Source organism: Sciurus carolinensis, chromosome 4 (genome assembly GCF_902686445.1).
Source record: "Sciurus carolinensis chromosome 4, mSciCar1.2, whole genome shotgun sequence".
Taxonomy (NCBI): Eukaryota; Metazoa; Chordata; class Mammalia; order Rodentia; family Sciuridae; genus Sciurus; species Sciurus carolinensis.
In genome coordinates, this window is record NC_062216.1 from 40,788,685 (window position 1) to 40,932,863 (window position 144,179).

General features: G+C 34.7%; 1 pseudogene; it reads left to right on the forward strand.

Moving 5' to 3' along the window:
- Positions 1 to 370: 370 nt before the first annotated feature.
- Positions 371 to 116,829, forward strand: LOC124982681 (palmitoyltransferase ZDHHC4-like; annotated as a pseudogene).
- The last annotated feature ends 27,350 nt before the right edge of the window (positions 116,830 to 144,179 follow it).

A 144,179-nucleotide genomic window follows, 5' to 3' on the forward strand; every position in this document is an offset into this window, starting at 1 on the left:
GGGGCATGACAGGTCTGGCCATACCAGCTCTGGCCTCTAACAACTGTAGAGTAACCCAACTCTCTTTTATTTATAGACACACAGGTCAAGGGGGGCCAAGACCAGGAGGAGCTTCTTCTGTGATGGACAAGATAGGGTGGAGTTAGGGGAGCCATTTTCTCAGGGAAACTAGATGGGGAACTGTCTGATTCTGCTAGATAAGGATGGCTTCCCACATTCTGGGACTGAATAACTAATTGCTTTGACAAATGGGACATTAGCAAATATGATATGTGCATAAACTTGAAAAGTAATTTAGGCTTATTTATTGCTACTCATAGAGTACTGAGACCACTAAAAAAAAAATAAGCACAGATTGACCCACTGGAAGATGGCAGACACTGGACTCCAACAGCCCAGCAAAACACCTATCATCTACCAGCTATCTGAGAGGTCAGATTGTCAGCTGACCCACCAGCTGACCAAGGTAAGCATAGGCATGAGTCATCCTATCTGACACTGAAACAGCCAGTTGAGTTCTCTATTTATAGAACAATGAACTAAAAAATGATCGTTACAGTAAACTACTAAGGTTGGATGGCTTTTTACATAGTAAAAGCTAATTGACAGTGTATTTCAGTTCTGATAGCCCGCCACAGGATATTTTATTTCAGAACTATTTAATCTTATTCATGGACTTTTTTATTTTCCTCTGTTGGAAATATTTCATAGAAATAAACTAGACCTATAGAAGTGAAATGATACATCATTATGCACACATTTTTATAGTCTGTATAGATGATTAGGCAATATGATTGTCTTGAAGTCCTAGGAATACTTACAACTTCAAGGTTGACATTTATCAAATTTTTATTATGTCTAAGCAGTCTTTCTTACCTTCTCCCCAATAGCTACCTACTTGGTGCACATCTGTCATATGCATTTGTCAACTCTAAGGAACAGGGACAGTAGTTATTTTTAATTATACAAAAGAAATACACACTATGACAAATGAAATTAGACATACTCTTGATAAAATGTGATGATTGTTTTCATTCAAGGACCAAGTTGAATTTTTTTTAAAAAACTATCAATCAGGATTGACCTTAAATTAGCTAAGGTTGGAGGGAAGTAACTTCTATCCAGCAATGTTTGAAGATAGAAGCTGGCAAGGCCAATACCCTGTTCATCACAGGTGATAAAATTAAAAAGAAAAAAAGTCAATAAATTACTTTTTACTACAGGAGAAATTTCTACTTTATATGCCAACAAAGTGTTGAAATGCCAGAAGCAGTTGAGAACTAAATTACTAAACACTTATTTTATCACAACAGAACGCTAATGCCAGTGCTTGATTACAACAAGCAATCCAATTGCATGAATTTGGACTGCAAGGCACCCAGGCTTTTATATTCATTAGAAAAGTTATTGATTCTGGAAAGTTACCACTAATAAAACTACACTATTTTCTCAGGCCTGTTATATGGGCACAGACAGATTATTTGATCAATGGTATTGAGCAAAAGGAAAAATATTCATTGCTTCTAATCTCTTCCCCTCATTTCTAAATTGTACATTGCTAACAGCAGAAACATGGAGAGCAAAATGTGCTTCCCACACAAGTCCAATGTCAGTACCTTTGTGCACAACAGAAATGCCTTATTTGGATTCATATACTATACATAATTTTTGATAAATTTTATTATTTGTATGAAAATTATTACATAATCTAGTTTAAAAATGTCAGAATAATGTGATCTGATAGTAAAAATGCCTTCAAGTTTATAAATTATAAATTGTTTGAACAGCATCATTCCTAAGACATACAAGTTATTTCAACTGGCAACTGCTTGAACTTCTTTCTATGCTGGCTAGTGTTTTGCCTTTTAAGAACAGAGTTCTATAGTTTGTATAAAACATTTTAAAATTAATTTTAATCAAATAATACTGTCTCACAGTTTTCATACTGAATGGGATTTTCATAAGTAAAATTAACAAAGATGTAATTTTAGTCACTTTTGAACTTTTTAAAAAATAGGATGTGAGCTATTCTATAGCTATTCATGTTTCCATTTAAATACTAGAATCACCTTGACAATTTCTACAAATAATTTGCTAGCATTTTGTTTGAAATTGCACTAAATCTCTTATATCAGTTTGGGGAATCTTAAAAATATTGAGTTCTTCAATTCATAAACAAGGATATAACTCACTGTTTATTTAAAAATTTCATTTTTCTCAGCAAGATTTGTTGGTTTCAGTATGCACATTTTTACATGTTTTGTTAAATTTATCTCTAAATATATATTTTTGATGCCTTTATACAAGTATATTTTAAACTTTTATTTTCTCATTATTTTTTGCTAGTGCATATAATGTATATTGACTGTTGCATATTGGCATTGTATCCTGTGATCTTGCTAAATTCATTCACTACTGGCAATAACTGTTTCCATATTTTTTAATATTTTTATGTATAGAGAAAAAATAAAAATATCTACTCTTCACAAAACCAGTTAAGAAAATGAAAATTCAAATCACCGTTTGGGAGACTATATTTGCAATACACATGTCTGACAAAGGACTTGTTTCCACAAGGCATAAAGAATTTAAAGTTGTTTAAATTTAAATTTAAAATTTAAACAATTTAAATTTAAATTTAAATTTAAAATTTAAAATTGTTAATAGTAATAAAAAGAACAACTGGAGATAGGCAAAAGGTTGTAACAGACACTTCACAATATAAGCTATATGAACTACAAGCTGATGAAAAGCTGCTTAACTTTGTTATTAGGCAAGTGCACATTAAAACCAGAATGAGATATTAATATAAACATTAAAATGACTGAAATGAAAAACTCAATAAGACTAAGATCTGGCACGGGTGTGGGGCGAGGAGAATTATTCTATATTGCTGATAGATTTGAAAACAAAACAACCACTCTGGCCCCTTTTGTTTACACTTAGGTATTTACCCCAAGAAATAAAACACGGGTCCACAAAAACACCTGGAAAAAGTATTCATAGCAGCTTTATTCAAAAGAGCTCCAAATAGGAGATAATCCAGTTTATCTCTCAAATCATAAATATGAAAAAATAAAATATGGTGTGTGTATATATATATATATATAGAGAGAGAGAGAGAGAGAGAGAGAGAGAGAAAGAGACAGAGAGAGACAGAGAGAGAGATATGCAACAAAATAGAGATGATGTTGCTTTAGAGAAGTCTCTTTGAAACAGATGAATATTTTTTTCCAATCAGTAATATAATCTTTGTTACAAAAGTGAAAAATTCAGTCAATTTATTTACGTGATTATTTGACTTATATTCATTTCTACTTTACATGTTGTGATGATATTTAAAAGCAATGGCTCTTCAGCAAACTGCCTGCATTTGTCTTTTGCCTCTTCTGTTGGACAATCATTTGAATTCTGTTTGGAATAAATGTTGTGCCCTTTACCACCAACCAAATTGGTATGATGAAGCCCTCACCCTTTAAGAGATGGTATTTAGAGACCAGGCACTGGACAGGTGATCAGTTACAGGATATCATGAGGGTGGAGTTCTCAGGATGTGATCAGTGCTGACTCTTCCACACACGCCACCAGCATGGTCTCCAAGAAAAGGTCAAGTGAGCAAAGAGATGGCAGCTGCCTTCCAGTCAAGAGATAAGGCCTCACAATGAAATCCACTTAGCTGGTGCCTGTATCCTGTACTTTCCAGTTTTAAGATTTGTGACAAAAAAGATATTTTGTTACTTAAGGCACCCAGCTTATGGCATTTTGTTATGGCAGCCTGAGCAAACAAGGATAACCTCTCTGCCTAAGTTTTGTATCTATAAGCTGGGATAAGAGTAGTGCTGACCTGGGTTTCTATTGTGAACATGAGTCAAACATTGTCTGGCAAATTCAAGCCCAATGTGAGTCTCGGTTACTAGTGTTACTGAACCGACTTTATGTCCTGCTTTCCCTGTGTCTTGTCTCATTGCTCCTCTCCCTTCTGGTTCTTTTGAAGTGATTGTTCAATTTTCTTCTTTATTATTTGGAATCCCTGTTCTATGTCATATTATTTTAATGTTTCCTGTTATGGTTTAGATGTGAGGTGTCCCCCAAAAGCTCACATGTGAACAATGCAAGAAGGTTCAGAGGAGAAATGATTGGGTTGTAAGAGTCTTAACCCAATCAGTGATTTAATCCCCTCATAGGGATTAACTGAGTGGTAACTGAAGTGGTAGGGTGTGGTTTGGGGGTATATATTTGTATCTGGCAGTGATTCTTTCTCTCTCTGTGTTGTTTGATCATCATGTGAGTTGCTTCCTTCCACCGCACTCTTCTGCCATGATGTTCTGCCTCACCTCCAGCCCTGAGGAATGCAGTCAACCTTCCATGGACTCAGAACGATGAAACTGTGAGCCCTCAAATAAACTCTTCCTCTTCTACAGTTTTCTGGTCAGGTCCTTTAGTTATAGCAACAAAAAAGCTGACTGAAATTGTTACCCTTAAAATGTAAAGATGTGCATTTGACCTAAGTCCTGAAGTTAATCCATTTACTTCCTTTCCCCTCAAATTCAAGATGCTTAGAACGCTTTATTTCCCATCACCCCTTTCAAAGCACATTCTCAATTGACATATTTTAAAAATGTCTAGCTTGTTTTTATAACCAAAAAATTAAACAGTTTTACATTTTATAGAAAATTCACTACTTGGACCCTGTTTCTTCCTCTCCTTTCCTTGATGGATTTTAGATTGTACAGGATCCTTTTTCCTTCTTTTTGAAGAACTCTCTTCAGAAGTTATTTAATTGGGGGCTGTTTAGAAGCAAATTCTCAAATTCTGCTGCTTTGTTGTTATTTTGTCCTCATTCTTGACAGATACTTTAGCTGTGCAAACAATTCTAGATTGACTGTTATTTTCTCTGAAAACATTGAGGACATTTCACTGTATTCTTGCTCCATTCATTATTTTTTTTGTGTGTGTGGACAAGCTAGCTGTCAGTCTAAATCCACCTTAGTAGGATTTGTGTTTGTTTATTCTACGTCCCCATGAACAGTACAGGCTCAGATCCACTTTATATTTTGGGCTTAGAATCCACATAAACAATATGGATTCAGGCTGCAAGCCAAGAACAGGCCAGTGGACATCAAATTTGCAGGAAAGATGTTTGTTCTTCCTCCACCCTCATTCAAGTTGAGGTAGCAGTTATTTGGATTATTTTTCCATTTCCCTGGATGATGGGTTTATGCAGATGGTCTCAGTTACGAACCTCTAGGCCACAGGACTCTGGATGTGGCCCAGGGTGCCTGGTGGCTTCCTTGCCCACTGTCCTCCCTCAGCTTGTGCCCTTGCTTCACTCTTGCCCACCTGGTCTTCCTTTACTTCCATGCAGGCTCATCTGTTGCTTTAAAAGTTATAACTGCCGTGTGTGTCTTCATTGGTCATTTTTATTTGTTATATAAACAAAAATCAGGAGAGGCATAAAAATCTCTGGTCAGTCATGTTTGGAGAAATAGAAATCCCCACAAGATTCTACATCCATTTAAATTTACTAAGATGTAATGTTAGGTCATTTAGTTGTTGACTTTTTATTTTTTTAATGTATGAGCTCAATGCAATGAACTTTCCTCTTTAGTACTGCTTTCAGAGTGTCCCAGAGATTTTGATATTTTGTGTCATTGTTCTCATTTACCTCTAAGAATTCTTTTATTTCTTCCCTGATGTCTTCTGTTATCATTGCATCATTCAGTAGCATAGTATTTAGTCTCCAGGGGTAGGAGTAGTTTTTGATTTTATTTTATCATTGATTTCTAATTGCATTCCATTATGGTCTGATAGAATACAAAGTAGTATTTCTATTTTTGTGTATTTACCAATGGCTTCTTTGTGGCATAGCATATGGTCTATTTTGGAGAAGGATCCATGAGTTGCTGAGAAGAAAGTATATTCGCATGATGATGGATGAAATACTCTGTATATGTCCATTAAGTCTATATCATTGACTGTATTATTTAGGTCTATAGTTTCTTTGTTCCATTTTTGTTTGGAGGATCTATCCAGTGCTGAGAGTGGTGTGTTAAAGTCACCCACTATTACTGTGTTTTGGTTTATTTGATTCTTAAAATTGAGAAGGCTTTGTTTGATGTACATAGCTGCTCCATTGTTTGGGGGCATATATATTAAAAAATGTTATGTCTTGCTGGTTTATGGTTCCCTGGAGCAGTATGAAATGTCTGTCTTTATCTCTTCTGACTAACTTAGGTTTGAAGTTCACTTTATCTGATATGAGGATGGAGACCCCTGCCTTTTTACTGAGTCCATGTGCATGGTATGTTTTTCCCCATCCTTTAGTCTGTGGATGTCTTTTTCTATGAGATAAGCCTCTGAAGGCAGCCTATTGTTGGGTATTTCTTTTTAATCCAATCTGCCAGTCGATGTTTTTGATTAATGGAATTTGCAGATAAATGGATGGAATTGGAGAGTATCATGCTAAGTGAAATAAATCAATCCCAAAAAACCAAAGGCTGAATGTATTCACTGATAAGTAAATGATGATATATGATGGGGCAGGGGGGTTGGGGGGTGAGAGAAGAATGGAGGGACTTTAGATTACATGGAGGGAAATGAGAGGAGGGAGATATGAAAAATGGTGGAATGAGACAGACATCAATACCCTATGTAAATGTATGATTAAACAAATGGTATGTACAGAGTGCACAACCATAGAAACTAAATAACATACCCCATTTGTGTACAATGAATCAAAATGCAGTCTGTAAAAAATTTTAAAAAATAATTTTATTAAGTTTAAGGGAAAATATTAACATCAAAACAAGTGTAAATGACCTTAAAAACCATATCTTTAACTTGGTAGTTACTGTGTTAATTATGTAGTTAATAAAAAAGATTATCATTTATTTGTATTAAAAAAAGCTTAAAAATAACATCTTCATGTTCATTCCTTGTATATCCATGCAAAACAGGCAATGGAGTATTATTTAAAGATTATTATCTACCAGCAAATTGAAAGAAGGATGATTTTCATATGAAAAATGTGATAAAAATAAAATCTTACCTAGACTGAGAAAAATACATTGTTTTCTATCTGAGCTAAGATATTCTTTTATATAAAATACAACTAAACATCAAAGGGTCATTGACTACTGCATCAATCATTTTATTTGCTGAGACTGAAAAAAGGCTATTGAATTGTTTCTGCTAATTACATAGCAAAAATATCAATGATTTTATATTTCACATCTTGTACTTCTCTACTCTGGGGAAATCTTATAGATCGTATCCTTTCCAGATTCTTTTGTTAAATCACTTCTGTTGGGCATGGCCAATTACTCAATTCAGTAGCCACTTGTGCATCCAAAGGCTTCCACACATCAGAATCTCATCCATAAGTTCGGGAGTAGAGATGTCACTGCATGCCACAGATTGTCATTGCTGAAAGTGCCTTCAACAAGGAAGTCATCCACACAGGGGTCTTGAGTTACCTGGGGACTAGCAAAAAACACTACCATCATGCTGAAGGGACACTTGTGGAAATGGTATCACTGAAGTGCTGTGTGACTCTCTGTCACGGCTGAGAGAAGCACATCACTACCAACAACACCATTGCCTTCTCAACAGCAGTGCTTTGTATTTTGTAGCACCTTGAAAACTACAGATGCTCTCATGTAGATTAATAAATTTAAGATTCAATGAAACCCAGGTTCTTCAGTCTTAAAAATTTGAAGTTTGAGACTTAGAAATAAGTGACTTACTCAAACAGTAAGTAGTCATACTAGAAAATAGTCATATAAGCCTGGATTCTAAATCTATTAGAAGTCAATTATTTTTTTAGTGTTTTATGTTGCTTTAGTTGATCCTTTATAGTAACCTTAGGGGACTAGGAAAAAATAAATCTAAAAATAAGAAAACTTTCTTTATATCTAAAACTAAATAGATATTAAGACAATTTATCCAAATGAGCCAAATCAAATAAATACTTCAATTCTTAGATACTGTAAGAAAATAGGTAGGAGAGAGCTTTGTGTCTTTAATGAAGAGTGACTGGGCATCCATAAGGCATAACTAATGACATAATACTTATCATTTCTTGGGTGTCTATTGCTTGGTGCTCAATAGTCCTGTGAAATGGTTATCATAATGCTTTATTTATACATGAGAAAACAGGCTCACGAAAGTTAAGCAACTTGCTGAGAGTCAGGCAGATAGTAGGTAGCCCACAGTATTTGAGTCAGATTGGTCTCACCTCTGACATTTCCTGTACACATTTCTACCTTGTCTGTATGTTTGCTTCCCTTCAGATTCACTCCCATTATACTATTGATTTATCGTTTTAAAAATATGCCTACACTTTATTTTAATAAGCAAATAAAATGTATTTCTGTGTATGGCATAAAACGTTTTTTATAGGCATATATTATAGAGTGACTAAATCAAGGTAATTAGCATATACTTTACTTCACATACTTATTTTGTGCCTGTGTGTTGAAAAAACATTTAAATCTGCTCTTTTTAGCAATTTTTAAGTATATAGCATATTGTTATAATCATCAGGAGGTGCACTAGATCTCTTAAACCTAATTACCCTAACTAAAATTGTGTATCCTTTGACCTGCACCTTGATTAATCTTGAGCGTATTGTATTGCTAAATTGTAGCAGGCAGAAATTTTGTCCTCATGACCCACCTCTTTAGTGTCACATCCTTGGTAAGGTTGTTACAAAACAGAGGATCTTTGTGGATATACATATTGCTACAAGTCAGGTCTTAATGCAGGTAAATTATCCTAAATGAGCCAAATGGACTTCATCTAATCCCATGGCCCTTTAAAAGTCAGAATAGGGTGGCAGAAAGGAAAATTAAAAAGATGGTTAAGTAAAAGGATGATCATATCACTACTGGTCTTGAAGATTGAAGGAACTTTGGGCCTTAGAATGGGCGGTGACGTTAGAAGCTGAGAATGATCCCTAATCATTAGCCAACAAGCAAAAGAAAGAGGGTGCTCCCACATCAATATGGAACTGAACACTGTCAACTAACTGAGGGAGACTGGAAGCAGATTGTCATCTCTCCTTCAAAGAGCCTAAGCCAGCTGACAGTTTGAGTCTCACCACCACCATAATACACACATGTGCACATATGCAGTCTCAGAGCTACTTGGTTTGTAGTCCTTCGGAATATGTTCTTTCTTGTGTGTGAAGTCTGTGAGTCTCTGCATTCTTACTGAGCCATATTATTACTTTCCTATCATTTTGGGCAACGGGTTTCTGTTGTCACCCTCAGCTTTTCTCCATTGTTGCCGTTTTCTTTCTCTCTCTCTTTCCTGTTCTTAGTGTCTCAGTTCCTTGTTTATTAATTCTATGACATAATTATATACACAGCCATTTGGTCAACACACGCATGTTTCTTTGTTAAGAAATCAAGGAAATACTTGGCAGTATGTAAAGTGTTTGCTTCTTGAATTTTCACTGTATACTTACTGAAAAGTGGTACATGGATGCTTCTCTTCTGCTAGATATTTTAACAGAAAAATTCCTTGTTCTAGAACTGCATGATGCTTGGGATGGCAGAAAATTTGGCTTTAGGAAAGTGAATCATTATCATATTTGATTTTAATTATATATGAGATAGCTTTTGGTATTTTATTTCTATCTGGAGAAAGATTATATTAAAATTAACATTTATGATTTTAGTTAGAGAAAGAAAGGTTGCAATTCATCAGTCTGCATGTTCACACAAATTCAACAACCAAAATATTCATGCTTTTTTGTTGGTGTTAAATTGATCTTGCTTAATCTTATATCCAGGTGAGTCCCAACTTACAATGGTTTGACTTATGAATTTTCAACTCTATGATAATACAAAAGTAAGACACCTTCATGTGTTAGATATATATGCTCATATTTGAAGCTATACCTCTAATTTTGATGAACTAACTTTAGCCTCCAATCAGTTACATGATAAAAAGGGTGAACAACAATTACTTGGCAGTGTATGGTATTACTGAACTTGATAGGTTACATGTAGTAAGTGCATTTTTGAACTGATATTTTCAATTTATGATAAATTTATCAGGGTGCTATACCATTGAAAGTTGAGGAGCATCTACATCTCTAAGCAGTAAGTCTGAGATTCACCCTGGATTCCATTCTTTACTTCTAATGTCTAGTCAGTCCTTGAGATTAGCTCGTAGTTTTTCATACATGCTTCCGAATAACCTTATTCAGAAATAGAATTGGTTAGTTGGGATTCCATGATTAGCTGCTGCACAGGAAAACTTTTAATCATCAACACTTTCCAAAATTCTGATTTGCCCTTTGGTGGAAAATATTTTTCCTCTAACTGGTGTTTGTTGACCAGAATATCAAAGGAAACATGCTGACCTCAAACTGTGGAACGAACCATTGCAAACATGGGCATGTCTACTTCTGCAATCAATATCATTGTTTCCACCATGGCTAGAGTTCATTCTTTCAAGAGCACCTTGCATGGGTGTTCTCAGGGCACATTCTGGACTTTGTTCAGAACTTAATCAGTTTTCATGAAGAAAGGGTCCTCAGAAAATGCTTTTGAACAAATTAAGTGGATTATAAGGCACTTCTATTGATTTTTTTGTTTAGAGAATTTGTGAATCTGTTGAATTATTTTGATGAAACATAATAGTAAACTTTTTACAGTATTTGAACAGAATCTAATTTGTAGGCTGTTGTCACTTTGAAATGAAGTAGTTACATACATATTTTCAGGAGGATCAGCATCCGTTTTCATAAAATAAGAACTCGAATTTATAGCACAATCAATGCATGATTGAGATTGATTTAAAAAAAAAAAAAAGACTTATTTAAACCTGTCTAAACATGGTTACTAGCATGGTGTGAATGACCTCATAAAATGTAATTCTGTGAACCAAAATATTTTTATAAAAACTAAATGATATTTGGTGACTATCTTTTTTCCTAAAGAAAAATAATTTACTGAAATCTATGGACCTGAAATGTAGTATTTTACAGTATCAAAATAGGCTATTTTAAAACACACACACACACATTTCACAGCATACTTTGTTACCTAATATTAACTATTTTATGAGAATAACTCCACAAAGTCAACTTGTTTTATGAAAACAACTCTGTGAAGAGTCATCTTTCTCTTTCAGACAACATTTAAAAGTTGGAATCTATATAGTGTTTGAGTTCCATTCAGTTGGTTGTATTTATGAAGTTAATCTATGAGAATTAAGAGAAGAGAATGAAATATATGGAAACCAGGTGTGTGGTTCACACCTGAAATCTCCCCAACTCCACAGGCTGAGGCAAGATGAGCACAAGTTCAAGGCCAGTCTCAGCAACTTAGTGAAACCCTCAGCAACTTAGCAAGACACTGTCTCAAAATAAAATAAAAAATAAGAAAACGCACAGTATATCACTCATTGCTAAAGTACCCTTGGGTTCAATCCCCAGTAGCACAATAAAAAAATAATTAAAGAAACACAAAAGAAGGGAACACATAAATGGTATTCAAATGGTATTAGCAAAAACATTGATAAATTTAAAATTTTTCATATAGCAATATTAAGTAGGTTATTATACTTTAATTATTTCCAATTTTTTATTAAAAGATAAAACTGATAATGCTTTTCCCCAAAATTCATTATTACACTGGATTCCTCTGATCTGAACATAATTTAGATGAACTATGAAGATATTGGGTAAGACATCTCTTTACATTATTCTAATGAATATTTTCCTAAAGAAAAATAACCCACTGAATATTAATTATTCTAATTAACAAATGTGCACATCCTAAATGTGTAAATAGGGCTTTCCAGTGTCCAGTTGTTTCATTCAGCAAACATGTATTAAATGTCTACTGTGCATCAAGTCCTGTTCTAAATATTGGTGAAGCAATATTAAAAATAAAAACTGTTAAAGTCCATACCCTCAAGGAGTTTATATTGTAATGAAGTAGATGGTAAATAAAAATAGACTGCAATGTCAAATGGGGATAATGTTTAAAAGAATAGTAAAATGACACATGGGAATGGAAAGTGATAGGGGAAAGTGTAGGAACCTGGGAATAACTGGGAAGACCTCTTTAAGGAGACACTATTTGAGTAGAGAACTCAAATGGAAGTGAGAGGTGGGCAGATATCTGGTTCCTGGCTGGAGCAATAGTAGGATCTTAAGCCCGTTGGCTGTGTTTGAAGAATAGGGTGGAGGTCATTGTGGTTCGTGAAGAGGAAAAACGTTGGTATGCAGAAGGAATATGAAGTCAGAGAGGAGGTCCAGCAGGAATGTGAAGTTGGGTTAATTATGATTAGATTATTGGATTTTATTCTGAATGTGTCAAGAAACTATTGAAGGCTTTTCAGCATGAGAGTAACATGATCCTGTCTACATTTTGAAAGGATCACTTTAGCTGTTCTATGGTGGGAAATAAGCAGGAAACACAGGTACAAAGTATTAGAATAGTTGAGCAAGAAATGGGAGTGAAGATATAGGTTATACTTTGTAGATAGAAAGATAAAAAAAAAAACAGTCTATTTGATTTTTTCTTTGTTCTTTTCCTTTTCTATTTTTCTTTCTTTTTCTTGTGTGTGTGCATGTGTGTATTTGTAGGTATATGATACTGGGAATTGAATACAGGGCCTTGCATATGCTAGGTAAGCTCTCTACCACTGAGTTACATCTCTAACCCTTTTTATTTTGAGACAGGTTCTCCCTAAATTGTCCAGGATGACTTCAAACTTGGAACTTGTAATCCTCTTGTGTCAGCCTCCTGAGTAACTGGAGATAACATGCATACACCACCACATCCAGCTAAAATCACAGTGTACTCTGGAAACTGGAGAAATCCAATGTGATTAGACTAATGGGGCAGGATGGGGGAGGGTGAAGCTGCATAGCACAAGATGAGATCATGAAAATATGTAGAGTTAGATTACATGAGGCCTCGTAGGTCATGAGACAGAGTTCCTTTTTTTTTTTTTTAAATATAAGAAGTCATTGGAGGATATGGGTGCAGAATGATGAAATCTGACTTACATTACACAAAGATCATTCTGTCTAGTATTGGAGGGAGAGTCGCTCACAGGGAATGAGGTCTAGAAAGTTGGGACTAATTTAAGAAGTTAGTGCCAGAAGTTAAGCAAGAGGTGATGAGGGTGGTATGTACGGCGATGGTGACAATGGAGGTGGGAAAACTGAGTTTATACAAGGAGTACTTTGAAGTTGAAACAGATTAGATATTGGATATAAGGGAAAAGGGAAACAGAAGATTAAAGAAGTTCCAGTTTGGGTGACTGAGTTATAGTAGTTCACATAATAACAAAACTATACATTAAACAGACACACACACTTCTAAAGTCGTTTATTATTATTTTTTATTTTGATTCAACAGTATTGTAGCACACTGCACATGTTACTCTAAAGCACACCTCTATCACTTCACATTTTAAGTGCATGGAATGTAGTAACCTTAAATAGTATTTGATTAACTGAACTGAAGTACTTCCTAATATATCTTATGCACCTAAGTATAATCTATTTCTAGTCTATTCTTTGTGAACTTCCAAAAAATGTTTAAAAAACTAAGTCATGCTCTTTCTTGAAACCTGCCAGTAGACCTTCCCTGCTGTCAGCAGAAGAACCAGATGCAGCAGACACATGAGGCCCTTCTTCCACTAGAGCTATATTTTTCACATTTTTATGATTCAACTTTTCCTTTTCCCCCTCATTTAATATTGCTGATAAAGTGAACTACAAAAGTGAATGATAACTTCTCAAATGTGGTATTTTCTTAATTTGTCATGTCCTGCTGTGCCTCTTTATGCTATTATCACAAAGATGAATTTCTTCCTATTAAATCTCTTCGATTTTCCAAATTTAAGTCAGGTTCCATCCTGCACATGCCCTAAGTCACATATACACCCCTATTCTAACAGTATGTCTTTGACTTGTAAATTGCCCATTTATGTTGTGTTTCTCCCATTGAACAATAAATTCCTTAAAGCCAGAGATTTTTTTCCCCATAATTTTATCCTCAGAACATAACATAGTATAGTGTAACATGCTATAAACTTGGTAAATACAACACTGCATGAATATATGGAAATTACTATTATACTGCAGAGAATAAAATTTCTAGGGGAAGAATGTACAGTGTAAAGAGGATAAGCTAAAAAAAAATTCCTAGGGAACAGCAATATTTGAAAATTGAAATAAAAAAAGGAAAAGTAGAAATAAATGACTATAAGACATGAAGTGAATACTCAGTATTGTATCATAGTCATTCAAGAAAAATAGAATTTTAAGAAATGATCAGTAATGTCAAATGTGTGTAAAAGTCAAGAATAATGACTGTGAAATGTTCAATAGATTCGGCAATTAAAAAGACATCGATGACTTTATGATACAAATTTAGTACATTGGTGGAGACAGAGCCGATGACAGAGTGCTGGGTAATGAATGGAACATAGTGGGTAGATCACAGTGCAACTCTGGTGTGAACTGCAGAAACAGGATGCGTTTGGTGTTAACCTCCTATTCACTGCCCTCTGTGGATGACGAATCCTGGTAAGGAGCGGGTATTTAATTTCCTGAGTGTGAACAAAGTCATGGCTTTTAATACACCTGAAAATACTGATGGGTGATGCAAATTTGAATAAACCTGTAGAAGAGACAAGAGAAGGGAAGAGTGTAGAAAAGCTCTGGAGATGAAGTCTTCAGTGAGAGAAGTTTGAAAGATCAGATCAAGGGAGGTTCCTTGAGGCAGTGGGTGGACTCTGTAGTGGATTCTAGAGCAGAGAGACTGTGAAGGTCATCTGTGGTGGCCAGGAGAATACACCTCACCTGTGCACAGCTCCAGAGAGAAATCCCACATCTGACTGTTGAGCTCTGAAATGCATCTAGCATTGTGCTGTGACCACTCTTCCCATGGGCTGCTCTCCAGTCTGTGACTGAGGGAAGCAGGGATACTAAGGCAGTCTGTTCCTGGAGTTTGGGCTTCTCTGCTGGCCCAGGATGACTAAAGAACTCCATGGCAGCCTTGCTGAACCTTCCTTAGCTTGGAAAGTAGTTCAAGATAGTTTTCCCCAGCCTTCTCCAGACTTCACAATTTTATCTTACAGGAATTTTTCTTTTTATCTTTCTTTTTGAGTTGGAAGTGGAAGGATTGTATGTTTTATTATTCTTTATTTTATGTTTAAAATTCATCGTTAACTGACACAAAACTATGGGATGCAGTATGATAATTTGATACATGTATACAATGTATAATGATCAAATCAAGGTAATTAGCATTCCCATTTCCTTATTATGACATTTATGGCAAAATGGATGGAACTAGAGGACATTAAGTGAAACAAGCCAGGTGCAGAAAGACAAATACCTTATGTTCTCATATGTCAAAACTAGAAAAGTGCATATCATAGCAAAAAAGTAGAACAGCAGTTACTAGCAGATAGGAAGTGTAGAGGAATGGGGAGAAAGGGAGACTGAATCACAGGTACTATAGTTTGCAATTACCTATTATATATTGTATGAAGAACTAGAGGAAGGAGTTGGAAGGCGGCAAACACAAAGAAATCATTAACTTTGGATGGTGTAGAGGAAAATGGGGTGGGAGGAGGTAGGGGATGGAAAGATGGTAGAATGAAACAGACAGTATTACCCTATGTACATGTATGATTACATGAATGGTGTGAATCTACATTGTGTACAACCATAGCAATGAAAAGTTGTACCCCGTTTGTGTGCAATGAATCAAAATGCAGTCTGTAAAACTAAAAAAAATTGAATAAAAAAAAAAAGAGAAGGCGGGTTCCTTAGAAGATGAGAAGATGGGATGCTGTGAAGATGGAATAATGTATGTCCACTGTTCTGTGGCAGAAAGTGAGGGAGGCAAACTTAAGGAAAGGAAACTTACATCAAAATAGAGAAGATGAAGCAAGGTCCGCCATGACACCCATAGAAGTCAGATTATGACAAATACCCAAAGAGGAGGACTCCTAAGGGTCTCTGATTTTCAAAGGAAAAAAAAAAAGAAGAGCCCACATCTGGTTGGTGAATCAGTACAAGTTCTATGAAGGGGGTGATGTTTAAGCTGGACTGTAATGTTAAATATTTTCTTAATAAAATCCTTGCACATTTAATCTTGTGCTAATCCCTGCTTCTCAGAACACCCAGATTAACATGCCATCTGATGGATACAGTATTCTTAATATTTGAAGAGAAGCGTATTGCTGGGCTGTTTGTGATGTGTCCCTGTTTCTTCAAGACACATTCAGTACAAGATCCATTTATCACTACCACTGGAGTAGATTTTCTTTCTTGGGAGCAGGGATTCAGTGAAATGATGTGACTATTCAGGGATGTCATATGCCAAGGACAGAAGCTGCCTGCAGCTTAGAGTCAAACCTGTGTATTGGGGAGTGATTAAATAGCCACGTTGCTCACATAAGTAAAACCACACCCATCTAGGTGAAGGTTATCAATGCTGATTTGTGTCATTCAGAAGTTTTGCACTGCACCTCAACAAAAAACAAACTAAACTTCACACAAATATGAGTTCCCGACTTTGGAACATCTTTAGACATAGAAGGCAGAGAATAATTCTATAGAAATAAAGCAAAAATAACAGTGTAAAACGGGCAAGGGAGCACACACCTGTAATCCTAGCAGCTAGGGAGGCTGAGGTAGGAAGATCACAAGTTCAAAGTCAAATGTAGAAAGTTAGTGAGGTCCTAAAGCAAATCAGCAAGATTCTGTCTCTAAATAAAATATAAAAAAGGGCTGGGGATATGGCTTAGTGGTTAAGCACCACTGGGTTCAATCCTTGGTATAAAATATAAAATATATATCAGTGTACAGTATATAGCCTGAAAGATTCATAGTGCTAAATGGCATGTTAGAAATCACCTCCTAATTTCTTTTTGAGTTTAGTTTCCACTCTTAATTTTAAAATAATTTTGAGCATACTGGGGAGAGATACTGTTGCCTGTTCACATGCCACAGGATCATATGTAAAAAAAGGAAGAAATATGTGTGGGTTGTAAGAAACCCACGAAAACCATGCTGGACACGGGAAATCACAAAAGGGAGTTTATTAAGCAAACAAAGTGTCTCCCTGCAGGGTAAGACAGAAAATGAAAGGAAAAGAGAAAGGGCCTGTGCAAGGGAGAGTGTGAAAAGCAAGGAGGAGAGAGAAAGCAAGTGAGTAGGAGAGAGAAAGCATGAGAAAAGATGGTGGGGAAGCTAGCCTTAAGCAATTGAATTCTGCCAGGCTAACAGGGGACCAATAACGGAGAAGGATACTTGCAAGCTGACTGATGAACCAATAGCTAGCTAGGATGTTCACAGACTGACAAGTAGTTGGGAGGTGGGGAAATGGCTGCAGTGAAAGGGCGGGGAGAGCAGCTTTACACATTACATTACATGGAGTTAATGTACAATACTCCTGTTATTTACTCTCTTATGACAATTCTATTATTAACTGAGGAAGTAATATGTGCTCATGCTTGCTTCATATAGACTTAGGAATTCTTCACAAGACTCAAGAAGTAAATAACAAAATTTTATTTTTATAGATGATAAAAATGAAGTACACGGAAAGGTGATGTACTCAATATTACATAGCGAATACCACTTTGTCTGAACATCAAAACAGGAACTGTTCATGGAACCTTAAATATCTTTTAAATCCTTGTAATCATCTATCTGAAAGCCCATCTAAATTGGCTTTAGATAATTACTCATGCTTATTTTCTCATATAATTTGTTTATTACTAAAGAAAAAGTAACAGATGCATTTGATAGCTTTAAAAACATTTAAACAGGTGGACCTCAAAGTATATGAAATGAACATATTGCTGTTTGTTTATTATAATTTTCCTTCCATCTATTTTTTGCTAAAAATCCCTTAAGTCCTTTCAACACTTGAAAAAATGAACATTTGTTTTATTATGTCCCTTAATATAAACAATTTTTTAGAAGTTAATTTATGCAGTGGTCAAAATACAAGTTCCAAATAAGAACAACAAAAAAGCAGATGTTACAAATCTTGAGAAAATTCTGGAAATGTGTTGGCTTTCTGGCATATATGCTGTTTTTGTTCAAATTGAATATGCAAATTAGTTTAAAGACTTTTTAAAATATACAATTCTGATATACACGTGTTACCAATAAATATTGATACTTTTCTATTGGTTTTAATTTCACTTCACCAGCTCTCGTGATATATTTATTAAAGCATTCATTACTTCAATAAATTAAATTCAATAAATTGAATTGCTTAAATTTCATTTCAAGACAAAAAAAGGATATAATAAACCACATAAACAGAAATGTATGACCATAGGCTAAACAGTTAAGGAAGCTAAATTCGTTTTTGTGTTTTCATTTTCCCTTCCTTCCTTCCTTGTAGTATGGATTTAATTTTAGAACTCTATTCTTTTAAAAAATTTTATTGGTTCTTTTTAGTTATACGTGACAATAGAATACACTTTGATATAATTATACAAGAATGGAATCTATCTTATTCTAATTAGCACTCCATTGTGGATGTACATGAGGTGGGATTCACTGTGGTATATTCATATATGTGCATAGGAAAGTTACATCAGACTCATTACATTATCTTTCCAATTCTTATTCCTCCTCCATTTATTTCCCTTTTTAAAGTCCACTGAACTTCTGTTCTTCCCCCTGCATTATTGTGGGTTAACTTCCACATATCAGAGAAAGTAATTGACCTTTGGGGTTTGGGGATTGGCATATTTCTCCTAGCATGACAGTCTCCAGATTCATCCATTTCCTGGCAAATTTCATAAAGTCATTCTTCTTAATGGATGAGTAATACTCCATTGCATATATATATAACATTTTCCTTATCTGTCATCTGTTGAAGGGCACCTAGGCTGGTTCCATAGTTTGGCTATGTGAATTGAGCTACTATGTGGTTGCATCACTATAGTATGCTGATTTTAAATCCTTTGAATATATTCCAAGGAGCAGGATACTGGATCAAATGGTGGTTCATTCCTGTCTTTCTGAGGAATCCCCATACTGCTTTCCAGAGTGGTTGGACCAATTTGTCCCATCAGCAATGTATGAGTGTGCCTTTTTCCCCACATCCTCACCAACATTTATTGTTACTTGTATTCTTGATAATTGCCATTCTGGCTGGAGTGAGATGAAATCTCAGTGTAGTTTTAATTTTCATTTCTCTATTTGCTAGAGAAGTTAAATTTTTTTTCATATATTTGCTGATCATTCATATGGTCAGTCCAGTAGTTAATTAAAGAAAATTAGTGAAGGACATTTTGCACTATTTTCTTGATTCTATGTGTGCACTTGATCATAATATAAATATATTTTTTTATTCCTGGTATAGGATTCAATATTTCTTTCTTTTAGGTGTCATAGACTTAACTACAAAAAGTTTTCCAAATTAATAAAACAAGAATCAGGTATTTTAAACAACTGAATTTTGCAAACCCTCATAAAATTGAGTAGGACAGGAATTTCAATATTGCATTTACCCCCTTGATTTTACCCTGTCTTTGCTCAAAGACAAAGATTTTTCCAAGTTCATATTCTTAATGATTAGCAAATCTAATATTGGAGCCAGTTTCTGATCTCTTATTCTTATTTTCTTACTGTTAATGTGAACATCTTATGAGGAAAGCAATGAGATAAAGGGAAAACTAGTTACTTTGATGATCTACACACTTCCTTGACACTGGAGTAAAGGAAAACAGCATGGAACAATCAGACTGGAACAGGTATCTTTGGGTGGTTGTCATAGTTGTTGATTAGTAGTGGAAGTTCAGGTGACATGTGGTAATTCAAGGATTGAGAATGGTGCACAGAGAGAGAGAGGAATGATGACCACAAAAACAGGAAATGCATTAGCAGTTGATCTGAGCAGAAATCTTTAAGGAGTAGCAGAAGTGTCCAATCAGCTTCTTATAGAGCTTTCCACTTATAACACTTTCTGTGTATAGCACTGGCTCAGTTATTTGTTGGTGCTCAGCCCCATTCCTTCCCTCTGTGCTCTTTATTGTATCACAGGAGGCTGGATATCTGCAAACTACATGTTTCCAATTCTTTTTGTGTTTGGTCTTGAGTAAGCTGCTGACACTGAGAGTCACTAGCAAGAGATTTAAAGGTGAAAAGAAGGAAAAATATTTTTAAGTTTTAATTTTTTTTTCCTTGCAGTACCTCTGGAAATAGTAACCAGAGTGACAAGTGACTCTGTACCTAGGTTCCTGCTTAGGTAGCATAGTCCAACAGCATGAGCAGCATGCATGCTCCAGTAGCTTCATTAGCACCAGTACTCCTGGGCCATGATTCCTGCAGTATCAGGAGAGTGGGCTCCTGGCTTCCTGCATCATCAGCAAGAGTGAGATGGCTTCTGAAAAGTACAAGTGTCAGTGCTAACTAACCACAGCAGTGACTGTAAGAGAAGTTCCAGCATCCTCAGCAGCACAGCTATGTAGATTTAGGGTTACACCATTTCCCTACTGATTTTTTTTTTTTTTTTTTTTTTTTTTTTTTTTTTTTTTTTGCCAAAGAAGTAGTAGTGGCATCTTCCAGCTTCTAATTATGGTTCTGCAGTTACGATCTCTGGGGGACCTCAAAGGATCTCATCTCTTCTTTGTTCTTACTGTGCTCTTTTATTTTTTTACTTTTACAACCAGTTTCCAAATTCAATCTGTTTAAAATACTTAGAATTGTTTCTTTTTTCCTAATAGTTTTGGTTTAGATATGAAGTGTCTTCTAAAAGCTCATGTGTGTGACAATGCAAGAAAGTTCAGAGGTGAAATGATTGCGTTATAACAGCCTTAACCTAATCAGTGTTTAATCTGCTGATAGGGATTAACTGGGTAGTAACTGTAGGCAGGTAGGGTGTGGCTGGAGGAAGTGGGTCACTGAGGGTATGCCTTTGGGTTTTATATTTTGTCCATGGCGAGGGGAGCTCTTGTTTTCTCTCTTTGTCTCTCTCTCCCTCTGCTTCTTGGTGCAATTTCCTGAGCTGCTTTCCTCTGCCAAGCCCCTCCACCATGATGTGCTGCCTCATCTTGGACTCAGAGCAATGGAGCTGGACATCTATGGACTGAAACCTCTGAAACTATGAGCCCCAAAGAAATTTCCCCCTCTGTTTTCTTCTCTTGTCAGATCTTTTGGTCACAGTAACAAAAAGACTGACTAAAACACTAGGCAAATGCAGATAATGCAAGCAATGTGTGATATGTCTATGTCCAACCCATAAAAAAATATTGTAAATATTGCATTATTCTTCAAGAGTTCTCTTGTTTTTTTTATTTTTCTATTTTCTTTCTTCCTTCCTTCCTCTTTCTTTCTTTCTTTCTTTCTTTCTTTCTTTCTTTCTTTCTTTCTTTCTTTCTTTCTTTCTTTCTTTCTTTCTGTAACTGTGTCCAAAGCCTAGTATACGTGATTTTAACAAGACCTCACTTGAATATATAACTTTAAACACAAATCAGTGTGATCGACAGTGTATTTCAAATTGTGTCTTAGTATCAGCCTCTATTTCTATTGTACCAATTTTCTCAGAATATATGAAGTGTGAATTTAAATATCACCGTTGGGATTAAATTTCAGTGCATTTTTGTATCAGAACTAATTATGTTCCTTTCTTAGTGCCAGTTCTTTCTGTGTAAAACTTGCATATATAGATAAACAAAGCGGGCAACTATGCGGTGAGATATCAAGGTTTGAAAGGATTAGCCTTCAAATAGTGATTAAATTTAAAAGGTATGTATTCTTTAGTAAAAGAAATATATATATATATATATATATATATATATATATATATATAGCCTAAATATATATAACAGCATTCATATGGTATATAGAACATTTATATATTTGCTTAAATAATTGTTATAAAATTATTAGGTCATAATGACAAACAGTTATGTGGTATTACAGAGCAATAGGTGATTTCTATATTTAGACATACTATAGAAACAAGAGACAACAAATTCCATCAGTGAAGAAAAGGGCTCAAGACAATTCTAATTAAGAGAACTCTGTAGACAAAAGTTTGAGATGGAATAATGGCCAGATACAAGGCAAGTGATGGTCAAAAACATGGAGAGAGGACGACACAATTTGAAATACACTGTCAATCACACTGGTTTGTGTTTAAAGTTATATATTCAAGAACGGTCTTGTTAAAATCACATAATTTTATATTGGAGGAGTAATGCACTGTAATTACTAAATTATATAGAGGTAATGTTCAGGTAAAACAATGTTGGTCAGATCGCAGGAAATAACAGGAACCACTGTCTTGAACAGTAAACACAAAATAGAAAAGAAATGGGAAAAAAAAAAAACAAGAAAGAAAAAAAGAACTAAGAAAATATCACAGTCTGATGGCTGTTTTTCTTTGGTTTTGAAAGAGATTAAAGAAAATAATGATGTTGGTGAAATGAGAGAAAAAATGATGGTAGATAGGTATTTAATTTTTTTTTTTTTTTTTTTAGCTTAAGATTATAGGATAATTCTTGCTCCTGGTTAAATTGAGAAAAATGAGGAAGGAACATTTACAGACAATTGAGAGTTGAGTATGAGTTCCAGAGGACAATGAGCAAAGCACTCATTGAAAACATAAACACTAGAACACAGCAAAAAAGAGCAAAGGTCTCTTCATGGGGTCTCAAAGACAAGGAAGAATCTCTGTCACTTCACTGACTGAGCAATACTACCAGGTCACTTAAAAATTGAGATTTTATTTATTAAAGTGCATGTGTTCATATGTAATCAGCACATGCAATCTTTATAATATGTGTTGAGATTTTCACTAGTTACAAATTCCCTTTCAGCATAGAATTAAATGTGCTTGGAAGGTGTGTGAGCATGTGTGCATTTGCCACACATGGGGGAGGATGCTAAATGAACAGTGTCTTTGCAGTGTAGCAGATCATTCCCAGGTGAGGTGGCAGCTATGTACCCTATGAATGTAAGGAGGTTCCTAAAAGTGTTCACATGGTCCAGATGTACATTGCACTTGAACAGGTTGCACGTTTATTGAGATACACAAAGAAACTTAGATCGATTTAGCATTTTCTGTTGAGCCTCAGAGCAAGACACAGTGAAGGACACTGAGAGATGGTAAGAGACACAGAGAAGGCTTAGAGGGAGTCATGAAACAGCACTGAGGACAGTGGAGAGGAGGAAGGAAGACTTGTCAAAGGGGAAATGATTGTGACAGTGACTCTGTTCAATTAATATTTGAGGCTTAGCCAAATATGCACAAAAATGTGATACGCTTTAAAAAAATCTTTTAGCCTAGGTGATAATGGTAACGTAGATGATGATGATTCTGAATAAAAACATACCTTGATGATAATTATCTGTTCACAGCTTACGTTGTACAAAAATGAAAAAAAAAAAATCTGATGTTTTCCATCAATTTGGTGTTAAGAAAACTCAGTATATTTTCCGGTTTAGGTTCTCTTGATTGAACGATTGAAGAGTAATCAGTATAAAACCTAATTTCAAAATCCTTGGTAGCTATAATGATATTTTAAATCTCACACGAGGAAATTTTTCATTCTAAATTGTATTCCATTGCTTCAGAGGAATGTACAAAACCAGTTTCAAAGATCAATGAAAATAATGACAGACTTGTAACTTGAATATATGGTCTTATAGTAGTTAGTTGTCTTATTTCTAAAAACAAACAAAAAGTCCTAGGTGAGAGTACATTTTGAGCTGTTCTCATGGTCCAGGGCCCTGTCAGAGACAAGGTGAAAAAAGAAGGTAAAAGAACGAACCTCAGCTTGGGACCAAAAGGCCACAACCACCAGCCAGGATCCCCCACAAGCTCCTATCCTTCAGTCCTGCTTTGTTCCTTTCTCCCAAATCTCTATTTCTAGTTGAAAAGGTAAGAAAGAACTGAGGCTGGGACCGGTTCATGTAGTAATATCAAGCTTGTTTTGTTCCTAAGTCCCAGGTCTTCATTATGAATAAGCATTAGTGAACCAGGAAAACCAGAAGAAAAGAGTGTGTCCACCGGTGTGTGGAAATTCCCCTCCTCCCCGGCCACCCCAGGACCTTTCTTCCTAAAATCCACTCCTCTTGCCACCAGTATTTTTATGCAAATGGTGGGAAGAGTTATAAGAAGAATTTCAAAGGGGCAGTATGGAGCAGGTTTGGGTGAGGAGAGGAAAGCAGACATGGAGTTTGATTGCTTTGCTTTGGCAGAGGTCAGAGATTTCATTCCACTGGATCTTTTCACTTATCTGGTATGGAAGCCAACCTTCTTTTCTCCACTGGCTACTATCCAAGTCTTTCTGTAGGCTCTGAGTTCTGCAGCACTTGGTGCTCCTAGAGTAACCACCATACTTACCCACTTGAATATTTCTGTCTATACCATGTTGAAAGTGAGGTTAAAGGGCACGTGCTTGTCAGACTGGGGAGGCTGAGGCAGGAGGATCACAAGTTCTAAGCCAGCCTCAGCAATTTAGTGAGGCTCTAAGTAACTTAGACTCTGCCTCAAAAAAAAAAAAAAATTAGGACTGGGGATGTGGCTTAGTGGAGAAGCACCCCCGGGTTCAATACCTTATTCTGGAAAAAAAAAAAAAAATTGAAATTAAAGATTAACGTAAGTCAATGAGAACTATTACAATCAGGGTTAATGTCCAAGCCTCTGGGTTTGGATGAACATTTCCTTACATTCTTCAACTCGGCACCGTTTAATTTTTTTTATTTCACCACTCCAAAATATTTCCAAGGTCAACATAAGGTCAACAGCCTTGACTTTGTTATTACATGAAATAAAGGGTGAACATTTTATGTATAAGTATTATACATTTATAGGTAAAAAAAATTATAAATGCAACATGTCTGTATATAACATTTTTGTAAAATATACAAATGTTCATATTTATATAAAATTTACATAAATAATATAAATAGGTAACTATAATTGTTTATATAAATGCATACTAATGTATCAATATATGAATTGTAAAAGACATATTTTAAGATATAAAAATATCTATAAAATGTAACTTTTATGTATAAATATATAATATATATATATAAATGTTTTATGTATTGTCCTGGTTCCCATCTCATTGTCAGAATCAATGGTGCAGCATCTCTGAAAGCTCTCATGACTGTGTTGCCTGCCAAGGTAACTCAAAATATTCTTCTTCCATTTGTTATTCATATAGTCAGTTCTAGCTGCAATTGCCATTTACTGATTCCCATCTGTTAGAGGTTTTTCTTGTACCCGGTGGCAGTAGAAGCAGATTGGGAATGTAACAGAAAATGTTTTCTTGGCATGGAAAAGGAGTATTTGTTTTAATTGACAAGGTGTAACATTTATGGGACAAAAATGAATTTTAGCCATCTCATTTGTTTTACTTCTGTCTATTCAAGACAATTATTGTCATTTAGATGTATATACAACAACCTTAGGAAATTATGGGAAAGACAGAAAAAAAAACCTCAGAAAAGCTAATTCAAGCACTTTGATTTTAAAACTTTTAGGGCAATAGCAGATTTGGAGGATGGGGAGGGAGGATTAGGTGCTACCACAATCATTCATTCCTGCAAAGTAAAGGAGTATTATTACTTTTTAAAAAGCAATTTCCCCTGCTTGGCAATGATAAATAAATCATTTTATTATGAATGAATCTGAAGTCAATGCCTTCAAATGAGAAAAAAAAATCAATCCACTATTTCTCCTTAAAAATGATCATATATTTGATGAATATCTTTCATCTCATAATGATTTTTAAAAATCTTATTTCTTGATACCCTCATGAGCAATAGAATATATTGAACAGTGAAATGCTAAACACTTTTTGAGATGAGGTTGCTGTTTCTGTTAAACTTATCACAATTAATGAGTGAACTGAGGATTTCAGATACATACTAGATTAGAGTAGTTTAAAGAGATATTAGAAAGATGCCAAAGAAAGAGAGCTTGAAATTAGCTATTTTGATTAGTGGAAAGACACTATATAAACCCCAAAGGAACGAGAAGTGTTGACAATGTTCTCATGAGATCATTTTATCACAGAAAAAGGAAATAAAGTGAAAATATTCTATTCCATTGTAACCCAGTTAGTCTTATTAAATCATTATACCATGCTAAAAAAAAAAAAAAAAAAAAAAAGGACTATCTATAGACTGAATCCCATTTTTCACTGGGAAAATATCAAGTGTAATATATGAAGTATCCCAAAGGTAAATGTACTATAGTATGGGAAGGACATTTTTAATTGCTATTAGTAGTTTTAAACCCCAAGGGACACATTAGGAAGCCCTTTAGAGTCACACTGTAGGAAAACCCCTACACTACATTCCTTCTTTTTGGATCAGTGTTATCCTTCTGAGAAGTAATTTGCCCCAAGCTGTTTTCCTATGTTTTTTTTAATTGATTTAGGAGTCAGAGTTAAAAGAGGAGCAGGAGGAAGTGGGGATGCTTGGTAAGTTCTAAGGGTCCCCTCAGTTATCACTCCATCTCCTAAGCAGAAACATGAACCTATACTTTCATCTTTTCAAATTTTCAAAAGCAAAGCCTCTTATACTAAAATAATTTTTTATATAAAGTATATTCAAGTTCATACATTTTTTTTTCTGTTAGTTTGATTAATGCTGTGTTGACTCTTCTTAAACTTCCTAATAATCAACTAGGGTCAGAGTGTCTATAGGGATGACCTTGGGCATTCCCAGGGGGTGATGGAATTTAGAGGATGCTCTTTAAAATCTGTTTCCCATTGACCTTTCAAATGCTGTTAATTGCTTATATTGCGAGCATTAAAAGTCAAGCCTGGCAAAATCAAGGAAACTGAAGGGAACAGATGAAGTTTTCATTCCAAGGAGCACAGCCAGGAAGAAGCAAGAAATAAAAACCATGTCAAATGTGGGCCAGGTGGAGGACTGGATTGGGCTATAGAGAGGAAGTGGATTTGTTCTGCTTGACCCCCAGGGTAGCGGAGGAGATGGTAGTCATCTCTGGGAATCTTTTTCTGAAATTACTGAGACTTCTGGACACTTCAAATATTTAAACCCAGGATAAACTATTAAGTGATTGGTATATGTGTGAGGAGATTCAAATATCCGGTGGTGATGAACAAGTGAGAAATTATTTCCAATGTAAAGGTTCTATATTTCCTACTCTGAAATTTACTAAAAATGTATAATCTTTAAAATTTCTATTTTAAAAATAAGAAATAAGGTAAATAAGGTGGAATTTGGATTTACAAGGAAAAATGAGATATGTGTGAATTCCTTTAAAAATTACAATCTTGATTTATGATTTTTGTAACATACCAATTTTAATATTCTTTTCTAGAGGTGTCCTTCAATATTCCCTGCAATTAACTGAATGATAAGTGAATTTTATACTAAATTATTATTCAATTATTCTGGGCTTAAAGTTTATTCTGCCAAATTAAAAAAATGCGGACAAATTTAACTTTGGCTTTCCAAAGTACTCAGTTAGCTACTGATAGTAAGCTATGAGACATCAGGAAGCTTCATTGAACAGAAAAGTCATTCTTCTTTTTATTCATAGTTATATCACAAGCCTAAATTGAGGCTATTGCTCCTTTTTTCTTGAATGGGAAATAATATTTTTGTTGAAGTTTTGCTTTTGTAATCAGTAACATTTTCATGTCTGTTATGTGACCCAAACTGAACAGAGGAGCTTCTGGGACAGGGTCCTTGAGTCTGAAAATATTTTGTAATGTGTAGTTTTCCAAAAGTTAGTAGGAATTTCTCATCTGCATGTATGAGTGGGGTACATAAATCAGATAAGGGGAAGTGAACCAATGTCTGAAGAGGAAACAAGGGAAAATTTTCAGAAAGTTTTAATCTATGTCTAGTACTGTTAATAGTTTATCATATCATGCATGCCAACTGAGCACACATTAGTTGAGTCTAGTATTGCAGTCAAGCAAGTTGTCAAATCTGATATGTATAAAGACACACATAACCACTACAACATCACATAGAGCCACAAGGCTTGATTGATACTGTTGGTCACATAACTGCCATTGTTCCTACTCAACATCCAAACCATAATTTTCAGTTTGGTCTTTTTGCCTTACGATAGTGATCGAGTTTTTTTAAATTTTTAAAATTTTTATTATTTTTATTTAGCTTTTAAATTTTTACAGACTGCATTTTGATTCATTGTACACAAATGGGGTACATAATTTCGTTTCTATGGTTGTGTGCATGATGTAGATTCATACCATTCATGTAATCATACATGTACATAGACAATGATGTCTGTCTCATTCCACCATTTTTCATACCCCCCTCCCTCTCATTTTCTTCTACATATTCTAAAGTTCCCCCATTATTCTCTCATTCCTCACCCCTACTCCCATTATATATCATCTTCCACTTATCAGGGAAAACATTTGGCCTTTGGTTTTTTGGGCTTGGTTTATTTCACTTAGCATGATATTCTCCAGTTTCATCCATTTATTTGCAAATTCCATAATATTATTCTTCTTTATGGCTGAACAGTATTCCATTGTGTATATATACCAGAGTTTCTTTATCCATTCATCTGCTGAAAGGCATCTAGGGTGATTGAGCCTTAATAATGTGAATTTATTCTTCTCATTCCCCTTAAACATCTTCTGATCTCCTTGAGGATGCAGACTAAATCCATTCTAGAACAACTCCCATATTCTAGTCCTGCCCCCTGTGTTTGCCCTTTTATTTTCCGCCTTAGCCATAATGAATTCTAATGCTGTATCAGTCCCTGTCTGGAGAGATGTTCCTTACACTGTATTTCTCTCCTAAGGTTCCCTTTCATGGGTCTAACAGCTACTTATCCCTCAACGACAACTTTCTGTGGAGACCTCTCTCCCATAGCAGACTGATCAGGTCCCCCTGGGTATGTACTCCTAACAGTCTCATTTCTATGGAATACTAACTATATTTATTTGATATGTGTCTTTCCTACCTTAAAACCTTCAAGTTGAAAAACATTTGGTAAATGTTTTTTGGGTAAATAGATATATGGTAGATCTATATCACTTATAACCACAGATCTAGACATGGTCTCAGAACCAATTGGAGATACTAGTTCAGTTAAACTTCCTGAACTTTTTATTTTCAAATACATGCACACAAGTGAATGCACACATCACCTGCAACTTTCTAAAAGTAAAATTTCAGAGCTTCAGGTCATATTTTCCAACTCGTCCCATATTCTCGTCTTTATCACTGTTTCCTATCGTGTAGGAATTGTGAAGCAGCACCCTTGGGTTCCCTGATGCCCTCCCCAGTGCCAAAGGACCAGGAGTCATTATGTCATGAATTAACTTGTTCTACTGATGAATAGATTGCTTTGTTCCTGCCAGAGAAAGGACAGACGATATGCTTATCAGGATTGAGGGAGGAGAATTTGGACATTCAAACAAAGGAGTGCTAATCAAGTGGAGCCCTGAAAAATTACACCTGTCCCAGTGCCACAACCTGAAGATTCTGCTGTGCATCCTTAGTTGATAATGAGTGGGAACCGTGGCCTATGAAAATTACTGTGGAAAGACAAACTGTGACAACAGAATCTGAACTCCCTGTTCAGGAAGGGTAGCTTTATCAGCACCACGCCCAAGTAAAAGTAGATACAAAATAAGAGGGAATAAGAAGTCATGTGCCCTTATTGTATACAACTCCTGGTTTGTCTTGAATACTTGAAAACCAGACTGAAGATTCATGGAGAGAAAAATTAAAGATTTAACATGTTCAGCAGACTGCAGCTACATCAGCCTTCAGCTAGGTATGGGGCACCAATGTTTGCCCTTACCTGATGGAAGGTGCCAAGTTAGGCATTCAGCAAAGAAGGAGGAAAATGAAACCAAAAATATTTGTTTCCAATGAGTTTCTGATTAGGTGGAGAGGAGAAGAAAAGACCATAGTAAGTAAAAGAACCAGATTAGAGTGCACACTGTGATACAAGCAAAGAAATATGCTGTGGGAAGTCAAAGGAGGGAGATTCATTCTGACCAAGGGGAGCGGTGGAAACCTCAGGGACATCAGGACATCCGAGGTGGTGCTGGCAAGGTGATATGGAAGAAAAGAGGTAAAGAAAGAAGCAAGCAGGAAACATGAGCAGTGGATAAGGTGTGAAACTGTCTTAAGAATTAAAGAAAATCAGCTCAAGGAGCAAAAGCACTCTGTGGCTGAAGCACAGAATGTCTAGACAGAAGAGTTTGGAATGAAAGAGTGGTAGATTTGGGATAGATAATACAAAACCAACAGACGTTGAAGATAAGGTGAGAACTTTCAGTGTTATACTACAGCAATACAAAGATGATGCACTTTTGGTTTTAATTTGGGCTTTGGTTTTGTTTGTTTTTAGGAAGATAGATTTTTAATTTTTTTTTCAGATCATGTAGCTCATCCACCTATGACCATTTTTTTTGTATGAGTATTATGGATCAGGCACTGATTCATATGCCACATATTATGGAGTATGGTCTCTTCTCTCATGAATCTTACATTCTGTGGGAGCAGACAAACGATAACACATTTAAGGGGCAGGTTGATAATATACTGTATGAAAGTGGTGGAGGTGGAGTCCTAGGCAAATCTAGATACTGGTTAAAATGCCTGTGGGGAAGGTGGTTCTTAATGGGAGCTTTCCTTTCTACTGCACAGATATGTGAGATGTCCAGTAATATAATTCTTCCAGCCACTGTTATCTTCTAACTTGAACATAACTCACCCTGCCCATGGAGTCAGAAACACTTTATGAATACATTAGGATAAAGCACTTTCTTGTTTTTCCTTTTTGACCCTTGCCTAATGTCCATATAACCTTTTCTCCTAACTTCTCCCTACAAGGGGCTACTCAGACATGCTTTGATATTGAGAGTTTATATCCGAGAATTAAGTAAGTCTTAAATTTATGATAAGTCTCAATTAAGTGGGAAAAGTATAGGATGCTTGATTCTGGTCTCAAGAAAAGCCATATCAAAGTAGAAATTTTTGATGCTTTCTCTCCAATGTGGAAACCAGGAGGGGTTGCCTACTACTCTCAGTGGCCAAGTCTTGTGTGCTTTGAGAAATTAAACGTCTAGAATTTCATACTAAACTGTTTACTTTCATGTGCTGTTAATTCCTTTTTTTAAATTTTTTAAAATTTTGTACTGGGGATTGAACTCAGGGGTGCTCTACACTGAGATCCATCTCCAGTTCTTATGTTTTATTTTGAGACAGGATCTTAGTAAGTTGGCAAGGCTGGTCTTGAACTTGAGGTTCTCTTGCCTCAGTGTCCCAAGTTGCAGGGGTTACAGGCATAACTATCAGGCCCCAGTCCTTGGTTGGTTACTTGTAAGTGTAAATGTACCATGCTTTCCAAAGGAACAACACAAGGCAACCAAACCAACTGAGGGCCAGGAAGACTCACACTAAGGAGGAAGAATAGAATTGAGGCATGATCCTAAGAAAGGAGATCTGTGAAGTGGTTACAGTAATAGTCAAGTAGGGGTTGATGAGAGTAATGGCAAAGTGAGCACAAGGAGGAAGTCAGTATCAGGCAAGTTAGAATCAATGACATATAAGTCCAATGGGGAAGAGAAGAGGGTAAGCCTGAGTTTGATGATTGGGAAATGGTGGTTTCCATGAATTACACTACTGAAGTCAAGGAAAGGTCAGGATCAGAGGTAGGTAATGCTAAGCCCATTTCCATGTGATGGATCCATCAATGTGTTCAACTTCAGATTCTGGAATTTAATGTTATCTGTAGGTGGATGTGCACCAGTGTCCTCTGTTGATATAAAGAACAATGATATGGGACCTATATGTTCTGACCAATTTATGTTCATCTCAAAGAATCTTAGAGAAAATGCTATTCAGTAATTCAAAGGAAATTTTTCATCTAATAGAAAGGTACAAAAGTGATCTTGGAGTGATAACACAGATGACAAAAAGGCTGCAAATTTGTTGTTACTGAAGAGTGATTTCGAAAAAACTATATTAAAATGATGGGCAGATCTCCCCAAAGCAGAACAAGAAAACAAATAACCTTCCTCTTAATAAAATGGTTATATGGTTTTCTGAGAAAAGATGAAGTTCTTTTTTATATAAAATTGCTGGGTAATATGAATATAAACCAAATATGGAGGGTTTGAAATAAAAAGGATCAAATGTCTTATTTTTATTAAACTTATTTCAACTAATTATAGATAATAAAATGATTTATGCATTTTTAAAACAAGGTAATTGAAAGATGTAGCAACTATTGTCAAATTAGTCACATTTGTACTTGGTTTCCAATTTTCAGTTCTCTTTAAAAAGTGCAATTATTCATAGCAGTGAGGAATATAAGTCTCATAGGATATATGCAAATCCTCACTTTGATTTACAGATTTCAGTGTTAATTATACTAATGCCAACTAAGTTAACAGTTTGGAAATTCTTTGACAAATACCAATATAAATGACAGGTCTGGCACATACAGATATAGATGAAGACTTGCCTGGTTTTTTTTAAAAAATGTTTTACAGATATGACCATATAATATTTAATTTTTGACTGCTCATTTTGTCCTGGAAAAATGTCATCTGTAAAATTTTGGAGAGCACTTGCTGTGTAAAATGAATTGGAATTACACAGGAATAAATCACTTATTGCTGAGAAAATGTGGAGGATGGAGATTCAAAATGGCCAAAGCAAGCTCAGCCTCATCAACTTCCCCCATCCACCCACATACACCCTGTGTAGATGTGAGTCTTCAAAAAAAAAAAAAAAAAGCATTTCACCGAAGTCCTTTCAAACTTGTAAATTCTTCTCTTCCCTGGGGTATATGTGTCAGAGTAGATAGATAATTCTTTTTATTCCAACTTTCTCTTTAAAGTAACCATATCCTGGAAAACTTGATTTTACTTTTTTTCTGTTGTTTTTATTTTCCCTTCTCATCACCCCTCCCACCCCTCTTTTTCCTCTATACAATCCATTCTTCCCCCATTCTTGCCCCACTCTCACCCCCTGTTATGTATCATCATCCACTTATCAGAGAGATCATTCAGCCTTTGGTTTTTTGGACTTGGTTATCTCACTTAGCATGATATTCTCCAGCTGTATCTATTTACTTGCAAATGCCATAATTTTATTCTTCTTTATGGCTGAGTAATATTCCATTATTTATATATACCACAGTTTCTTTATCCATTCATCAGTTGAAGGGTATCTAAGTTAGTTCCACAATCTAGTTATTGTGAATTGGTCAGCTTTGAACATTGATGTGGCTGCATCACTGTAGAATGCTGATTTTAAGTCCTTTCGGTATAGCCAAGGAATAGGATAGCTGGGTCAGAATCTATAAAGAACTCAAAAAACTGTACACCAAGAATACAAATAACCCAATCAATAAGTGGACTAAGGAAATGAGCAAACACTTCACAGAAGAAGATCTACAAATAATCAATAGATATGTAAAAAAATGTTCAACATCTCTACTAATAAGAGAAATGCAAATCAAAACTAATCCTAAGATACCATTTCACCCCAATTGATTTTATTTTCTAATTAACTCTCTATCTTACATATCATCAGTTATATTAAACATGATGCTGATGCCAACTAGAACTCAGGTTCTAACATGAGTTTGGAAAATTGTATATACCAAATATTGGGTGAACACATGGTAGAATTTAAGTCAGAAAAATTTGTATTTATTACTGGTTGTACCATTTATGACATTCATAATTATTTTTAGTCTATTAATGTATCTTCTAATTTTAATTATAATGCAATGATCTATTTTCAAGGTAATAGATTTGAATGAAAGCATAAAATAGTAACAGTAACGTACTTTAATAAACTTTTGAAATCAAGAGTCAATTCTTCAGAAAGATCAGCAAAATTGATAAAATCTTAGCTAGATTGACTAGAAAAAAAAAAACTCAAACATCTAGCATCAGAAATGAAAGAGGGAACATTATTATCATTTTTACAGAAATAAAAAGGATTATATGACAGTACTGTGGACAGTTATGCCAATTGTCTAATTACACCAACAATTAGATGAGCTCAGTGAGATGGACAAATCCCTAGAATCACATAACTGACAAAGATTGAATAATGGAGTAGAAAACCTGAATAAACTTTTAACTAGTAAGAATATTAAATCTATAAGAACTTCCTTCCCCCAAAACAAAACGGAAGTAAAAATAAACAAAAAACAACAACCAAGGACCAAATGACTTCATTGGAGAATTCTACCAAATATTTAAGAATTAAACAAATTCCCATAAAATACTTTTCTAAAAAGAAAAGGGAAAATTTTATGAGATCAATATTATCTTAATACAAAAACCAGAAAAAAATATTGCAAGAACCAAAGACCAATATCCCTGATGAATATTGAAGGAGAAATCCCCAACACAATACTACTTAATACTAATCCTAATATGCTGAATTGAACAGCACGTATAGTTATTAAATATAACTATATATCGTATTTTAACTATGTATCTTGTTCTTGCCATGAAAGGGTGGTTCAATGCAATGTGCCCACATCAACAGAATGAGAGATAATAAACACAGATTATCTCAACTAATGCAGAAGAAAAGCATTTGATCAAGTGCAACATGCTCCCATTTTAAAAACACTCAGAAACAAGGACAGAAGGAAACTATGTCAGCCCAATAGGAGCACATATGGAGCACCCAAAGCTAACACCACACACCAGATGATGGAAGACTGAAGGTTTCCCCTCCATGATCAAGTGGAGCAAGGCAAGGATGCCCTCTTCCATCACTTCTACTCTACCTCGTACTGGAATTCCTAGCCAGCAATGCAGTAAGAAAATGAAATAAAAGGCACTCATATTGAAAAAGAAGTACAATTATCTCTGTTAGCACATGATGTTAAATGTAGAAAACCCTAAGTATTCCATCCAAAACCAAAATTTTTAGAATTAATAAATGAATTCGGCAAAGCTGCAGTGTGAAAAAAAATAAACACATAAAGATGAATTGCATTTCTACATATTAATAATAAAAAATTCAAAATAAATTTTGAAAATTTAATTTATAAGAGCATCAAAAAATTAAATACTTAGGAATGATTTTAAAATGAGGGAGGCAAAAGACTTGTAGACTGAGAACCACAAAGGAAATGAAAGACTTAAATAAACAGACATTAGTGTTCATGGATTGGAAAAATTAATATTGTTAAGGTGGCAGTGTTACTCAAAGTAAGATACAGATTCAGAGAATCCCTACCAGAATTGTAACTGTTTTATTTTTTATTTTGGTGAAGTAGAAATATGCATTCTAAAATTCATATTGAAAGCTGATGGATTTGGGATAGACAAACTAATCTTGAAAATGAAAAATTTGTTTTATAATTCTTGCTTTCAAAACTTGCTGCAAGGTTTTATAATTCTTGCTTTCAAAACTTGCTGCAAGGTTATAATAATCGAAACAGTAGGTACTGGCATAAAGATATGCAAATACCAATGGAATAGAATGAAGAGCCTAGAAATGAACCCTCATAAACAAGGTCGAATGATTTTCACCAAGGATTCCAAGAACACTCGGTTGAAAAAAATGGCGGTCTTTTCAACAAATGATACTGGGAAAACTGAGTATTCACTTGCAAAAGAATTAAGTTGGACCCTATCTTATAAAATATAAACAAATAATTAACTCAAAATGGATCAAAGACTTAAACATAACAGCTAAAATTATAAAACTTTTAGATGAAAATGCAAGGGGATTCTTCATGACATTGGCTTTTATAATCGTTACTTGCATATCATACAAAAATTGTAAGTAATACAGAAGAATAGACAAATGAACTACATCACAACTTAAAATCTCTGTTCATCAGAATACACAACAGACTAAAAGATTGTCAAAAAATGGGATAAATTATTTGAAAATAAATCTGATAAGGGGTTAATATGTACAGCATGTGGAGAACTCACATAACCCAATAACACAACAATCCAATAAAAATTGAACAAAGTAATTGAATAGTTCTCCGAAGAGGATATGCAGATAGCTAATAAGCACATGAAAAGATATTTTACATTATTAATCACTGGAGTAATGCAAATCAAAACTATAATGAGATATCACTTTATACTCATTAGGATGACTATTATGAAAAAAACAAAACAAAACTTCAAACCAGAAAATAACAAGTGTTGACAAGGATATAGAGAAATTGGGAACACCGGTACACTGTTGGTGAAATGTAAAATGGTGCAGTTGCTATGGAAAACAGTGTAGTAGTTCCTCAAAAAAAATAAAAATAGAATTACCATAGTATCTAATAATTCCAGGTCTGAGAAGATACTTGTAAAAAAACAAAGGGAATCAAACAGATATTTAGTACCTACATTCATAGTAGCATTATTAACAATAGTCAAAAGATGGAATCAACCCAAGTGTCTCATTGCCACACAAACAGTGTGGTATGTACATGCAACTGAATATGATTCAACCTTTAAAAGGAAGGAGAATCTGACACATGCTACAACTTGGGAATGTTATCTATGCTAAGTGAAATAAGTCAAAGACAAAACAATAAGACAAACTGTATGATTCCACTGACATAATATACCTACAGTATTCAAGTTCATAAAGACAGAAAGTTGAATAACTGTGGCCAGCAGCTAGTGGAAAGGGAGAAAAGGCAGTAAGTAGTTTAACGAGTACAGCTGTTCTGTTTTACAAAATGAAAGGCTTCTGGGGCCGGATGTTGCTGAAGGTTGTACAACATTATGAACATTTCTTCACTGAAAATGGTTAAGATGGCAACTTTCATGCCTTTTATGTCTATGTTACCATACTTAAAAATGTTAATTAACTTTAAGAAATTTAGCAAACACAAATTGCTGAGACAGCACAGAATTATAGGAAGAACAAAGTCTTTTGAACTACAAATACCTAAATTTGGAATGATTCAGTTATATGCTCTAGTGATGTGACCTCAGAGATACAACCTAATTATTTTAACATTCTAGTAAAGTCACTTTATGCTATGACCATCTTGTAAGGATATGATAAGGAATCATTCAGACCATGTATTTATAGTCACTGGGATAGCATGTGGCTCTTGATAGATTTTCAGTAATGATTATTCCTTTACATTTGCCCCAGGTAATAGTAAAGTGAAATTGACTACAAATAGGTATCTATGATTTAAATGCAATGATCAAATTAACTTACATGGACTAATACATTTTTTATAGCATATTATGATTTACACAGGGATTTTACATACCATTTTATTTTTAATATCTTGAGATGAGCATTATCAATTTTATTTTACCAATGGATAATTTGAATGTGTGATTACATGGTTTGCTTTAAATCACATATTGCTGTAATTCAATACAGTATTTTCCTATTGCAATTTCATTGTTATCTATATTGTACAACCAGGAAAGAAAAAAAAATCTCATTTTTATACTTAACTACCTCTGATAATTTCAGAATACTTTTAATTCTCTTTCCAAGATCTTAAAAAGAAATAGTAAAATCTATTTGCTTGTTTGGATAATTAAGCAGTTTGAAGTCAGGGATTATATCTCAGCTGTTTTCCAGTTTTACTCTTAGTTCGTATTTCAAAGCCTTGGATATGTTAGGCACTCAATAACATTTGCTTAATTAGTATTGTAAAAAACAAAAATGACAAGAACAACAAAAAACTATTGGCCAGAAATAATACATTTTAGACTTGGTTCTTATTGCATCCTGTTCCTATCATTTATTCATATCACTTATGTGGTAATTTAAACTTTTTTACATTGAATCTTGCGTTTTCATAAAAATTCATTCACATAATAAAATTTAACATTGATATATCTTGTGAATAAAATTCAACAAACTTGTATTTGCATGGTGTAATGACCACAGCTGCATGATCTTTGACAATATGATATAATGGAAACACATTTTGGATACCAGTTAAACTGACCATTCATTCTGGATTCCAAGATTAGCTTTGCTCCCACCCTTGAGCAGAGAACATTTAAATGCTTTCTGCCTAAATATCTACCCATACCCAGTAGATAAAGCTTATTCTACTCTTTTTCCAGATGATACGACAGTAAAACAGTGGTTCAAATCACTCACCAGTGTTATAATCATAAACAAATCTTTACCTTCCCATAAATATAACTAATAATAGTACTTGCCTTCAAGTTTATAATGAGATTAAATAAGTTAATATTTATAAATAATCTAGAACAGTATATAGTACATAATAAGCACTGTGTGGGTATCGGTTAAATTTTATGTAATAATGTGTATGCATAGTTTGAAAAGTACAAAAATGCATATTAAGTCAATATTAAATAAATAGATGAATAAATCCCAAGCCTCTTAAATGAGGCCAATATTATTCCCCCAGAATGCTAATCTAGACAGACCATATATTTCCAGGACTTCAGTCTCATTTTCCTTATCTGAAAATGGGATTAAATGATCTTTTATTTACTTATATTTCAGATCATAGATAGATTTTATATCTCCCATGCTCATGAAGGCAGAATTAAATATAAAAATCCAGCATGAAGCTAGAAATTAAGAAAGCACACTTTTTCTACATCAAGAACAATTTTAATTAGGAAGAAGAGAAGGCATGAGTAAACTACTGAAATGAACTGCTTATTTACAGAACGTAAGGTGCGAGTAATTCTCACTTTTGAGTCTTCATAGAGACCCTGAACGAATAGGAAAGAAGCCATAAAAAGCTACAGCCAGTGTTATGGCATGAGGTATTCTGGCAAAAGCTCCCATGTTAGTGCAGGAACATTCTGTAGTAAAATGACTTGAAGGCTGTGACCTAATCGGTCCATCCTAGTTTTTTGAATCAACTGACTGGGTAGTGAGTGTAGGCAGGTAAGATGTGGTTGGAGGAGGTGGGGACTTGGGGACCTGCCTTGGAAGGGTTCATTGTCCCTGCAATCCTTTCACTTTTCTCTCTCTGCTTCCTGGTCGACATGAAGGGAGCAGTTTTCTTTCACCACACCCTTCCGCCATGATGTTCTGCCTCCCTTGGGGCCCACAGCAATGGAGTCGACTCACCATGAATTAAACCTCTGAAAATGTCAGCCAAAATGAAATTTTCCTCCTCTAAATTGTTTGTGTCAGGTAGTTTGGCCACAGTGACGATAAGCTGAGGAACACAAAAAATAAAAATATCCTACCCGTACTTTAATTACATTTGGCCCAACTCCAGTGACCAGTTTTTTCACCTAGGGAAGTACTTCAGTATGGCTCAGGGAAAAGGGGTACTTTATAGCAGAACAAAACTACCACTGCTAAAAATTGACTCCCAGGTGCTGGTTACTTGTCACCATTAACAAATACTGAGCACAGTCACAGTGATGAACTTTAAGTAAAATTTCCAATGGCCTGGAACCAAAGACTGGTCTCAAGTGAAGAGGCTTTGGGATTTATTTATCTATTTATTTACTATCAACACACAACTTTATGATAAAATGTGTAATTTAACGAGTTTAGATAATCTATTAATTTTGATGAATCTCAAATTGTTTTGTAAAGGGTATTAAGATGGAGCTGAGTTTGAAGCAGAGCCTTCTTGTGATCATTAGATCAATGATGAATGTACTGCATAGAATTAGTCCTCCTTTTCAAGTGTGTCCTAACATTCTGCTAAATATTCATAAATCATATTTCTAAAAAATATTTTTAGTTGTAGATGGACCTAATTTCTTTATTTTGTTTATTTAGTTTTATGTGGTGTTAGATATTAAACCCAGTGCGTCACATGTGCTAGGCAAGTACCCTATCACTGAGCTATAACCCCAACCCCCATAAAGTATATTTTGATGGTTAGTATTTTAAGTGAATGTTTGGTGGTAAAATAAAAAAACCCAAATGAAGTTTCACTATGTAAAAATTTGGAAAGTCTAAACTCAATGGAAAGTGTGTTAAATGATGCTAATTAGCAATAGAGAGACTCAAGATGATAAAGTACAGGGTAGATGGTAAGGTAGGAAGGAAAAGCCATGATACCTCTCAAAGAATATACAATGAAGTAGGAGTAGAAAATAAAGGCAACTAAAATATGTAGTTCCAGGAACAATGAACATAAAAATGCATTCACAACATATCCAAAATTATGCTGAGTGGACCTGGAGTTGAACCCATTAAATGATATTTTCAAGTCCAAATTTTCTCTATGGTCATACTATTAAACTCAAAATTATTTAACTATGTGAGAGAGTAGACAAAGGGACCATTAAGAAAATATCAGATGCAGTTTAGATGGACAGGGATTCTAGTTTAATAGACACATATATTTCAAAGACTGGAAATTTTTCTGTAATGATTCTTGTTATTCAACAAGAAAAAAATCATGTGGAAATCACAATGGTCACTACTTAGCTCAGTTGCCACTGTTGTGTACACACTGGAGTGCTTTATTCACACCAAATTGTTTCATATATACTTTAAGAGAAGCATTAGCTCTTACTTAATTAGAACAGTGTAATAAATTCTGATTCCTAGAAATAAGCTTGTTTTTGAAATGATAAATTAATTTTATTAAGTCATATCTAAATAACTACTTTTTGAGAAAATTACATTTAAGCATACCATTCACTTTAGTATGCATTTAACATAGTGATAACAATAGTTATTCATGGACCATAGAAATATTTTGTTGCAATGAATTCATCCAGTTCCCATAAAGAGAGGAACAACAATAAACCATTTCAAGACTATTACCTAATATTCCATCTTAGGACTCTTTAAATATAATTAAAAGGCAGTGTGGATTTTGGGTGTTGATCAACTAAGGATGATTAGTTCAGAATCACACAAAGTTTTTAGATAATAAAGTTTACTTGGAACAAATGCAATTATTTAAAAATTAGGTTTAATTAGAAATATGATTAAAGAATTTTCTCCAATTTATGGTTAGTATTGCACTATTATATGCAAACATGCCAAAATGTGAACCTCTATGTTTTGTTTATTCTGAAAAAAATATAAGGCATAGTAAATAACATAACCAATATAGAACATGAGAGACAAAAACTGTCACTCATGTTCTATATTGAAATCAAGAAAAAGATTCTTTAAAAAACAATTAAAAGGTAAATTGAAATTTAGTGACTAGTCAGAAAATATATGAACATTTTAGAGTTCCTTGTTTTCATATAAATGAAGATAGAATCTTACACATCTGCAGACAGAGGCTCCACCTCCATGAATGTGGCCCATTCTGTGATTCAGTACATGGATTTGGGGTCAGAAAGACCAGTGCTGCTCTTTACTCACTGCTGTAACATTGGACCACATGCTCAAACCTTTGACTTACTTGTTTTTAGGATTAGTAATAATTATTAAGACTGATAAGAACAACACATATGTGTGATCCGAATAGGAAAAAAATCTGAAATGTCTTTGGTTATTCCATATTCCTTAATACTCTGTCTTTTTCTGTCAAATTCAGTTAGTGCAGACACTTAGAGACACTGGCTGCCCTTGGGAACATGCAGCATGTTCTCTCTTGCAGTAGTTGCTGCCTTGGGGAGAGAAGTGGGAGTATCATGTTTTGCATCTTCTGATAACCAAAAGGACCACGCTGGGAGTTTTGCTCAACACAGTTCTTCATGATTCTTCCCACCTCTAGTCACAGTGAAGTTGGTTTCAAAAAAGGTAGAAAAACAAAACCAAAAATAATAACCTCAAACAACCACAAAAAGCTCTTTTGGCTCAGATTTCTAAAGTAATAAGTAATAATGTTTAAGTTTCTAAAATCATCTAACAAAGAAAGCGAGGCTCCCCCAGCTTTAGCAAATCAACTGCTTTATCACACCTCCTTCCCTTAAAGTAGTGGTAGTTATTAAAATAAAGAAAGTCTTTTAATTTTATGTAGTACCATTTTCTTGAATATTTTTCTATTGAGATTTTGTGATTTCTCAGGATTTCATCATTACTGAACTGTTTCAAACTTGTCCAAGCTCTATATTTGATTTTATTTGTTTGAATATTATTTTCATGACAAAATAAGAAACAGGCTTGTTATTGGTTCTAAATTTGCAGAACATTCTAAAGCATAAAATCTTACCTGTTATTTGTTCATAGTTATATTTTTCTTTGAGAGAAAAATATTTCTTATTTAAATATTACCAATCGTATCCTTTTAATCATTTACATAAATTAACCAAATTCATATAAGCCCACTTTTTAAGATAATTGAGCTAAGTTAAAATTAATGTTTTTATTTTCTCAAAGTTTTACTTTGGATTAAAAACTGCAACAGTGAAAGATGGTAATATTTAATGATGCCTTCTTAAAATTTTCATAAACACATGAAATATTTTCAAAAACATGTTACTTTTTTAAATTTTAAGGTGTTCTACAAATATTTGTTGACCAGAATAGAAAAAGATTGAATGAAAAACAAGTGTCCCCTTTTACTCTTGTTCCACCTGTCAGAGGATACAGCTTCTTACATAGATTCCCGTTGTTTTCTACACATAAAAAGTATATTATATAATAATGTAAAATTTATCACAAATGTAATATTCCATACACACTCTCTGAAGTTTACTTTTTAAATTAAAATATCCTTTATATCATGAATACCAACTCACACTGCTGCTTGTATATTTACCTTATTTTTTTGTGACATTATATGTACACTTGCACTATTTTTTAAAAAAGAGTCTTTGCAAGGATACCTACAGGCTTTATTAGGAGTGAACTCATTGGTTTAAAGATATAACTAAGGTTGGGGATATAAATTAGTGCTGAAGCCTTTGCCTACCATCCACAAAGCCTTCGGTTTGACCCACTAGCACCACAAATATATATATATATATATATATATGTATATATATATGTGTGTGTGTATACATATACATAATATATATTAAAAACGCTTATGTATATAAAACCAAATAGTCCCCAATGACAGTGACAATTTCAGTTTACATTATTATATGGTATGATATCAGTGGGATAATATCAAAGAACTCATGTTACTGTTTAACATTATCATACAGCAAAATTCCAATTCTTGGTCAAATGACTCACTTAAACTAACCACAGTGGTTACAAATGGGGATAATTGTATTTTCACAAATTACTTTTACCTATCTTGTCTCATTTCGTCCTTTGCCCAGGTTTGTAATTTACTATTTTTATTGGTTTTTCTGCAATTTTAGTGTGTCAGAACATTAGTCCTGTTGTTCATAAGTGTAGTGCATATTTTCTCCAATTTATCACTTTCAAAAATGCTTTTATTTTTCACTAGGTAGTGGGAGTATTTTAGTGGGATAATTTAGAGCACTTTAATTTGGGGTATTTTACTCAGAACATTTCTCTCTGCAAATTTTTGCATCCTCCTTTGGTTTTTGCAGATCACTCAGAGAGGATGTAGGCATGTCTCAAAATGGAGTTCTTTAATTCACAGTTTTTTTTTCTTTTATATCTCTCAGTTCAATTGCATTAGGTCAGTATAGACTTGGATGCAGTTTTCCTCTTTCTACATTTTACTTCTATACCATTTTCCTTCCCTGTGTTTGACCTCTAGGGTTGGGATCTGTTTTTAAGTAAATAATGATAACAATTCATGAAACCTTAGGAATGAGGATCCTTAAATCCTAATAATCCTTCTCTCCCCTCTCTCAGAGAATATTTTGAATGTTTTCTACTTCTCAAACAAAATGTTCCCCACTTCCCAAGGCATAATCACATCCTTTAAACTTTACTCTCCCAATTAGGATCATTTTTCATAAGTTCTCAGGATACTAGAATTCTCAGAGAAACTGATATTGTATTCAGAATCTAGCAAGTTAGTGCTTTTGCTCTGTATACTTTTCCAATTTGATCAGAGGCCTCTTTATTTGGAAGATATTCTTCAGTGTTCCCTAATCAACTTTTACTCATCCTCTTACCTGTTTTTCATTTTACTTACAGGGGATATCAGGCGGACAATATAAATAACAATATATTAGTCTTCCAGAAGCTATAAATATATTTAGGTTATTGGGATTTATATAGATTTCAAGAAGAAAAATCACTGTACCACTTATGATAATATATAATCATAAAGAGATATTTGATTAGGTTGCTAACATTGTCACTAAAAATTTACTCATTTAATTATTGCACTTTTGGTCTTTTTGTGATGAGATGATTTAGGAAGGCAAGAGGCATAACTGGTCAAGCATGTAACCACAGTAGCAGGCACAGCTCAAAGGAGATGGTTAATTGGTTATACTCACTTCATGCATTATTGTGACATAACTTCTCTTTATGAGCTTGTTACATGCTGAGTTTCTTAATAATCAAAGAAAACAGGTGCTGGGTCAAAATGCTGACCCAAGCAGTGCCTGTTTTCCTGTTTTACCACATGAAGTCATCATTTAAAATGCTGTCCTCCTCTTTCAATGGTGGAGAAGCCCATGGATATGTAAAGCATGAGTAAAGTTCAAATAATGTCAAATTCCAGAGGATAGTACATGATTTCTCCTCCCAATTCTGTTACTTCTGGTTGTTCATGCTTATGTCAATCCATGAAGCAGGAAATGAGGACTGCAATTTTCATTATGACCAATAATCCCTCAAAAGTGCATTTAGAGGGTTGTTAGCCTTCCAGAGTCATGAATTAAGCAGAATTAACAGAAGGGAGCATGTCAAAAGATCAACAGCAGCCCCCAGGCTACATCTGCAGTACTGATTCTGCATAATTTTCCGGTTGGTATGCAATCATGTATGAACTTAAAAGAATAGAAAGCTAGAATTTTTTGACCATAATCAAAATTGCATCTGCAGTTTCTATGTACCTGTCTTTTAAAATGGCATTTTAAAGACCAAAAATGCACATAATGTTCTGTTTTCAATACACACAAACAAGTCTTATGAATGTAAATGAAGGCCTCACCATTAATCTGCTACTGTAGATTATGTAAACCCTGTCAAATTATCCAGATGTCATCTAATCTTCAGATGTAAGATACCTCTTCCCAGAAGCCCATACATTCAGCTATTTTGATTAAAAAAGTGAGTGTAACAATCATTAGAAAGAAAAATATATTTCCCACTAAACACTGATTCTTTAGCATTGGCATTTACAGAATCAGAAGACACCAGTTGTCTAAAGTTATTTGATAGTCAGGGGAATGGGACCCAAAGACATCATGATGCTTTAAAAGTTCTCTTGATAATATTTATTAAATAGATGTCCACCCTACCTGTTGAGGCCACAGAATGCTGACAAGGGTCAGGATCTGGAGAAGGAAAAGTTTTGAGGGTTGGAGATGTAGCTCAGTGGTAAAATGACTGCTTAGGAAACACAAGGCCATGAATTCAATTTTCAGCACCAAAAAAAAAATTTTTTTTAAATCAGATACATGAAGGCAGGCAATCAGAGGAGAAGGTAACTAATCTAATGAATATTCTATTCTTCACAATGTCAAAAATGCACCCTGAAAACAATGCATTTGCAGTAGCATTGATAACCATAGGGTTGCTCCTCTTATGCTTAGAATTTTAGAAATTAAAAAAGGGAGTAAAAATGTGTTATAGTTTATTGAGAAGCTGCCATGTGTCAGACACTGCATAATGTGTACACAAACACGTCACAGTAATTATTGACAACACCTCTTGCAATCTATATATTATAGTCACCGTTCTATGAGGAAATCAATTGAGGATCATGACAGCAAATTGTGAGACAGGTATAATCCTAGTCTAAATAAATCAAACAGCTCACATATTTTAACCACCCTGTGCTAGCTCTATGACTGCAAATTGTCAGAAGATGGACAGTGAGGGACTAAGGACATCAGTGGTTCTAACGTGTGTTTAGATGAATCTCTGGTCCTGGCAGGGTGGAGGAAATAATGAATCCAATGTTAACTTGACATTCTGGAGTAAAATAGAGAGAAGAGAGAGGGTGGAAGACTCAGTGGATTCATGGAAAACAAATGAGAATATGGATGTTAGAAAGAGAAAACAGTTAAGAGGCAAAGCAATGACAGATGATGAAATTTCCAAAGTACCATTCAGGGTTTGCATTGCTGAGACTGAAAAGATATGAAGATCTTTAACCTATATAGAAGTGGACAAGAGCTTATCCCTTGTGACTAATTAGGAATAGAGGCTGAAAAATTATAATTTGGGTCTTTTGCATTATTTAGTGAGTCATGTCATAAAAATGCTCAGTGTCTCATAATCCATTGTGTTTAGAACCCATTATGTTCATTCATTAAAATGGAATTTTACATGTATCTTGATATCTGAGCACAATCTTAGAGAATAAATATGTTATTAATAAGTTATATTCTCATCACTAATTTGGGATGGGTTGATTTTGTTTCCAAATTTGTAAAATGGAGGTCTTGATTTTTGTTGATTAAATATTTTGAAAGATGTAATGACCCAATTTAGAAAACGGCAGTTCCAGAGCAAAAGTTCCTCAAAAATAACTTATTACAATTTCTTAATGAAGATTATGTGAATGAGATCCTTTAAAATGAATGATTTTTTTCATTTTCAGTATATTTGTTCAATTTATGTTTGTTCTCTAAAATACCATTATTCACATTGAAAAGATCACAGAAATACACTTCAAAGATTCTATTCACAAATGTAGGCTTGGGGCATCTTAATTGCCTTAGAATTTAATGTTATGCTTGAAAACCAGTTTGTGGGTTTTTTTTTTTTAAACAGCTCAAGTCAATTATGTCAATTTTAAACATTATGAGACTAAGAAATATTTTATATTAAAATAGATTTCCCCTTAGCTATTAGCAATAATATTGAAGAATAAAATTTTTCTGTGTCAGACATATGTTATAAATAAGTATAATTATTAGAGAAATTAATTATTCTTGCCTGTAAGGGACAAAGTATACTTATTTTCTATGTACAAAATATGAAAGTATATAATGTAGATTGCTATTAAATGGGTTGTCTCATTTTATATAGTATTTTTATCTTTTTTGCCCTAAGTTACACAGTTTTTCTTCCATTCCTTATTGTGAAGTTACTTTAAAGCAAAACAAAGCAATCCATAAAAATAAGAAAATGGCATAGTCTCTCCTTGGTCATTTCTTCTTTACTTTGTTTCCATAGTTCTTTTGACTCCAAAAGAAGCCAAATCACCTTATGTATTTATGCCAAAGGACATGGGTCTATGATACCATGGGTCTTGCTAAGCTTAAGTTTTTCTTTGGCCAAAATAAGTTATTACTGAAGGAAAAGCATTCTTCTAATCTGTGAGTCTTAGAAAATTAGACTTTTCTTTCAGGAAGTGAATCCTACCTTTCAAATCATACCTAGTTCTGCAAACTTAAATATCATCCAATAGCTATTCATAGTGACCTCAATCATAGAGGACTAACTAATGAGGCTTGTTTTCTAGATAATGAACAATGAAATTCTTTATACTGTGAATTTGTTAATCTGTGTGTATCTAGATTTACGGAATGTTTCTGACAAGATTATTCTGTAATCTTTCAGTTTAGTTTGTGCCCAAGATGCTCTTGTGCATTGCATCTTACCTTTCCAGAGCTCATACTTAGTATCAACGTGCTTTAGGACCTCTTAATATTTGCTCCTTTTGCATACCATGAATTTATATCTTCATTTTTGGAGACAGGAGATGACACTGATGTTCAATTGTATTTCATAAAAATCAATCAGGTCACCCTTGGGAAGTCATAATGACCAGGCTGTAAATATATGTGGTATATACTTAATATTTAAAGAGACTCTTATTATTGCAAGTATTAAGACAATTTTCTGGAGGATATACCAGTAATAGCAGGTTCTTACACATTCACATTTCTGGGGGAACCCATTCCATATTACCATTTCAAAAATCCACAAAGGACAATCACATTTTTTGACCCTGAGAGAATGTTATTATAAACTAATGTGTACCAAATTGCAACTTTTCATTAGTACCAGCACCCACGGAAGAATATTAGTATATTATCTATTTTTACAATTCTATATGCATTTAAAGGAATGAATTTAAAAAGACAACTTCTTATCTTACTGATTTTAACATTTTTGCAAAAGAGTCCATTTAACCCCTGTGCTGATTAAATAATCACTTTTTTCTTTTCTGTCGAAGGACCCTAAAATTTCCAAGCATTCTATGGACTTAATTTTAAAAATAGTCATTTTAAATTTGAACTAACTTTTTTGTCCATATCTAATGTTAAAATTCAAGGTAATATATCTATCACTTGGTGAATAGTTTCTCATGCATGTTTTTTTGTCTGAATATTAGACATATTTTTCATTTAATGTGAAGAAATTTCAACTTACAATAGAATATTTAATATAACAATATAATTTCCAATGTTTTCCTTTTTGGATGTAATTTTATGTAAAGGAATGCAGCATTTATCTCTGGCTAAAACCACAATTTTGCTTCATATGTGGGTAGTGTATTTAAGGAATTCAATTTATGATACCTTGTGGGAATTTTTTTTTTTAGGCGAACTGTATATCAAGTAGTTCTGTGGTTTTTGAAGGAACTTCTTGGCATTCAGGCCCATTTCTTGTGCTGTACAAAGCAATCTTTCGTGCTTTCTGGGGAACAGACTACTTAAAATTCAAATGGAAACATTAGTTGTAATATGTGTATTTGGAATAACCACTGAACTCTTTCTCTATTTAATTGAGGTGGTCCGTGCTCATCCACAGTGTGGACACTGCAGCTATTTTCAGTCTACCAATTATTTCTTTTAGAGACATGGTGAAATCTTTGCTTCAGTAAATGTTTCCATTTTCTTAATGCAGCAGTTTCCCCTTCTCCTTTCAGCTTTTAGTGGGCGGGAGAGAACAAGGAATGCTAACTGTTGAAATGCAAGCACAGCATGAGCGCTCGCACCTTCCCTCAGGAACTGAGTGAGACTTGATGCTCAAATTCAGTGATTGCTGAATTTTAAAAATTGCACCTTTTCTTTCTTTTTCTTTTTTTTTCTGGCATCACATTGAGGATATGTCATTGAATAGTCAAGAAATCAAGGGATTGCTTTACATGCTGGTCACAGTGCTAGAGGTACAGAGTTGTACCCCTGTGGCCACCATTTGTATTTCTTCCCTTAGCTCCAAGGAATCTGCTGTTCACCGTCTTCTTGCAGAGTCCTTCCAGGTAGGCCCCCAGGGACAGGATGAACCCTCAACTTCTACTTCTGTGTTCCTCCACCACATCTGGGATCACAATGAAGAAGACACCACTGGCAAGAAGATCAAATGCATATCCAATGGCCAGGGTCATGGGTTCAAGGAACAGGTGTCTGCAGGTCACAACAAAGGGGTGTGGCCAATGTGCCCACCATAGTGGACATGGCAGGACTCCTGGAGGGATCAAGGATCCATTCATCTCCTGACAAAGACCTGGAGCAAATCCCTCTCATATATCTTTTGGCCCCTAGGAAATCTCTGGAGACATAGTAGTAAAATAAAAACACACTGATAGCTTTCCTATAAAAAATATTCTTTCTAATTTTCTCTCCAACATTTTTAAAAGGACAAAGGCAGGTGACCTTTTAAGGGTCAGAAAAACTCTTCCCAGTGACCTCCCTGACAAGATCTGTGTTAGTGGTTTCACACCCTGCTTTGCTATATGGACATAATTGGCAGTAACTATCTGAGAACTTCAGTCAAAACTAAGAACAGGAATACCCATTTTTAGCATATTCTGTAACTGAAGTCTACAGAAAATGGAGCTTTGTTATTTTCCAATGTATGCCTGCTCTTGCTAATGAGTTAACATTCCAGCAGCAAGGAGGATGATTTAGAAATTCCAATTAATATTTTATTTTCTTCCAGTCTCAACTGTCTCCTTTTAGTTTAAATACTGAGTCTACTTAAAATACAACTCCCTATTAGAATGTAAAAGTTGCTTTGGGATAACTGAGTCTTCTTAGGTAAATCCTCAATATTTTACTTTTCTCTCACTCTTCTTTTCTTCCCCAAATAGTGACTATGTCTATGAAGAGGACTCTCTCTCTATGTCTGCAGCAGGAGGTGAGCGTGTCCTTGGATCCACATGGCACCCAGGGATGTCATTCTGGAGTTATCAAGTTGGTATTATTTAGCCTTTGTAATGATGTGCTGGCACCAGCCCCTGGAGCCCATGCCCCACATTTGAAGTCATTACTAGTGCTACTTCCTTCATCTTAACTGCAGGCTTTTATAGGTTCAACTGTGTTCTCATCTGATTTGCACCTCTCCCTAGGATGTTTTAGATTTTTTTTTTTTTAAATGGGTTATTGAGTAAAAAGTACATCACATGAAATTTGCCATCATAACCATTTTCAACTAGACAGTCTATGTAATGTTAAGCATATTCACACGGATGGGAAACAAATCTCCAGAAGTCCTTCATCTTGCAAAACAGAAACTGTATATTTAGTAAGCAAAAATTCCCACTCTCCTCAGATTCTGGTAACCACCATTCTCCTTTCTGTTTGTTTCTATGAATCTCACTACTTCAGATTTCTTACTTAAGTGGAACCACACAGCATTTGTCTTTCTATAACTGATTTATTTCAGATTACACGGTGTAGTCAACATTCAGGCATGTTAGCGCATATGACCGAATTATTTTCCTTTCTAAGGCTGAATATGCACTATATATCTACGCTAGTTTGTTTATGCAGTCAGCCATTGGAGAACATTTGGGTTGCTTTCACCTTTTGGCTATTGTGAATAGTACTGGTATGAATGGATGTGAAAATATCTCTTTGAGGGCTTGTTTTCAATTCTTTAGAATCTACATTCCAAATTGGGACTGCTATATCATAGGTAGCTCTATATTAATTTTTTAAGGCAACACCTTACTGTTTTTTATAGCTATTGCACCATTTTTACATTCCTACAAACAGTGCACATGGATTCCAATGTCTGCACATTCTTATAAACTTGGTATTTTAAAAAATAAATGTTTTTTTTTTGTATAAAGCAAAACCATGATAATAATACCTAACAACTATGTCATAATCTTTAGCTCACACATTTCTTTGTAGGTAAACCTTATTTAAGCATGCATAGGATAAGCTCTTTGACTATACTGCCTATTTTTTAATACTTTAGTATCTCTGGAAAGAACTTCAACCTACAATATAAAGCAAATATGCTATTTAAACATTCTCAGTCTGGATTTCAGCATCTGTACAATGAGGATTTGCAGTATTGACTTCAAGGGTGGTTCTGTTAGATTTTCTGGGTTTTATTATTATTAATATAGAAATTCAATTGCCCTCTCTCCTTACAAGGACATTGTTGGAAAGTCTTAGGTCTTACAGTCTTAATTGCAGACTCTTCTGCCTCAGAGCTAACAATTTAGACGTGATAACTCCTAAGCATCGGGCAGTCCATGACTGCAAATCTGATGTGAAACACCATGTGACCTCTGACCAGGTCTCCATTAATTTGCATGTTCTCAAACTTATTTATTTTGTTAGAAGCCAACCCATACTACTAGGAGTGAGGTTACGATGCAGTTTGATTTGCATTTCTGTAATGATTAGTGATTTTGAGGGCTTTTCATATGTTCATTTGCCAGTGTGAGATTTTTTTTTTCTTCACTGTACAATAGCTATCATCACATTGGCATAATTCTACACTCTGTGTAATTTCCTCTAAAGTAAAACCAAAACAAACTCTAATTTGTCAGAATTACTGTTCTTCCTTCCCCTCTCCCCCACTGGTTGATTTTAAATCTCTGGAATTAATTGCATGCAAATTTTCCTTCTTCCTTCTACTCTTTTTACATTAGTACTCCTTTTCTTTCTAAGGGTAATCTTAGACTATGCACTGAAATTACATTATGTACTTTTCTTTGAGTATTTAATCCATGAATTTTTCAAGTGGATGTGGGAGTGGGCACCCAATAGGTAGAGGAAAAAATCCCATGGAGGATGCACTGGAATTTGAAATCTGTTACTATATGGATTGGGACAATAAACATCCTGTCATTCCCAAAGGTTACATTAATAAAGACAGAATAACAAATATCATGCATACATCGCAAGTCTATAAATCACCAACAACACATGTGAGAAACTTTTGCAGACTTACAAAACTCCCTCATATTTACATAATGTTTTATAATTTAAAAAGAACTTTCACACCCAGATCTCTTGGGTAGTTTTTACAATGTGTTGAGTTAGGCAAGTTAGAAATTATGTTTTCAAAAGATCTGTGAATATGTAGCGGAGCCCAGTGACTCACGCCTGTAATCCCAGTGGCTCAGGAGGCTGAAGCAGGAGGATCTTGAGTTTAAAGCCAGTCTCACAAAAGCGAGGTGCTAAGAAACTCAGTGAGACCCTGTCTCGAAATGAAATACAAAATAGGGATGGGGATGTGGCTCAGTGATGGAGTGCTCCTGAGTTCAATCCCTGGTAATCTGCTCCCTCTCCAAGAAATCTATCAATATGCCAATAATGGTACCTAATATAGCCATTTTACATATTAGAAAATATTCTTAAAAGCATGACTTTTTCTAGATTTTATAGTACATAAATGGGTCAATACAATCACATGAGTGTTTTGATTTCCTGTATGGTAGCTCCACTATTTCCTATACTCTTTCTACACATTTTTTAGTTTTTATAATTGTTATTATGATATAAGATGGTACCACATGGAATATAAAAATTAGTTTCATTCCACTGAATGAATTCATATTATGAAATATGCATTAAAATAACCAACACTTAGATACTTTTTTTCTGGTGTTCCTTTTATAAAAGTGGTTTCCTCACACAATTTTTTATTGTGTAAGGAGGTTGTGGTAGGCAGAAGGAGGGCCCCCAAAGATGGCAACATACAAAATCCTGGAATCCTGGAATATGTTATTCTGCATGACAAGGCGACTTTCTTATGTGAAGTTAAGATGCTTGAAAGAGATTATCCTGGATTATTTGGGTGGGACCAATCCAATCACAGTTGCTGACTTTGAAGGTGGAGGGGCCGTGAGCCAAGGACTCCAGAGAGAGGAAAATGCTAGGAAGCAAATTCTTGCCTCGAGTCTCCAGAAGAAGTACAACTCAATTCATTCATTGATTTTTGTTGGACTTCTAACTTACAGAATGGTCAGATGATAAAATTTATAACTTTGAGTCACCAAGTTTTGGTAATTTGTTGTGGTAGCAATAGAAAATGAATGCAGTGAGCATTACTCTAAATATCATTAATACCATTGTGTACTCAAATCATAATTCTAAACAAAGTGACTTCTTGGTTTTTCAGTGCTAATGTGTGAATTCCCCATAGATTCACTAAGAATTTTTTCCTTTTACCTACCTGAGGAATCTGAAGACAATCGTGTGTGATTTGGGGCAGACAGTCTCAATGAACAACCCATCAGATTAAGTACAAAGTACTTTTGGATAAAGTGAGACTTACTGGAGGAATTGTCTTACCGATATAGTGAGCTAAATTAAATTCTTTCCGAAAAACACTAGAGTGGGCATGCTTGGGTTAGGAGCAGAAGCCTCTGATAATTATAACCTCTGGCAGATAGTTATACACTGGTAATGGAAATATCCTCTTGGGAATTTCAGACTTGTTACCATGGATCTTGTTTGCTAACACTGACTGTTTTGCCTAGCAGCTCATAGAAACTCCATGCTGCAACCCATCTGTTCCCTCGTCAAAGTAGTTTGGGGCCAGCAACTATTCCAGACAATTCTACAACTCCTGATGTCTCATTCTGCATATGAATGTTTATTGTACTCGAGGATTCGCAGCACAGAACTTGAATGCAGGTAGAAATATTCGACTCCAACTTTTCCCTTCTTGGTAACAATATGAAAGAAAGGTAAGAGTATCTGAATTATTTTTGTTCAATTTAGTCATTCCGCAATGTATACATGTTTTAAAACATCATGTGGCACATGATAAATATATGCGATTTCATCAATTAAAAATGTTATAAAGCCTGATTTCTGAGACTTGTTTTTCGTAGCACCAAGCATGCCAAATTTTATTTCTCATTACTAATTCCTTATTAATTTTATAGGTGATTTTTAATTGCTATATCCAAATAGTATACCATCCGGTACAGGGTGGATATTGGATGTTGTTTGAATTAATTAATGGTGTGCCTCTCATCAGATCATTTATTTAGGTTTAAGACTGATAAAGCATGAGTTGTCTTATCTCATATTGCTAAAGAGGTCCTATCATTCCTTGTTAAGATTCTTTCATTCTCCTAGGCATCAATGACATATTGTTCCTCTGGCCTGACGGAGGTTGTCATCCTTCATTCCATCTTTGGGTGACTTCCAACTCCTGTTCTCTGGTTATCTTATCTTGCCTCCCTGGGAAATTTGCCTCATTCATTATATTCTCTTTCTTCCAAATCTTCCTTCCCTGACCCACAGCTATATTATGCTACTTAAAATTGAAAAAGATGGTTTTCTAATTGGTGCATTATAATTCAACATAATGGTAGGATTCATTATGCCATATTCATACATACACATAACATAGCTTGATCAATCCCATTCTCCGGTACCCTCGCTTTCCCTGTCCTCCTCCTTCCCCATCCCCTTGTTTTACTCTACTGGTCTCCCTTCTAGTATTGTTATTTTCACTCAGTGCATTGCAATGATATATAAATTTGGAACTCACTGTGATATACTCATACGTGACTCGAGCACAATTTGGAAGACTTTGTTCTCCAGCATGTCCCCATGGCCTCCCCATCTTCCTCCCTTTCAACCTTCTTACCTTACGCATAAATTCAATCTGATCTAAAGAACAGCCTAATGTCTTCTTCTACCACTCCCCAGGTCTTTAACTAAAAGAGTCCTCTTCTTCTCTGCAATTGTCCTAAAAGATTTCATCCATTGCTATGGTCTTGTTATCCTCCTGCTAATGTATGCATTACTCCCAACTCCCTTTCTGTATCTTTAGATATTTAACTGTCTTTTGTAGAGTAGCCAAAAGGTACTCCTTTCTATACTAAAATATACAAAACTGATCTTACAAACATTAGGTTATAATGCTTATTCCTTCTTAGATATTTGTAAATTAGTAAATAATAGCATTTACTACCCTGTTGTTTTGGGCAGAACTTTAAGAGATAATTCCTTTCTCAGTCCCCCCTATAAAAATAATCCTCTATTATTTACCACCACCCCCATATCAAAATCATTAATATCTTTTCAGTGAACTGATTTTTTCCTTTTCTTTTTCCTTTATGTTATTACTTATATTGTTTTCTTCCTTATCTAGAATATGGGGTAAGAAAGGACTAGCCAGAGAGCACATAGATCAACAAATCACTCCAGATATATGTCTTTGGGTCAAAGCCAAAATGGAGAGCCAAGAGTAGCCAAATAAAAAACCAAAAGTTCTGAGCAGATAGGCAGAAATGGCATACAAGATAATAGAAAGATATATATCAAGTGGGTATTACCATTGGACTAAAGTCCTCTTACCTGCAGTTCTAGAGGGCCTGGATGAACTGCTGTGAGGATATCTACAGCCCACAAGTAGTATGGACACTTATTTCAGGAATTCACACCCTCTGCCCAGTTCCTGGACACTGGTAACCGTGGGGGTCCTCTTTGCCACGTCCTGTGTGGAGGAGAAAAGTGTTAACTGCTGGAGGAGGATGTTGACGGTTTTTCTATTACCCAAAAAACTTATCTGCTCAATGAACACACAAGAGCCAATACTCTTTTCATATGAGAGAGGGCGTGACGGGTCTGGCCATGCCAGCTCTATCCTCTTACCACAAGAAGGAGTCGCCCAACTCTCCTTTATTTATAATATACAGGTAAAGTGGGCCAGGACCGGGAGGAGCGTCTTCTGTCATGGACAGGATAGGATGGAGTAAGGAAGTCATTCTCTTAGGGGAAAATTCCAGAGGAAGACAGGGAACCACTCCCACGCAGCACCACAGGCTGCCCAGCAGTTCCTAGAAGCCAGGCCTCTGCGTCCCATGGCTCAACCTAGTCTGATTCTGCTAAATAAGGACGGCTTCCCACAGGTAATGTTCTAATTTTTCTCCTTGCTTTCTTAACTGACCTTAACCTTTTGATAGATACTCTCCCATTATTCTTGTTAGAATAATGTTTGATACAAATTTCACTCATTGCTGATCATGTTAGTAAACATTTTAAAGGCTTTGAGTGACTCACTAAAGGTAGGGGTTAAGGTCCAAATCCATGTCTGGTGAGAAGGGTCTATAATTTGGCCCTGCCTTTATTTCCAGCATGCTTAGCTCTTCTCAAGTCATTATATAACTATTTCCATGCAGAGCAAATGTCTTTCAGTGTCCCTAGAATATAATATTTTCTGTTTCTGCCATTTCTGTTTCTTCTTTTTAATTTTTTCTTATTTTTACAGACTGCATTCTTATTCATTGTACACAAATGGGGTACAACTTTTCATTTCTATGGTTGTGCATGATGTGTAATCATACATGTACATAGGGTAATGATGTCTGTCTCATTCCACCCTCTTTTATACCCCTGCCCCCTCCTCCCTCTCATTTCCCTCTATGTAATCTAAAGTTCCTCCATTCTTCTCTCACCCCCATCCCACCCCCATTATATATCATCATCCACTTATCAGGGAAAACATTCAGCTTTTGGTTTTGGGGTATTAGCTTATTTCACTTAGCATGATATTCTTCAATTCCATCTATTTATCTGCAAATGCCATAAATTATTCTTCATTATGGCTGAATAATATTTCATTGTGTATATATACCAGAGTTTTTTTATCCATTCATCTGTTGAAGGGCATCTAGGTTGGTTCCACAGTCTAGCTATTGTGAATTGAGCTGCTATAAGCATTGATGTGACTGCGTTACTGTAGTATGCTAATTGAGCCTGCAGAGTGGGAGAAAATCTTTACCACATGCACTTCAGATAGAGCACCAATCTCCAAGATTTATAAAGAACTTACAAAACTTTACACCAAAAATACAAGAACACAATCAATAAATGGAACTGGACACTTTACAGAAGAAGATATACAGGCAATTAATAAATATATGAAAAAAGCATTCAACATCTCTAGTAATTAGAGAAATGCAAATTAAAACCACTCTAAGATTTCATCTTACTCCAATTAGAATGGTTTTTATCAAGAACACAAACAATAATAGATGTTGGCGTAGATATGGGGGAAAAGGTGCACTCATACATTGCTGGTGGAGTTGCAAATTGGTGCACCCACTCTGGAAAGGAGTATGGAGATTCCTCAGAAAACTGTGAATGAACCCACCTTTTGACCCAGTTATCCCACTCATCGGTTTATACCCAAAGGACTTAAAATTAGCCTTTCTGTTTCTTCTCTCTGCAGTATTGTTATCACCCGACCAACCTTACGAGAATCAATTCAGAAAAAAACTTTAAGGAAAGTCACTGCAATACACTCCCTGACCTCCCAGTTCATGTCCATGGGTCTCATCCCTCACTGCATCATCTGATTACTCCTGCCATGCCACCGTACGTTATTTGAGCACATAGATCACATCTTATCATCCACTTATCATCCATGGGTCTTTCCTCTCTCTCTCTCTCTCTCTCTCTCTCTCTCTCTCTCTTTCTCTTTCTCTCTCTCTCACACACACACACACACACACACACACACACACACATCTATCTTGTATTTCTATTGTCCTGCACAGTACCTGGGTACACAAAATACACTCAACATGTTTTTTGTAAAATGATAAGCAAACATTCTGAAACTTTTTCTATGGAATTCAGACCACAAGGCATAGTTGAGTTGAGTTCTCAGAAGGCAGAATGAGCCCTACTTGATTTTTTCTTTCCCATAAAACTTGGTAGCATGCCAGGTCTGCAAATTACTAAGCAAATAAATGTAAAGTAAGAATGACATCGCTACTAAGGAGTTTGGGTTTTAGTGAAATTAATGTGAGTTCAAGTTCTCATCTATCCAGTCCTTGGAAGAGGAATTAGAATCACAAGTCCTCCACATAATTGTCTCTATCCATTTCTATCTTCTATGTGAGCTTCTTACCTCTTATTTACTCCTCCTTTCCTACTGGATTTTTTTTTTTTTACTGTTTTATTGTTATTTGCTTTTATCCCTTTTCTTGTCCTTTCCTTTCAACTGAGTGAGCATCATGTAAATTCATAAATATGTCATATGCATTTGGGAGGTTTTAAGTGCGAATGGTTTGTCAACCACAGAATCTCTTGAATACAGCTAAACACACACACACACACACACACACACACACACACCAGAAGCCCAAACTAATGGGGAGAATTCAAATGTAGACCAGTAATGTCAACATGGATACAATATTACAAATCATAAGAACAGTGAAACACAGAGGAACACTAAAATTGTTATAATTTTTCTTTTATATATATTTTGTAGATTCCTGTCCTATTTTATGATTCCCCTTTACTTTTTCCCTACTACCTTTTCTCCTTCAACAATCATATTTCAGTGCTACTTGAGCTTAACATTTAAAATAATTTTTTTAATCCTATTAATCATAAGGGAGATTGAGATATTCTCTGGAGTAGGACAGGTACAAGAAGTTCATAAACATGTGCACAGATCCACTGGGCTGCCCTTCACTTTTATGGGAACTGCAGTAGTACATAGAAGGCTAATTTGCTGTGATTCTCTTTGTAGGGATGGGAATGAGAAAGAAATATTGGGGAGAAATTTGTGTTTCTCTCACTGGGTCAAAAATCTTTTCTTCTATGATATCATTATTCCTCTATCTTCTTCTTTCTGTTGACCGCTTTTTAAAACACAGCTATCCAATAGTGAACTTACACTCCATTTCCTCTTGCTACGTTGATGCCACTGGTAAAAAAAAGTAAGAATCCTGCTGCTGATTGTTTCCACAGATTAAATAAGTTCAATTGCAAACACTTCTCAGTCTAGGGATCCATAAGAAGTCATAGGTTTCCGTGTCACAAATGACTGCTTAGTTGAGCCAATAAGACAATGGAGATTGTTTCAGCTCATTCTGTATTATTTTCATGCAATGAAAATAATCTCAATGTTGAGCACCTCAGAGTATTCTGCTAAAAATTATTTTTAAATAAAAAATCTCTTCATGCTATTTCTGAGATGGTTTCAGCTCTCTTGCAGCAACTGGTATCAATTAACATTGCTTTAGATTTAACGATTAGGATAGGAGTAACAACATATATCATTATTTTTGTAACAAAGGCTAGTACCATATATAATCTTTAGTGAAGTTTATTTACTTTTTAATAATAATTTTGATCCCTCTCACTTTCCATACAGGTCATTTTCATATACCACTAAATTAAGGAGTCTAACAAATGTAGAGTGCTTATAATATCTAAGAAAGGAACTTATTTGGAAGCACCTGAGAGGTGATGAGATATTCCTTTCACAATGAAAATCAAGTCACCCTCCCTGACATAAAAACATGTAAACCATGAAATTATCTACTAAAGATGAAGGAAAGTTAAAGTCTACTTTCTGATGACACAGCATTTCTTCAAAATACAGTAAGTTTGTAGTATATTTTACATACTTGGCTTTGAGTAGCATATTTTGAGCATTTTGACATTTTCATTAAGCATTTATTCTGAAAAGACCATGGATCATCATGATGTCAGTGCTCTTAGACTTTATTTTCATTGAAAAAATAAAGTATATTCACAGCAAAGGAGCTAAGATGATAGTCACTGAACACTTCCCCTGGATGAATGTTTCTTTGCATTTTATAGGTTATAAGACAAATTATGAAAATATCTTTGAAAGAAAACAGATGAACAGCAATCCTTCCAAGTGTAATTTCTTTTTTAAAAAAGAATAAAATCAACCACTCTTACAGAATGGAGTGGTTGCTAATTCCCCAGCTCCTCTGCTGTATGCTAAAGAAGAGAACAATTTGGTTGTGTGAATATGTTTATGAATCTATTTATTCAGAAAACCTATCTGAATCCTCTCAAGAGAATACCCTGTGAAGAAGAAAGTCCACGTGTATTGTCATTTCTCCCTCGGGAAATTTGTCTTTCTTCCTATTAATGATAGGAAAATAGAATTGTCAATTGCTTAAACCTCTCCCCTAAGTTCAAGTAGAAAATAAGTTTTGAGGTCAGATGAGATTAGGTTTTACATTTCTTTCAATTGCAATTTTATTTGTAAGCTCTATTGAGGTGCAATTTGTCAACAAATTTGCACATATTTAACTGCATATTGTGATGAGCTCAGACATATGCATATGCTCAAGTTTTATATCATTTAGGTTTTACATATTTAGTTTGAAGGATCCTTCACCATTTATTTGAATCAACTAATAGAAATAAAAATTGTTCTTTCTTTAAAGTTAGTGCATTAACTCATCATAGAAAACATCACATTCAAAACGATATCTCCTAAAAAACAAACAACAACAAAAAACTGATATCTCTCTTTCCCTGTGTTTCAATTCTTTTGTTTTGGTAACATTTAAAAGACTTTCAGAGTTTCTTCTTCATGTCTTTTACTTTATTGGGCTATAGGTTTAAATCTGGCAAATAGTAGCAGCTATTCATTATGAATAATATTTCAGTTATTATCAAGAGCAAAATATTTCAAAAATATAGATAAAGACATAGATTTGTGGCATTTTATCTTCTGTTGTGTGTATTATTCTTGCTCCTTCAGCACAGTTTTTCACACTTGCAGAAAAGAAATGGAAACGTATGCAAAGCTCATGTAAATTGAAAGTTAACACTGATTTCAAATACCTCTGTGTGATAATGAAAGGAAAATTTTACAACAAAGGAATTTACATAAAGTCTAGTCAAACTCAAGACATAAAAACAATCTGCTCTATCACTTTAATTTTTAAAATATTGTGGAATTACTAGCCAATATTACAAAAAAAAAGAAGTACACTGTAGAAATATTGGGAAAGAAGGCATACATTTATGACAGTATGTAGGTGTTTTAAGTATATGTTTAGAAAAATTAAGGGAATCGATTTCTAAAATGTATTGAAAGTAAGAGTTTGGTAAAAATAGCAGTGACAATATAGGATTACCAAGATCAATAACTGAGTGTGTGTGAATGATTTGCTTAATATCTGTTGAGCTCCTTCTGTGATATTCACCTGTGCTAGGAAAAAGAGACAGTTCTGACCTCATTCAGCTCGAATTGTGGGAGGGAAAAGATGATATGCAGGTAAAACTCATGATTATTAATTCTGAAAAATCACTGTGAAGAAATAGAGCTAATTAACCATTATTGGGGAATGAAATTTAATGTAGACAGGTGGTTAGAAGAGATTTTGATAATGATTTACTTATAAGTGGAGACATAGTGAGAAAGAGTCAGGGAATTATCAATCAACTCAAGGTGTGCAGAGTCACAGACCCTGAGTCAGAGAAGAGATGGACATGGCTTGGAGCCTTTGGCAGTTCACTGTGTTTGGAGGTGGTGAGCAAGGAAACAGGCATCCCATGAACATAAAGAGGTGGCAATGGACGTTCTTTCTAAAAGAGTTTGTGCAACAGAAAACTACAAAGAATTTTAAGATGATGATGATTTTGTGGAATGTTTTAGAAAATACACTAGAAAAAATGTAATAGAAAATACAAAATAGATTCTATTTTTTCAATAGTAACAAAATGATAAAATACCCACCACAAGAAATATGTGAGACTCACATGAAGAAAGCTATTGACTTTTAATAGTAAAAAGAATGAGATTTGAACAAATCCAAGACACATTGAAGTTAATGCAATGGCAGTATTTTAAAGATTTCAGTTATTTTCTAATTAATCAATTTTATCCAATTCTAATCAATAACTACATTAGATTTTTAAGATGATAATATAATTTGAAAACTATAATAGAAAAATAAATAGGAAAGGGCGATTGAGAAAAATGTGGAAAAGATTGACAATAAAACAGAAATTGTATACCTAAAAATATACCATTTGAAGTGTGACCTTAGTGGCAAACTAGATAGATTAATATAAAATAAGATACATCATAGGAAAAGATTAATAGATGAGTCTTGCATATATAGTATATACTGTAGATTTTACTAGAGGTGACATTTTAGATTGATGAAAAATGATGAAAAATTGAATTAAATGTAAGCAGGAATTGGACAAATATTTATGACAGAGAAACACATCAGATTTTTTCCTTTACATCACAAACAAAACTGAATTAAAATTTGAATAGCTTACAGAATTCCATATTTGTTCAACAAACTGAATAACCAAATAATACCTATGTCAAGACAAATATTATTCAGACAGAAAATGAAAAAGATGGATTTGACTAAATAAAAGTTATCATTAACTAAACTGAGTGTCAATATCCTAATACATAAAAAGCTTTTATAAATCAATATAAAAACAATTACTCTATTAAAATAAAGACTATAATTTCCAAATCACAAACTGCATATGAGTGGTTTATAAATGTTGAACAAACAACTGCTTGAGCAATAAAAATAAAACTTAGATAAACTGACTTTATCTCTTACTGACATAATTCACAAGAGCAAAATCAAAACGAAGTACACAAGAAAAAAATGGGGAAAGAGGGACCCTCAATAATTGCCAATTTTGTTTCAACGACTAGAATACAATTTGTCAAATAGGTATTTAATCAAAATGCTCACTCACTTTGTAACCATAATCCCATTGCTAGAAAACTATACATAGGCAACTATTTCTTTATTTCTTCCTTCCTCCTTTTTTTTTTTTTTTTGTACTAGGGATTAAACTCAGGGGTGCTTTACCACTGAGTCACATCCTCAGCCCTTTTTTATTTTTTATATTTCATTTTGAGACAGGTTCTCACTAAATTTCTTAAGGTCGTGCTACATTGCTGAGGCCAGCTTTGAACTTGAGATCCTCCTGCCTCAACCCCCAAACTGCTGGGATTACAGGCATGTGCCACCATGCTCAATGCAACTATTTTTATATAAAGATGTTAATTACAATATTAAATACTATAAAGTTGGAAATATGCCAAATGATCATTAATAGGAGCAGAGCCAAATAAACTTTGATAAAGACAGTAAATAGAATACCAGGTAAGTATTAGAAACTGAACTGTTAGCAAACAAAGTAGTGGTATGGAAATACATTCATAATTTTTAAAAAAAAATATAGTCATGATTTGTGAAGAAAAAGTTACAGAACAAAGAATGGCAATGTAATGGTGACCAGATACCACTGACTTTTACAGCCAGAATTAAGTCTAGAGGATTGTCCTCTAAGTAAAGCAGGTGGTCTACACAGGGAAAGTTCTAGTGTGAATGCTGGAGTTGGAGAAGGTGAAGCAGAGATTCAGTTAATGTGGGGTTTATCAAAGGCAGAGAGGGGAGAAAAGGATAATGCAAGGGCAACGTTCTTCAAAGAAGCACTGCATGCACTAAAGCCCTTTACCCACAAAGTTCTCCTGAAATTGGAAACTACATGGACTCAGCATCCTGAACACTCTTCTCCAAGTCACCCTACAGGCAAGACCTCCCGTGATCTCCCTCTCATTTACAGAGAGGCTGCTAAGACCTTCATTCTGCAAGTGTCCTGTGAAGAAGGAAACCTACCCAGTTGTCAAGGAAACCAATGTCAGTGACATACACGTCACTTTTTAAATAACTTGATAATAAATGTGACTGACTAGGCAGGAAACACCAGATGCTAGAGGAAAAACAAAAGAATAGAAGAAAAAAAGCATCAGGGTTTTTTTTTTTTCCTTTCTTTTTCTTAAGAAAATGATGTGTGTGTGTGCGCATGTGTGCACTTGTGTGTGTGTGAATTCATATATTTTTGTTTTTACCCATTTGAAACTGAATAGTTTCATCTAAATGGACATTTCATGCATTGAGTGGGAAATAAAACCCTTAGTAACCCCTTTTTTCTTACATTCCTTCTTTTTATTTTGGTCACTAGTTTAATTCCTTTCGGGTTTTAAAAGTAGAAACCAACTTCTTAGTTGCACAGATTTGGGGCAACTGGGTTGATAAGATAGCTTATGTCCATGAATTTTTAGTTTCATGCCAAGTAATTGAAAAGTAAATTTTTTTTTTGTTTCAATCCAAATATTTATTTATTGGCAAAAATTTAGGAATTGTAGGATTTATATAGTTTCCAACCATCTCTACAGCTGAAAGACATGGCCCATACATAAACCTCACATTGTAATCACTAACATTTATTTTTGTTATTGTCACCTGGTGTCTTCATCAATGTCAAAATAAGAGTCTTAAAAAAAAATGAAGCCCTACAGTTGTCCTGGTCCAAGAACAGAGGTTTTACTAAATGAACCATATCTCTGCATGACAGAGAATGGGAAACAGAAGCATCTCTGGCAGCTGTTGCATGATGGAGTGGGATAAAGGTCACTTCCTGCAAATGTTAGGGTTTTTAAGAATCCCAAGGGCACTGGAGGGACAATTCAACTCAACAAGCAATCAATCATATTTGAAGCATATGAAGTTTCTCCAAGGACAAAAGGTCAGCATTTAATGCCCAAATTCACCCAATTGTTCAGATGGCTTAGAATTAAAAAGACTTCATTTCAAAAAGTTTTATGGATTAATTTACATGGAGCTGAATATGAAATCAAGAGGATTTTTCTGCCTTCCTTTAAAAATCCTTGTAGATGAAGATTATTATGATAAATTAGAATCTTGGGAATAAAAGACCCCCCCTAAAATGTGATATCTTATTATCTAAGTAATTAATGTAGAGATATAATTTTTTTCTTAAGAAGGATTACTTTTACAGAATCTAAAAAGTATTTAATAATGTACTGGCTTTAAGGAATCTATGTTAATAATTTTAAGTGCTAAACTTAAGAAGTAATAAAAAAGTGATAATATGATAATTACAATTTAGCTTCCTACCAAGATACTTAGTTGGCAATTTAATTTAAATAACCTGGTTTTATCCTAGATTCATGTATTATTAAATGCAATTTTGTTTAAGCTAGTGTATTAACTGTTAGGGAAATATGAAAATAAAAAGTACAACCTTGTTCTTCAAGATACTAAAATACTTTTATTGAGAATAACAGACTCTTAATTGGTCCTAGGTACTTACTATGCCTTCTTTTTCTTAATTCCAAATGTTATTTTGAAATATGTTGCCTTCGAGACACTGCAAGATGACAGAGTTCTGTTCACTCTGGTTTTAAGTCAATGATATGCACAATACAAGATAGGCAAATGGTAGGCACAATATACATGATCCAAACCTGGAAAATAACCTTAGGATAATAATATTAACTGATGCATACATGTTATTCAGATTTCAACAGGTTTTAAATGCATACTTTTCTTTCTCTCTTTTATTTTCTGTATATGTAATTCTTTGAAACTCTATCACACACAGACATATGTTTAGTCATTATCACACAATCTGTAGTACAACTAAGATAAAGAATTATTCCATCATCAGAAAGGTGCTCCTTTTAATTACACCCTTGTCCTAACGCTAATCTCTGGCAACAACTTATTTTCAGAGGTCACCATCATTATAATCTTAGTACCTCAAGAAGGTTGTATGAATGAAATATGATAGTATGCAATAGTTTGAGACTACCTTTTCCCATTCAGTATAAAACCTTTGAAATCCATCTGTATTATTGTAAGCATCAATAGTTTATTTATATTGTAGCACAGCTTGTTTATCATTTAGTGTTGGAAAGATTGGGGGGAAGTTTCTGGTCTTGGGCAGTTATCGATAAAGTAGTCATGAACAGTAGGTCCATGTTACTGTGTATTGCATTTTTATCCCCCTCACATAAATAAATACCCAGGAGGGCTGAGATGTAGGGTAAGTCTATTTTTAACTTTTGGAAATTTCCAAATTGCTTTCCAAAAATGGTCATGCCACTTTGCATTTATATCAACAATATATAGAAATCCATTCATGTGGCATCTTTGTCAACATGTAATGATGTCAACATTTTTTGTTTTATCCATTTATAAGGTATGCAATGGTGTGTCATTGTAAGTTTAATTTTCATTTCCTTGTTGGATAAAAATGATGAAAATTTTTTTCATATGCCATGTGGGTACACCTCCCCTGTGTTCCTCTTGCCTTGCTTGTAAGTGTGGCTTTGGTCTGGTGCTTTGACCCCTGCTGAGGCTGTGGGCTTTCAGGGCCCTCTATGGTGAATTGTCTTAAATTGTTTTGTTTATTATTGTTGAGAGTAGAGAATTATTTTTACATTCTACATAAAGGTTCTCTCTCAGACAATATGATTTGAAAATATTTCTCCCAGTCAATGGCTAGCTTTTAGTCTCTTAACAGGGTCATGCACAGAGCAAAAGATTTTAAGTTTGATGAATTCCATATTATCACTTTATTTTCTTGTATTGCCTTCAATGTCATGTCTAAGACCTCTCTACCTGACCTTACCACTGCAAGATGTTTTCACCTGCTTCCTTCTAGAAGTTTTATATCTTTACATTTTACATCTATTCTGTGTCTTGAGATAGTTTTTGCGTAAAGTGTGACTTTTTATTTTTGCCTGTGATGTTTAATTTCTTAAAACCTTTTGTTGGAAAAAGGCTAATCTTCCTCCATTGACTTGTTGGACTTTTCTGAAAAATCAGTTGCTGCACTTCTGTGGGTATACTCTGGGTAATTCATCCTGTCCCACTGATTTATGTGTCTAACCCTCTGCCCAAAACCACAGTGATGACAACTGTGAGTGAGTGGGTTGTTAAACATGGGCTTGAACCTTGGGTTGTTTTCCCAAGCTCCTCCCCCTCCACATCTTCCTGGCTGGGTTTCTTCTTCCTTTTGGTCCTCTGGCCAGAAATCTGGGCACTTAGTTACTTTGCTCTGTTGTTTGCTTGCTGAAATTGTGGATGCTCGAAACAATAGACAAAGAGGAAGAACCAAAAGGGGTTTTCTTCACCCTCTTACCTGAGAGGAAGATTCCCATGGGGAGTCCGCTCTCCGAATCTTCAAGCCAGAACCAGAAGGTCCGCTGGGAGCTAGCACTCTGTTGTTTGAGCACCTGGTGGTCACTTCCTGTTTCTAAACTGCCTTAAGCCCAAACCAGAAGAACCTGGAAGCCAAATGGAAAGCTGACCACCTCTTTGAGGGTAGTTCAAATTCTTGTCTTCCCCAGTGTGTCAGCTGCTACTCAGTCTTCAGAGCCTCAAATACCTGATCATGAATTCCTTCCAGAGTTGGAGCTGAATTCACAGGGAGAGACAGAATGGAGTGTGCTTACTCCAACTTCCTGGAGAGAGAACCTAGGCACTTGTTTAATCTATCATCTACCTTTCACAATTGATTTTTTAAAAAGTATTTCCAATAATTCAAGAAATAGAAATTTAAAAAGTGAATGTAAGCAATGGGACTTAATTGCAAAAAATTACACAATTTGTCTCGGGACTGGAGAGAAACTTAAAAGAGTATTATAATCAAGCCTTTCAGCAAACAAGCTAAGATTAAATGACTTGCCCTAAGTCATTCTTAGCCCTGTGATCTTTCTGCTGCGTCAAGTGCAAAACTGATGAGACACCAGAAGTGCCATCAATTTCTCTTTTCTCATTATGCTTCTTCAACATTTTATTGGGGGAGCCTTTCACATTACCTAGACCGAGTTATATTCACAAAATCTGCCTGTTTTGCTGAGCTTATTTTTGAATTTAGATAAAATTTCATGTAGAAATATTATTGACATAAAAATTATAAATAATATACATATTCTGTTGCTGTTCAGGGCAGATTTTTAAAAGACTGTTTATATTATTATATTTAAGTTCTATTTAAATTTATTATATTTAAAACATTTCAAAATCTGAATGAAAAAATGTAAATCGAAATTAATGATTCCTCTTCTTTATGCCTCATAAGACTGGTGTGAAAACAATTTTTCTTACAAAGAGTCAAAGCAGAAAAAATATATTACTCTATGAAAAGTATTGAAACAATAGCTTAAAAGCTTCTATTTTCTATTCCTCTATGATCACTTTTTGCCCTTTGGCTCTTGGATTAATATACACACACCCACATGCACAAACACACTGAGTATTTGATATAATAGTATAAATAGTATATGTAAGAAATAGTCATAAGGAAAATAAATGTACTATTGTACAGTGAAGATATATTTTCAAAATTGCACTGGATAGAGATGAGGTCTTAATGTCCAAGAACGGTATCTAAATTCAGAGGAGGATATAAATAAAGTGGCCTTTTATACTAGATTCTTTGGGCTGAATTGTATATAATAGATGCAGATCAACTAAGCAGAACTGGCACATGATGTTTGGGTTGCAGCAATGGAAGCTAAGTAAATGAACCCAATCCAAGGAAGAACTTTAAAGATTGCAACAACCATGGAATTATTGAAGAAAAAAAAAAGAGAAATTTGAAAGATGAGATGTATATGGAAAAAAATGAGTTTGGCTGAGTTAGGCTAAGTTAGAAATATCTAGGATATGATTGCAAAGAGGTTCAGATAAAGGATTGGATGTAAAGTTATCTTAATCAAAAAGTTATTTAATTTAAGAAAGTCAGTGAATTCACAGCAAAAACAAAACAAAATTTAAAAAGGAGGCACTGACCAAAGTCAGATCCTGTAAGGTTTCTATGGCAAAAAAGAGGACAGAACTAGTGAAGGGATACAGATGTCAATCAAAAGCAAAGTGAGAGAGCACAATGTCCCAGAAACCAAGAAGAGAGCCATGTGTCAAAGGAGCAGGTGCAGAAGCAGGCGACTAGTCAAAAAGGAACAGGTGACTAGCCAAAAGACCAGGAGAAAGCTGAAGGTGGGGGAAAAAACACTGTCTAGGAGAGCATTTTGGGGTCCTGGAAAGTAAGAGTGACATGATGCACCAGGTGACTTTCTACATAATGACATTTAGCTCAATGACAGAACACATTTATGCTGTTACTCTTATAAGATAATAATGGAACAGAAACATTCTTATCACCTGATGACATGGTAGCCATCATAATGTCATAGCACAAGGCATGACTCATGTTTATGGTAATGCTGGTGAAAATAAACCCACTTTGCTACCAGTCATATGGAAGTAAAGCAAATACAATTACATGCTTTATGTTAGTAATACTTGATAATAAATGCTACTGGCATTTACTATATTGTACTTTTTATCCTAATTTTAGAGTGCAGTTCTTCTATCATAAAAAACCATGCTGTCTTAAAACAAGAGATTCACACAGCATGTGTTCGTCAGGCTTCTTGATTGCACTGTTTTCTGTGGTGAGTGGTGATTTGAATCAAGTCATGGGCTGTCTGACTCTTGTGGCTGCACTTGCCCTGAGAGCTGCCTGTGCGAAGGTACAGGACAAGACGCCCTAGTTGCCATGGTAACATTGACCAGGGGTAGCTACTTGGGAAGGCCATGGCTCTATCAGTTGAGGCTTTGAGTTCAGAACCTTCTCCCAGGGATAGTGAATTCCAAGCAAAACCTAATATCGTGCTGGTCCTGCGTCCTTCAGATTACTTGCTTTGCTGAAATTTTCCCATAATTAATCTTATTATGATTAAACCTATATAAACTTGATGAGCTAGCTTTGGGGTCAGTCAAGCCTCACCAGGGCTTGGCTGTCCACCTGGACCCAGTTTTCTCTTCCTATGTGTGCCTGTTTGTCTTTTCTTTATCCCCCATTGCCCCTGTGCAATTAATGACTGTGGCAGAGAAAGATGAGAGGGTCTTTCTTTGCTTTATTTCATTTTAAGTTGCTGTGTTTATCATGGCCTTAGGAGACATAGACAATGCTATATATATGTACAAATACTCCATAAAGTTTGGGTGTGTAGCAGGTTGTATCATCTAGGTTTGGGAGATTATATTCTATGATGTTCACACACCAATGGAATTGCCTTAAGGATCACTTTCTCAGAATATGTCACAGATGTTAATTGACTTGTAACTATATTTGGAGATCCATTGGACAAATGGCTAGACCTCAGGATGAAGAAAAATGGTCAATGAAGAGTGATATGGTAGTATTCAGAGAATGAAGTTTCAAAGCAGTGTCAGTGAAATAAAGGAGATTTGAGGCAAGGAAGAATTGAACGTTATAGAAGATGGAAGGAAAAGTTCAAGAGAGAAAGGGAATCTGGAAAGAATTTATAATTATAAAATTTGAGTTCAAATTATCAGAAAGCTTTTTTTAAAATTCTTGAGAGTTCTCTACAACTGCAGTAGTCTATCTTGATTGTTTATACAGATATTCCTATACACATTATGTGACCTAAATAGTAACATTTAAGAGATAATATCTCCTGTTTTCTCAAAAAACTCACACCAAAGGTGAAATTATAGGCATATGTAGCAAGTTATTTTAGTTTCAAAATCACAGTAGGAGGGGAATATTTTGGGGTTCAAGGATCATTCTTGGTGCCTCTGAAATTTCTCTGCATAGATTTTTATTCAACTTGTTCTGACCCAGAAGCAAAAGAAGGATAATGTTCTCAAAACTGTTCTGAATGTATTTAATAGAAGTAGGAAGGCAGAAAGTAACTTACAAAACAGGTTAAAAGGAAATCTTCAACCATTCTTTTCATATTTTGGGGAACAATTCAATAATGATGATTTCTTGGGCCAAATAATCTCAAAAGTAATTCATCTGGAATAAGCATAATTCTCATTCCTATGGAGTGTCCAGCAAAGAGATGTTGATCTTGCATCAGTGGAAAATTAATTATCTAGAAGTTTAAAATATGTGAATTTTAGCAGTCAAATCACAGACAAGTAACATTTAAGAAACATCAAAGTTAAATATCACTACAAAAATCCAAGTAAATTTGTTTAAATAGTAACATATATAGAAGTAAAATAACTATTTCATTTGAATTTTAAGAGATAATTTCATAAAAACCACTAGTGAGTTTACAAGTATAAAATGAAAACTGATTCATTTGTTTGAGAAATATGACAACACTTCTCCTTTCACTCTTATTTCCCTCAGTATATTCACATGTATGTTTGTACTTCCATAAACAGTTGCTTATCTAATAAGCTTCTATTGACATCTCATATCAGACAGGAACACCTTAACATCAGTTAGTATTAGCTCACTCCTAGAAGCTAAAACAAATAGAATTCACTAAAATTTATTTACATACCTCGAAACATACAGTTTGTTAAGGACTAGGTAATTATCTTCCTGCCTACATTTTTCAGAAGAAAGAATAAAAGAAAAAAAAGCAAAAAAGCAGAGATGGTTCTTATGGAAGAACATTGCTTCTCTGTCAGAGCAGCATAGAGACAATTTTCAACCTGAAGACTTTCAAGTACCTTAAAACAAATGACTGAAGTGGTTTCACAAAATTGCTTTGTCCTATTTTTGAGGATGAAAAGCCTTTTCCATCACCTCTTTACATTTGTAATAAATCTAAACATAATTGATATCACCCAAACTTATTGGAGAGCTGAAAGTGTAGTAGTCAAATCTCTAACATGGGTAAGTTTGAATGAATAGTTCTCCTAAGACTTTATAAAATTTGTCCTTATCATGAATCTAAACTCTTGAATGTGCTGAGTGAAGCACAAATGTTAACAAGTACTTTTCAAAATACTATTTCAGTAGGTTCCAGAATAGCTGCAATACTCAGAATTGGTCTCTTCACAGCTGGATCTGTTTCAGGTTACTTGATGTTTTGACTTCATATTTCTGAATTGGGTGTCTGAGATATGTCGAGTACCAATAATATGAATTTTATTGTTATCTTGCTCCCAGTTAGAGAGCACACTCCTACAGTGGACAATAGTATAAAAACAGATAACCAACTTTAAAATGGTTAGTTTCCTATATTAACCAAATTTTGAAATGGTTGGTTCCCTACGTGAACTCAAATTTCCCAATGCTGACAAGCATTATTTTAGAGTAGAAAAATAACATAGAAATTCTGTAAACATGTTTAGTTGAAAATATCCTAAGGTATATTATAATTCAATGACTGACATAAAGAGAAATCTCAGAGTTTTTATTTCAGGTTTAAGTTTTCTGTTTGATTAACTTAGTTTTTGTAGCATAATTAAGATTCTGCCTTGACTGTAAATATGACTTAGGGGAAGATTATAAGCTAAATATGAACATTTGGAAATGTGTTCTTTTTGATCACTTTGAAAAGATTTCCAGCTTTCTTCTAAATGAATAACAAATCTGAAAGACCAAGTGACTCGAGGCAGGTACAGTATTATTTTCTGATATGGTTTGTTCAAGCAGGTGGAAAGTACTCAAGAACCTGAACATTTTTGCAAGGGTAGTTTCAATTTTCATCAGCAAAGACCCAATTTATGTCAGAGGGTAAAACTTGCCTGATTAGATCTGTTCAACAAAGCCATTAAACAACTTTCAATATTCTTGCTCTCTCACATTTACGACACCAAACTTTTACAGAGACAGACTGTTTGAAGGCTCCCTAATTATTTCCATTATTATCCAAGAAGGATTACTAAAGCTCAGCCCTTCTTGTAATTCTCAAAGTTCTCAGTGCAAATTACAAGGCAATCTAAAATGCCTTTCTCTGGCTTTATGACCTGATTGTTATTTAGAGTCTATCCAGCAGTGAACTTGAAGATCATGCAAATGGGTTCTTTGAGAAAGTCACTGTGTAGCCTAATAATTTGTTTTATAGGAAGCCAGCTAAAATTTATCATCAGTCATGAAAATTTTTATCAATGCTTTTCAAAAGCAGGCATATTATTATACTAGCTCCACTTTAGCTCTGACAGAAAGCTTATCAGCAATGTTATTATTAAGCCATACATGCCTATTGTAAAATGCGTTGACTTATATTATTTATACTGCATTGTGCCATCAATTCATGTATTGTTTCCTTTGATTTTGGTATCTTGCATGTCTTAATCAAAATTGAAATAACTCTGGTAAAATGTATAGCATGTACCTAAATTCAGAATCAAAATAAAACTACAATTTAATTTGCATAAATACATACAAATTTACATGAACAGAAGTGACCTACATTCACTGTATTCATTATCCACAATGCTGACTGCAAATGTGTTTGTCAAGATATTCACAGTTCTTAACATGGTGAGATAAAATGCAACTAAAGGCATTCATTCACTAATGCAATATTTATTGAACACATTTGTTAGATCCTAAGACATATTGATGGAAAAGTTGTTGTATACTCATGAGGAGTTTATAGTTCAATGGGAAAAAAAAAGACAAGCAAATAATTTCAATTAATTAAATAAATCATAATAGGAATTTTTTCAGGACGTTAGTGGTACACCTTAGCTAAACTGTATTTCCAAGGGAAGGTATTGAAGATTGAGTGATTGCTAAGTCAGAGCTGATGAGGCATAATGTCCTGGAAGAATAAGTACCAGTCAGAGGGAGCCATTGTTTCAAGACTGCTGCAAGGTAGATTTAAAGCCAATCATATCAAACTTAATATAGAGTTTGCTCTGCACCTTGATGTTCAGATGTATCACTGAAGAGAGAAGAAAGAATAAGATTAAGGAATCTTGATTTGTTAGGAAATGATACTCTTAGATTATGCTGATGGTTAAAGAGGAAAAAAACATAAAATATTAATACCCAAACTTATTCTATTTTGCATATTTTTTCTAATAGTTTTCACATGTTACTTTCAAAATATCCTGTGATTCTGAGGAGCTATTCACTTATAGATCTATCTCTGATTTGTAGCAAAGTTATATCTAACTGTTAAACACACAATTGCTCACATCATCTTGAGTTCCTAGGTTGTTTGATCTGATAACTTATTTATCTCTGTCTTTGAAAATGTGACTAAATATTATCCCTAATCACTCTCACATAGTATTCCACACTTGTGCAAAAGTTTACGTGTGTGTGTGTGTGCGCGCGTGTGTGTGTATGGAAAGATTAGTAAAAACAATGGTTAATCTCGTTGATGTTAAAAATATTTAAATTGCTGGGTGTGGTGGTACAGCCCTGTAATCCCAGAGACTTGGGAGGCTGAGGCAGGAGGATTATAAATTCAAAGTCAGCCTTAGCAATTGAGCAAGGACCTAAGCAACTTAGAAAGACCCTGTCTCAAAATAAAAAATACAAAGGACTTGGTAGTGTTGCTGGGTGGTTAAGAACCCCTGGGTTCCATCCTTGGTACAAAGAGAGAGAGAGAGAGAGAGAGAGAGAGAGAGAGAGAGAGAGAGAGAGAGAGAGAGAGAGAGAGGGAGGGAGAGAGAAAGAAATAATGAAGCAAAAGGAGAGGGATACAGAGGTCAAGAAAATTGTGTAATTGTGTATACTAAAAACAGAGATGCTTATAAATAGATTGTTAAGGGAATATTTAGGTACAAGGGGGGATGTATGATAAATGCAGGAAGAGAGAGAGGTGATTAGATAAAAATCTAAACAACACAATGCTGCTGTGAGAAGACAAGAGTTGAAATACTGTGTGTGTGTGTGTGTGTGTGTGTGTGTAAACTGAAATGTGATGAAGTGTTATTCTAGAAGGCAATATAACCACTGGAAAATGTATTCAGTTAGAAAAGAGAAAATGAGGTTCTAATACTGATATTAATGCTTCAGGCAAGGCACATAACCTCTTGGGCATCAATTTCCATATCTGTAAAATGTTCTAACACATCCTACCATGTATCTCATGTGTAAATGTCTAAAATGAGATAATAGTTTTGAAAGTGGTTTGAAAAAAATATGAACCAGGGGTTCTATAATGATGCATTGTAGAGAGTGACCCTTTCTTCTTTTTTCGAGTCAAAGAAAGGCAGGCGGATCAAAATTCATTTCAACTATATGGGAAGAAAACTGTACTGAAATGGGAGACTTTCAAAATAAAAATGAAAAAAACCCCAGAAATATTATATAAATACTATATGTGAATCTAAGAAACTTTAGTAGAGTACAGAAATATATGAAGTTATATATTCTAAAGACCTGTAACTGAAGTAACTCCCTTAAATGCCTCTTTGTCCACACACATATGCCTCACACATGCTGTGTTTCAGACAAGGTCAATGTTTTTATTATATACATTTACATTGTTATTGTGACTGTTTTCAAGGTCTGTCAATAAAATTTGGCCTCACACATTGATAACACATTCTTGCAATTATATTGTAATTCTCACATAGTAATTCTAGCCTTTTTGAATATACAAATCATCTAAATTTATAATATCATTGCTACAGCACCTCGTACACATCTTGAGACCATTGAGGTCACATAGGTTAGATATAATATTCAAAGAGCCAAATGTAAATAATCCGAACTGCTAATGTGAGGGAGAACAAAAAATTGAAGATATGTAGTTTTTTTCTGTATCCTCCTGCTATCAATATTTCCACTAGCTACTGTTAGAAGGAGAGTTCACAGGTATGTGCTTTACTACCTGTTTAACCTCTTGTTAAGTTGTTAACTAAACGCAAAATGATAAAAACTCAGGGAGAACCAGTGGTTGATAACATAGTGCCAGGATAACTCAGAAACTGAAAAATGTGATTTTGAAAATATATTAGCAAGTAATGTGCAACATCAATAATGGTTTTCTCTCCTCACTGTGGGGTCAAACACCAAGAGAGGTAGGAGCCAGCAAGGCCAGAAACATCATTAGTCGGGGCAGTTTAGAGTGTGGGAAGACTCCAGGGCCTGACGATGTCTCTCCACACTGGCTGAAACTCTATCATGTCACATTGCCTGAGAGCTCACCCTATACCATTCTCCTAGGCGATTAAGGGCAAGTATTCATAGGAAGCTGCAGCAAGATACAGTCATCATGGCTACTTCAAGGAAGCTTTGTTCCCAGCTCTGATACATCAAGAAGAGAGAAGTGAAGGTTACAGTAAAAGCAGAGGGGAATTTGCAGCACAGTGGTGGTGTTTTCAGAGACAGGGGACCTAGCCAGAGTTAGTAAATGGACAACATGAATGCACAGGTATTTTTCAGTGTTGCAAGGAAGAATGAACAAGGTAATATCAGGAAATAAATAGCAGTCAATAAACATGGAAAAGTATAGAGAAATTAAAAAAAAAAATCACAACAACTTTCATTCTCTCAATGTTGCCCAGAGTAAATCTCACTATGTCCTGTGTGGAGAAAGTCATTAAGGAAGTATGCCTGATGTGTATGGAGATCAATGCTCCCTCCATATATGTCATGATCGTGCCCACCCTGTACTGTTAAGAGCAGAAAGGGTCCTTGAATGCACTCTATTTCAGGAGGACATCATTGTGGAACGTCAGCTATGCAACATCTTCCAAGCCCAGAAAGCAGTAACGGTTCTAGAACACTTTCCTTCTTCACCTTCACTTTAGTCCTATGACCAAGCTCTACCAATATTGTTTCCAGAATATGCATGGAGAATTAGGTTAGCACCCACTCTCCAGAAGAGCAGGTGAATGTGACAAAATGGGACTGACTGTCAGAGTAGATCACCTGTCTTTTTATAGCTTGGTGCTTTGTCTCAGAGTGCAACCTTGGGTTCTAGCAGGGCATGTCAACTTTATGAAAAGGGTCATGATGGGAAAAGAGAATTAACACTAATGGAGAGAAAACACTTAAAATTATGCACAAACACAGTTTTTCCTATCCACTCTGCCATCAATAAATTAGTTATGAGTTGAGACCTTAGCCCTCTGAGTAACCAGGCAGGGCCATGGTAGACAGAGCCCCTATGTCATCTGATAGGCCATGAGAACCTCTTACAAAAGTGGTCATTTTCTGGTAGCATCATAACACCACTGAAAGAAGAATTCTGCCTCTCTCATCCCATACAACTAAAATAGAAAAAAAGAATTGAATATTATATACAACAACTAATTGACAAAACATCAAATAATAATACACATATAGCAAATTCATATAAAGAAATCTAAGCAATGTGTCATAAATTTTTTTTAAAAATTACAGAATATGCTTAGTCTTACTAAGTATCAGAGGACTTCTTATTATAATAGCAATTCAATTTTTTGACTATCAAATTACTAAATATTATTGTTCATTAATTTCAAATATTAGTGAGGGTAGAGAGAAACGGGCACTCCTAAACTGGATAAATATGAGAACTGACACAATCTCTGTGGAAGAAAACCTGATGAAATTTAGAGGAATGAAATCTGAATGCACTCTGTCATTAAGGATTCCATTTATCAGCTTGCATGACAGAAAAGAGACCTACATTTTCAAATACTTAGATACAGAGGACTCTACAGGACTGTTTGCAGAAAGACATGAATACGTTTTTGTTAAATATGCTGTGGAAGACAAAGCATCATTTTAAAATGGCAAGTCCATCTGTATGTACTGACATGGAATGATAATAATTGCAAAAATCAAGATGCAAATATAATGATATGTATGTGAAACACACTTTTATTTTTTGGTACTGGGGACATAACACAAGAGTGATTTGCCACTAAAATACATACTTATCCCTTTTTATTTTTCGTTTTGATAAAGGATCTCACTAAGGTTCTGAGGCTGGCCTGGAACTTGCAATCCTCCTGCCTCAGCCTCCCAAGTTGCTAGGATTACAGGCAAGTGCCTCAGTGCCAGGAAAACATTCTTTTAAATATATTTTCACATGAAACAATATAATATATTCCTAATTGTCCCTAAACTTAAAAAATTAAAGAAATTCTGGAGGATGTATGACAAATTGTCACCTGTCATCTAGAGTGGACAGAGATTCACAAAGTTGAAGAGAGAATATTTTAGCTTTATGTGTAAGGTTCCTTTCTCATGGGGTTGTTTAAGATTTTTAAGCTTTATTTTTCAACTGATTTACACTTTTTCCTAATGAGACAAAATTTTATTTTATTTTTTTGTTTGTTTTTAGTTTTTAATCACTTGCTGTCAAATACTGAATATCCACATCTTAAATAGTGCGGGAATGTACACTGAACTAATAGGTAGGATTATTTGCCAGCTAAGTGACTCTCTTACAAAAGTCAAAAGGAAGTCAAGATTCAAACTGAAGAATTTCCATAAGACTTTAGGATTGCTGACAAAAGGTGAAAAATGTGTTTATTAAATAAGTCCAAATGACATGACAGCTCCATGTGTGAGCCTGCATGTATATGGGTATGTCGTGTGTGTGGTATGTGAGCATTTGCTCTTGGGTCATTGTTTACAAATTGTCAAGTGAGGTCATATGTAGACAGCAGAAGAAGGATTGTTCTTACGTTCTATAATAACAGCAGTATTCATGCAGAGAAGAAGGATACTGCATCGGATCAAATAATGCACAAGAACACCATATAATTTTAGAACCCAAAGAATATTTGATGCATAGTTTCTTAGTAAGAAAAAAGAGACGAATAAAAAGTTTAGCACTTTGCTGGAGGTGACACTGATATTTAGTGGAAGAACAAAGACCTAGAGTCACCTTAGAAACTGAAATGTTATGCAAATATCAACCTCAGAGCTTTGGGAATATTATCAATCTTCATAATTTATAAGTCATAGGCCATGGACATTATACCATTCAATAATATTAGTTCTTTAGATTCTCAAAAGATTCATGACTCACAGAAGATAAATAACTGCTTATACTGAATAATAAAAAAATAATATTAACTGTTATATTCACCTTGATTTTAAAAATTAAAATTTCTTTCCTACTTCTCAGTCAGGAAAGAGGTTTATGATGTACATTTATATAGTATTGAAAACATTTACCTTATAGGTTGTTGTAGGAATTTCTTGTGATAATATATGTAAATGCCTAACAGAAAGTGATCCAGGGGGTTGGTCTGTGGGAGGAACTTATTATATTGGTAAGTCGTACTAGGTTTCCAGTGACTCATCATCTGTCTCTAAAATAATGGTATTTATGAATTCAAGACATTCCTGTCATGAGTAGCAAGTGTTAACCATGCAATAGCAAAATAAAGATAAATGTCCATGTTTCAGTTTGTTTTCTGTTACTATAACAGTTTACCTGACACAGGGTATTTATAAAGAAAAGAGGCTAATTTTGGCTATAATTCTGGGTGCTTGGAAGTCCAAGATTGGACAACCATATGTGAGCAGGACCTTGTACTATTACAACTCATAAGAGACACATGTGAAAGAGGGAGAACATGAGAGGTGAATCTGCTTTATAACAACCAATTCTCACCGTAACTAATCCAATCTCCCATGATAATAAGCAAAGAAGACCTAATCCGTCTATGGCCCCCATAACTCCAACATACACTAGGTCCCACCTCTCAACCCTGCTGCATTGAGGAATTAAGCTTCCAACACATGAATTTGGGGCCACAAACCACAGCACCCTGTCACAGTAGATAATGAGGACAGTAACAGAAAATAAGACCCAGTAGTTTTGGTAAGCAAGCCATCTGTGATTCAAAAATCAATCTAAATTGCAGGGATCAGCCACTGCTACAGGAACAGAACCATGTCTCCTGGGCAGGGTCATGCTTTTCATGCAGGATTATATAAAATAAGTGGGAAAAAAAAAAAAAGGCTAAACTATCCTAACCTCCAATTCCCTTTTCCTTCAAGGAATAATTTAGCTATATCTCCAAATAGCTATGATTAAATCACAATAAATACTGCTTTGTTGAACCTTCTGACCTGGTAGTTTTTTAAAGCAGTTGAATCACTCACATAAAAATGAAGAAAGTATGTGGCTGTAATTAGCATATGACTCCCATCCTAACTGCATGTGAAGTAGGTGGAGCGCTAATGTTAGCACTCCTTTCCAGTTCTTGGACCCCAGTCTAACTGACCCCAGTGCAGGTCAAGTCACCCTGTGTTTGGACATCATCACCTATCCCTTCCCTTAGACTCTATCATTCTACCCAAGCAAAAATGTCATGAATCAGAGCAATGTTGCCAATCATGAAAAGTATAAATGGAAACTTAGCATTTCCTAACATTAATGTACCTGATCAATCACGTTTATTCATTTCTCAGATGTGTTGCTTTTCTAGCTACCAAAAGTTCCATTATAGGACTTTCATTATAAACCTGCCTCTACTCGCAGATTTCTATTATTCTAAGAAAATATTTGAAAATAGTGGAAGCTGTGGTGAGACAGTGAGGGCTTGATATAATGTGCTCTGAATTTAAAAAATAATAGTATGAGCAGTGTTAAAACTTTTCCTAATAAGCACTACAAGATCACTTAGATATCATTTTATTTTAAAGACTTTGTCAGCTCCAGTGCCATTTCTAGTAAAATGAGATTTTCATGAAAGATATTAAAAAGTCATGTTGTGTTTAAATTGTGATATTGTTTCAATCTTTCATCAGACTAGGTCATTTCCATTTAGAAAACTTGATATTTGCGTTACAACATTTTGTGTCAAAAAATGACTACATTTGCATCAAAACTTAACTACATGCATGCAAATAAAGTTTCTCTTAAGTCCCTTAAGGTAAGGACACATCTTCCTTTATTCTTTAAGACTACCCTACCTTGCTGTGAGAGCTGGTGCACACCTGAATCCCAGTGTCTCAGGGGACTGAAGCAGGAGGATTGCAAGTTCGAGGGCAGTCTGAGCAACTTGGCAAGATCCTGTCTCAAAATAAAAAGGACTGAGGGTGAGCCTAGTGGTAAAGCACCCCTAGATTCAATTCCCATTATTCACAAAATGGCTATCCTACCTGAAGTAGCTCCTCTGAAAGTCTGATACAGTTATAGAAACAGTCACAAGGTGTCTTATTAAGTGACTCAATCTCACCATCATCAATATGCATATAAATATTCCTCTGGGATATTGAATTAACTCATTATATTTTTCCTAACCCAGAAGGAGATAGTCTGTAAAAGTTTGAAAGAAACAGAGGTAAAATTAATTGATTAAGAGAGCTCTTAAGACAGAAATACAGAGAAAAGGAGGTAGAGTTAAGTTTTTGTCTGATGAAAAACTAGTATGAGGACATTTGTTCCTACAGACTGAAGTAGAGAATTATTAAAAAGGAAAATGTTTATTAGTGTTGCTGATAATTTGTTTTAAACACATTATTCACTAAATTTTCTTTCTCTAAAGTTTACATTTTTTAATAGGAATTTTATAATAGGAATTCCTATTATAATAGGAATACGTGTAAGCATTTCTTTTCAGGTTACAAATAACTGTATACACTATGACATTGAACTCTTATAATTTTGAGTGCTAAGACCAAGTTTTGCCTACTTAACAATAAGGGAAAAGAAGTTTAAATGGATATCACAGGTAAAGACCTGGACCATGTGCCCTATGTCATGTTTTACTGACCTATTTAGGCATCATGTTACTGTTTTAGAAAAACAAAATTGACTTACTATTCTATAAAAACGTTTGTCACTCTTTGATATATAAGACTTATTAGCATGAGGATGCATCAAATTTTCTTTCCCTGTATAACAAAATAACTTTAGAACAGTGAGGATAATATATTTAAATTCTTATAGGCAATGTTTAGCAGACAATTAAAAAGAAGGATTAGAAATACCACTAAAATTTGTACACACACATGCACACACACTCTCACACACAAGCAGCACACTCTTGTAAAGACTCAAAAGCACAGACTTGAAAGGTATGTTTCCCATGCAGCTCAGACTGCCTGGTGATTCAGCCCAGCCAGCTGATCCAGCTGTCTCCCTAGAGGATGTGTCTAAGCATGATTTCTTTTCTTCTCATTCTACATGTGCATTTCAGTCTTGGCTGTACACTCAAGGACAAGCATGCATAAACACTCCATGCTTTCTCTCCTTCCTTTACATCAGCACAGAAAGACCTACCTCTTTCTAATGGCTATAGAAATGTGAATTGATTTGACCCATTGGATATTTAAGTTCTTTCCAAATGAGTTTTCTTGTGTAGATGTCACATAGAATGTGCATGCTATGTCTATTGGATAAATTCTTAGAAGCAGAATTATTAGAAAAAAAGAATTATTCATTTTCAATTTTGAGAAAAATGGCTAAATTGCCTCTAGGACATTGTATACTTTTATATTTCTACCATTCATGTATAATAGTGCAAGTTTTCCTCACCCCACAAACACATTTTATTATCAAAAACTTAAATCTATACTAACCTAAAGGGTGATATATATTATATGATTGAATTTGTTGAATTTGAACTTGTATCTTTTTCATTTTGAGTGAGGCTGAGATTTCATACAGGCATATTATCTTAGACTATTGGTCTGTTTCCAAATGATTCATATGAAAATCTACATAGTTAAAGGCATTAATTTGTTAACTCAATGGAATTATAATTTTTTCAAGTTTTATTTTTTGTTTTGTTTATAGGATTATTTTTATGTGGGTTTTTAATTTTTATGTGCTTAAACTTGTTTATGTATGCATTTTAGAAATTTTCATTATATTACAAAAACCTCCTGAAGTACCCAAATTTAAAAATGCCCTCTATGATTTCTTTTATACTTCACATTTAAATTCCGTAATTCATTTTTGTATAAAGTATGAGGAATGTATCTCACTTTGATGTTTTTTTCAAAGATAAGGTATTATAGTCTATCTTATAAAAATAAACCATTTCCCCACAATGACTTAAAGCAAATCTTTATTATACAATAAACTCCCATACAATAACCACATTTTATTGTTTATCAGAACTACATTATAATTTCTATCTACCTAGCTACTTATTGTAAATTATTCTTGCTATCTATTGTCAGCCTAATACTTTGAGTTATTTTTGAGGATGCCCTTCATAAAAATATGAATATATATATATATATACACATGCATACACACACACACACACACACACTAATGTTTCTACTTATTTATGCTGTATATGCTATATAAGATTTAGGGATCAAAATATAAAATATATATATATTTTTAAATTTATTTTTATTGTAAACAAATGGGATACATGTGTTTCTGTTTGTACATGGAGTAACAGCATACCATTTGCATAATCATACATTTACACAGGGTAATGATGTTTGATTCATTCCATTATTTTTTCCTTCCCTCAACCCCTCCCACCTCTCTTTTCCCTCTATACAGTTCCTCCTTCCTCCATTCTTGCCCCCCTCCCATCCCACATTATGTGTCTACATCCCTTATCAGTGAGATCATTCGTCTTTTGGATTTTTGAGATTGGCTTATCTCACTTAGCATGATATTCTCCAATTTCATCCATTTGCCTCCAAATGCCATAATTTTTTTATTCTTTATAGCTGAGTAATATTCCATTGTATATATATACCACAGTTTCTTTATCCTTCATCAATTGAAGGACATCTAGGTTGGTTCCACAATCTAGCTATGGTGAATTGAGCAGCAATGAACATTGATGTGGCTGTATCTCTGTAGTATTCTGATTTTAAGTCCTTTGGTTATAAGCCAAGGAGAGGGATAGCTGGGTCAAATGGTCGGTCCATTCCAAGTTTTCTAAGGAATCTCCATACTGCTTTCCAGAGTGGCTGCACTAATTTGCAACCTCACCAGCAATGTATGAGTATACTTCTTTCCCCACATCCTCTCCAAAACCTAATGTTGCTTGTATTCTTGATAATTGCCATTCTAATTGGGGTAAGATGGAATCTCAGTGTAGTTTTGATTTGCATTTCTCTTATTACTAAAGATGGTGAACATTTTTTCATATGTTTGTTGATTGCTTTTAGATCTTCTGTGAAGCATCTGTTCATATCCTTAGCCCATTTGTTGATTGGGCTATTTGTATTCTTCCTGTAGAGTTTTTTGAGTTCTTTATAGATTCTGGAAATTAGTGCTCTATCTGAAGTATGAGTGGCAAAGATATCCTCCCACTCTGTAGGCTCTCTCTTCACATTGCTGATAGTTTCCTTTGCTGGGAGAAAGCTATTTAGTTTGAATCAATCCCAGTTGTTGATTCTTGCTTTTATTTCTTGTGCTATTGGAGTCCTGTTAAGGAAGTCTGATCCTAAGCCAACAAGTTGAAGATTTGGACCTACTTTTTCTTCTATAAGATGAAGGGTCTCCGGTCTGATTTCAAGGTCCTTGATCCATTGTAAATTGATTTTTGTGCAGGGTGAGAGATAGGGGTTTAGTTTCATTCTGTTGCATGTGGATTTCCAGTTTTCCCAGCACCATTTGTTGAAGAGGATATCTTTTCTCCATTGCATGTATTTGGCCCCTTTGTCTAGTATGAGAAAATTGTATTTATTTGACTTTGTGTCTGTGTCCTCTATTCTGAACCATTGATCTACCTCTTTATTTTGGTGCCAATACTATGCCGTTTTTGTTACTTTTGCTTTGTAGTACAGTTGAAGTTCTTGTATTGCGATACCCCCTGTTTCATTCTTCCTGTTAAGGATTGCTTTAGCTATTCTGGGTTTCTTATTCTTCCAGATGAATTTCCTGATTGCTTGCTCTATTTCTGTAAGATACATCTTTGGGATTTTAATTGGAATTGCATTGAATCTGTATAGCACTTTTGGTAGTATGACCATTTTGACAATATTAATTCTGCCTATCCAAGAACATGGAAGATCTTTCCATCTTCTAAGGTCTTCCTTAATTTCTTTTTTCAATGTTTTGCAGTTTTCATTGTAGAGATCTTTTACCTCTTTTGTGAGATTGATTCCCAAGTATTTTTTTTTTTTTTTGAGGCTATTGCAAATGGGATTGTTTTCCTCATTTCCCTTTCAGCTGTTTCGTCGCTTGTGTATAAAAATGCTTTAGATTTATGCATGTTGATTTTATAGCCTGTTATTTTGCTGGATTCATTGATTGGGTCTGGAAGTTTTCTGGAGGAGTTTTTTGGATCCTCTAAATATAGAATCATGTCATCCGCAAATAGTGACAGCTTAAGTTCCTCTTTTCCTATTCGTATCCCTTTAATTTCTTTGGTCTGCCTAATTGCTCTGGCTAGAGTTTCGAGGACAATGTTGAATAGATGCGGTGAAAGAAGACATCCCTGTCTTGTTCCCATTTTTAAAGGGAATGGTTTCAGTTTTTCTCCATTAAGAATGATGTTGGCCATGGGCTTAGCATAAATAGCCTTTTACAATGTTCAGGTATATTCCTACTATCCCTATATTTTCTAGTGTTTTGAGCATGAAGGGGTGTTGCATTTTGTCAAATGTTTTTTCTGTGTCAATCGATATAAGCATATGATTCTTATCCTTAAGTCTATTGACATGATGGATTACGTTTATTGATTAATGGATGTTACACCATCCTTGCATTCCAGGGATGAACCCCAATTGATCTTATGCATGATTTTCTTAATATGTTTTTGGATACCGTTTGCCAATATTTTGTTAAGGATCTTTGCATCTATATTCATCAAGGATATTGGTCTAAAATTTTCTTTCCTTGATGTGTCTTTTCCTGGTTTGGCTATGAGGGTGATATAAGCTTCATAGAATGAGTTTGGTAGAGTACCCTCCTTTCCTATTTCCTGGAATACTTTGAGAAGTATTGGAATGTGTTCTTCTTTGCAGGTCTTGTAGAACTCGCTGAGAATCCTTGGATGGTAGATTTTTAATGGCTTCTTCTATTTCATTGCTTGATATTGATTTGTTTAAATTGTGTGTGTCCTACTGGTTCAGTTTGGGAGGAGCATATGTCTCTAGAAATTTGTCAATGTCTTCGGTAGTTTCTATTTTGTTGGAATACAGATTTTCAAAGTAGTTTCTCATTATGTTATGTATCTCAGTGGTGTCTGTCATGATATTTCCTTTTTCATCACGAATTTTAGTAATTTGAGTTTTCGCTCTCCTTCTCTTTGTTAGTGTGGCTAGGGTTTGTCTATTTTGTTTACTTTCTCAAAGAACCAACTTTTTGTTTTGTCAATTTTTTGAATTGTTTCTTTTGTTTCCATTTCATTGATTTCAGCTCTGAATTTTATTATTTCCTGTCTTCTACTATTTTTGCTGTTATTCTGTTCTTCTTTTTCTAGGACTTTGAGCTATAATGTTAGGTCATTTAGTTGTTGACTTTTCATTCTTTTCTGGAATGGGCTCCATGCAATGAATTTTCCTCTTAGTACTGCTTTCATAGTGTCCCAGAGATTTTGATATGTTGTATCGTCATTCTCATTGACCTCTAAGAATTTTTTTATCTCCTCCCTGATGTTTTTTGTTATTCATGTTTCATTCAATAGCATATTATTTAGTCTCCAGGTGTTGGAGTAATTTCTCTTTTTTATTTTGTCATTGATTTCTACTCTCAGTCCATTATGATCTGATAGAATACAAGGCAGTATCTCTAGTTTTTTGCATTTCCTAAGGGCTGCTTTGTGGCATAACATATGGTCTATTTTCGAGAAGGTTCCATGTGCTGCTGAGAAGAAAGTGACTCCACTCGTTGATGGATGGAATATTCTATATATGTCTATTAATCTAGGTTATTGATTGTGTTATTGATTTCTATGGTTTCTTTGGTTGGATTTCATTTGGAAGATCTATCTAGTGGTGACAGTGGTGCATTAAAGTAACACAGAATTATTGTGTTGTGGTCTATGTGATTTCTGAAATTGAGAAGGATTTGTTTGATGTACAGGGATGCACCATTGTTTGGGGCATAAATATTTACTATTGTTATGTCTTCCTGATTTATGGTTCTCTTAAGCAGTATGAAATGTCCTTCTTTATCCCTTCTGACTAACTTTGGCTTGAAGTCCACTTTATCTGATATAAGGATGGAAACCCCCGCTTTTTTACTGAGTCCATGTGTGTGGTAGGTTTTTCCCATCCTTTCACCTTTAGTCTGTGGATGTCTTTTTCTATGAGATGAGTCTCTTGCAGGCAGCACATTGTTGGGTCTTTCTTTTTAATCCATTCTGCCAGTCTATGTCTTTTGATTGATGAGTTTAGGCCATTAACGTTCAGGGTTATTATTGAGATATGATTTGCATTCCCAGTCATTTGGCTTATTTTGGATTTTAAGTTGACTTGGTTCCTCCTTTGAGTGGTTTTTCTCTAAGGTAGTTCCTCCTTTGCTGACCTCCATTGTTGTTTTTCATTTCGTCCTCATGGAATATTTTGTTGAGAACATTCTGTAGTGCAGGCTTTGCATTTGTAAATTATTTTAACTTTTGTTTATCATGGAAGGATTTTATTTCATCTTCAAATCTGAAGGTTAGTTTTGCTGGGTATAGGATTCTTGGTTGGCAACATGTTCTTTCAGAGCTTGAAATATGTTGTTCCAGGCCCTTCTAGCTTTTAGAGTCTGGGTTGAGAACTCAGCTGCTATCCATATTGGTTTTCCCCCATATGTAATCTGATGCTTTTCTCTCATGGCCTTCAAAATCCTATCTTTATTTTGAATGTTAGGCATTTTCATTATAATATGCCTTGGTGTGAATCTGTTGTGATTTTGTGCATTTGGTGTTCTGTAAGCCTCTTGTATTTGATTTTCTATTTCATTTTTCAGGTTTGGGAAATTTTCTGATATTATTTCATTGAATAGGTTGTTCATTCCTTTAGTTTGTATCTCTGTGCCTTCCTCAATCCCAAAATTCTTAAATTTGGTCTTTTCATGATGTCCCATAGTCCTTGGAGATTCTGTTCATGATTTCTTACCATCTTCTCTGTTTGGGCAACTTTATTTTCAAGATTAAGTATTTTGTCTTCATTATCTGAGGTTCTATCTTCCATGTGGTCTCGTCTCTTGGTGATGCTTTCCATTGAGTTTTTTATTTGGTTTATTGTTCCCTTCATTTCAAGGATTTCCATTTGTTTTTTTTTTGAGAATCTCTATCTCTTTGTTGAAATGATCTTTTGCTTCCTGTAGGTGCTCTTTCAGCTTATTGGTATTATCATTCATTGCCTGCATTTGCTCTCTTATCTCATCCTTTGCTTCATGAATCAACTTAATCATGTATAATCTGAAGTCCTTTTCTGACATTTCTTCTAACATACTGTCATTGGATTCTATTAATACAGAATCCAGATTTGTTTGGATCATTTTCTTCCCTTGTTTTTTCATGTTGTTCATGTATCTTCCCCTCTAGCAGTGCAGATCTGGGGTATTGCAGATTTCCCCCTATAGGCTTATAGTGGCCCTATAGGTTTCCAAAACTTTTTTCTTTAAGGGGAGATCAATATTAGCAGTGCCCAATTCAGACACTGTGCAATCATAGACCAAATATCCCCTATGAGGACAATAACAAAATTGTCATAATAAACAGAATGAGTTCAAATATTATCTTTGGTAAACCAAACAGATTTGCAATAAGGTCTGCAGTTTCTAATGGAGGACAAAGAGGATGCAGAGGGATGTAGAATGTGGCTGTTAATGGGTTAAAAAAGAATATACAGAAGTTCAAGATAATAGAAAGGGTGAGAGTGTAATCAAAAGACATTGGATATTAGCATGCAAAAAAGGGAGAAAGAGACTCTGAGGGAACAGGTAAACTAAAGGAAAAGAGAGCAAGAAAAGTAAAGAAATAAAAACTTAAAATTTTTCAATAAGGAGAAAAAAGAAAACCTACGGCATAACAGTCATATAGTAATGAAACCTCCCAGTGTTTAGTAGCCTGATGCATGAGAGGTACCTGACAATGAGTTTCAAGCCTCCAGCAGGTTTCTTAGGATGGGATTTGCCCCACCTAAAGATCAGAGCTCCAGCTTCCAGGATTATCCAAGATGGCCACTCTGGCTTTGAAATGTGTTGGGAAATAGGGAGCTGCAGCTCTGGGTGTGGACATGGTCAGCTGGAGGTCCTGGAGATGGGATGCGGTTGGTCCGGCAGGGGTCCTGGAGTTCGGGTGTGTTTGGTGTGGTTGTGGGATCCTGGAGGCTGGGTGCAATCAGTCGATCTGGGGTCCCGGTGATAGGGCACAGTCAGTTGGTCTGGGGGTCCTGGCGGCAGGGAGCAGTCAATGTGAGGGCCCCAGAGGCAGGGAGTGATCGGTAGGGCTGAGGGGTCCTGAAGACAGGGCTCAGTCAGTCTGGCCAGAGGTCCTTTGGGGCCTGGTTGTTGTCTCAAAATGGTGGCAGCCACGTGTAATCAAACCTGCAGGTACTGTAACAGTGAACTTCCAGGCAACAGCAGGCAGCTGGTGCTCCCTTGGCGGTCGGCAATCAGTTTGCTGACTGTTGTCGGACAATCAGGAGGTGAACTTCGTGTGTTGGGTGATGGATAGGTGTAAGGCAGGCGATGGACCAGCCAGAGGCAGGCAAATGGCGGATGATAGTTGCCTGACAGTGAGCAATCTGCACTCAAAAAAGGCGTCAATATGCTGGCAGACTGCAGGTGATCACAGCAGACAAATGGGGTAAACAGCAGGGGATCGATAAGCAGCAAAAACTGCCTCGCCGAGAAATAGATATTGTCTGCTTGAAACCGGAGTTATGAAGCAAGAAGGAACGCAGCCTCCCTCTAGTCCGCCATCTTGAATCCTATAAAATATATTTACAAAATATAATTACATTGTCTATGTTCATTTCCTAGAAAATATTAAGGCAGATTGAAAAGTTGATAATATATATCTGAAATAATATATAATTCACGAATAAAACAAGAAAATTCCTTTTCAAAAAAGTACATAAATAAGTTGATTATTTCTTGTTCAGTTATTGTAGTTTACTACCTCATTTCACTTCAAACTTTCTAAGAACTAATGTATGGAAGGAAATATGTGGAAATATCTAGGCATTACTATGAGAAACGGTAATTTTATTTCCTAGCAATTAATTTAAAATAGAACAATGCGGCTCTTTAAGGGATAATAAACAGTACAAATAAATTAGTTTTCCTGAAAATTGAATGTTGAGAAATATCTCTAAAAGGCTACAGTTTTATGTTTCTTCTTTATATAAGTTGAGGAGTTAACAATGAAGCAGCCATCAATAAACATTGCTTCAGGCAAAAAGAACATCATCTAGGTATGTCACTTACTGATAAGAAGATGATATCAAGTTTAAACTTTCCCCAAAACTAAAAAAAAAGAACAGCTTTCAAATATGAAATTGTGATAAAGTTCAAAGAATCTATAATGCTTGATGATTAAAAATGTAAGAGCATGGCAGCTTCTCCCTCAGTAGATTAATTCAATTTTTGCAGAGTGAACTAGAAAGCTGCCTTCAGGTACATTCTTAAGTAAATTTTCTTGAGTGAATATTTGATATGAACAGCATATGAAAGAAAAAAATGCTATCTAAAAACTTCTGTTATTTGAAATTTACCGATAGTTATCTTTTTCTAACCAGTTATAACTTGTCTTTAGAATTTTATTTTTAGTTGAGCTTTGTCTTTTTAAATCACTTATTGGTATGATGTGAACAAATGTATCCTCAAGCAGATGAATGAATTGTGCTGTCGGAAAACTTAGTATCTCCTAGTTAAACCTGGGATAAATTAACATTTTACTTTTTTGCATGGTCAATATCCATGTACACAGACATTAGAAAATAAGCCATCATTTCTAAGGTTTTTCCTTACTTATTCTAAGTGGTAAAACCTTGACATTGGCAAAAAGAAAAAAAAAGATATTCTGTTCTCATTTCCAGTTGCATGAATCCAGGTCACCCCACAGCAATGAACTGAACTGGAATAAGAGGTAGGAGTTGCAGGTTACATCCTTTTGATCAGGATTTAGAACTCTAGCTTTATTTGCTAAGATACTTTCCTAATGCTCGTTCTGGATGCCATATTATGAAGCAAACTTTGCATAAGTACTTGAGATTTCGATGAGACTGTAAAAATTTCAGATAATTTCTTTGGAATGAAAGCCTCATAATTAAATTGTATATTAGAAAAATTCTCTATTTTCTTGCTGACATGAAATAGTATATATAAGCAATTTATAAGGGAATATCTGTTCAGAAATCTTCATGCTCTTTTTATAAGATATGGATGATATATAGATTTAATCTAAAGATTATTAGGAGAAGTACGGAACTAATATTTTGAAGAGATGTTCCACAGATTCATGGCCTTGTTACTTTATGACAATACGTTTTCTTTTTTAAAGTAAACTGACTCCCATTTTCCTCTAAGAGAACTCATTTGAGCTATTAAATCAGGGGAAGAACTTTTGGCAGTTTGGAAAAATCATTTAGGATAGAACCTAAAATATTTTTATAGTGCTTAATCTCTTGGGAGGTGTTGGTAAAAGTAAAGCAAATATTTTAAATTCAAGTACCTAATGTGAATTTCTCAAGCTGGTTGAAGCATACAAATACTTTTTGACAGAATAAAAGAGAAGGGTGGGATTTGTCTATATATAATCAGATTTTTAAAATTCCAATTTAGTTATCTAAAAGCCAGCCTGAATAAATTGTATTCTATTACTTATAATGTGTACTCTGCCTTAAAGATAATTATTTCTGATAATTTATTTGAGTGATATGGTTTTCACCAAGATTTCAGTTCTACTCTGTCTCTGAAATAACGTGGAAAAAAGGAAAAGAAAATTAGTCCATTTAAGTCCACATGGAGTGCTACAGGAAAAATGAAGAGAATGACTTTAAACATTCTTTTATATAATTAGTTGTTTTAAATGCAGCAAATTTCAAATGTTAGGAACAGATGTAATAAAATGCTCACTTTTGTTTCTGTTTTTATTTTTTGTACATAGAAGCCTTTAAACAACAAAAAGAACAAAATCATATGGTTTAGAAAAAGTAGAATACTGGGGAGTAATTGCAGATATCATTGTTTATAAATGACATAGGGAAGCAGGTGAATGGGTGAGATCAGGAGGGAGAGTTGACTGACAATTTCAGGGCAAACCCCACTGCATGATTAAAAACTTTAAAAGCAATGGAGCTTCACTCTATCATTACATGCTGTAATGGAGCATTTATTTAAAGTTAATTTATTTCAGATTCATATCAAGAAGTTTAAATGTGAGTCCAGAGGAACCTTACTAGTAGTATTTGTTAGATGATGACTTGGAGTAATTACCTACTTCTTGGTCATCCACTTTTTATAAGCAAAGGGTCTCTGAACTCTCTCCAAAATTTCCCAGTCATACAGGACCTCCTGTATCTTGTGAGCAGCCAATCAGTTACACAAGGACAGGCAATGTGTCTGTATGCTCTGTACAGGTCTGTGTTAGTCAGCTTTCTCTCACTATGACAAAATACCTGAGATAATCAACTTAAAAAAGGAAAGGTTTATTTTGGCTCATGGTTTTCATTCCATGGTTGTTCATTCATTATTTGGGGGCCTGTGGTGAGGTAGGAGTAGGTGGTGGATTAAAACTGATCAACTCACAGTGGATTGGATGCAAAGAGAGAATCCAAGGGAGGGGTGCATTCTCAGTATTCCCTCAAAATCATGCCCCAAAGGACCTAACTTCTTTCCACTAAGGCCCACCATTTAAAGTTTCTATTAACTCATAGTTGTCACAGGGGGCCACCAAGTCTTAAACATATGGAGTTTTGAGGACATTAAGGATCTAAAGCATATTAGTGTCCTATCATATATAGTAGGCTTATCAGAACTTAAGTGGTCAGTAAATATTTGTCAAATGAAAGAATAAACACAATAAGTCATTTAGAGCACTAAATAAATGAATAAAGTTAGTTTTCAAACTGCTAAATCCTCTTTTCATTAAGCATTTATTTATTTATATATTTTGGTACCAGGGATTGAACAGAGGCACTTGACCACTGAGCCACATCCCCAGCCCTATTTTGTGTTTTATTTAGAGACAGAGTCTCACTGAGTTGCTTAGTGCCTCGCTGTTACTGAGGCTGGCTTTGAACTCAAGATCCTCCTGCCTCAGCCTCCTGAGCCTCTGGGATTACCGGCATGTGCCACCTCACCAGCACATTAAGTATTTAATGTCATGAAATTTTTCTAAAGTATCCCAAGAAGTACAATTAAGATAACATTAACTAACATAAATTGAGGACTTAATATGTCCCTGGTATTTCTCTAATAACTTTCCATATATCTTATTTAATCTCTGTAACATATAAAGGATTTGCTATTAGTATCACTATGGCACAAATGAGGAAACTGAAGCACAGGAACAGTACTAACTAGAAGATAACACAGCCTTTGTAAATGGAATAATCAATTTAAAAATGCAGGAAGTTTGAATTGGCAAACCCTATACTGTGCTACAACCACACTTTTATAACACTCCTCAAAATTTTTTTGATTTTAAATACTGGAAAAAATCATTAGAAAGAATAGAGATATTAGATTTTTTTAAATATACTAAATGAAGTTTTTCTACTATTCCAGTTCACATTACCATTATAAAGCTATATTTAAATAAAGTTAATTTTCCTAAAGGTCACTGAAAGTGTACTTCTTAAATAACTTGAACCAGTCATCCTGTTTGGTCACTACCAGAAATCTCAATTTTAAGCCATGTAAATTCTAGACGAAAATACATGTGGAAAGGCACAGAGAAATAAAATATTTTGATAGTAGATGTATTTCACTTTCTTTTTCGTGAAATGCCAAAGAATATGTGATATAGGTATGTATATCCTACCCAATAAAAATTTTTGTTTCTACCCAGAACTTTGTGGTTTGAATACAGGATGATTATCCATATTTGTCTTCCTTTTTGCTTCTTTTAACTGATGTCCCCTCTTGTTTTGTTCAGAAATTAACACTAATTAAATTTTTTTTGAATTACCATCACTCCTTATCAAACTCTTTGGCATATTTTCTCCTCCATCACAAACCTCATTGCCTTTTACTGATTTTTTCCCAAGTTTCCTTGTATCAAGCATCTATAGATCAAAAGCTCTAAAGCCAACCCAGGTGAAAAAACACAAAATGAGAAGCACCAAAAGTCACTGCAGATAAGAATTATGCCTTGTGGAAAACAAAGGAAGGTAGAGCTGTAACAAGGGTGGATTACAGCTCCAACCCTGTTCCTTCAGGCAATGGGAAAGATGAAGTGAGAAATGCTGTCAGAAAAATTATACAAAAAATTCAAAACTCTCTTAGACTGTTAAATCTTATGTAAAGCATAAGAAGATCCCCTCAAAATGTTCTCTTGAGAAGCCCATGAATGTTGAAGCTTTGCCACTTAGAATTGTTAATGGAAGATGTGAGGTTGGGAGGGGTCAGGTTTATCCATGAGCATTACATGTAAGGACAAATGAACCTTGGGATAAGCTGAAAGGAGACAGTGTGAGGGAGATGGCAAGAAATTACTGGACTTGGCATGCCATGTCAACTCCAGAAGGTTCAATTTTCATTTAACCATTACTGATTGTCCCACTTTTCCCTTTGCCCTGTCTTTCATGACCTGGGTATCCAACTTCATCCTCTAAATTCATTCCAGTAGATTGCCACACTTTCTTACCTAACCCTTTTGCAACTACTGAGCTCTTAGACTATAGATCCAACAGGACAACCCACTGAAGTCCATGGTTGAACTACCTTCTAGTTTCTTCAGAGCTTAGTTAAGCACAAGCACATCCCTGCACATCCCAACTTCAATTGGTTGGGATGCTTCAACTCATTCACCTGGAACTTCTGAATTTCCTGACTTCACCAATACCAAGAGGATGATGGTCTCAGAGTCAACTTCAAATTCTTCTCATTCCAAATCTCCTCTTCTGTAGACACTCCTAGGAAACTATGGCAAATTCTAGGCCCCAAATGACCCCAGACTCCATCTTACCTCTGAAATGGTATTGGGACCTGGGTCTCAGTATACAACATGGCCACCGCTAATTTTGACATAAGGATCAACAAAATTGTTCTCATGCTTCCTTTGGGTTAACTTAACCTTACTTAGTCACAATCACATATTTAACTTATAGAAGGACTTAATCCCAGAGCAAGGTAGTCAACTGTAGAGATAGGTTATACAACTTACTTATGCATTAGGGGGCCTATTTTCTGCCCTGCTCCAATTTTCCCTCTTACCATATTTCTTCAGTTTTATTAATTTATTCCATCATGCTATATATTTTACTAGCTCACAAGTCTTTTATAATTCAAATAGAAGGACACAAAAACAAAAAATTATAAAATATAATGTGAGTTTATATATATATAATGTATTTATATTTAAATGCATACATTATATATGCACACATAAATTGAAATAGGTTGCAAATGGGGATATAAATTAGAAATAGGCTAATAGAAAGTAAATTTTAACTATGTTGGAATTTTATCAGGAACCAGCCCTGAATTTAACAATAGTCCTGTATTGGTAGAAAGAAAAGAGAGATGGTAAAGGCAATTTATTAGACCCCAGGGTTCCTCAGTGTGAAGGTCTTTCAGAATTTACCTCTCACACTCTTTGGATTCATGTTAATCATACATTACACTCTCAGACTTGCAGAAGCAAGTAACATAGATGAAGTGGGTCAGGGTAAGAAAAATAGCAATTGTTGACATCAGTGATAAACTAACGTGTACTTGTCATGGGTCAGTCATTGTTCACAGCTGGAAGATTCCTGCCTTGTAGAAAGTAGATTGTGTGGCCAAATCTCAAAAATGTTCAGAAGAAGCTAGGTTACTGTTTGAGATTTCATAATTTTAAAATGTGAAGTTATTTGATTTAAAAAATACTTTAGAGGCTGTGGTGGTGCAAACCCGTAATGCTAGCAGCTTGGAAGGCTGAGGCAGGAGGATCACAAGCTCAAGGTCAACCTCAGCAATTTAGCACAGCTCTCAGAAATTAAGTGAGATCCTGGCTCAAAACGAAAAATAAATAAAGGACTGTGAATATAGCTTAGTGGAAAAGCTTCCCTGGCTTCAATCCCCAGTACAAACAAACGAAAAAACCCCCAACAACCCCCCTAAACAAAAACAAACAAAACAAACAAACAGAAAACTACCACAGAGGTAAAAACAAAACAATACAATGCTCTGCAATCATTGAGATAGAAATGCATCATTGACTGTGTTTGCACATGGACTTCCTGTTTATGACTTCTGACTAAAGTTTTGAAATTATCTTTAGGAAACCAGGAAAGGAGAGATCCATTCCAAAAGGAGCCTCATGTGGTTTTGTAGTTTCTGAGTATACACTCAGAACATTGCTCAAGTGAGAGAGATAAAATAAAATATATTAAGGTTAATAGCCTGGGAAGGAAAAGTTGCTCATTTGCCCTCACAGATGTACACACATGTGGTGACTATGGATGTAAGACCAAGTCAGGCAACCAGAAAGAGTAAATGTAAAGAGTCACCCAACAATTAAGTCAAGAAACATAACACCTAAACTGCACATTTTGAATTTTTTATCAGACAAGCACTGGATACCTAGTGAAGGTGATACAAAACTTTCCTAAGTATTGGGTGTTAACCACAGTTTCACACAAAATTGCAAGTTTCACGTAAGATTTTCCACACAGTCTTAGCACTGACTGAGCTTTCTATGCCTATTTTTAAAATTTTGTACTGGGAACTGAATCCAGACGCTCACCCAGGGATGCTTAACCACTGAGCCACAGCCCAAGCTCTTTTTGTTTCTTATTTGGACACAGGGTCTTGCTCAATTGCTTAGGGCTTCACTAAGTTACTTGCAATACTCCTGTGCCAGCCTCCCCAGTCACTGGGATTACAGGTGTGGGGTACCACACCCAGCTGCCTGATTTTTTAATTAATGTAAATAACAGAAATTTAACTTATATCCTTGCTTTGAGAAATACATAAATGTAACATTACATTTGAATATCACATTATGCATGATAAGTGTTGATTATGTACCAGTGATTTTATTCAAAGAAACATAGCAAAGGCCACTTGAGAAATATAAATGCAATTATTGACCTATTGTGTTGGTGACAAAAGAAGATTAGTCTTTTCTCTAGGAGGTTGGAATTAGACTTGTTGAAAATATTCATTGCATATCAAATTAAACCATACATTGTATTTCTGCCAGTGAACGTTTTCCTTGGTTGCTGTGTGAGTAAAACAAATTGAATGTACATTCATTGTTTATCATTCAGGAACCTTTTATCAAAAGTAATTAGGGCCTTACTCACTTGAGACTAGATAATTACATTTAACGTAATCTTCAAAGAGCCCCTAAAGACAGTTCTCCATTGGTAAATGCCTAAGAAGTAGAACAAATTGACTTTCACAATTACTGAAATTTAGGAAAACTAGGGATAGACAAAAGAATAATGAATCAAAATTTAGTTTCATAAGACTGATAAAGATGAAACATATTTTTCTAACTCAGTCCTTAAGGAATTTTCGTCCAGTGAAAATTTTGAATGCCACATAGAAGGATGTTCCATAAATATCCAAATGTTAGTGCTGAACTCCAGCTGCAGTTATCAACACAGGTTAATTGGGTGACAAGCCCAGCCCTGGTCTACATTAGACCTTGCATAGATGAGAGCTACAGACAACATTCAACAACTTAACTCCATTCATGAAAAAGTATGTGTCTCTCTGAGCATCATCATGTACTAAATGCTAAGATATCAGGATATAACACATCACTTCTGGACTCAAAATGTAGTTGTAGTCTCAGTCATATCTGATCTAAGCCCAACAGGCTATAACAGACCAATAAATCAACTACCAGGCCAGACATCAAGTAAGTAGATACAGAAAAATTTTAGGAGTAATGTCATGAAATTAGAACAAAAGAGATCTTGGAGGGAAAAAAGAAAAACTTGGGAATTATAAATGGACCAATATTACTAATAAAGATCAAGAACAAACAGATCCAGTTATTTCTTTTAAAAGTGAGAAATTTCACTTTTGGTTATGCAAAATATTTCTCAGAAATTATGCCTAGATAATGTTTGGTACATATTTTAAACTGAAAGACATTAAAATCCTCTATTAAATCTATTTTTCTGGTTATGTCTCTATTGTTTGGTAAAAGATAATTTTTAAAATCTTTCCATGTTGTGTCTAATTAAATCACATTCAATGACACATTTCATTGTCATTCTCTGAATGCACCCTACCTTAAAAAAAAAAAAAAAATCAGAGATTTTGGATCAAGTAAAAACCTCTATTTTAAATTTTACTCTGTCAAATTATAAAATATATTCATAAATTTCCATAAAATTATTTTAATGATCACTGTGACTCAACCTTTTTTTAATTTTCTTATTTTAAATCAAATTTATGATTTTGTGCTGCAGATTAACATTATAAATTAACCCCTGGTGGTATCTCTTTCTTTTATGTAGTTGATTGAAGCACATTGCCCTGTTCTAAAATGACCTTTAAAATTTGAGCACACAGAATATTGTTTTGTGCTTTCAAAACTTGGCCTTGTGTGTGACTCATTTTTAGCTGAGAAGTTTTCAAGCCTGTTGTACATCAGACACGTACTGGGATACCCCATGGACAAAATCATGATGCTCTGTGTCTTCTTGACAACTTTCCCTCCTTCCCCAAGTGAGCCTCTAATGAGGTCACTCTCTTAATGACCTGTCCTTTTTCAATTTCAATTTCTTCCAGGTGATGCACATGCTATTCTTTTATTGCTATGTGATTGCTTTCTTATTAGATTTAGAGTTGGGATGATTCTTATGTATTTTGCTTATAAGAACTGCCACCCCTCCCCTCCACAGTTCTTAAGGATTTTATTGAGGTATGGTAAATAAAGCAGTCTATACATGTTATAGTGTACAATTTGATGTTTTGACACATGTAAATATAATGTGTTGGCTTTTTCCCTGCCAAAGGATGTATTGATCCTAACCATGGGACCTTACTTGGAAATAGGACACTTACCTGGGAACAGTGTCACTGCAATTGCAATTTATTAAGATGAAGCTGGACTGGGGTGAACTATTCACAATTCAACCCCACTGGACACAATATCTTTAATAGGTGATTCCTAAGTATTTCTTCATATCTTGTGGCTCATCTTTTCTTTCTCTTAACAATGTTTTTGAAAGGTAGATATCATTAACTTTAATGAAATGCCTTTTTATCTTTGTTTTATTTGATGGATTACATTTTTCTGCTTATATATTCTTTCCTCCCTCAAACTCACAGTTGTTCTCAAAAAATTTCTTCTAAAAATTTGCTGATTTTTGGCTTTACATACAGATGTATAATTTTCTGGAGGTTATTTTTTAATGTTGTACAAAGTGTGAAGTGTTGTTTTGTTTGTTTCTTTCATTTTTTTTTTGTATGGATACCAATTTTTCCAGTACCATTTGTCTAAAAGATATTTTCTTCAGTAAATTTACCTTTATATATTTGTAAAAAATCAAGTCAATGTACTTCTTGGGGTTTATCATTGGCAAATACTCATGCTTAGCCACTGTCAACTGCTTCTTCCTCTAATCTCCAAAATGAGTTAAGTCCTTTGAAAGCAGCAGAGGTACCTGCATTGCTGGATTTATACTCTATTTTATTATTAAGTAAGTTTTATTTTTTATTTTTTCCTAAAGACATTCCTGTTCCCATGACTCTTTCTGCCTCATTCTTCTTTGATAGGGATAGAGATCTTTTCCATCAAAAAAGTGGGTTGGAAGTATAATGATGAATATACTTTAGCCCTTGAATTTTTCTATTGTGTGATTATCATTTTTTAAATTCTAATTAATTTTAGCACTTTAACTTGCATTTGCTTCTTACTTTCTTCATAATTAATTCACTGCTACTTTCCTAACTTCTTTAGAAAGTTTTTAATCTTTCTTTTAGTTAATATGTGCATTTAGTGCAATACCTTTCTTTAAAATGTAACTTTACCTTCTTCCCACAAACTTTGAGATGTATTTTTTAAAATTTATTTTTATGTATTCTAATTATACATAATAAAGGGATTTATTATATCATATTTTTATATACATATTAAATAATTTGGTCAATTTCATTTCCCAGTACCTTCCATTTTCTTCCCTTCCAACCTTCCTCAGATCCATTTATTCTATTGATTTCTCTTCTATTATTATTATTATTATTATTTCAATTGATGCATTTATAATTATATACATGTATATGTATGTATATGTGTATGTATATGTACATATACATATATTTATGCATATATGTGTGTGTGTGTATGCATGATTCACTGTGGTGTATTTGTATATGGGCATAGCATAATTTGGTAGATTTCATTCCCCAATACCCTCCCTTCTTCTTATTCCCCTCCTCTATTCTATTGGTCTTCCTTCTATTTTCATGAAGTTCCACTTTTTTTTAATTCTTTTTTTCAACCTCTCTCTCCAGCTTCTGCATATGACAGAAGACATTTGATCCTTGCCTTTCTGAGTCTGGCTTATCAGTTAGCATGATGTTCTCCCATTTGACCCATTTCCCAGGAAATGACATAATTTCATTCTTGTTTATGGATGAAGAGAACTCCATTGTGTATATATACCACTGTTATCCATTCATTTATTGATGGCACCTAGGCTGTTTCTATAACTTAGCTATTGTGAATCGTGCTGCTATAAACATTCATATACATGCAATACTAATTATAGTATTCATATGCATGTATGCTGATTACAGATTTTTTTGATAAATAACAAGAAGTGGGATACCTGGGTCATATAGTTGTTCCATTCTTAGTCTTTCGAAGAATTTCCAAACTACCTTCCAAAGTGGTTGTACTAATTTGCAGTCCCACCAACAATGTATAAGTGTACCTATTTTCCAGTGTCCTCACCAGCAATTATTGCTATTTGTGTTTATGATTACCATTCTAGTTGTAGTGAAATGAGATCTCAGTGTAGTTTTTATTTGAATTTTCCTGATTGCTAGGGATGTTGAATATGTTTTCAAAAGTTATTTTGTCATTTATATTATTTTGAGAAATGTGTTTAGTTCTCATGCTGATTTACAGATTGGGTTATTAAGTTTTTGGGGAGCTAAATTTTATGATTTTTAAAAATATTTTTTGGATTTTAATCCCCTAACTGAAGAGTAACTAGCAAAGATTTTCTCCCATTCTATTGGCTTTCTCTTCATGCTCTTGTTTCCTCTGCAGTGCATAAGTCTTTTAATTTGATGACTTCCCAGTTATTGAATTTTGATTTTATCCCTTGAGCTCTGAAAGTCTTATTAATAAAGTCAATGCATGTTACCAGTATTTCAGACTGTTGAGCCTATGTTTTCTTCTAGCAGTTTTAGTGTTTCTGGTCTAATTCCAAGATCTTTGAGCAAGAGATAGGGATCTAGTTTTATTCTTTTACACAGATATATCCTGTTTTCATAACATTATTAGTTAAAAGACCATCTTTTATCCGACATGTTTTGACACATATGTCGTGGATCAGATAACACTATGTGGATTTGTCTTTTGTGTTCTGTAATATTCCATTAGTCTTATACTCTAATAATGAATCCACTTAGAAAGAAATCAAGAAAACAATTCCATTCACAATAACCTAGAAAAGTATCTGAGAATAAATCTAACTAAATAGATGAAAGAGCTCTATAATAAAAATTGTTCAACTCTGAAATAAGATTTAAAAACACCTTAGAAAACAGAAAAACCTCCCAAATTCTTGGAGGCAGAATGAATTTTGTCACAATGGACATATTGCCATAAATTATATACATATTCGATGCAATCTGCATCAAAACACTGATGACATTTTTCACAGAACTAGAAAAATTTATATTGCTAAAATTTATTTGGAGGAATAAAAGACACAAAGTAGCCAAAATAATACTGAGAAATAGGAGTGATCCTGGAGGCACTGTAATATCTGATCTCAAATTATACTAAAAAGTTGGAGTCATAAAAACATGTCATAAAAGCAAATATGAGATCTATATTTATGAAATTCATTTCAAGATATCTTATTTACATTGGGTTTTTCTTCCTTTACTTTTGGGTTATTTAGAAATATTTTGCTTAATTTTCAGACATATGACCTATTCTATCCATCTTTTATTGTTGCTTTCCAGAGTAACTACACTGTAATCAGAAAACACATTCTGAATTATAGTGCTTAAATTTTGTTGGACCTTGTTTTATAGTTCAGATTACAATAAATTTGGATAAATGTACACATAAATTTCAAAAGCACCTATTACTTTTCTACTTTGTGCTTTCCTGCTTCAGATGTGTCAACAAGATCAAGTTAATTAGTCCTATTTTGCATATCTTTTATATATTTGTTAAATTGGTTTTGGTTGGTTTATTACTTATGAAAATGTGTGTTAAATTATTTCTATTACTGTGGAGTTGCCCATTTCTCCTTTTACTTTGTTACTCTGTTGTGTATTCGTTTAAGAAGTTATGCCATAAGTTTTACATAAATTTAAAAAATTTTAAATCTTTCTGGTGGGCTATATCTTTTAGTAAAAAAAAAAAAAAATCTCTGTCTCTAGTGATGTTCTTGCCTTCAAACCTTCCTGGTTTAGTGTGATCACAGCTGCATAAGAATTTCTTTTGGATAGTGCTTAAATGGCATATTTTCTGTTCTTCCCTTTTTACACTTTTACTCTTTTCCACATTTATTCTTAATATTATTTCTTTTCTGTTTGAAAAACTGCCATTAGTATTTATTTTGACATAAGTTTTCTAGTGATGAATTCCTTTCACTTTAATTTTATAAAAATGCTTTTATTTCACAATTAAAGATTTTTTGCCAAGTACAAAACTCTATATTAGTAATTATTTTGTATACAGAAGACTTTCACATTTCTTCCATTTCTACTCAGTATTCACTTATCAGTGTTAATGTAAGTCTTCTGTATTTCATCTGAGAAAACTTGACTTTGTTATTTATATAATCACTAAAATTTGACTACCAAGATAAAAGAAAACTAATGAAATGAGGGAAGAGTTTGAAGTGAAAAGAAAATAAAAAATGGATGTAAATGGAATCAGAATAAGATAAACTACAACAATGGGAAGAAAACCTGTAGAGAATAATTGACAATTAAATGACAATCAATTTTTGCCAAAGTTTGCAGTCCACCTAAAATGATTTTAGTAGATAAAAATAGGCAGTGTTATACTCTAACCTTATTTATTAAAATGTTTCAGAAATGATCTTTAGTAGAAAATTACTATCTCATAAATAATGATTGTTGCAAATATAAAAACAAGATATTAGGCAAGTTTGCCCTAAATCTTCTATTTTTAAAATTAAAATAATTAAATTAATGGAGTGTGGCATGATTTATAGTCAGGTATTATAAATGGACTTTGCTTTTAAAGAAGAATTTGAAGTCAGAAGCTAAGGACAAATACTTAATAAAAGAGCATTATAATATATGTAGTCAGTTACATCTATGAACACTTAATGACATTATACATATAATGAAAATGATGTTATAACTTGATTTGAGTAAAATGTAGTACAGAAATAAAATCTGACTCATATTCAGATTGAAGTAAGAGAAAAACCTTTTAATAATAGCCATATGTGAGGAAAATAATTACTTGACTTGTTCATTGATAAAATATTTATTTTATACCAATTGGAAGAGGACAACTTACTCTCCTTATAGTTTATTTAGTAAAATGTTCTGTCAAAGAAACTTCAAGGAATGTTCATAATCTAAGCCAATGAAAATCAGTATGATTTGACTAATAAAGAAGATATAAAATAAACGTGGGTATTACACAAAAATATAAGCCCTATGAGAGTATGAATTGTTCTCTTGTTCTGTGTGTTATATTTCTAGTATTCATATTAAGCCTTATCTCATTGTTGGTGTTTGTGTTAGTAAGTTTTCAACTACTATAACAAAATCCTAAGGTAGCTCATAAAGATAAAAGGTTTATTTTGGCTTACAGTTTTGATGTTTCAGTCTATCATCACTTGACCTCATTACTTCCAGGTCTGTGGGAAAGTCATACACCAAGGCAAGAGTGTCTGGTGGAGAAAAACCTCCTATTTCATGGCCAGGGAGTGAAAGAGAAAGAGACCAGGCTCTCACAATCTCCTTTGAGGGCTTGTCCTCAATGACCTAAACACCTCCCACCAGGCCCCAACTTTTAGAGTTTCCCCCATCTCCCAATATCACCAAGATGGGTACCAAGACTTCAATTAAACATGGGTATTTGGGGAATATTCAAGATTCAAACTATAGCCATGCTCACAAATATGATGAATAAAAGAATCAACTTTTCTCTAAAATTTTATTTTAAAACATCTGAAGTATAAGGACTATGATAAAAGGCAGTAAAATAAAGTTTTGAGAGGTTCTATTAAGACTGTAAACAGTTTCTTTTATTCATTATGTGCATGGAGTCAGGATGGAATTTAGAAATGACATAAATATTGAATGTTCATTGAGGTTGGCTCTATCAGTACTTTTGATAGATACATCTTCTTGTGTTATAATCTCAGAAGTCTGGAGATCTACTTTGCTCCACATATGACTAACATGTTGCAATGTATAAATAACCTCTCAATAACTTTGAACACTTCATCATTTGCAGCACTTCTTGCTATGGTCTTTTCATTTTAAATATACTTGTGAACATGATAAAAGTTTGAAAACATGGAAAATAAATACATATCCTTTGGAGGGCAAAGTTATTCAATGTTTAGATATCTGAGAGGTCGATATTTCTCAGCAAAAACATTTCATAATTGTCTTCAAGTCTGACTTGGTTTGAAGTCCATTAGTGTTAAATAATTTGGTTAGTAGAATTTTTGACTACACATTATTAAGACCCTTACCTCCAAATATATTTAGTAAATACCATATCTTTTACACTTAGCATAATATTAAATTATGTAAGTAGTATAAAAAGTGAACAATGATATCTTTTTTATGGAGATTACACTTTGTTTCTACAGGGAAAAATGAGAGCTGTCTACATTTGGTTAAAGATGTATTTAAAATCTGTGTCTGAAATCTCATAACCGGGTTTGTACTTGGGGTTTAAATCTTCACCTGCTTTTCCTGTTGGTGAAACTAGATAGTTCTGTCACAATGTGAGAGCTTCTTGATCTTCTAGCTTTTGATTAAATAAGAATGAAATTACTATTGGAAAAGAGGAGCTTTCACTGCTCAGAAATTGTTTTTCATTTCTTGTGTGTTAGTTTTGTCTCTCTATTGAGATAAAATACCTTTGAGGATAGTGATAGTTTCACTCTTATGTTTAATACCAGTATTTAGCCAGTTAGGACAGTGTGAAGTCCTGGGCAGGCTACTCATTGGTTTGAGAAATAAATTAATCCTCTCATCTTCTGGTTCATATGGTCTCATCTACAACTACCTATTTATCCATCCATCCATCCTAGATTTTCTATCTATATCCATGGTATAGATAGAAGTAATCTTAATCATTTTTGTATTCATTGCTAGATTTTATATTTTATTCCTTAAATACTGGGACCAAAATAATAATTCTATATAGAGAGCAGAGATTGGTTATTATAGCTCATTAGATAAACACTTTAGCTTCTTTTCATAATGATTAATTCAGTCAAATAAATTAGAAAAGATATAAATTTCTTCTCAAACACGGCCAAAATCAACATTCAAGTTCTAAGCTGATAACAACCTCATTAATAGCAATAAAACCTACAGCAGTTATTCAACTTGAAAGTAATTGACTCTCCCCAGAAAGGCTTTTGTTTGTATGGTTTAAATGTCTGTTATATCCAACAACTTGTACTTCACTTAATTACTCAGATAAAGAGATTTTCAATGCCCTTTTATAAATGATAGCTGTAAAACAAACAAATATCAGATGCATAATATTTTATAGTAAGAATCTCCAGGTAGCTTTAACAAAATTGTTATAGATAAAGTCAAAAGTGGTAAGCTAATGTTCCTGATACAGAATTCCAGAAAAGGAGATAAATCCAAGGTCTTTATCTGTAATCATGGGATGGTAATGTGCTAAGGAAAACCTGTAATCTAAGATTGGAAGGAACTCAGTTTCCTAAATTGCTAAATTCTGTACAGTAAAGAGCAGAGGACAAAAGGTGCAAATCATAGAACAGTGACCAACACTCCCCAACTCCCCTTACATCCAAATCAATAATCCATATTGATCAGAAAGTCATGGAAATCTTTTAGAAAGCATGTTTTTGTCTGTTTTAGTTTCACTTACACTGTAATCTATGTATATACATATATATATAATATACATTTTTGTATATATATATTATATATATAAAATATGTATATATAAAACATTCATTAAGGTTTCTGGAAGAAGGAATGTGTTTGCAAGAATATGTTTTATCACACATAATTCCTTACAGTAGAATGGAAATAGTCTTCTTGGTAGAATTGAGAAGTTAAGGATTTTAATGATTTGATAAATTTCTAATTTAAAAATAATATTATAGTTTCTGTGATAACATAATCTCTAATTATTCTAATTTTTTCTGTCTTTTTTAGACTATTTTTTGCCTACTCTTTGAAAAAAGAAATATACCGTATTAATCAACTTTTCATCACTATGATAAAAAGACCTGACAAGAACAGTTAGAAGAGGAAAAGTTTATTTGGTGCTCATGGACTCAGACATTTAGTTCACAGTTGGCTACATTGCTCTGGACCCAAGGTGATACAGAACATCATGGTGCATGGGTGTGACAGATGAAAGCAGCTCAGAAAATGACAATCAGAAAGGAAGGGAGCAGAGAGAGAGAGAGAGAGAGAGAGAGAGAGAGAGAGAGAGAGAGCGCTCCCCTTACCACGGACAAAATATAAACACCAAAGTCATGTCCCCACCAACTTATCTCCTCCAGTTACACCCTACCTGCCTATAATCACTGTCCAGTTAATCTACTGATTAACAACTTTCCTATTCTGATAATTTTACCTCTGAACATTCTTGCATTGTTTTACATGTGAGCTTTTGGGGGAGACCTCATATCTAATCTATAACATATACATATAGTAGTTTCAGCCTGGATTTATTCTAATGGAGACATATGTCCACTGGATATCTTCACTTTTGTCCCATGTTCACCTACAGCATATTTAAAACTGAGCTCCACATCTGTTTTAGAACTTCACCTGCTGTTGTACCTCCATGAAGGTTGATATCAACAGGGCCACCCATCCATCCAGACCAGGAATTTGAGATTTACTTTTGATCTCACATTCTTCTCCACTCTCACCCAAATATTTATTCTATGCACACAGATTTTACTTCCATAGATTTTTAAACTACTTTTGTTCTTCTCTACCACTAATGAAAACCTTCCCTGGATCTAGCATGGAAAAAAATCTCTCTTCAGTTCTTTTTTTTTTTTTTTTTTAAACTCTGGCCTTGTTTTATTTGAATCCATTTCTAGGTTTGTTGTTTTTATTTTATCAACTTGAATTTAATGTAATCCATCTTTTGATGAAGTATTTTAAATGACTCCATATTAGTCTTCCAAACTGATTTTGATCTCCTTTACACTGTGTACAAGAGAGAAGGACCTTGAGGCATGACTTGGAGGGATGGCTGAGCCTGGGTCAGACCAAGCATCCTGGATAAACCTTGTCTCCTGCAGCTTGGGTGTTGCCTGTTGTACCTGGATCATGCTGCTGCCCAAGCAGAACTGCTCTATTAATTCTCCATGAACGTTGGGAAGAGGAATGCCAGAGCTGCTGGCTGAAAAGACATACAACAAAGAGACATATCCCCCAGGATGAACTTCCTGTTTTTCTTCTTGTTCTACCTGGCATTTGAACTAATTAGTGCTGTTATGATCAGCATCTGCTGGAAAACCCATTGTTTGAAAGGTTTGGTCCAGGGAGGAGCACAGATATTTTCCTGCATAATTCCAGGATGCCTTCAGAGAGCCAGGCAGAGATTGTTTCATTACTTCTGCCATGCATGTAACCATGCCTTCTTTATCCTGCCCTGGTCTTTCAAGCAATGGTTTATACTGAATACACCTGGGAAATATTTGACTACTGTCAAGAGTTGGAGTTCTCTTTGTTTCACCTTCTTCTGTCCTATCAGATGCTTATTGTAAGCCTGGTTTTCTTCACCCTAATTGTTTAAACTGTCCTGGCACCATAACAAAACAAATGGATTACGGTATTTTGAAGTTTAGAAATTTGACGAAGTGAAGTTTCCAAAGAATGTGAAGTGCTCAAGTTGTGATTTGAAGAAACCAGATCCATCAAAGCACTGTGGAACTGTTTGCAAATTGTTTTGACCATCACTGTGTTTGGCTGAACAACTACATCAAGGCCTGGAATACCGGGTGCTTCCTCATCTTCATTAACATTGACAGCATCAGTTACCACCATGGCCATTGTGAGCACCACATTTCTGGTCTTCTTGGTGATAGTCAGATCTGTGCCAGGAAACTTATTTTGATAACCGTGAACACCCCTGAACTATTGACATGACCTTTCTTATTCAGTACCTGTTCCTGAATTTTCCAATTATTATCTTCTTGCTGAGATTTTTCATGGTACTGAGCTCCCTCCTGGGAGGTTACCTGTTCTTTGTTCTATAACTGGCACCCACCAACCAGACCACAAATGAGTAGTACAGCTGTGACTGGGGCTGGTGACAACATTGCCCTGTTGTGGGTTGGCCCTGATTGGTCAAACCCACATCTACCAGAACATTCACTCCCATGGGCTTTGGAGCGATCTTTAAGAGATCTTTCTACCTTCTGTCCTATATTATAAGAAAAAAGAAGAAATAAAATGGAAAGAGTGTTACAGCCTTTTAAATATAGTGTATTTCTTTACACATACAAAAAGGAAAGAGAGAGATAAGTACCTTGCATGCTCACTCCCTCAACTGCATGCACAAAGATGGGGGGCAAGGGAGAAATTTCAGTGTTCAATCACATTGGGAATTTGGGGTTATGGGATTGGATGTGAACTTAAAGGACTATCTAGGAAAATCATGAGAATCATCTGAGTTTCAGCTATGGTCAGAGGAAGATTTAGGCTCACAAATACATGGAAAGAATATGAGAGGCAAAGCAGGACAATGTTATGCTCTCATTGAAAGTAGGGTTGATTTAATATACTGGTTGTAATTGTGCTTTTCTATAGCTGACACTGTTTCTGTACTCCATGTTCGTGGGATTTAGAATGTCTTAACTCCCCTGCTGCCTTATTTAATTCTTCATTATCATTTAGCACAATACTAATCATCTCACTGAGCTATCCCTGGTTCTTCAAATCTTGGTTCATATTCTTTATCTTTGTTCACATCAGACCCATTGATTTACAATTGCCATCATACTTACAACACAGGGGTTGGGTCATGTGTTTTGTTTTGATTATCCCATAGCCCACAAATGTCTTCAACTCAGAGAAGGTGTCTCATTCATCTCTGTATTTTTCAGAACTGAGAACTGTAAGATGATCGATAAATGAATGAATGTAATGATTCTGCAGAGTAGGAGAGAAAAATGGAATTGTCAAAACCAATAATAGAGAAGTGGTCACAATTGTTTTCCAGGGTGAATGAGGAACTCCATCTTGGAAAGTTCATACTGAAATGGCAATAGACATTTTTATAGAACTTTCCTGAGGATGTAAAGAACACAAATTTTTGTCAAATTGCACAAGAAGTTCAGTTAGGGTAATATCCTTGGAATGTTTTGAAATGCAAACTCTTTGTATATATAAGAATCTGCACTGGGCAATCTGAAAGTTAAGAAGAACAAAAATATGGGTCACTGTGCTTCAGAATAACTTTGTACCCATACATAACCTTTGTGAAATAATCAACTTCTGAGATGATTCATTTTATTGCTGCAATACAGAGGGGACAAGGTATTCTTTTAGTTCCTTAATAACAAAACTAAAACAAAAGTCTTCTTAATACCAACGCGGCCCATTTTTTCTAAGGAAAAAAAAAATGTCTTTTCTCCCAATGTTTCATATGAGAGAAAATAAAACTAAGTTAACTGTTGTATTGTTTCAACACAAAAATAGAAAATAGAATGATTTGGCTACAGATAATTCAAGTATTCAGATTATTTCAGCTCCTCAAAAAAAAAAAGTAAGGAAAGAAAGATATCGTGATATGATTTTAAGTATTTCTCTTGAGGAAATTTTTAAAATTCCTTTAGTTGAATATGTTTTTCATTTTTTATTTTTTGAAATGATATCTCAGACTAGATGATAAAATTTTAATGACATTAGTGCCACACAGTTATCCCTCCATATTTATTGGTACCGCATCTATGAATTTAACCGTGTGTGTATTAAAAATAATTTTTTTAAATTGTGTCTGTACTGAACATGTACAGGCTTCTTCTTCTGTCATTATTCCCTACACAATATTTTATAACAACTATTTACATAGCATGTATGTTGTTTTAAGTATTATAATTTAGAGATGATAGTAGATAGGATGATGTCCATAAGTTATGGAAATTCTATGCCATTTTATGTAGGGACTTGAGAATCCATGAATCTTATAACCTGCATGGGCCCTGGAACCCATCAGTTGACTGACTATATAACTATGTTTATATGTTTAAATGTGAACACACATGTATGTATCAATGATTACACCTTTCTTTTTATTTTCTTATAGTGTATGTTAGTTATTTACTTTGAACCTTATAAGATTATCTAAAGTTTTAAAACTTCTTTCAATAAAAAGTCTCAAGTTTATCATCCCTAGTTATTATAATAGAAATGAAGAAAAAACAAAGCATCTTAGAGACTGATGTAATAACTATTATGTGCTCACTAGAAGGGAAATGGAATAAGGAAACATAGAATTAACAGTGCTTATCTAGTGTTTCATGTTATAACAGAGGCACTAAGCTTAAAATAAAATTAAGGGGTTCAACTAATGTAAAAATGCCACCACAGTTGAGTAACAAAATATAAGAGTCAGATTCATTAGAGCTGATTTGGGACTTATGTCTTCAGAGTTCATCTCCAGAGCCATTGTCTATGCCACCTTAGTTTTATAATGACATTTTCAGTGTGCAGTGCTCACACACTGGATCTTCATCTTCTCACTGAATGGTTTATGGCAACAGGAGTCAGCAGCCATGAAATTGCAGGTCCCCTAATAAGTACTACCACTTACTGAAGGAAACAGCTGCACACAGTTGTACAGATCTGTACCACACCTAGTGTAAGACAGGGCATTGCATTGATTCTACTGAGTTTCTCCTTACCCCCATCATTTTATAAATGGAAATATTCTTACCTGTAGAGGCAAAGGGTGGATTTAACTTCTTAAGTGAAAGCAATTTTTTTGGAGTCTTTTATCTATGGAATCACTGAAAATATTAAAATGCACTCATATACACACCCAGTTCCTTGTCCAAAAAAGTAATTTTCACTTACTAGAGAAAAATTTAAAAGTGAGCACATGTATGCTTAGGTAAGCACACCTATAGACATATTCATACATACATATATTTGTATATTTAACACACATAGTTGAAATTTTTTTCTCCTTCTAAAACCAAACCTGCCCTGGAAATGAAGTCTATATTTTAACGATGAAAGTGAAGCATTCCTTGAATATTCCATCTTTACTTATGAAAGAATTCTGGTAAAACGAGAAGAATGGTCCTTTGCTGGGGGCCTTTGTTTCTTTGTTGTCGTTGTTGTTTTCTCTTTTTTAAAGTTTTGGTTTATTTAAAATTTCAAACTAGAAAAAAATGTAACGTTTCCCCCTTCAGATTTCTACTTAGCTTACAATTAAGTTCTAAGACATTATTCAAGTACATTATGACAAACAAAATTTGTCTTGATATAAACTAAAATCAATATTCAGTCATGTACAATTGCATTTTTTTAGTGAATGTCAGAATAATGATATGTGTGTGTTAAACCACAAGCATCTAAAGGACTTTAAAATGTGTGGTTGAGGGATTTTCCAGCTGCCACACATCCTGCCAGATGCTTCAGGGCTTTGGTCTGTTCCACAGTTCAGGAATGGAGAAGCTTGTTCTGCAGAAGTGCTGTTGCCTGCATTCTGATGGTTTCCTACAGCTGCTGCATTATGTGTGGCTCATGTCCAGAGGACCTCTGCCCATCAAGCATTTTGCTTCAGTTCAAACATACTAATCACAGCAACAAAGCCAAGAATAGCTACTCTTCTTTGCACAAATTTATTGCTAATTTCTTCTTTCTTTGTTATGACAATTCAGATGAAATTGTATCACACACTTACCAAATTTACAAGATTAAAACTTAAATACTAAAATAATCAGAAATAAGGTGTGAAACAATCATATAGCCACAATGTTATAGGCTAGTTTCCAAATGTCACTATAGAATACTGATCTCATTAACTTAAAAATAATGCTACATATATAAGATATACTTGCCTAATAAAAACTTAGATATCTCTACCATGAACATTTGTATTACAAATAACCTTTTCAGCAAATGTGTGCACAGGGGATATTTTGAAACTCATAACACTTGTCAAGAGGAAATTAATTTCAATTTGAACTAAGCTAATGTGAATGTCAAAAATGCCCTTTGGAAATTTAATCACAACATTAAAGATCATGCCCAAGGAGTAAATTTGCATAAACAAAAACAATCTACAACATGGCCTAACTGTTGTGCTAATACAACCTAGTTTAGTAAATAGCCTAGTTGTGTGAACTTGGGTATGTCATTGAGCTTTGATGTCCTCATATAAATGATTGAGCTGTGATGGTAGACTGAGGCATTCATTCAATGCATTTTTGAAAATAGTAAAGCAAATCTGTGATTCACTAAGGATTATTAGAAATGTTGACATCATGCACACATATAGCACATATATGAATATGAATCAGTAGCATTTCTAATAATGGTAATACATTCTTACTTTCCTATTAAATATATTTATATATGTTCCTTTGAAAGATTCAATTATTTGCATTGGTAATATTTTCTAATTTTATGAAGTAGTCCTGAAAGCAAAGAAAGAAACCTACCACAGCATCTTTCCCTCCAGTGTAAGAACAAGTGAGAGATTTGACTCAATGTTTTCTAAATGCTAAAAATGTTAAAAATGATGGGAGGATTGTCACAGTAAATAAGATAAGTTAGAACTTAGAGCTAGAACTTTAGGATGTTTATATAAACACAATAAACTTCTGTTTTGGGGTATGAAGCTGGTGATGTCCAATAATTGTTTCTTTTTTAGATTTCCAGAAAACCATGGCTAAGAATGGGTTTACTCATATTCATATTTATCTTTGAACACAGATCAACCACACAAATAGGAAAAACCAAATGAAAAACAAAGTTTGTCAGGTTTTGTTAAACTGTGAAATAAGATATAGTCTCATTATAAGAGCAGAAGAAAAATTCCATTTTATTTCAATTTACCAAACATGTTTTTTTTCTTTTTTAAAAAACTTCATTGCAGCAGCAATCTTGTGGCAAGTAAAATCAGTATGTTGTTCAGATCTCTAGTCAGGAACTCAGAAATGAATTCTGGACTTAGACCAATTTTAGAACATTCAGAAAGAAAATTAAAATTAAACTTTAAAGCTGAAATGTTCTAAAGCATTTCAAAAAAACAAGTAGACTAATAATACATAAATTTTAAAAGATTAAAATAAGTACTAAATTTCATGGGTATATGAATTGCATTGACTCATCTTGACTACAAATTTTGTACAACGATAAACAAACTAATGTTACCAATTATGAGATTAATTCAAGCTGTAAATATAAATCACAATGGTTGATCATTTTGTGATTTAGCTCTTTGTTTCTCATTTTACAAGTTGTAACCAAGTTTAACAATAATGAATGACAGTTAATGCTTAACAAAGAATGAATGTTGGGGCTGAGGCTGTAGCTCAGTGGCAGGGTACTTACCTAGCATGTGTAAGGCACTGGGTTCGATTCTCAGTGCCACATAAAAATGAATGAATGAAATAAAGGCATATTGTCCATCTACAACTACAAAAAAAATTTTAAAAGAATAAATGTGTAGCTCAAATATTATTTTCTCTAAAAAAGAAAAAAAAACCTTGCTTGCTCGTTCCTAACAAAGTGATGATGCACATGGTGTATTCGCTTATCATCTTTTTAACATTGTTTTAATATTGTCATGATGCGTCTATTTCTCTGTGATTTTTTGATGTTTGAGACCATGCTTTTTACTGTATTTTCATTCTCAGCACAAAATTTGGTCTATCTACATAGTTGTGAAGAAGAGACAGTAAAATTAATGAGTGAAGCAAGAAGTGAATGCAGAGAAACACATAATGGTTGACAGTATCAATTAGATTATTACAAACTCAAGATCAAGTCAGTACGCGAGGTAAAGGAAACCACACCTGATTTGCACATATCAATGCACAAAGCTCCAGACTAAGGCTCAGTAGGTAGGGAAGATTGAAGGTTATTATGGGCTCTGAAGAAACCAGTTATGGTGGTCTTGTCTACTTAAAATTTCTGGTTATCAGTCTCTTTATTTGTATTAGAAAAGGATTATTTTAGCTATCTTTATATTCCTTCTGTGTTTAGAAATTTATTATGATGGTTGATGTTTGTACTGTTGAGTCTCACAAACTTTGTAGGCTCCTCCTCACATACTGCATTGAGGCACATGATTTCATTCAGGAAATCAGCACAAACTTCTAAAGGTGTGTTATATGCCAAATACAGCAGAGGCAGCAGAGAGGCAATACAGAATTCTGGTGTGGTCTGAGTTGATGGTGGTGGTAGGGAGTGTGTATGAGAGAAAGAGAGAATGGGAAAAAGTGTGAGTGTTCAGGAGAATTTTTTTTTTTTAATGACACTAAAACTAGATTTTTAAATATGATAGGCACTGCAGGGTGCGTAACAATGTAAGTCATTCCAAATATCAGGAAATAGAACTCACAAAGAATAGAGCTTCAAAGCAGTAGGAACATACAGAAAATTGAAAGTAGTCTGAGTTTTGTTGGAGATTTAATTTGTGTGAGAAGTTGAACATTGGAGTTGTAGGTAAGAGCCAGACCTAGGAACCTAAGGGGTTCCATGCCTAAGGGGGTAGACTTTATTCTTTAAGCAGTGGCAAACTATTTGGTAACTTGAACAGAGGAGGAACATGACAGATGTTTGATGCTTGCTGAGTAAAGTCTACTTAAAGGGATAAAAGCAGAGGCTGTGGGTCTTTTAAGAGGAAAGTAAGATGAGAGATTCTGGTAAGAGAAGGTGGGATGTAAGCTGGCGCAATGACAGTGATACAGATGAGAGACACTTAGAAGGAAGGATCAATCAGTAGGACTTGGTAAGTGACTGGAATTGGAAATCGGGGAAGAATTACAGGGCAGAGCAGGAGCTCTTTCAGATTGTATGATGGAGAAGAGATGATTTTGTTAACAAAGATGGGCACCATAGAAGCATTAGCTCGTTGGTGGAAGAATGATAATTTGGTTTTGACATACACTGAATTGAAATACTTCTGGAACATTCAGGAAGGAACAGCCCATTGAATTTAGAATAACATCCACAAATCTTATGATCTTGCCTTAGAATTCCTACAGCTAGTCTTTCACCTCCTACCTCAGTCACACACCACCCTTTCTATATTCTGTAGACCTACAATTCTGCCCCGAGCTTTAGCACATTCTGCTTACTCTGTTTAAAATACTTCTCCCTGAACTTCTGTATAGCTGGTTTAGGTTTATCAGACCTCAGCTATTTGAACATGTTCTCTAAGACTCTCTAATATGGCTCATTACCCCAGTCATTGCTGTCATTACCTATGTTACTTTTTGCAAAGTTTATGTGACTGCTTAAAATAGTCTTGATTATTCCTGTATTTATTTGCTCTTAACTTGAAATAAAATCCCTCTTAGAACAGGGACTTCTTGTTCAATATTGGGGCCTCTGCACCCAGAACAGTGTCTGATATCTACTAACTTCACTGATGAAGTTTGTTGAATGAGAGATTGTGTGTACAGAATTACAGAGCAAAGCTTGGCTGCAACTCAGGTAGAGTGGCAAAGGATTTACATAGCAATAAATGGAGGTAAAGCTTCAGAGAGTTTCCATAGCCCAAGCTCCTTCCAGGATGCTAAGAACCATCCTAGCTAGCAAGGGGTTCACCCAATCAAGTATTTCTATAAAATTCACAAAGTAAGCTATTTTAAGCACGACTGATGGAAAGTACTGTTTTTTATTTTTTATTTATTATTATTATTATTATTTTCCACTCTCTACTCCGTCCTCTACCCACTTTGTGTCAGATGATATTGAAAAAGATACATCTGGGATCTGACTCAGGAGACATTGAGTCAGGATAAATTTATTTTGTTTTAATAGGAAGTATTTATGCAGTTTTCAAACTGCAAAATCATATATGAAAAATTACATACAGAAGGGAATATTTATTTAGAATAAGAACTGAAGTAATTAAAAGTTACGAATTTTTTAAAAAACTACCAGATTCCCAAATATCACAAGGTCCAAGAAAAATAGAATGTTTTGCTATTTAGGTCCAATACAGCTGTGCCACCTTTCTTTTCCTGTTTTTAACTAAAAACTCTCTAATCTCCTCTTCAAATGGCTGTGCTTTTGTAATATCTTCTATGACTATATAGAAAGATCATTCTATTTCTCTACTAATATGTTTGATTTTTGTAATAATGTTTTAGTTATTTAGCAAATTATTTTTAGCATTATAACTTGCTAAAGGAAGATGCAAATTTTAAGGATTATTTTCAGATTTGGAGAAAACCTCAACCTTTTTTGGGGGTGGTACTGGGGATTAAACTCAGGGGTACTCAACCACTAAGCCACACCTCCAGTCTTTTTGTTTGTTTGTTTTTGTTTAGAGACACAGTCTCACTGAATTGCTTAGCACCTTGCTTTTGCTGAGCCTGGCTTTGAACTTAGGATACCCTTGCCTCAGCCTCCCAAGCTGCTGGAATTACAGGCGTGTGCCACTGTGCCCGGCTAACCTTGACCTTTTTTATATGGATAATGTTAATGCCACGTTCTCTGGTTTTAGTAGTTCTTCAGGTTTGTGCTCTACAAATTCAGAAATTCTATTTTATGTAATTGCCACTGAAAAAAATTGGTTGATATGTTTATCTTGTATATACTTCTTTGTATATTATGTTTCCTGAAAAGAATATTTCCATTTCTTGTGAGATAAATTTTCCATTTTATTCATTCAATATTGGAAGAATCACCAATTGTGTACATTTCAAAGCTTTTTATTTTCCTATATTTCTCACAGGTTTCTGGTGCTGAGTCCCATGGAGTACGATCATATTTTAACTCAATCTCTGATCCTGCCCCTCTCTGTCCGGGTTCCGTGAGTCAGCATTATAGGCTCAGGCTATCTCTTCTCCAGGAGAATTAGTCAGAAATTGACTTTGTAACTATATAACTACATGTGACATGTATGTGGGATGGTCAAAAGGAAGAGGAGATGAACAAAAAAAGGAGTTCCTACGTGAATTGTTGAGTAACAGAACTCAGTGGAAGAATCAGAGAATAAGAGACCAGAGAGGAAAAATTATAACAGGTATCTAAGAAAAGCAAGGAAAATTTTTCATGTCTGTAAGTAGGTATGTTTAAACATAATGTCTGTACTAAATATTCATTTTTAATTAATAATTTAAAGAATAAAAAATAGTATCATAATAAGGATTAGATTTTATAGCTAATGGTTTGAGTTGTTTTCCCACACTGCACAAATCTTTTAATGAATACAATGAAATACTAATATTAAAATTGAGTTTTCCTTATGATCCCTTCCCCGATTTGTTGTTTTCTCTTCCCAGAGGCAGCTACCATCAAGAATTTAGTGCTTTATCTTTCAACCCATATTTTTATACTTTTATTTCATATGTAAATAGTCACAAAATATATGTTATTTATATATATGGGTATACATTCATATATATTAATGTATATATGTATACATAGATACATATATATGTATGTGATTTGATAATGCAGAAATGGTATAATAAAGTTCTATTTGTGTTTTATTTTTAATTAATATAAAATTTTGAGATTGATCCACATCAGCACATAGAGCTCCAGTTCACTTAAGTTACAGTACAGTATTCAATTTTATGAATATACCACAGTTCATTTACCCAGTTCCCTACTGACATTCAGATTATATCCCATACTTCATGATTCTCAACAATGCTATAATAACAAATTTGAACAGTAACCCTGTGAAAGATTAGGAACAAATTTGTCTTTGAATTTTCTCTTGTATGGGAATATTCAGGCCTAAGATGTATGTGTCGGATAAACTTGTTGTTTAAGGAACCCCTGCTGGAAGAGGTCCTTATTACAGACCCTGGAGGCCAACCACAGCTAATAGTTTTAACACAGAATTTTTTTTTTTAAATGTACCTGTATTAATTCCTTGGCATTACTGTAACCAAGTGCCACAAATCAAGTGGTTTAAACAACAAAAATATTTTGCCTTCTGGAGCCTAGAAGTTCAAGTCTCACCAGATTTGACTCTTTATGAGGCTGTGAAGAAAGGATTTGTTCCAGGCATTTCTCTTCACTTGTCTTCTTCCCAGGTATCTTTACATCACATTTTCACTATGTGTGTCTGTCTCTGTGTCTAGATTTCTCCTTTTTATAAAGAAACTAGCCATATTAGATGAGGAGTCACCCTAGTGGCTTCATTTTAACTTGATTATCTCTATAAAGATTCCATCTTTGAGCAAGTTTACATTCTAAGGTGCTGGAAGTTAGGACCCAATTTATCTTTCCTGGAAGAACAGAGTTCAACAGATAACAGAACCAAATTTATATGTCATGGTATCAATGGATAATGAGTAGAACAATACATTGATAGGAGAATTTGTTGTGATTGTTTCTAACATTTTGCCCATATGTTTGTTAAGATGGAATATAGGTCACCAGACAAGTGACTATGATAATGTAATACATTCATTAAAAAAAAAAAATCCAAGAGAAAAGAAAACCTCTACATTGTTGTGGGCATGTAGATTAGTATAACTATTATAGAAAACAGCATGACAAGTCCGCCAAAAGTCAAAAATAGAACCACCATGGGGGAATATGGAGGACACTATACCATGGGAAAGAAGCCGGTTAAAAAAAGATGAATACTGCATCATCTCACTATACATGGAATCTAAAAAGGTCCAACACTTAGAAACAGAGTGGAAGAATGGCTATCAGGAGCAAGGAGGAGCAAATGGTGAAATACTGATTTAAGTGTACAAAACTTTAGGAGGAATAGTATCTGGAGATACAATGTACTGCATGGCAACTATGATTAATAATAATGTTCTATAGACTTGAAAATTGCTGAGAGTAGATTTTCAATTTTCTACCACCAAAAAACTATAAGTGTAGGAGGTGATGGATATGTTAATTAGCTTAATAATTTCATAATCTTTATATATATAAAACATCATGTTATGTGCCACATAGACAATAAAAATAAATTTTAAAAACAATCCCCCAAAATAAAGCAAAGAAAGTACCAATAAAATATATAATATAAATATAAAATAGATATTTCTAAAACATTGTCCTATTTGTAAAGAGATACACTCCTTTGAGTACCACCTGCCTTTATCTCTCTTTCTTCTTTTCTCTCCATCCTTCTTTCTTTCATGATGGCCTCTAAAATAATAAGAAATTTTCCAAGCAGCAAACTTCTATCTGTACCAATTATTGTTGAATTAATAGCAGTAAAGTAAATGTTAATGTATGGAAATTTGGTGGTTCTTAAGGAATCAGCAATAGATACATTTTCATATATATTCATATTTTTGTACATACCTAGATGTATGTGCATATATGTATATAACTTTCATGAACATGTACTCAGATTATCCTCTAAAACTTAAAAATCAGAGGAAATAACTTTTGTTTAAAATAAATCAATAACTACAACAGTCAGATAAAATCAGAAGCATTATGTACAGTTAAGTACATAGAATTTACAGCATTTATTATAGATTGAAAAGTATATAGGTACTAGTATTAATATGTATATATTTAAATTAAATTATTGTAAAATTAAATAGAGTTGGAAAAAGCAAAATTAGTTTATTCTAATGGTGATCCTTTCAACTAGATATTAATAAAGACATAATTTTATAACAATGGCACATATTTAAAAGCAATTTTATTCTGCTCCTCAGAGTACGCCACATTGTAGCCATTTTCTCTGAATTTTTTTCTAAGACTATAATTCTATCATATGGGCAGATTACACGACAACAAAAAGAAAGGGTCACGACCTTCTACCTAACCTTTGCTATTTAGATCTAAGACCCTAGGATTTAGAAAATGTAAATTGTCCTGACCTGTTTCCTGAGAAGACAAGAACATAAATAGATGAATTATTTTTCTAAAACCTAAATCTTTTTTTCCCCTCAAGCACTTCTCAAATGTTAAGTTTAAAGACAGTTAATTATCAGCTATTCTTTAGATCCCTGGAAAACAATTTTGTACTCAGTAAAATGAGCATACAGTCTATGCCATTACTTTTTTATATATATTTTTTGTATATATTCCTGTCAAAGAGGCAATAGCTTTTTTCAAAAGACCATTCTAGGTTGGAGGCTAGCACTTGTTCAACTCATACACACACACACACATACACACACACGTACACACAAACACAAAGTGGTAGATATATTTCTGATTTTCCCCTGATGAATAGTACTGAAATAGCTAAGAAACTGGTAAAGAACTTGGGAAAACAATAAACAAACAAAATCAAAACCCAAACTTAGCACCAACCATAACCTTAACTTTTAAGTGACACATTGTGTTATCTCACTTTGCTGTGATCTATACCAAGTTCATCAAAAGATATTCTCACAAAATTCATTTCTACAAAACTAAAGAAAATATCAGTAGTGTGCAAACATACAGTTGCAAATCAGTGTATGACTCCAAAAGATACTTTTTCCTATGCATTTTATAACAACTATAGTATTGTAGGTTATTGATGCTTCTTGGAATGAGGTGTGAAACCCCACCAAATTCCTGAAGAGGTAGAATATTGTGATTTCTGAATCCATCAATGTATTTTGCATGCTCTTACTTTTATTTGTATAGACATTATTTTAGACGAGTTTTAGAATCACAGCAAAATTGAGCAGAGGCACAAATGTCTCATATACCTCTAGCCCCCATACAAGCACAGCTTCCCTCATTGCTCACAATCTCACCAGAATGGAACATTTGATAAACTGATGAACCTACACTGACTGACATGTCTTTATGACCCCAAAGTCCATAGTTTATATTAAGGTTCACTCTTGGTGATGTACCTCCTATGGTTTTAGACCAATATATGATATATATTCCCTATTGTATTACATAAAATAGTTTCACTACTGTAAAAATTATCTGTGCTCCACCTATTCATTACTTCTTTCCCTCTAATCCCTGTAAACATTGATCTTTTTATTGTCTCCTAGATTTGGAATCTAGGAACTGGCAGCCATGGGGGGACTGTCCCAGATCTCTGGGGAGTATTTGGCACTGTGTGGAAGTGGTCCCTGTTTGGTTCTATGATAGTTTCCCTGAGCAAATGGCTCCCTTAACTCCACACCATCCTGTCCATCAAACAAGTTCCTCCCACTCTGGGCCCCTTTACATGTATGACTATAAATAAAAGAGAGTTGGGCTCCTCTATATTGTTAAAGGCCAGATCTGGTGTGGCCCTATCTGTCACACCCCCTCTCATTTAAAAAGAGTATTGGACCTCAGAATCAGAGGGAAAAGAGGGGTGGCAGGGGTGGGGGGGGTAGGAAAAAATAACAGAATGAATCAAACACCATTACCCTATGTAAATGTATGATTACACAAATGGTGTGCCTCTACTTCATATACAAACAGAGATACAACATGTATCTCATTTGTTTACGATAAAATAAGTTTAAAAAATAAAAATAAAAAGAGTATTGGCTCTTGTGTGTTTATTGATTAGATAAGTTTGTGGGTAACTGATCGATTTATAGCCGACATTGTCCTCTGGCAGTTAACCCTTTTCTCATCCACGTGGGAAGTGGCAGAAACCCCCACAAATATGCATTTAGTAGAAGCCATGATCTAAAAGTGAATTTTGATTTCTTTTCTTGTACTAGTTATAAACAGTAAGGCACTAGACAATAAGCTGCAGCTCCTAGTCAGCCACTTGAACCTGAGGTTAAAGACTTGATCCTCTGTAATACATTGTGTTGATAATCAGTAGGTCATGTATATTAAGTGCATTTTCAACTGATTTGTGAAATTTCCAACCTATAGTGGTTTTTTTTTCTGAATGTAATCTTATCTCAAGCAACTAAGGAGCAGCTATATGTTTGAATCTATTTTTTTTATTTTAATTTATTTTTATAGTAAACAAATGGGATACATGTTGTTTCTGTTTGTACATGGAGTAACAGCATACCATTTGCGGAATCATACATTTACATAGAGTAAAGATATTTGATTCATTCTGTTATTTTTTCCTTTCCCCCCACACCTCCCACCCCTCTTTTCCCTCTATACAGTCCCTCCTTCCTCCATTCTTGCCCCCTTCCCATCCCCCATTATGTGTCATCATCTGCTTATCAGTCAGATCATTTGTCCTTTGGTTTTTTGAGATCACTTAGCATGATATTCTCCAATTTCATCCATTTGCCTGCAAATGCCTTCATTTTATTATTCTTTATGGCTGAGTAATATTCCATTATATATATATATATACACACCATTCTTTATCCATTCATCACTTGAAGGATGTCTAAGTTGGTTCCACAGTCTGGCTATTGTGAATTGAGCAACTATGAACATTGATGTGGCTGCATTTCTGTAGTATGCTCATTTTAATTCCTTTGGGTATAGGCCACGGAGTGGGATAGCTGGGTCAAATGGTGGGTCCATTCCAAGTTTTTTAAGGAATCTCCAAACTGCTTTCCAGAGTGGCTGCACTAATTTGCAACCCCACCAGCAATGTATGAGTGTACCTTTTTCCCCACATCCTCTCCAACACCTATTGTTGCTTGTATTCTTGATAATTGCCATTCTAATTGGGATGAGATGGAATCTTAGTGTAGTTTTGACTTGCATTACTCTTATTTATAAGATGGTGAACATTTTTTCATATATCTGTTGATTGCTTGTACATCTTCTTCTGTGAAGCATCTGTTCATATCCTTAGCCCATTTTTTGATTGGGTTATTTGTATTCTTGGTGTAGAGTTTGTTGAGTTCTTTATATATTCTGGAAATTAGTGCTCTATCTGAAGTGTGAGTGGCAAAGATATTCTCCCACTCTGTAGGCTCTCTCTTCACATTGCTTATAGTTTCCTTTTGCTGAGAGAAAGCTTTTTAGTTTGAATCTATCCCAGTTATTGATTCTTGCTTTATTTCTTGTGCTATGGAGTCCTGTTGAGGAAGTCTGGTCCTAAGCCAACAAGTTGAAGATTTGGACCTACTTTTTCTTCTATAAGATGCAGGGTCTCTGGTCTGATTTCAAGGTCCTTGATCCATTGTGAGTTGAGTTTTGTGCAGGGTGAGAGATAGGGGTTAGTTTCATTCTGTTGCATACGGATTTCCAGTTTTCCTAGCACCATTTGTTGAAGAGGCTATCTTTTCTCCATTGCATATTTTTGGCCCCTTTGTCTAGTATGAGAAAATTGTATTTAGTTGGGTTTGTGTCCGTGTCCTCTATTCTGTACCATTGATCTACCTGTCTATTTTGGTGCCAATACCATGCCGTTTTTGTTACTATTGCTTTGTAGTATAGTTGAAGTTCTGGTATTGCAATACCCCCTGCTTCATTCTTCCTGCTAAAGATTGCTTTAGCTATTCTGGGTTTCTTATTCTTCCAGATGAATTTCATGATTGCTTCCTCTATTTCTGTAAGGTACATCATTGGGATTTTAATTGGAATTGCATTGAATCTGTATAGCACTTTTGGTAGTATGACCATTTTGACAATATTAATTCTTCCTATCCAAGAACATCGGAGATCTTTCCATCTTCTAAAGTCTTCCTCAATTTCTTTCTTGGATGTTTTGTAGTTTTCATTGTAGAGATCTTTTACCTCTTTGGTTAGATTGATTCCCAAGTATTTTATTTTATTTTATTTTTTTTAGGCTATTGCAAATGGAGTTGTTTTCCTCATTTCCCTTTCAGCTGTTCCATTGTTTGCATATAAAAATGCTTCAGATTTATGCATGTTGATTTTAAAGCTTGCTATTTTGCTGAATTCATTGATGAGGTCTAGAAGTTTTCTGGAGGAGGTTTTTGGTTACTCTAAATATAGAATCATGTCATCAGCAAATAGTGACAGCTTAAGTTCCTCTTTTCCTATTCATATCCCTTTAATTTCTTTAGTCTGCCTAATTGCTCTGGCTAGAGTTTCGAGGACAATGTTGAATAGAAGTGGTGAAAGAGGACATCCCTGTCTTGTTCCTGTTTTTAAAGGGAATGGTTTCAGTTTTAATCCATTAAGAATGATGTTGGCCATGGGCTTAGCATAAATAGCCTTTACAATGTTCAGGTATATTCCTACTATCCCTATTTTTTCTAGTGTTTTGAGCATGAAGAGGTGTTGTATTTTGTCAAACACTTTTTCTGCGTCAATTGAAATAACCATATGATTCTTATCCTTAAGTCTATTGACATGATGAATTACATTTATTGATTTACGGATGTTAAACCATCCTTGCATTCCAGGGATGAACCCCACTTGATCGTGGTGCATGATTTTTTTAATATGTTTTTGGGTACGGTTTGCCAATATTTTGTTAAGGATCTTTGCATCTATATTCATCAAGGATATTGCCCTAAAATTTTCTTTCCTTGATGTGTCTTTTCCTGGTTTGGCTATGAGGGTGATATTAGCTTCATAGAATGAGTTTGGTAGGGTACCCTCTTTTTCTATTTCCTGGAATACTTTGAGAAGTATTGGAATGAGAACTTCTTTGAAGGTCTTGTGGAACTCAACTGAGAATCCATCTGGTCCTGGACTTTTCTTGGGTGGTAGGTTTTTAATGGCTTCTTCTATTACATTGGTTGAAATTGATCTGTTTAAATTGTGTATGTCCTCCTGGTTCAGTTTGGGAAGAGCGTATGTCTCTAGAAATTTTTCAACGTCTTCGGTAGTTTCTATTTTGTTGGAATACAGATTTTCAAAGTAGCTTCTCATTATGTTCTGTATCTCAGTGGTGTCTGTTGTGATATTTCCTTTTTCATCACGAATTTTAGTAATTTGAGTTTTCTCTCTCCTTCTCTTTGTTAGTGTGGCTAAGGTTTTGTCTATTTTTACTTTCTCAAAGAACCAACTTTTTGTTTTGTCAATTTTTTGAATTGTTTCTTTTGTTTCAATTTCACTGATTTCAGCTCTGATTTTAATTATTTTCTGCCTTCTACTATTTTTGCTGTTATTCTGTTCTTCTTTTCTAGGACTTTGAGCTGTAATGTTAGGTCATTTAGTTGTTGACTTTTCATTCTTTTCTGGAATGCACTCCATGCAATGAATTTTCCTCTTAGTACTGCTTTCATAGTTTCCCAGAGATTTCGATATGTTGTATAGTCATTCTCATTGACCTCTAAGAATTTTTTTATCTCCTCCCTGATATTCATTCAATAGCATATAATTTAGTCTCCAGGTGTTGGAGTAATTTCTGTTTTTATTTTGTCATTGATTTCTACTCTCAGTCCATTATGATCTGATAGAATACAAGGCAGTATCTCTAGTTTTTTGCATTTCCTAAGGGCTGCTTTGTGGCATAACATATGGTCTATTTTCGAGAAGGTTCCATGTGCTGCTGAGAAGAAAGTGAATCCACTCGTTGATGGATGGAATATTCTATATATGTCTATGAAGTCTAGGTTATTGATTGTGTTATTGATTTCTAAGGTTTCTTTGGTTGGTTTTTGTTTGGAAGATCTATCTAGTGGTGACAGTGGTGTGTTAAAGTCACCCAGAATTATTGTGTTGTGTTCTATGTGGTTCCTGAAATTGAGAAGGATTTGTTTGATGTACAGGGATACACCATTGTTTGGGTATTGTTATGTCTTCCTGATTTATGGTTCTCTTAAGCAGTATGAAAAGTCCTTCTTTATGCCTTCTGACTAACTTTGGCTTGAAGTCCACTTTATCTGTTATAAGGATGGAAACCCCCACTTTTTTACTGAGTCCATGTGTGTGGTAGGTTTTTTCCCATCCTTTCACCTTTAGTCTGTGGATGTCTTTTTCTATGAGATGAGTCTCTTGCAGGCACCATATTGTTGGGTCTTTCTTTTTAATCCATTCTGCCAGTCTATGTCTTTTGATTGATGAATTCAGGCCATTAATATTCAGGGTTATTATTGAGATATGATTTGTATTCCCAGTCCATTTGGGCTTACTTTTGGTTTTTAAGTTGGCTTGGTTTCTCCTTTGAGTGGTTTTTCTCTAAGGTAGTTTCTCCCTTTGCTGACCTTCATTGTTGTTTTTCATTTCCTCCTCATGGAATATTTTGTTGAGAACATTCTGTAGTGCAGGCTTTCTATTTGTAAATTCTTTTAACTTTTGTTTATCATGCAAGGATTTTATTTCATCTTCAAATCTGAAGGTTAGTTTTGGTGGGTATAGGATTCTTGGTTGGCAACATGTTCTTTCAGAGCTTGAAATATGTTGTTCCAGGCCCTTCTAGCTTTTAGAGTCTGGGTTGAGAAGTCGGCTGCTATCCATATTGGTCTCCCCCTATATGTAATCTGTTGCTTTTCTCTCATGGCCTTCAAAATCCTATCTTTATTTTGAATGTTAGGCATTTTCATTATAATATGCCTTGGTGTGGATCTGTTGTGATTTTGTGCATTTGGTGTTCTGTAAGCCTCTTGTATTTGATTTTCTATTTCATTCTTCAGGTTTGGGAAATTTTCTGATATTATTTCATTGAATAGGTTGTCCATTCCTTTGGTTTGTATCTCTGTGCCTTCCTCAATCCCAAAATTCTTAAATTTGGTCTTTTCATGATGTCCCATAGTTCTTGGAGATTCTGTTCATGATTTCTTACCATCTTCTCTGTTTGGGCATCTTTATTTTCAAGATTAAATATTTTGTCTTCATTGTCTGAGGTTCTGTCTTCCAAGTGGTCTAGTCTTTTGGTGATGCTTTCCATTGAGTTTTTTATTTGATTTATTGTCTCCTTCATTTCAAGGATTTCTGTTTGGTTTTTTTTTTTTACAATCTCTATCTCTTTGTTGAAATGATCTTTTGCTTCCTGTAGGTGCTCTTTCAGCTTATTGGTGTTATCATTCATTTCTTGCATTTGCTCTCTTATCTCATCCTTTGCTTCATGAATCAACTTAATCATGTATAATCTGAAGTCCTTTTCTGACATTTCTTCTAACATACTGTCATTGGATTCTTTTAATATAGAATCTAGATTTGTTTGGATCATTTTCTTCCCTTGTTTTTTCATGTTGTTCATGTATCTTCCCCTCTGGCAGTGCAGTTCTGGGGTATTGCAGATTTCCCCCTATAGGCTTATAGTGGCCCTATAGGTTTCCAAAACCCTTTCTTTTAGGGGAGATCAATATTAGCAGTGCCCAATTCAGACACTGTGCAATCCTAGACCAGATAGCCCTTATGAGGACAATAACAAAATTGTCATAATAAACAGAATGAGTTCAAATATTATCTTTGGTAAAACAAACAGATTTGCAATAAGGTCTGCAGTTTCTAATGGAGGACAAAGAGGATGCAGAGGGATGTAGAATGTGGCTGTTAATGTGTTAAGAGAAGAATATACAGAAGTTCAAGATAATAGAAAGGGTGAGAGTGTAATCAAAAGAAATTGGATATTAGCATGCAAAAAAGGGAGAAAGAGACTCTGAGGGGACAGGTAAAGAAAAGGAAAAGAGAGCAAGAAAAGTAAAGAAATAAAAACTTAAAGTTTTTCAATAAGGAGAAAAAAGAAAATCTACAGCATAACAGTCATATAGTAATGAAACCTCCCAGTGTTTAGTAGCCTGATGCATGAGAGGTACCTGACAATGAGTTTCAAGCCTCCAGCAGGTGTCTCAGGATGGGATTTGCCCCACCTAAAGATCAGAGCTCCAGCTTCCAGGATTATCCAGGATGGCCACTCTGACTTCGAAATGTGTTTGCAAATGGGGAGCTGCAGCTCAGGGTGTGGACGTGGTCAGCTGGAGGTCCTGGAGGCAGGATGCGGTTGGTCAGGCATGGGTTCTGGAGGTCCGGTGTGTTTGGTGTGGTTGTGGGATCCTGGAGGCCAGGTGCAATCAGTCGATCTGGGGTCCCGGTGATAGGGCTCAGTCAGTTGGTCTGGGGGTCCTGGCGGCAGGGAGCAGTCAATGTGAGGGCCCCAGAGGCAGGAAGTGATCGGTAGGGCTGAGGGGTCCTGGAGACATGGCTCAGTCAGTCTGGCCAGGGGTCCTATGGGGCCTGGCTGTTGTCTCAAAATGGCGGCAACCATGTGTAATCAAACCTGTAGGTACTGTCCCAGTGAACTTCTAGGCAATAGCAGGCAGCTCGTGCTCCACTGGCGGTCCGCGATCAGTTTGCTGTTGTCAGATTATTGTGAGGTGAACCTCATGTGTTGGGTGATGGATAGGTGTAAGGCCTGAATCTATTTCTAAACTCTTATTTTGTTCCATTGATCTATGTGTTTATTCTTTCACCAGTATCACACTCTTTATTATTGTCGCTTTATTGAAAGTCTCAAAGTTAGGTAATATCAGTCCTACATCCTCAGTATTATGGTGGTTATTATAGATAAAGTTTTTGATTTTTTTTTTAAAGATTTTACAATCAGTTCTTCAATATCCAAAAAAAAAATAACTTGTTTGAAATATAACTTGATTGAAATTTCATTGAATCTGTAATTCAATTTGAGAAGAATTGACAATATTGACTCTGTTTATCTGGGAATGTGAAACATCTTTCTGTTTATTTAGTTGTTGGATTTCCTTCCTCAGAGTTCATAGTTTTCTCATATAGATCTTGTATATATTTTCTTGATTTATACCTAAGTGTTCTATGTGTGTGTGTGTGTGTGTGTGTGTGTGTGTGTGTGTGTGTTAATTCGTCTAGTCCAGGGTCTATTCATGTCAGCATGATGGTTCCAAATACTTTCCTAGGGCTGCTCTCCATTGCATGAAATGTTACTAAAATGTGGACATAGAGTTTCAGTAAACAAGGTAAATAAATTCTAGAGATCTCTTATACAACACTATACCTAAGGCAACAATACTATGTTGTATACTTAAAAATTTATTTATTTAGGGAATAGATTTTATATTAGGGGTTCTTACAACAATAAAATATATTTTTCAAAGACAAATAGCTAGTAAAGTTTTTTCCCTAGTGCTCTGCATACTAACTGCCAAACATTAAGATGAATGATCTAATTTTCCTTGTAATTTAATTCATGGTGAAATGCAAGTGTTAGTATTTATTTCTGGGGAAACACATTATGACATCAACATAAACAAGTCAAAACATTGATCCATATCTTCAACTTTAATCTCAACTATCTATTAATTGACTTTCAGTCAGAAACTCACTGCGTCCACGCTGACACAATCCCATGCCCATCAACTGGACTGCTACTCTGCACATTGCCCCTGGGCATGAATTTCTTGATTGTGAGTGGGACTGTGTTTGCTGTCAAGTCATTCCCTGCCCACTGCATTGCCCAGACTGTTTTGCCAATTAGCTTCAGTCTAGGCTCAACTGTTGTGGGGCACTGGCAAGCGTGGAAGGAGGAAGGGTGACCCCCACCTCCTCACCTGTCCATCCTGCTCTGACCTCTTCCTCAAGGAGAAGCTCAGATACTCGTTATAGTTTGCTGTGGATCCCTCCAGAAAAATCCAATGTGGTTTCTGTTTCCACCAGTTGACCCAGACCCTGATTTCTTTGTTTTCAGATGCCAGCCTAAAGGGAAGCCTGCCTTTGAGGTCTTCCTGATCTCTGCATTTCCTCTCATAGCTTGACTGACTTCATGGCTTATTGATCTCCCTGGCAAACAATTACCAGCACTAAATTTTCCTTGTTTCAAATACAGTAAGTAGTTTCTGTTTTTTTTTTTTTTTTTTTTTTTTTTTCTTTAATTCTTATGTTTTAGATGGACTGTGGCAGATATACTCTGTGGGATGATATCCTAGGAGTCATATTTGATACATATTTTTTCAGTATTGTTTCTAAGACTTGTGAACAGATTTCTTTTATTAATTGATTTATTTTCTTATTTTAACTGATAAGAAAAATACAAAATCATACACATTTGATTCTGTTTTAGACTGAAAGTACTAAAGTTACAGCTTCCCTGATGATTTAAGTATTTCTCTAAGAAGATAATAATTTTTCTTAAATGCAAGTACACAGCAGCATAACTTTGATAATTAGTTATAATATACTTTGAGAATACATATATAAGTAGATGTAAATTTCAATTCATTGAAGACTATCATGTGATATATTTTTATATAGATATCATTTATCCTTGCAATAACTAAAAAGAGATATTATGTGACATAACTTATTGTTATGAAGTTTTCCCAAACTTCATACAAGCCAAATCCAGAGCTACCTGAGTCCAAATTTCAAATCACTTCTATTTTGTAAAACTAGCATGTCTTCAAGGAAAATATTTAAAATATCAATGACAGAATATGAATGTTCAATATGCATAATATGGAAATTGGCCTTCTTTTATTTTTCCATTTTCTTTGCTAACTAAGAACAACTCCTTCTGGTGATTTAAAATTAATGTTTCCTTTTCCTCAAGGAAAAAAACAGAGCCCCAAATTTGTTTTTATTAACGATTTGAGTTTTGAAAATATGTTTTAAACATACAATATGAAATTAAGAGAAGAAAAAGATGATGTATTTTGGGATCAGAATGGATTAGAGGTTGAACTACATGAAGGTGGAAGAAAGAAGTAGGTAGGAAAGGCTTATCAGGTAAAGCAGCAGCTTGGAGACAGAGACTGGGGAAGATTCCCATGTGAGAGGAGCAGAGGCGAGTCACCTCTAGGGAAGAGCAATTTACATCAGAGAGGAGGTTCCAAAATCAATTGTATTTACAATGTGAGGGCAGAAGTACTGTGTAAATTCAGTAGACTGTGTTGACTCTCCTGCTCTCTGTCCGAAAATACTTTACAGAGACCTTGGTCATCTAGACATTAGACCAAGTGTTGTATTATCCATTCATTGATAATATCATCTTTATTAAACTTGATAAAACCTGCCCTAGTAAGACAACAAGCATCAGTAAAGGGTGTCAGGTAAACCTCCTGGAGATTCAGGAGTTTTTCCAAGTCGATGATGGTGTTAGCGGTCCAGTGGACTGAGGTATGCTGTGAGGCTGAGAAAAAACCCTTTGCATATTTACCTTCTACTACTATGAATCCAGCTGTTATGGTTTAGATGTGAGGTGTCCCCCTAAAACTCATGTAGGAAACAACACAAGAAAGTTTAGAAGTGGAATAATTGGAGTGTGAAAGTCTTAACTGAATCATAGCATTAATCCACTTGAGTGGGTTAACTGGGTAACGGTAGGAAGGAAGGGTATGACTGAAGGAGGCAGGTCACTGGGGGCAATTTTTTTTTTTTTTTTTTGGTTTGTTTGTATGAAGAGTTCTCGCTCTGCTTCCTCGTCATGTCCTGAGCTGCATTCCTAAGCCACATGCTTCCGCTTTGATATTTTGCTTCAACTTGGGCCCAAGGAGTCGACCATTCATGGACTCTGAAACCACAGGCACTGATAAACTTTTCCTTCTCTACGTTTTTCTCATCAGGTTTCCTTCTTATTTTTTATTTTGAGACAGAGTCTCACTAAGTTACCTAGGTTGGACTTGAAGTGATCTTTCTGCCTCAGTCTCCTGAGTCACTGGAAGTACGGGCCTATAATACCATGTCCAGGTGAAGTCCAGCTTTGGATAGGTTCTTTGATAACAGTGTGGGACCATGAGGCCACCTCACCAGTATTCAGCCCACAACAGTGTGAACATTAACCCTCGCCAGTCCCGTGCTCATCTTAGCAGACCTGGTGACCACAAGTGTGGAACAGGAGCCTGGGGTTGGTTCTTCCACCATGATTCTGCCCGGCTTTAAAATCCTGCCGTGCCTGATTATAGGTTAGTGACTATGAACAAGGTGTCTGGGTCTGCTCTAGTCTCAAGAGAAGTTTGTGGGGACAGGCTGTCCTTTTTAGGTACTTCCCCAGTTTATACTGACCAGCATAGCAACTATCTTTTTTGGATGTTGGAAATAATATTACTTATTGGGTAATCTGGAAGGCTTCCAGTTTTAAATGGGGTCTAAATAGACAGAGGGCACTGTAGCACAATCTGCTTTGCTTCATGGGGCATATGACTCCATAAATTTAATGGTGATAAATATATCTATAATATATAATGATGCCATATGGAATCTCTGAAAGTCCAAATATAAGGGTGACAGAATAGTAGTCTAGGGTTCTGGATATAAGCCATTTCTGCTGTAGTATGTAACTGCGTCCCAGAAAAGATTGAGCATTTTACCATGGAACTTCAAGTGATCATGCAATCAGATGATTGGGTTTTTAATTGACTATATTTTCAGATCCTTCAACTTATGACACTGAGATTTTGCAACATTCATTCATCACATAATGGAAAATGTACTGTGTTAATTTTTATTTGCTATTTAACAAATCACTACCAACTTACTGTCTCATACAACACACATTATTTCAGTTTCTGTGAATAGTGTGAATAGTTTCAAGTGTCTGGGCGTGAGATAATCAGTTCCTCTGCTTAGGGGATCTAGGTGTCAGCTGAACTGTGTTATCATCTGAAAGTTACTGGGGAAAAAAATCCACTCTCCAAATCCACTCAAATGGTTAGAAGAATTCATTTCCCTGCAGTTGTAGGGAAGAAAGTCACAGCTTCTGGCTAGATGGAGGCTAGCTTCAGCTTCTAGAGATTGCTTGTACTTTCTAGAAGTGACCTGCAATTTCTGTCTCACAATTGTTTATGCTTCATCAAGCAAGAAAGGAGAATCTCCATGGCAAGTTACCTACCAAGACAGAGGAACATAATCATGTAAGTTGCATCCCATCACATTAGCCAAATTCTATTAGAAGTCAGTAACAGCACTTAATGGGAGGAAATTACACAAGGTATGGACACCAAAAGGGAGAGGTCATAGGAAGATTCAGAAAGGATAAGTGAACTGCTTGCATTAGTAGTCTTGGAGCTATAATATACACCCTGGTAGCACCAATACCTTTTCCTCAGCTTATAAAGGCTTCAGGGGAGACACCCTTTGATCAAATAATAGATGAAGAAAGAATCCATGGTATTCTATATGTTTCTTCAGAACTCATATAGGAGTAAAGGAAGCATGACAATGTGTGCATGGTCATAAAGCACACAGGCAAAGAAGTAACTTCTAGAAAGGTAGATAAAATAGCTTGAAAATGTCTCAGCAATTGTGGAGCTCAGGAATGCAGCTCTGTATGTTTGAAAATCTCTCGTCTATTATTTTATGCAAAATATTTTATGAAGTAACAGTTACCAAATGGTGCCAAATGGTGCCATATATATATATATATATATATATATGAATATATATATATGAATATATATACATGTATATGTATATGTGTATATATATATTTATATAAGCCTTATATAATATAATTCTAGCATACGTAAGTCTCAAAACAATGGGGTGAAAGTAGACTTGTTCCCTCTTACCATCATGAATAAGTAAGTTGCCTGTAGAATCATTTGTGCTTCCCATTTCCACAATCTGGATTAGAGAAAATGGTTGCCAAGGAAGAAATTCTTCCATAGGGGATATGGAAAGAATTCCATTGAATTTGAAGTTGGAACTACCAGCTGATTACTTTGGAGTTCTCCTACCAATATACCCACAGGCACATAAAGGAGTTATACTAGAGAGATGTTGTGGTTTGGGTTCAGACTGTACCCCAAAGTTAATGCATCAAATCCATTGATCTTCAGTGCAGCAAGGTTCAGAAGTTAGGATTTTAAGCAATGAAGAGAGTTACTGGATTAATCCTTTTGATGAATTAATAATCTGAATAGATTACTCGATGATAAATAAAGTCAAGTGGGGCATAGCTGGAGAAAGGAGATCACTGGGGCACGGCCTTGAACCTGTACCTGGCCCCCCTTTTTTTCTCTCTCTCTCACTCTCTCTCCCTCTACTCCCCCACTTCCATGACCTGAGCAGCTTTCCTCCACTATGTTCTTCTGCAAGGATGTTCTACTTCACCGTAGAATCAGAGCAATGGAATCAGCTGACCATGAACTGATCCTCTGAAACCCTGAACCCCAAATAAATTTTTTCTCTACTAAGTTGTTCTTGTCAGGTTCTTTTTGATCACAGCAACAAAAAGCTGACTAACACAGGAGGTAATGGGGTCAAAATACCATTAGGAATTAAGGTTCTTTTTATATGATAGAAACTGTGCAAATATAGAATGAAAATGATTAACAAGGTCACCTCCTTTTGCTTCTGAGCTCAGAAATAACATTGAATGGACAATTACAGCAGTTATGGTCCAAGAGGAAGGAAAAATTGGTTCAGACACTTCGGGGATGATAGTTTAAGTAAACCCACAGAAAAGAAGTCCAGACCAGCCAAAGTGTTCTGTTGTACTTCATGTAGCACATGAACTCTTACCTTTAATCTTGCACTGCTCACCAATTCTGGACTTTCCTGTTGGCATAGGAAGATGTCATGAAGAGCTATTGTGTGCCCAAGAATAGACTATCTGGAAGCGTAGAGAGTTAATCCTGTGGAGAAATTGCTAACCAAAGGAACTTGGGAGAACTTGGATAAATATTTTCTTATGTCTTCTCCAGTCTTGAGACATTCTGTGTATCCTGCTAGAAAACACCACAGGATAGAGAAATTGGTTACCAATAGCTATGCCTGAATTGCAAGTCTAACTTTGGGTTTGCTCTCTCTTCTTCCCTATTTGGTTCCCCTACCTCCTAGATCACACTTCCCAAAAAAATACTCTTTCTTAAGCTTTGCTTTAACTCTGGTTTCTGGAGAATTAAGGCTGCTGTGCTGCTTATTATGTGAATGTCCAGACACATGCCAAGTCTGCTTATTCTAGATAATCTAAATTTTTATGGTACTTAGGGATCCAGATCATTGGAGGATTCTACTCAAAAATGTTGAGAAAAGACTTCATTGAAGCTACAAATTAATTTTACTAATTGGGTGCTGAAGCCATTGTCCTTCACAAAAGGTTTCACATATGTCCTACATAATGTGTTGGTTAGCATTTGAAGAAAACACAACCCATCACAGACCACTTTATCCTTCTCTTCCCAGTTAAAATTAACATTCTGTCTAATTATGTAGCAATATCCCAGGTATTTCAATGGATGAATCAAATGACAGTGACCATCAAAAATGCTAATTTTGGTATTTATTAATTTGTACTCCCCACTTACTTCTCCCTGTATATTTTCTTCCTCTCTTCCAAAGCTACATTTCAGCACATGAATAACTTCATGATATGGTAATATTATAAATGAAACAAACTAGCAAGTTTCTCATTGGTCAATGACACCTATAAGAAATTCTTATTATTCGCTTATTAGAAAATCTTACTACATTTTCAATTTTGAAGGCATTTGTTTCATACGTGCTTATGGAAAATATGTCCATTTGAAAAAATGTGAAATACTAAAAATGGTGAAAAAAATGAAAACAAGTATAAATGAACAGTATCCTTGTCCTAGAACCAGCTCTGAATGAATATTTATTATTGCCATTAGCTTGTTATGATTTTAACTCCATCATTAAAATTTACCTGTAACAAAGAACAATGAATTTCATTCTAGTTTGTAACATATTTTTTGTATTCCTCGATTGTCATTACCATAGATAATCAAGGACCAGCATTGTGAAAAATTGAGACAGTTCTGACCCATCATCTTCCATGTTTTCAGCATGCTTGATTCCATTCTAACAAGTATCAACCCGTCTTCTTTTTCCAGGTGAGATATACTTTTGTTTTGAACCCAGGTCCATGTAATTGGGATCCTTTTACCAGGTAGGTAGTTCCTACCCAAAAGAAAAACATGTTTATTACTTCCTGTGGCCGGGATCCTCTGAATTTTCTCCCCTACATGCACATTGCATGGTTTTCTTCTGTCCTTCACCTGACATGCTGCTCTCATGACAAAGTCACTACTAAAGTCACCATTTGTTCAGTCCTCACTAGACTAGTTCCCAGGTTCCAGTCCCTAGCTCTCCACATATCCAGATGCCTTAAGCCAAACTACAGCCTCTTAAAACCTACACACAAAAGCTTTCTGTTTTGCCTGAAACTCACTGATGTTTTTAACCTTTTAATCTCTCTTTATACTAGCTTAAGGTGCTAGCAGTCCCAAAGGCATTGATATTTTGATAGGTTTCTCCCAAATACAGAAAACTGTCCAACTCATAAAATAAACTTATAATGGTAGAATTTAGTAGGTATTTTCAAATTGGAGTGCATGCATCTATGTGTGTGTGCGTCTGTCATATTTATCTGTTTATCATCTACTTATCACCCATTCTAAATAGATTTAAATAATACTAGAGGAAGACAGAATCATAATGTTTTACTGAGTGACATAAAGCAAAACAGTGGAGTAAAAATCATGCCATAGACTGAGAAAAAAAATTCCCATTACCATGGAGAAAATGTGATATATACTAGAGGTAAATTGCTTAATAAATTTTCTTTGTTTATGATTGTATTATTTTCACAGCACATAAGCCAGTTTTTTTTTAACCCCCTTTTGCTCTTTGCAGAACTCAGCTGTATTGTTAGAAACCAGGATAAAATAAAAACAATCCAAGTTTGCCAAAGCAGTCTGAGAGTGAACTGTTTAGTTCTTTGCACTTACTACTTCAATGGCCCTCTATCGCAAGTTCTGGAAAAAGGTAAACATAATGTTATTTGAGTATAACCCAGTTCTGAATCTACATGAAATACTATGGGTTTATTTGAAGTTCAGTGTGAATAAGTGGAAAAAAGAAAGAAAGAAATCAACAAAATCTAAGTACTAGAGATAATATTTTGAAATAAGATACTCACTAAAATATGAATACAGCAGTATTTCTCCTTTTCTATTGACATTTTTATCAACACTTTTTTATTCAGAAATTATTGTAATGGCAACTTCAGAATAAAGTTACATAGATGGCACTAAAAGTATCTTATTTACTGTTGCCCTCAGTACTACACCACAAGTCCTACTGCTCAAAGGCAGCTACTTGCACTTTTGCCATAGTAATAATAAAGGTAAACTATAGTTTTCTTGTTTAACAAGTTAGACGTTTATCCATTATATAAATTTTGATTTTCTGTTAGAATGGATAAGGAATTCATCTCTCTTGACTGGGATTTCAAACAAACAAAAATAAATCTAGTCACGAGTAAGATTTGCTATTCTATAAGTTTCAGTGTTAGATAAGATCTAACATTTTGTCTAGTTAAGCCACCCAACTAATGTTTGAATGATGCTTGAAGTTTTTAACCACTCTCCCTCAGAGGACTTCAGCTTTTTGCATGAATTCCTCCAAGTTCTGTGAAATGATACTTCTTAAGGTTGTCAGTCGTCCGTTTCATAATTCCATATCGCTAAGATCTCTCCCCGCCCCCACCTCTGCCTTTCAAAGTAAAATCTATATTCCTGGGATTTCTCCCTCTTGATCTACAATTCCACATGCAATTACCACTATTCTACCTGGTTGATTTATAAATATTTTAATACACTATAGATCTCTTTCCTTAGTTCCTGCTCTACAGTGTTAAACATTATGAATTTCTTATGTCAACGTTTTTCAGGTCCTGTTTCCATCATCTAATGCTTCCTGTAATTCTTTTGCTTTTTGATACCACTTTAGAAGCATGGTTTCTAGAGGGAGGCTAGTAGAGTGCTATGTATGCTAAGAGGCCCTTTTCACTCTTTTACTGACTCCCATTGATTTGGGGAAAACCAAATGACTATATTCATTCATGGTGAATTGATATGCAACCAAAACATTTTTAAAAAATTTTGTACATTCTTTTTTAATTATACATGACAGTAAAGTCTATTTTGACATGCTTATAAAACATGGAGTATATACTATTCTAATTATGATCACAGTCTTGTGAATGTACACAAAGGTGAGATTAACTGTTGTGTATTCATATTTGTACATAGAAAAATTATGTCAGATTCATTCCATTTTTATAGAGGTTTGCTTTGTTTGTTTGTTTGTTTTCTGAATTAGACTATCTTTTGTTGAACACTTGGAATTCATGTCTTAGACCCAAGAACAGGTTCAAATATTTTATCATTGTTATATTTTCTATCCATTTTGATCAGACATGTTATTAAGTTAGAGAATTTTTTTGATAATGATTTTATCACCTGCTATATTAATACTTTCATTTTTGTGTCACATGCAAAAATTCTGCTCTTGAAAATGTCACCCTTACCTTAGCCATTAATAAAGATTTTTAACCAGATAGGGTCAAAAGCAGACCTCTAGGCATCTCCTTTTAGGCTGACATTGTTATGTTACATATATTTCTGGGAGCTGGATTATCTAACTGGCTATAATATATTATTATATAATATATTATATTATAAAAGAGTCATTTTAAGTGACTTTCTAAAAAAAGTTAACATAAAAAAACTTGTCATATCTGAGAAAAGTACTTTTCATGCATTTTTAAAAGTCATTCAAAAATAATTTTGATGATTTTCTTATACAACTAGCAATTTTCTATAGGCCTTGGAGAAAGTAAGTTGAAGTAGAACATATACTCACATTGCTATAGATATTATAGTTTAGCCGTAATCTGGAGTGGATAATGTTCTTGCTTTGTTCTATACATGCATGTGCTAAGGGCAGTGAGGTCAGAGGCTTAGACATAGAGCACACGCAAAAGTGTTTTTTTTTTTTTTTTTTAACAGAGTTAGAGATGCATGATAAATAATATTTTGAGGTACGAGAACAGATGCTTTAATGATAGGGAATTGTTGAATGAGTATAAAAAATGACTTCCAGGAAACTTGTCATCTAGGTAACATCTGATTTTATTGGCAAAGAGATTTCCAGTTCTTGTGAAGTCATCGTAACAAATTTTGGCAATTTCATAGAAAGTCAATATATATGTTGGAGTGTTTCTTCCCATTTCAGATGCTATTTCCATCTTTTCTCAAAAATGAAGATGGGTCAAAGTCTTTGTGCTTAGAAATAGAGAGCAAAACTTTCCTGGTAACCTGGTGATACCGCAGGAAAGGTCTCTTTCCTCTGGACATTTTCCTGATGATTGGTTTGTATTTAAATGCTGTGGAGCTCTTGTTTCCATTTTGTGAGTAAATTGGAATAGATTTGGAATAAACTTGTGCTTCTTTGCTTATTAGAAAAATGAATAGCTTCTATTTTATCCTTTGCTAGTTAGTAAAGTTTTTTGTTTACTTCTTAAATGGAAATTACCTAAAATTATAAAGGTTTATGAATATTAAAGACCGCAAATTATTATTTCTTTTAGAGCTTCTCCTTAACTTGAGAATATAAAAACCGTTAGCTTACCTCACTTAATGTTTGAGAAACAAACACAGCAACGCTATTCCTGACTTATGACAGAAAATGACATTTAACTGTCTTGATGTCACATGTAAAACTCCCCAATTCTTGGAGTGTCAAGCCAAAAGAATATTTTGAACAAGGTATGTGGTTAAAACAGAAGTGGACTTCTCATATGATATGGACCCGAAAGAAGAGAGAGGGTTTGTGTTAGCAAAGTGAAATGAAAAGAATTTTTGAGTAGCAAAAGAATAAATGAAAAAAAATCACAGGAAAAAGATTAAGTGCACATATTACCTTATGAAGAAATCGTTTTGAGGAGGCAATCAAGAAACAAAATTAATTAGATAGGAAGGACCCTTAGAAATGTTTCCAAGACAAAGCAAGCATGAAATAGTAGAAAGGAAATGAATAGTGTAATCCAATCACATAAAACATAATAACCAGGCTGGGTGCGGTGGTACACACCTGTAATCCCAGTGGCAACAGGAGGCTGAAGCAGGAGGATCTCAAGTTTAAAGTCAGCCTTCGCAACTTAGTGATGTCCAAGCAACTTAGCAAGACCTTGTCTCAAGATAAAAAATGAAAAGTTTTTAGGATGTGGTTCAGGGGTTAAGTGCCTCTGCATTCAATACCCACTACAAAAATACTTTAAAATTAAAATACACACACACACACACACACACACACACACACACAAATAACAGCAACTGTCTGACATGACAGTTAACTCACAAAATGCAGAACTAATGAGGAATATTATCAAAAGACCTGGCTTCTAAGAAATATGAACTGTTTTCTAAAATAGGGACTTTTAAAACATTCTTAAAGAGGTGACATACTAAAAATAAAGTCCAGTGTCCATAATACTTTGTGAATGGTAGCCTACCTTATGTGATATCAGTAAACTAAGTTCAAATTCACTTTACTTCTTACATTCTTACCTTCTCCTAAAGATTTCAGATAGTGTTGCTGGCAATCAGTTTTGTAAGAGCTCTCTATTGGAAGCAATCCAAGGGTTCCTTCAATGGCCTGATTTCTACTTTTAGCAAATGTGACCCTGCACAGAATTGTGGTCACAGAGACAATCAGGATATACAAAGTCATGTTAGTTTGTGTTTACAGGGTTAAATTTGTTAGTTTCTGATGCTTAGGGAAAACTACTTAATCTCAATGAAGCTACCTGTAAATCATAGACAAACCACACAACTTTTATAGTTTCTATGCTATGGATATCACAGATCTATGGGAAAAGGTAGTGTAGTTGATCAGGCTTTAACTTTAATATTTATGAGCTGTAGGTGTTGACACTATGCAAGTAAATTCTATCTTGCATATGACAAGTAAACAGGGTTTATAAAATATATATGAAAAGGTTCACTCAATAACAGTTAATGGGGCTGGGGAGATAGCTCAGCCGGTAGAGTGCTTGCTTTGCATGCACAAGGTCCTGGGTTCGATCCCCACTCTCCAAAAAAAAAAGAAAAACAGTTAAAAACTTATTTCTTTTTTCTCTGCTACTGTAACCCTATCGTACCATATATATTTGCTTTTATTTCCCTCAGAACCCTTTAAGGAAACACTAAGTAATGTAAGTCAACTGTTTAATTTCTAATACTATTGGAAACATTAAGTAGGCATAAAATCGAGTATTTTGTGTGTATAGTACAACAGACTCTTTAAAAAGTTCTTATATAAAAACCTTTAATTATGACTTGCTCTGAATATAATGCGTTCTATTATCATAAAAGAAATTACGACCTTTAAAAGAAACATCAGAGTTCACATAGTTTCTAGATTATATTTTTTTAAGAAAACAAAAAGACTAAGCTATTTTATAACATTAAATATAATAGACTTTAAGAACTTGGAGTTCTGTAAATAGTTGGTTCATCTGAGAATACAACTGAATTTTCTTTACTGAACAGCTTCAAACACTGCAAAGAAGTAAAACCAATTCAATTACTGGATAAACATTTGTGAAAGGACCTTAACTTACTAAACCCAGAAGTTTCCATAGTTCTACACTGTTACAAGCCAGCTAAATATCAAGCCAGCTAAATATCAATATGGTTTATATAATCATAAACCAGTTAATGATTATAAATAATGTGTGAATACTAAGTAATTTATTTTCGATGTCTGTAAGAAATCAGTTCTATAGAAAAGTAATATGAAATTATGTTTGTAAAAATCCTTTGACTCTGAAACCTAGATAAGAGGACTGTGCACATATAGGGAATCATAGACCAAGAGCTCACTATATATGCAGAGAAGAAAGGCAACTAGTGGCATTGGCATTAAGTTGCCTTTTGCAGCTGGAGAATTTAAGTCCAATGTAAAATTACCATTCCTGAGAAGAGTGTGAATGAATAGGGAGTTAGTGGTTTGACTCAGAGCCATCCAGGGCTAATAAAGATCCAATGGCTTCAGTAAGATGTACTGTGCTTTGTGCATTGGAAAGCTTCATTGATACCAGAAAAATTCAAAGAATGAGACATCATTCTCCTGTTAGTAAGGCCGAGGTGATCTGGACTCCTTTACACAGAAAAAACTACATTTCCACGATGTACCACTGTTTGTTTACACTGTGTGTTCCCATTCATTGTTCCCATTCATTGTCTTTTTAAATCCTCAAACACAATCTTGAACAGATAATCTTTGAGGGTTGACAGAAGTTTGACCTGATAAGTTCATGTGGAAGATGGTTGAGTATTATTGTGAACCAGCGATGAGGCTTGCCTAACAAATTCCTCATTTGTAAAGATGCTGTCAATGATATTTGCCATTTCTTTCTTATTACTATTATAATCATAAAATAAGTACCAATACATCTAATTAAGCTCCATAAAACCCTAGGATCAAGCACCAACTTGGAAATGTCAGAAAACTTTTACCTCCTTGATAAAAGAGAATTTTGCAGTGATTATCTGGATGCTCAATTTCAAATGGGACTTTGGGCAGATTCATGCCAGATTTACCACACTTTCAACAGAAGTATGAATTAGTCCAGACTGGGTTTTCTATATGTAAATCAAGTTTGCCTCAAAATCTGATGTGGACCTAGGGTACCTAGACTTCCAGAATTGTACTGCCCTCATCAGGTAGTATTACATCACCTCCTTCCAGAGATAGTATTAAAATCTCCAAAGAGAGAAATAGGAAAGAGTAAGCGACTTTTAAGCTTCTAGAATCACTTAGTTCCTACTTAGTTCACTTTTTCTGACCTTTGCAGAGGCACTAGGAGCTTTATTGTCTATCAAGTTCAAGAGAAGTAGAATGTATGGGCCATATGCCCCAAAATACTTCTAGGGTATGTGTGTGTGTGTGTGTGTGTGTGTGTGTGTGTGTATGACAAAAGGTGTTAAGGGGAAATGAGTTCAAAAATAATATTTTACATAAGCAAATGCTTATCATTACAGACTTAGTGTTTATCCTACCAGCCTAAAGCTCAACAGAAAATATAAGCAAGAAAAATAAGGACTGAATTAGCTGTTGCTTATGGCTGGGAGAAGTGGGTAGGGATAGTGTGTAACCACTAGTGAATATAAAATATCTTTTGGGGTTAATAAAATGTTCTAAAGTTAGATAATGGTGATAGATATACAGCACTCTAGATACACTAACAACCATTTAATTGCACGATTTAAGTACTTTGTAGAATGTGGATGATATCTCAACAAAGCTATTTAAAAAATGAAAGATCATGGGAACTTTTTGTTGATTGGTTCAATGAAGTGAAGCATTTACAAAAAGCGTCATCCTTTATCTTTTTGTAATAGTTTGAATTTTGAATATCTCCCAAAAGCCCTTGTGTGGAATGCTTGGTCCCCAGGGTGGTGTTATTAGGAGGCGGTAAGACCTTTAAGAGGTGAGGTCTAGTGGGAAGTCTTCAGGTTATGGGGCAACACCCTGGAAGGGGATTATGGGACTCAAATTCCTTCTTTTTCCCTCTCTTTTGCTTCCAGGTCATGAGGTGAGCCATTTGGCTTCGCCATGCACTTCTGCCATGATCTGTTGCTTTTCCACAGGCCCAAAACTATGTGGACGATCAGCCATGGACTAGAACTTCCCAAACTGTGAGCCAAAGTGAACATTTATCTTTATAAGTTGATTATCTCAGGTATTAAGTTATAATTATAGAAAAATAACACTCTGCAATACCTTTCCAGTCTTTTTAATTCTTTTATCCAGTAGGTCTCTGTTTTAGTTTAGATCATATATTTCCTTGTATAGTACTTACACAATGATAAGAATATGTGTGTTGTGCTTGGTGTCCTGTTGGTTTATTGTGAGGGCCCTTTCCAGGCTACTGCATTGACTTTGTAAAGATTTTCCTACCCTTATTCCCTTTTAGAAAATGCACAAGTTTGTTTCCTAAAGCACAGGTCTCATTGTGTCATACTCTTATTAAACATTTCACATGGGTCAACAATGCCTACAAAATGAAATGCATACTTTTTACTTTGATCTATGATTCTCTCTTACCTTATTTTTTTACATCTTGATGCTACCAAGCCACGATTCAGTTTTGGCATAAAAAGCAACTTGTCTTTTTCTCAAAGCATACTCCATTTTTCCACTTCTATGCTTTTTGCCCTTCTCTTAAATTCAGGCTGTCAAGATTTCACACATTCAGCTCAAATGCTTCCTCCTACACAAAATCTTCAATCACATGCATCAGAATTATAGCCTTAAAAAATTACACCCTGCCTTGCATTTTAATTACCTATAGATCTGCTTGCCTTTCACTGTTATCTATTCAAATTATTGTTGTTGAATTTTTAAATTAATTTCATATCATAAACCTATTATTTGCAATAACAGAGAAAAAAATATTTCTGTAGAAATAATGTAGAGCAAAATTCCATGAAAGTCAATATGGACCTTTGGCCTGTAGGTGAGGGAAAGTAATACCTTTGTGTCACCGGTCACAAAATTAGTGCCTGGGACTCCACTAACAGAGGACAGATTAACAAGAAAAAAGCCTTCACAATTAAAGAACAAATAAAGAGAAAAAATTCTGTGTATTTTTGTGGATAGTTGTGCTGAAGTGTGATTGCAGAACAACAGCAACAACAAAATA